Consider the following 144,179-nt stretch of genomic DNA (forward strand, 5'->3'; position numbering starts at 1 on the left):
TTTTTTCTCATTGTATTAAGGATATATTCTATTTTAGAGTTCAGTAATTCAATGCTATTTTTTAAAAATATACACTGTTGCCTGATTCCAGTTTATTTCTTGATACTACTATTCTAATTAATCTATCAGGCATTCTTCTAATTGTAAAACTTCTAGCTCCAATTTCAGATTCCTTTAATTTTCTTTACCTTTATCACAACCCAAATTTCCCCAGCCTTCATCTGCTGATGAGTACAATCACAGCTGAGTTAGAACACATTAGCCTTATTACTTGCTTTAATTAGTGTAAGGTATCAGAATATGGCATCCCAAAATATGCCACTTTGGCATAAAAATTATTTTGAGTTGGAGGCATATGAGAATCAACAGATGTAGAAAGAAGTCATCCTGGAGCTTTCCACATCCAACTAAAAGCAGACAATTCTCAGAAGCGAGAACTGCCATGAATGTCCTCTCCTTGATGGCCAAGGAGATGGAAAGTCTGCACCAAGGGGGACCTGAACAAACAAACCTTACTCCATTTGTTTCTCCCACATATTCATCCTCCATTTGCCACTTGTCTTAGTCCATTTCGTGCTGCTATAACAGAATACCTGAGGGTAGGCAATTTATAATGAACAGAGATCTGTTTCTTATGGTTCTAGAGGCTAGAAAGTCCAAGATTGAAGGACTGACATCTGAAGAGGGTCTTCTTGTGGCATTATCCCATCACAGAAGGTAGAAACACAAGCAGGCACTTTCGTGAGAAAGAGAAGGGGGCTGAACTCAATCTTTTATCAGGTACCTACTTTCAAGATAACACACTCCTGCATGCAGCAGCATTAATCCATGTCTGAGAGCAGAGCCCTCATGTCCTAATCACCTAGTAGGATGCTACCCCTAAACACTGTTGCCTTGGAGATTAAGTTTCCAACACATGAACTTTGGGAGGCAAATTCAAACCACAGCACCACCTTTGAAAGCCTGAAACCGTTTTTCTTTGTTTTGTTTCTTTACCAATTTTTGTTTTGTTTTGTTTTGTATTTTTTTTGTTTTTTTCATTAAAATGTTATTGGCTGGGCACAGTGTCTCACATCTGTAATCCCAGCACTTTGGGAGTCTGAGATGGATGGATCACCTGAGGTCAGGAGTTTGAGACCAGCCTGGCCAACATAGTGAAACTCAGTCTCTACTGAAAATAAAAAAATTTATCTGGGTGGCATGCACCTGTAGTCCCAGCTACTGGGGAGGCTGAGGCAGGAAAACCGCTTGAACCTGGGAGGTTGAAGTTACAATGAGCTGAGATCGGCCCCATCTCAAAAATAAATAAATACAAATAAAACAAAAGATGCTACTTAAACCAAATTCTAGCCTTTCTTTCATTTCAACTACTCTTCAAGAGGTTTCTGCCTTGCTGTGCACTGCATCCATTAATAAACTGGTTTTCTCTTGTTAACCTTTTTTTAGTCTAATTTATAGGGCCCTTGCCAGAGAACATGAGTAGATGGAGCATATTTTTTGTCCCCTACAAAAGCTATTGCCGTATAACAAAGCAACCCAAAACTCAGTGTCTTAAGGCAACTATGTAGTATCTTTTCGTGAGTCGTTGGGTCAGATGGTTTAAGTCTCTCCTCACTTTTTCATCATAACGTTCTCAGCAGTTCTTGGTATTTATTATTCCAAATGAACTAATAAAATAATATCCTCTAATTTCCAAAATAAATCATGGAGATTTTAATTGCAATTTCCCCATTTCTTTATTTTAGAAAGATTGACGTTTTTATGATATGTTTTTTTCACCTAAAACCATGATATACCCTTCCATTTTTTCAGACCTTGTTTTCTGTCTTTTCCTAAAATTTTCCAGTTGTATTCAAACAGGCCCTGGTTTTTTTTCTTAATTTTGCTCATAAGCATTTTACAAGTTGCATGGCTATCATTGGGGCATTTTCATTTGTAGTCAATTATTGTTAATACAGAGAATTTTGATTTTTATACATTTATCTTATGCCGACCCTCTTTACTAAAGTCAAATTTGTTTTAAATTTCCCTTTCTACAAAATTATATTGTACTTTTCATTTTTCTTTCAATTCTCGATTTAGAACTCTTGTTTCTTCTTACTCCTTTCTTACTATTCCTTACTATGTGCCCAGTGTTGTTACAAGCATTAAATAAAATAGCATATGCAAAGCACTTTGCACAATGGCTGGTGAAAAGAGCAGTAAGCACTCAGTAAATGTTAGCCATTATTAAGAATTTGCTGTTTATTCAAGATGAATTTAAACCTTATGCTATACTTTGGTCATCATCCTAGTCATAGTCATGAGATCTTTTGACTACATGAAGTGGGAAAAAAATATATGTGTGGAAAACTCTGGGAAACAGTATACAATTCTATTTCATATTCCCATATTCCTAATACCTGTTAATATCCAGACTATATAAATAATGAGCTAACACATGAAATACCATTTTAGTTAATTCAGTTCTAAAGATTAAATGTAAGATTTTATGCTTTAATGAGAAGTATCAAATTGAATTTTTATATGAAAATTATAATGCTTATGAAATGCAGCTTTAATATAACCAATGAACACAATTAAAGCAGACCTTCCTAATTAAATATAATGTTGAGAATAATCTATGTTTCTAATTCTGATATTCCACTACCTATATTGAAAGACACTTGATTCTGCTTTCCCAAAGTGCTATTTTTTAAATTTTTTTCTACTACATTTGAATTTATCTATGCTTGCTTTAGACAAATGTTTCCACTTTTCTGCTTTTTCCCCTTGTAAAAATACACTTTTTAAAAAAAATCTAAGAAACACAAGAGAAGTTGGACACAAGGAAAAAGAAGTGCGGCTGAACCAAGAATACTGTGTTTTGACTGCCTTTGGATTTGTATCTACCATGTATCACTACAGTCATGTGCACCATAAGGATGTTTCAGTAAACAACAGACTACATTCCTAGACCGACTACATACCTACAGAGGGTAGTCCCATAAGATCATAATGCTGTATTTTTACTGTACCATTTCTATGTTTACATATACAAATATTTACCATTGTACTACAACTGCCTATAGTATTCAGCACAGTAACATGCTGTTCAGGTTTGTAGCCTAGGAGCAACAGACTATACCATATAGCCTAGGTGTGTAGCAGGCTGTATCATCTAGGATTAAGTCAACTTTATGATGTTTGCACAATGACAAAATCACCTAAGGGCACATTTCTCAGAATGTATCCCTGACATTATATTTAGTCACTTGGCTCAGTGGGCTATGTACCACTTGGCTGAGTGGTACTACGAAGCAAAGATTCCAAGGTCTAGTCTTGTCAATTTTGGTATCACTGTATTTCTTGGCCAAAAGACTGTATTTTAAAAGTAAATAAATATTAATAAAAGCAACAGTTTTTGAATGCAGTATTTCATTTAATTCCTGACTATAACTTTTGCTTCACAAACAAGGAAACTGAGGCCCAATAAAGCTGAAAGTCAAAAGCCAAGGAGGAATTAGTGGTTTGACTTCAGAATCTGAATTCTTAATCACAAAACTATACTCTCTTAAACTTTTGTCTTCTGTTTTGCCAAAACATTTTCTCCTAAGTAACTAAACTTTTAACCGATTTCTTACTCAAAATTCTTTATTGCTACGATGCAGTAGAAAAGAAAAGCGCATTTTTTTGAGGACAAAGCTTGCACTGTGCACCTGGAAAAGCCACAGAGATGATTTAGGGTATCTGAAGGGAGAAATTTCTAAGCAGCAAAGCATTCAAGAGGTGACTTGGGTGCTGTTAAGAGCATTCCATTTTAAAATGCAAAATTCTTTTGCATTTTTCATCAATTCTGTAAAATACCTAGTAGCCTTCCCATGATTTCTCTTGCTGCCTAAATTATCTGGAGTAAGTTTCTATCATTTGCTACCAAGAACCCTGATCATAACAGGTGGCACGTGGAAAAAAAAAAAAAAAGTGTACTTTTCATAAAATTCTTGATACTGCTATCAAGTGGGTGTTGCTGAAAAGATATCCAAAAATGTGGATGCGACTTTGGAACTGGGTAACAGGCAGAGGTTGGAACGGTTTGGATGGCTTAGAAGAAGACACCAAAATGTGGGAAAGTTTAGAATCTCTTACAAGATTGTTGAATGGCTTTGACAAAAATGCTGATACTGATAAGGTCCAGGCTGAGGTGGTCTCAGATGGAGATGAGGAACTTGTTGGGAACTGGAGCAAAGGTGACTCTTGTTATGTTTTAGCAAAGAGAATGGTGGCATTTTGCCCCTACCCTAAGAGATTTGTGGAACTTTGGACTTGAGAGAGATGATTTAGGGTGAGAGAGATGATTTAGGGTGAGAGAGATGATTTAGGGTATCCGGAGGGAGAAATTTCTAAGCAGCAAAGCATTCAAGAGGTGACGTGGGTGCTGTTAAGAGCATTCCATTTTCAAAGGAAAACAGAGCATAAAAGTTCGGAAAAATTGCAGCCTGACGATGCAGTAGAAAAGAAAAGCGCATTTTTTGAGGACAAAGCTTGCACTGTGCACCTGGAAAAGCCACAGACGGTCTTAAAGCCAGTCAGTTAAAGAAGCCAGGTGGTGGCTATACCCCACAAAGTCACAGGGGCAGATCTGCCCAAGACTCTGGGAAACTACTTCTTGCATCAGCATGACCTGGAGTCAAAGAAGATCATTTTGGAGCTTTAAAATTGACTGCCCCGCTGGATTTCGGACTTACATGGGCCCTGTAACCCCTTTGTTTTGGCCAATTTCTCCCATTTGGGATGGCTGTATTTACCCAATACCTGTACCCCCATTGTATCTAGGAATAACTAGGTTGCTTTTGATTTTACAGGCTCACAGGTGTAAGGAACTTGCCTTGTCTCAGATGAGACTTTGGACTGTGGACTTTTGGATTAATGCTGCAATGAGTAAAGACTTGGGGGACTGTTGAGAAGGCATGATTGGTTTTGAAATGTGAGGACATGAGATTTGGAGGGGCCAGGGGCAGAGTGATATGGTTTGGCTCTGTGTCCCCACCCAAATCTCATCTTGAATTGTACTCCCATAATTCCCACGTGTTGTGGGAGGGACCTGGTGGGAGATAATTTAAATCATGGGGGCAGTTTCCCCCATACTGTTCTCATGGTAGTGAATAAGTCTCACGAGATCTGATGGTTTTATCAGGGGTTTCCACTTTTGCGTCTTCCCCATTTTCTCTTGCTGCCAACCATGTAAGAAGTGCCTTTCACCTCCCACCATGATTCTGAGGCTTCCCCAGTCATCTGGAACTGTAAGCCCAATCACACCTTTTTTCCTTCCCAGTCTCAGGTATGTCTTTAATCAGCAGCGTGAAAACGGACTAATACAAGAAACGTATCCCTACTCCCCAATTCCAAATATAGAGAACAGAATGGCAACTTTGGTACTTACTCACAACTCATGGTCACCAATATTCCCAGTCTACTTGTCTTCCTATACCCACAGAAGTCTGCATTTCCTAACCCTCCTTACACGTGAGTGGGGCCGTGTGAACTGTTTTGCCCGATGAACTAGCAGGTGATGTGTGTCACTTCTGATTCAAAACACTGAAGAGTTGGTGTGTAATTTTTATGCTCTTTCCCTCTAAAACCTCCCTTTGACATAGGAACATAAGGTGGAAGAATTTCACCCTGAATGACTAAGGTGAACAGAATGTCAACCTGTATGATCAAATGGCACAAATTTAGAGATGTGTTTCTACAGCATAGTTTTTCCTAACTAAAGCAGTATGTACCCATCTATGTTCCAAATCCTTGGAAACTGTTATACAGGTGTTTTAAGAATATTAGAGAAATATTCAAAGAAACTTTTTTCTGGATGGACTAAGACTGCCTCATTATTTTCCCACTTAAATAATGGAACATAAGCTCCTGCTGTCAAAAATTTCACCATAATACAATATTCGAAACTAAGTATTGGATTCCAGTAATAAAAGATGCCTGCATTTTCCCTCTTCCATCAGAAACTTTTTCACAAGGTGGAAAGGGTATGTGGAAACAAAGCAATATAAAATGTATCACATAAGTAAGAAGCCAAAAAGTTAATTTTATTGAGTAAAGTTCATTCAGAGCTTACACAGATCATAAGAATACTTTAGATTGTAACAGCTGAAAAGATCAATAGCTGACTGGAAAGAAGAAAGGAGGCAGTTTCTACTTTCAATGTAGAAAAAAAAAATCTAATTGCTACAGATGTCTTGTAAAATCCTCAAAAACAAGGTCTAGCCAAGTTTATTGTTTGGTAATTTTTTTTTTTCAAGGGGAAAAAAGCAAGATTCAATGTGTGTACTACTGGTTACAACTAATACAACAGCTTGAAAAAATCATGAGACAAAAGCATAAATATAATATAAAACGACAAAATTTTAAAATTGTATTGTAGGAATATAACTATAATAAGTGGAAAAGATACATTAAAACCATCAGTGTGTTACACTTGTTCAAAACAGAACTCACAAGGCAGACGAAAACTGATGCAAGTTAAGGAAAATGGTCTGTTTTTAGGAAGCATGTCCAGACAGACACCACAAAGAAATGCCAACAGAGACTGTGGTCCCCTCTTGTTACTAGTAACGTGTGAAAGGTGGAGTGACTGGGTTAACAGCCTAAGCTTTCTCCAAGGATTTGTAGTATTCCATCAGCACAGTCCAAGCCTTGGGAGCCATGAAACCTTCAGGTGGTTTCTGGCCTTCTCGAGCAAGTTTGCGCATTCGTGTTCCTGAAATAAATTCAAAGTCTTCATGGCTAAAGGAGAGGAAAAAAAGAAAATTATTTCATAATTTTAGAAACTTACATTTTTAAAAAGCATTTGTTCCTTCTGTTCATATTAGATAAGCTTAATGAAAAAAATACTGAATATAGTACTTGTGAATATAAATCTGATTTCAAATTTGTCAGAACCAGAAAAAAAAAACAGTATGGAAATTTTTATTAAGACCATTGTAGAGTCACACGAAATTTTAATAAATAATATAGCCAGTCACCATTGTACCCTTCATCCAGTTTCCTCCCAAAGGTAACATCTTGCAAAATTACAGCATATCACAGCCAGGGTATCAGTGTGGAAACAATCTACCAATCTTACTCAGACTTTCCTAATTTTACTTGTACTCATTTTTCTTATACACTTAATACTATACTTTATCACATGTGTAGGTTCATGTAGCCACCACAGTGAAGTTACAGAACACTTCCAAAACCACGCCCATCCCACGGGTTGCCCTTTTATAGTCATACCTGCCTCGCCCCTCTGCCCTCTCCTCCCCAGCTCCTGGCAGTCACTAATCTAGAATTAGATTTCTGTTTTTTTTTTTCAAGAAAACACTAAATCTAATTTAGCTAGCACAAATTGAAAACTTTTAAGGAAGTTACAACCTGAAAGGCTAAATTAATGCTGAAATATTAAAATTGAATTTTTTTTTTTCTGGAACAGCAAGTAAATAGCAATAATCAATACTATTTAATTGACAAGACACAACAGAGGTAGCGTTGATAGTTTTTCTCATCTTCACACATACAAAAACACACAAAAGCCCTCAAATCACTAAGCACAGAGCACATATAGGTATGGCATATATTGCTTACCTTAAATTCATCCTCTTCTTTCAAACATGGGAATCAACCTAGATGGCCAACTATGACTCAGCAAGCATTCAGAATTGCTCAGGTCACCAGATCATGAGCCTGTTTACTTCTAGTTGGTAGTTCTATGTTCCTTCCTCTCTTCATTATTTATAGACTTAACCTGAGAACCCAGTGCCATCATAAACTACCAAGTGGCCCTGGCTTCTGGAGGTATGCCAAGTATGTTTTAACTAATAATCACACTTCTACAAACCTAAAAGGAAATAATTAGAGGCAGACAAATATTATGCCTAAGACAGCTATGTGAAAGTCATTTTACAATAGCAAAATACTATAAATAACCTAAAGGCCAAAAGATCCTAAATAAGTTACAGTACAGTCCTAAGTAGAATATTACATAGTCATTAAAGTAAGGATGGGATAAGATGCTCATGATGTGATTAATGATAAATAAAATAACCAGGACACAAAACTATATACAAACATTGCTATGAACTCATAGGTGGAACCTTAGGGAAGTAATTAGAATTAAATGAGGCCAAAAGGGTAGGCCCCCCAAGATGGGATTAATCCCCTTATAAGAAAAGAAAGAGACAGGAGATTCTTGCTGTTTCCTCTACGTGAGGACACAGCAAGAAGGCAGCCATCCACAACCAGGAAAAAGGGTCCTCACCAGACACTGCATCTGCTGGCACCTTGATCTTGGACTTCCCAACCTCTAGAACTGTGAGAAATAAATGTTTATCATCTAAGCCTTCCAGGTTATGGTATTTTTTTATAGCAGCCTGAACTCAGACAAATATCACTGCTATTTTGAGAAAATACAGAGAGAGAGAGGAGAGAGAGAATGAATGAGCACATAAAGAAATATACCCTATGTACTCATTGTGGGGGTTTAAAAAAAAGAAGAAATAGGCCCAAATGTTAACAGTGTTTATCTCTGGGAAGTGGTCTTACAAGTGCTTTTTATTTTGTTCATGTTTTCTGCAGTTTTCTACAATGATCATTTTATCAATTATTAATATTATCAAAATCAAACAAAATATCAATTATTATCAATAATCTTATACTGAGTAAAAACTTATTTTAAAAATCTCTATCCAAAGTGATCATTCTGGCCCCACAACAATTATAATGGCTATTAACACACCTGTAAATGACAGACATTAGCAGTAAAAAAATATCTGAATGGTGCTAAGGACATCAAATATATTCATATTCAATAAGTATTAACTAACCAGTGATAAGGTGGTTTATTATCTAAGTAGGAGCTCAGTAAATATTTGGTGAAATATGAAGGGATAAATAGGTACATGTATAGGAAAATGTATTGGTTCAATATAGCACCATTCATAGCCCTCAGTGACTAATCTTTATACTGTGGCAAAAAGAGGAATTTAGCTTTACTGAATACTGTGGTCAATTTGTGCCACTCCTTTGTTTTTTGAAAGACATTAATGTTTTATTCAAATGTAACAAATTAAGAACGGGTCCTAGAAGTGGGTGGCAGAGGGTCTTAAGACAAAAAACTAACATGCATTAAGATGGGATAGGAGTGCTGATATAAATAAGTGAACACATAAATACATAATATAAGAAATGTCAGTTACTGAAGTTTGGGCTACTTCTTCATTCCCTTTTATCTAAATCTGGACTATTCATATTAGAAGTTTCAGCACGCCCTTCATAATGATCTCATCAATAATCCTCTTCAGATCTGTCTTCTCTCTGACCTCACTTACCTCCACACTAGTCAGCTTTCCACCATCTTCCTTATCACAGTTCACTGAATCTAGCTATAAGCTTGTGGGCTATCCACTCACTAAGGTGGGCTCTAGAACAAGAAAGAAGTATTATTATTTCCTTAGTGATCTAGGTGGTATATCAAGCTTCTGGTTTCTTCTGTTTGATGTTTGTTATCTGTGTGCTCAATGACTCAACCGCTCATAGGGTTTATATGAGTCTTGGGCTTGTTTTTTTTTTTTTTTTTTTAACACCAGTCTCCAAGCATCTCCTGTACCTGACCTACCCCTCTGTCTGACCACTGCTGTCAGTTCGTACAATCAACTTGACACTTGGTTCCTGGTCTAGTTCTACCTCTTAGCTTCACTACTGGCTCCAATTCTGGCCTTTCCAACTTGCCAGTGAGGAACCAGGATTTTAACAAATGCTCCATTCCCCTTTGAAACATGTCTAAGAGTTTTATTCTGGAATGCTATACATATATAATATGAATATAAACTAGTGTGACTCATTTAATCAGTCACAAGAAAAATCAGTGTCAGTGTTTTATAATCTCCTTCCTATTAAGCAGAAAGGTACTACTACTTTAATTCAGATATGTGACATCCTCCCCTAGTCATCCTGTCTATTCTCCCTATTCTCTGCATTACCAGGAAGTAGACATAACAAGAAGTAGACATTCAACTCAGTATTTCAACTCTCATCTTCTTAGGTAAAACACATTTTACATGTCTACACCAAATTATTAAAGATGATGGATAAACATTAACAGATGAAAGATTAACAGATACTGCTTCAAAACAAGATGGTTTGATTCAGAGAGTTTGTAAACGTAGGGAGTATCTCCCACCTCTATCATATTCAATGTGCAAGAAATGTCAAGTGGACCATGATATACGGGCCCATGCAGATGGGCTAGTTACTATAGTTCAAAATAAAGTAAACTATCATCTTTATATTACATAAAGGACTATGACTTAAGGGGAGAAAAACAAAGTTACTGCATGTGAAATGAGCCTAGGAAAATAAGCAAGGCTATGAGAGAAGAGATTTCAAAAACAATCAGGAGAGCTGGAGTTAGAAACAATTTGTAAGTGTATCAAAACTAAAATAAAAACTGAGTTTGAGAAAATGGGGAAGCTCTCCAAAGAAAGAAAACTCACCAAAAGGCAAAGCATTTGTCTAAAAGGTAGAAAGAGAACCAAGATGATTATATGTAGTCATAGAAGAAGGGAAACTTAAAAATGGTAAGGTCACAGAGGGCTTAGGAAGATGACCACAGTAGGGAACAAAATACTGAATTTACAAATCAGAATTTAAATCTTCCTTAATAGAGGAGTTTTAATAGATGATGAAAGAAAGAGATGGAGCGGTGAAATGGCAGAGATACACAATGGAGTTAAAATGTGATTTTTTTTTTTAAGGAAACCAGAGAAGGCTTAACAAGTTATATAGGCAGGAGAAAATAAGTGGCAAGAATGAGAAAGGGGAGGAGGATGAGCGCCAGGAAAAGAAACAAGAGAAACATAGGTTGGAGAAGGAAGGCCAGGATGAAGACACAGGGAGAGGGGCTTTGACAAGGAGGAGGGTCAGGAGTGATGAAAAGAGGAAAGAGAAGGTGGGGGCAGGGTGGAGAGAGAGAGAGAGAAATGATTTGGTGCTAGAAAAAGATGTGGTGGTTAATGCAAGATGGTCTTAATTTTCTCAATAAAGATGTCAGGTTGCCTTCTGAGGGTGTGGAGAATCTGCGTGCGAATGAATATATAAAATAATCCATCAATGCAGTTAGTTGACTTTATCTCCAGGCCAGAGAGGTTACATCTCAGGACAAGACTTAGTGAGCAGAGCCTAGACAGGAAGTTAAGGGAGTTGAGTAGCTATGGAGGGGGTCCAGATAGCTTTTCAACTATATCCAAAAATGCTTGCTCTAGCCAGATGTAAAATTAAAAACTGGTTTGGTCAAGAATAATTTAACAAAATACTGACTGAATGTGCTTCAGTTCCATAGGAGGTTCACTTATCGGCTCCCTAAATAAACTTCATTTTGAAAAATTATGATGCTAGAGCTTTCCGGTCATGTACATTTTAAACTCTGGTTTCAAAAAAGAAAAACTTATCACTTGCATAAAGTGCTTGTTCTTGAAGGCAAAGAAAAAGAAGACAGCAGCTTGCTGGATGGCTCTGCCTAACTGTTTGGAAAAAAACCAGACAAATTAAAGTCCTTTCTTTCCCCAGAATGCCAAACTGTCTGAAATCCAGAAGTCTGCTTGCATTCCTTCTGAAATTGCAATTTGAAAGCAAGGTCCCTGGGTACCTCTTGTCCTGAAGCTATTTCACACTCCATCTGCCCTGCATGCCACAAGCATTTGTTCATCACACGAAATGGGAGTTTCCGCTTCCACATGGTGATGGTTCCACTCCACCCTGGCTACGGAAAACACATTTTCCTCTGCCTCATACTTACATTTCTATCTCTGGCACATAAGGATTTTAACTTTTTATCAGAATGTAGGTTCAAGGAGTTGACTCAAGAGTCACCATAATCAAATCATACTTTTCACAAGTACATCTTCATTCAAATGGACACTATTTTACAGAAATAACTAAATTAAAAAAAAAAACTGAAGAATTTCTGGAATGGGCTAAAATTATCTCTGAACTTCACCTGTGAGTAATCAGGAATCTGCCAGTAGCAGGAAAGGCTACTAAATATGGGACCTTAGGTTTTCACTACAAATAAATTCTAATTTGGGCCATTTCATTATACTAGTTAACCAATCTTCTATGGCACCTGGAAAAAGGAATACAAGTATGTTTGCTTTTTTCCTTCTCAAAACCACTTGGTTACAGATTCTTATAATCTACAGCAGACAGAATGCTAGCTCTTAAAAGAGAAGAGGTTAGAACAGCAAGGAGGGGGAAAAAAACCCAAATGAGCAGAATATGTGAAACCCTTCATAGCATACTAACCACATGTGGCCAGCATCTTGACTAACTCCAAAGTGGAAATGACTCTCGGCCACTTGTTGAAGATTTTAAATCTTTACAACCATCTGCTGTTTCTTACTCCACATACATGGCCATCACAGCCACCATTACAAGTTGCTCACATGGACAAGAGCTAGGGTCAGCAGATGGCCCTTCATGCGTATCTTTTCAAGGTTCATATTCAATTAGATCAGCTTTTAAAAAGTGCTAACTAGGCAACAAGCAATTCAGAGAAGCAAAAGGGAATTTCTTCTTTGATAGGATGAAAAATAATAGTGGTAACTTATAAGTGAATCTATTTTGAGTCTAATTAACTTTTTAATCTAACTTGAAAGTGGGTTACATCAAACACAGTATACATCAAAACACTAAGCATTTTTAAGACTGGGGTTAAAAATTCTCTTCAAAATCAGATAAACATTTACAGCTTTCTTTTTAGGGACTAAAAAGCACTGTTTGATATCATACATGACAAATTTAACAATTTTCATTTTCAAACCAAAGACCAACTGAAAGACATGAAAAATTGAATTATCTAAAATCTAATTAATAAAAGCCACTCATTTGTCATGTTTTCCTCCCCACACTCCAGTCTTCTACATAAAGGCCAGAGTGCAGCACCTATTAAATATTCAGCCAAATGGACTTCCAGGGCTGTCCTAAAGTGTACTGCAAAATCAACTCAATTTCTCAACAAAGATGATTTTTGCCATCCTCTTCCCCTTCCCCAGGGCAAACATCCCACAATGCATAGGACAGCCTCTCCAGAACAAAGCATTATCTGGCCCAAAAGGCCAATACTCCTGAGATTGAGAAACCCTGCTAATGGGTATAATAAGAAAGCAAGCTTGGGTTGATAGTTTTATAAAATATAAATTACACCCTCGCCCTAAAGGGGCAGAAAAGAAAAATGAAATCTCAAAGTCACAGGAAAAAAGAAAAGCAGGTAACAGAACAAAACATCACTATCTAAGACATAGAGCTTTATAGTTATTTCCTCCTAGACCTCTTTACGGTAAGAAAGAAGGTCAATGACTGAACACAGCTCAGGTCTACAGCCTAAGGCAACATCATGTCCGGATCTCAGTGGCATCTGATGGTACAGACACAGAAAAACTATACTCTGTGTTTTTAAGAGGAGTGGGAAGAAATGGGACAAGGAGATGGATGCTACCTGCCCACAGTGATACCTAAGGACATGAGTGTGAGGAAGCCTTTTCCAGAGTAGGGGGGAGCCTTCATAAACTTCTTTATTCAACTACAACCAGTGAGACTTATGGCATAGTATGGTACCAGATACTGACAAAGAGCCATTAAAATGATTACAAAGAACTTCTAGTAGCATGGAACAATGCTCATGAAAAGTAAATTTAAAAGCAGGACACAAAACTCTATTATATTATAAACTCAACTATGCACAACTGTGTTAGATGAATGTATAAAGAGAATAAAAGCAAACCACACAAAAAGTATTGGTGACAAAGGTGTGATTTTTCTCTTTTTAAATGCTCTCATAATTTTTCTCAAACATATTTTCAACTGGTTGACCTCTTAGGGAGCACTTATTCCATTTACCGCTTATTCACCCAAGAATGCACTGAAATCAGGGCACCCCACTTAGCCACAAAGAAGAAACTTTCTAGGAAGAGAGGTTTTTCAGAGTGAGCACAAATGACTGGGACCTATTTTCCTTCCACTGGAGGACAAGGGTACCTGTATGGGGAGACCTGGACTGCTCTACATAAGCACTAGGGAAAATACTCTTTCGGGAACTGTCTCATTTGCTCTTTTTACTTTTCTTTGGTACTGATACTTTACAAGAGTGGTCAAACCTGCTCAGGGCTTTAGAGAGAGAGAAAATGACCTTTGTCCTGCTTTGGGTTCAAAGCTACTTTGGCTTCCTGGCATTTAAAAAAATGTCTTCAACGTAGTCGATTCCAGCTCATTAGAATTCTACACTGGGGGCAAAGCCCAAGAGTACTGCTCTGTTTCAATTGCTGTTTACTGCTCCATGCATATCTCCCCTTCTCCCTCCCTTCTTTCTCCCAGATACTATGGTTGATTAAAAGCAGCATATGGGTATTGCTGGGTTTTATACCAAAAATATCATAATAACATCTCTTTAATGGTGTCATCTGTCATTCCTAGTATTAACCACTAAGGGAAAAAAAATCACTTCTATTTTGTTTCCAGAAAATGTAAGCTTCTCACCTCTCTAGAATGGTTTCAAGAGAGGGGCTATTGAAAGGATAAAACAAATAATGCATATTTCCATGTCATCTGTTTCATTACTGATTAAAGAAAGTTTGCCATCTTCTATTGTTAGATAAAATATTCTAAAGAGAGCAAAATACAAAAAATCTTTTATTAACTGCTTTACGAAATGTAGAAGCAGACTCTTGCCATCCGAACACGTTTGGAATCAAAAGATTTGCTGTACAGAAAACTTAAAATTGTACACAATAACAATGGTGTGTGAAACACGAACTCTTCACTAATTCCATCACACTTTCATACCTACAGTTCTTTCTGTTAAAACTCTGCCCATTACCTGTGGAATTACAAAGGAGGACACTGAATTAAATTGCTTGTCTGTTTTGAAAGGGGGGAGGTGAGTAGATTTATGTATTTGATAAGAAAAAACAAAACAGCCTTCATTTAATATAACAGTTACACTACAAGTCCTACTGACTGTGCCTCCTGAAGATGCTTCGAAGTCAAGCCACTTCCTTCAATTTGCCCACTGCAACCCACCCATATGATACTGATACATGCCTACACACTCACCTCCCTGTCTTTCTTTCTCTTTTCTAAACTCCTAGGTCATAACTTTTATGTTCCATGTGGATACTTTCACACTTGTCCTTGGTTTTACAAACACTACAAGTATGGTGATTTTATAACCTATATCTGGTAATTCTAACGTGAAGTCTCTGCAGGTCTGCTTCTGCTGACTATAGTTTCCATTTTTTTCTTGCTTATGGCACTTTGTTTCCTTGAATCCTTTGTCATTTTTGACTAAAACTGTTCATTAAGTATATATAAACATTAATAGGAGGAAGTCGAGACCTAGGACGCTGATGTGCTGCTCTAAGAAGAGTTTATGTTTGCTTCTGCTGAATGCTTACAGGCCTGCCTAGTCAAGAACCACAAAAAACTAACTTCATGACTTGAGGGTTTTTTGTTTGTTTTAATATCACCCAGGTAATGTAAGTTTGGCCCATATGAGGAGAGATTCCAGCTTTCGAGCTTAAAGTAGAATGTCCTGCTCACAGTCTCCTAGAACAGGGGAAGGAATCGGGTTCACTTCAGGTTCTCCCTTACACTTAATTAAGGTAGGAGGGAGTCTCAACTGAATGGGAGTGTCTCCTGTTGGGCTCTCCACCTTGATCATGACCAGAGTTGTATTTTCTGTCCCCATCCATACTACGAGGCATTGAAAATCAATACTCTCAAGTTTGCTAGGTTTAACAGGGCAAAAGCAGCTTCAGCACTCAGCTTATCTGACTTTTCAGCATTCACTTACTGGTTTTGGCCTCACAGTTCTTATCATCATCTTGTCAGATCCACAATACTTTTATGAAAATGTTTTATTTAATTCAGCATTTTTAATTTCTTCAGAAAGGCAATCTGTAAATCTAACCTACCTCTTTACCAGAAACCTGAATTTTTAATAACCAATCCACAGTCACACCACAGCCAACAGACACATGAAAAAATGCTCATCATCACTGGCCATCAGAGAAATGCAAATCAAAACCACAATGAGATACCATCTCACACCAGTTAGAATGGCAATCATTAAAAAGTCAGGAAACAACAGGTGCTGGAGACGATGTGGAGAAATAGGAACACTTTTACACTGTTGGTGGGATTGTAAACTAGTTCAACCATTATGGAAAACAGTATGGCGATTCCTCAAGGATCTAGAACTAGATGTACCATATGACCCAGCCATCCCATTACTGGGTATATACCCAAAGGATTATAAATCATGCTGCTATAAAGACACATGCACACGTATGTTTATTGCGGCACTATTCACAATAGCAAAGACTTGGAATCAACCCAAACGTCCATCAGTGACAGACTGGATTAAGAAAATGTGGCACATATACACCATGGAATACTATGCAGCCATAAAAAAGGATGAGTTTGTGTCCTTTGTAGGGACATGGATGCAGCTGGAAACCATCATTCTTAGCAAACTATCACAAGAACAGAAAACCAAACACCGCATGTTCTCACTCAGAGGTGGGAACTGCACAATGAGATCACTTGGACTCGGGAAGGGGAACATCACACACCGGGGCCTATCATGGGGAGGGGGGAGCGGGGAGGGATTGCATTGGGAGTTATACCTGATGTAAATGACGAGTTGATGGGTGCTGACGAGTTGATGGGTGCAGCACAGCAACATGGCACAAGTATACATATGTAACAAACCTGCACGTTATGCACATGTACCCTAGAACTTAAAGTATAATAATAAAAAATAATTAAAAAAAAAAATTCTTATCAACTCCAGCTCCTACCTTTCAAGAACTGCCTTATCTGGGCCCCGAATATCTCATCATCCTCCTTTGACTCTGTTCTACCTCACTCAGTTCAACCCTCTATGATCCTTCTCACCCAGACCTTGACATGCACAGATCCTTTTGTCCAGAATACTATTATTCCCTTCTTCATCAAAGGAGTGCCGACTCATCTTCTGGAGCTCAGCACAAACATCACTTACTCCAGGAACCTATCCCCGGTACCTCAGACTTACTCAAACAAGTGCTGAGTTTTCCAAAGTCCTCTGCCAAGTACTTACCATCCTTAACTGTGTGGTCAGTGGTTTACTATCTGTCTTCTTTCCTAGAATTTAAGTTCCATAAGGGCGATGACAATATCTGCCTGTTTCCAACTATAGTGCCTACAACCTAGCAATGGCTTGCAAATAGTAAAGGCTCCAGAAGAAGTTAATAAATGAATAATGCAAAGTGAAGTCAAAGTTTTTACTAATTTCAATAGAATATATTGACCTCAATACAAGATCTAGTATATGTAAAATATATAATTTGCTTTTCAAAAATATACATAGTTATACTATACCTAATTATAATTCAAATGCATACTAGAAGACAACATGATAGAGTTTAAATTAGGTCTTATCTATTAATGATCATGAAGCAACTCCCTACAATAAAGTATGTGCAAAATTGACAAATACAGGATGAGACTCATTGGTAAATTCATGCAGTTATAGTCGGACTCTACATGTATTCAGAAGAAACGTCAAAATTAATAAAAACAAAGCATTTTATGATCGTTTCCCAATACTCTAACAGAAATACTTGTGTATTGCAAAGACTGTGGCAAGAAAGGGAAAGGAAAGCATTCACACAAGAAATATTTCAGTGGTCAACCTGATAAGACTTGGCTATGAAGAGTGAGGGAAAAGGATAAAGGACTTGAAGGTTCTATATAGTGCGAATAAGAAGTAACTAAAGAAATGTAGGATTTGGGGATATTATGAGGGTAAAGGTAAAGCTGGTTTTGGTCATTTTAAGGAATGGCCAAAGAAGAAATAAATTTATAAAGAAATCAAAGAAGCAAGAAATTTAAGTAGAAATGTTCACTAGTGTGGCAGGCAGAATTCTAACATGGCCCCAATGACCTTTGCCCCCAGTGTTATTACCATCCTATGTTATCGCATGGCAAAAGAGATTTTGCATATACAATTAAAGTTACTCATCAGTTGACCTTAAGATAGCAAAATTATCTGGGTGGCCCTAAGCTAATCACTCAAATTTTCCTGTCTTGTAGCAGAAGGGAAGTCAGAGAGACATGAGGCATGACAGGGATGCAACATGAGGGAGGATCTACTGCTGAGAGGGAGGGGTCCACAAAAAAAGACCAAAAGTAGCCTCTAGGAGCAGACAGCAATCCTCAGCCAATAGCCAGTAAGAAGATAAGGACTTCAGTTCTGTAACTAGAAGGAACTGAACTCTGCTAATATCAAGGTTCAACTTGACAGTGGATTCTTTTCAGAGCCTTCAGATAAGAACCCAAGCTGGTCAGAGAACCCTGTCAAGCACACCCAGTCTTCTGCCCTAAAGAACCATGCATGAGGTAATAAATGGGTGTTATTTTCAGTGGTGCTTTGTTATACAACAAAAAACTAGTATGACTGGGAAACACTGATGTACAGGTTTAAAAATCACCCCCACAGAAACCACAGGAACAGATGAGCTCTCCCATGGAAAGTATATCTGAAAAAGCCTCGAAGGATGCCTACAGTCAGTGTTTTTTAAAAATGACACTAATAGTACATGATTTAAAGTATACTCTGGCATCAAACACGAAAGAAATACTGTATTGAAAATGTGGAAATAACCAGACAACAGGCATTTATGTCCACCTACCCAGTCATTTACAAATTTCCACAAGGCACTCTCACTTGTGTGTACTCTGCTTTTTGAGTTTACTATTTCACTAATCTGAATAATTCTGTATCTATCTACCCTAATACAAAGACTTACTTTATAATAGAGGAAAAAAATATAAATAATTGAATTACCTCTAAAAGTTTATTTGCAATATCTGAAAGATTGGACTTTAATCTTGTAGTCCTAAAACTAAATTTCCTTTAGTCCCTATTACAACTAATTTGAACCTCCTTAACTTTCTAAATATAAACAGATGATTTTTGTCATAATTCCTATCAACAATGTTTTGCCTGAAATCTTCATGAAGTTTGTTTCTTTTCTCCTAAGACTTGTCTTACATTGGTATTGAATCAAATAAAAAACAAAACAAATTCATTAATTACATAAAAGCTGGCGCTAAGTAACATCCATTAATCAAACAAAAGACAACCTCATCTGTGCATAATTAATAACTCTTTTCTCACTACATCAAAGGCTATCGCCTTTCCACAAAATTTTAATCACTTTCCAACGTATTACCATCAACTTAATTACTTTTGAACACAAACACAAAAAGTTAGAAAACTAAGGCAGTTTTAAAGCTTCCCCAGTTATTACCTATTAAGATTTGGTAACTCCCCAAAAATTCCAAGAAAATGAGCCACTCATGCAACTAATATAGAATTCATCTTTGGAAAATCTTATGAGACTGATGTAATTATTTAGCTTCTGAATGATTAAAAGAGAAACTTAAAGCAATACTACACAGTTATTTAACCAAATATCAAAGTTATCAAAGGCTTACCAGCACATCAGTCAACTACATACAGATGGGGTTTAGGGTCCTGCGTATGATTAAACCAACTGAGCATGCAGAGACCACAGTAATGAAACATTTCGGCACAAGTAAGTGTAAAAAAAAGCTCTACTCTTTTTAGTTTGGTTTTGTTTTCATAACTCATCAAAATGGATATTCATCTAAGTTTTAAGCATTTAGCCACTAGCAGAATAATTTTATTTCTCTCTCCTTTCTCTCCCTTGCCACTATATTAGCAACTTAAGGAAGTTAATCCTAACTCTCAGAAAAGATTGTGTTCATAATCCCTTATACAAAAACTAAATAAATTTTATGCTAGGTGAGAAGCAAAAGGTTTCTGGGCCCAGCATTTCACCTGACATTGTATGTTTTATAGATCTGTAGGAAGGCACTTCTACCCTTTTTTAGTGGTTTTAGGGTAGGGAGCTTTTAAAAGAACTACAAATTATAAGGCCTCTCCCCAGACTAAGTAAATCAGCACTTTTGACAATGGCCTACTATAAAAGGGCAGAACTGTACCCAAAATTTTTTTACTTCCCTTAATAATCAATTTATATTTTAAAGTTTTAATCCCTTTTGTGGTAAAACAGTTCAAAGTTTATTATAATTTATTTTTATTCTTTTTTTTTTTTCTTAAAAAAATTTTAAGGCATCCTTTGGTAGAAAAGGCCCATTGGTAGAAAAAATCCTTTTACAACTCTCAGCACACCACTTTTACAGTTGCACTTTTTAGACAGTGAAATCATACTAGGTGTACATATATAGTATATATGCCATACATATACATATTTCTTTTAAAGGCAAAAAAACTCCACATGATTTAGAACTATTTCTAAATGTTTACAAACCTAATTTTGTACAAGGGTAAAAATGTTCTAGTTTGTTGCAAATTTTTCTCTTGGTGTGGTTCAGAAGTATACTAGAATCTGGGCCACATTTCAGATCTTCAGAAAATATAAACTAGAATATCTCCTGTCTTGAATTATATAGGGAACAGTCAGGAGTCCTTTTACATTTGCCTGCCCCAGTTATGAAAGCCTTTTCTGTTCATTCACTCTCATAAGACTTTCCTGTATTTTAGCTACAGTTCACCTCTCAGAAAAGTCTGCTATTATCTAAAAGTATGCAGAATTATTTCTGTCATTAATGAGAAACCTAACATTCCCCAATTTCCACTGGTAATAATAGTACTTCTTTCTCCAGACAACTTATCATTTATTTCAAATAAATCAAATGACAACAAACTTTACATCCATTTTAGAAACAAGAGAATGTTGTTTTAATTTTTTAAAGGTTTCTTTTTCTCTTCTGTCTCCACTATTACAAAATGAGACACACAAATGAGGGCACAGGGTCTGGGCTGCATTATTCCTAAACGGGGAACCAACTATGAAGTATCACGGCAAAGGATGGCAGCTTTCAGATTAATGGTTACTAGGCCATAGTCAATTTCCAATTAGTTCATATCAGTAGAGCTGACACTGATAAAAATGTAAATTAAAAAAATTACCTGTTTTGCTTGCTGAATTATCTGTTTGCTTGCTGAATGTGGATTGTGATTTGTACTAAAAGAGCAGGTATACTAAATAAAGGTCAAGCACTAAACAATTCACATGTACAAGTACCTACTAAGGTATAAAAATGACTAGGTGCTCTAGATAATGCAAAGAGCTATACCTTTTGGGCTAAGAGTGAATCACCCTGTCCACTGCCTTTATTCCAGAGACATGGAAACAGGGCAGAGAAGACAGGACTCTCAAGTCACATAGCAAGGACAGAGCTACCTACCTGTCACACTACCACTTTAAACTTACAGAGTGTACTACCTATAGATGAAAGTTAATACAATTCTGTCAAAGAGAGACAGATACAACGGGTCTCCAAAAGGTTCATGGAAAATGTTCATTATGAGAAAAAGCTATGCATGGATTTCAATTTTTCACCAAAATAAACTCACACTAACTGATTATAACATGTCTGAACGGGATCCAGTTTGAGGCACTAGGAAGGATAAGACATCAGTTTGAAAAGAGCCCCTATCAGGGCAATATGAATTCTGCTAAAACTGAAGCAAGAACAAACATCAACTTTATGGTGAAGCTTGGGTAAAAGAATGGTGAAATCATGCTTCAGGAAAAGTTTATGGGGATAATGTCCCAAAGAAATCAGCAGTTTACATTTAAGAAGAGACAAAATGATGTTGGAGATGATGCCCATAGTGGCAGACCACATAAATTTTCCAGGAAGAAGTTAATCTTGTCCATACGCAAGACCAACAATTAACAGTAGAAACAAAAGCCAACACCATAGACATCTCGATTGGTGTGGCTTACACGACTCTGACTGTAAAATTAAAGTTAAATTAAAGTTAAAGTTAAAATTAAAATTAAAGTTAAGCAAACTTTCCACTTGACTGGTGCCAAACCCAGATCAGCTGCAGACAAGAGCAAAGCTGTCAATGGACATTTTAAACAAGTGGGATCAAGATCCTGGTAAGAATTGAGGGAGGAGACCAAACGTGGCTTTACGAGTACAATCCTGAAAATAAAGCACAACCAAGCAATGACTACCAAGAGGCAGAAGTGGTCCAGTCGAAGCAGAAGTGGTCCAGTCGTAGCAAAAGTGAACCAGTCAAGAGCACAGGTCGTGGAAACAGTTTTTTGGGATGCTCAAGGCATTTTGCTTGTTGACTTTCTGGAGGGCCAAAGAACAATAACATCTACTTATTATGAGAATGTTTTGAGAAAGTTAGCCAAAGCTTTAGCGGAAAAATGCCCAGGAAAGCTTCACCAGAGAGTCCTTCTCCACCATGGCAATGCTCCTGCTCATTCCTCTCATCAAACAAGGGCAATTTTACAGGAATTTCAACGGGACACTATTAGGCATCCATCTCTAAGGTCCTAATTTGGCTCTTTCTGGCTTCATTTCCTAATCTTAAAAAATCTTTAAGGGGCATCCATTTTTCTTCAGTCAAAAAAGACTACATTGACATGGTTAAATTCCCAGGACGCTTGGTTCTTTTTTATCCCTAGTCTCCAGATCTCCAGATACCCTCCTCCTTCAGGAATGGATGAAATGACTGGTATCATCACTCACAAAAGTGTCCTGATCTTGATGGAGCTTATGTTGAGAAATAAGGTTTACATTTTTTAGTTGTATGTTTTAATTTCATTTTCCATAAACTTTTTGAAGTCCCCTCACGTATGTTTGATATAGTTTGGCTCTGTGTCCCCAACCAAATTCCATCTTGAATTGTAATCCCCACGTCAGGGGAGGAACCTGGTGGAAGGTGATTAGATTATGGGGGCAGTTTCCCCCATGCTGTTCTCATGATAGTGAGTTCTCATGGATCTGATGGTTTAGAAGTGTGGCGCTTCCCCGCTTTGTTCTCTTTCCTGGGGCCATGTAAATTGTGCTTTGCTTCCCCTTTACCTCCCCAGCCGTGCAGAACTGTGACTCAATTAAACCTCTTTTCTTTATAAATTATCCAGTCTCATGTAGTTTTTTATAATACTGTGAAAATGGACAAATACAATGTTCAATACTACCAATAATTTGTACTAAAAGCTTGGGGTTTTTTGCTCTTCCTAAGATCTTTGAAGACAGAAGTTGTGCTGTTAATGATTAAGAGCACAGACTCTACAACCAGACTGCCTGGCTTCATATGCTGAGCTACCATTTACTAGTCCTGTGACCTTATACAAGCTATTTGGCCTTTGTATGCCTCAGGATACTCACCTATAAAATGGAGGTAACAGCACCTACTTTAGAGATTGTTACAGAAAATACAAGTTGAGCACTCCAATCTACAATCCAAAATACTCCAAAATCTGAAAATTTATGAGCACCAACAGGACAAAAGTGGAAAATTCCATCTCTGACACCTTTGCTTTCTGATGGCTCAATGTACACAAATTGTTTCACACACAAAATTATGTAAAATACTGTATAAAATTACCTCCAGGCTATACATATAAGGGTATATTTGAAACATAAATGAATTTCATGTTTAGAATTGAGTCCCATCCCCAAGGTACCTCATTCAAATATTCAAATATTTCAAAATCTGAAGGAATCCAAAATCAAAACCACTTCTGGCCCCAAGCATTTCATACAAGAGATACACAACTTGTAAACAATTTAACACTCGTAAATAATTAGGACATTGCCTGTCACATAGTGATTGCACAAATATTAGCTAAACTCTCTCTCTATACATAGATTCCCTGGGCTTACCAGAGTAATCATCACTAAGTCCTCAAACTACTTATGCTCAGTAAGCTACAGCAGACACAGTAGGCAGAGAAATAACAATACTGTCCTTACAGACTTCAAAACAAAATTCCTGAAACCATGAAACTAGATTCAAGTTTTATTTCTACTTCTAATTTCCAGAATATTGGGAAATTAGTTTTCTGGGTTTACCTTTCTCTGACATGGGTACAACAAAGCCTGTCATCAGTACAGTTGTAAAGATTAGACAACAAGCTAAATCCCTGGGTGCAGCTAGACCACAAAGTACTTCAAAGATTTGTATAAAGAATGTAAGACTTACTGTTCAGAGTCATAGTAGTCCATACGCTTCTTTTTCTTGTTGTAAGCCGCCACTCGAAAGGGAACTATTTCCAAAGTGATTAAACCAGGGGCCATCGTCAGCACTTTGGCACCATGACTTGGCTCATAAAGATCTTTCCCTGTTTCTGGATGAGGCATGCCAGCAGGGTCTCGTCCAACAATGTAAAAGTTGGCTCCTGCAACCATCCGTGCTCTGCAATGCCACTGGACCTAGAATAAAAGTTTCATTTTGGATAACTTTGCTTTTATGACTATGTACTTAGAAGTAGTAAGTGGATAATAAATGCATATGCTTTTTACATAATCATTATCAGTAGGAAATCTCAACAAATTTAGATGTATCATCATGGGAAGCCAGAAACAAAACTAACAAAAAACAACAACAAATCTCCCCCAAACCAAAAGATTAAAAGCATAAATATTTATGGATATATATGTATATATATTTATGTATTACTTATATGTAAATGTACATGTGTCTAGATGTTTGATTTTACACAACTACCAGATGCCATTTACACAGCTCAAAATCTAATCTCTGAGGTTAGAAGTCAGGATAATGGCTGATCCCTGGAGGGAGGCAACTGCAAGGAGCTTCTGGAATCATGGTAATGCTCTGTTTCTTAATCCAGTATCTAGGTTCTGGTAATTAGGGTGTGCTCACTGTAAAAGTTCATTGAGATATATACACATTTATAATTTATGAACTTTTCTGTATATTATACTTTAACAGGTTAAGAAAAAAAACCCTGTTGGATAAAAAAAGACATGTAAGTACTTACAAAAACTCGTACTGAGAAAATCATATAATATATAACTAATCTTGTAACATATGCCCAATACTAGCTAAAAAAAAAAAAAAAAAAAAAAAAAAAAAGATTGGTTGTGAGTAAACGGCCATGCTTGCATTCAAAACTAGCCTTGACGCCTCTAGTTTCAGACCTAGTAAGATCTATTATTAAAAAACCAAAATTAGTCTAACACCTGGAATAATGAAACCTTAGAACTTAAAGTGACAGTAAAAGATCATCTCTAGTTCAACAGTCTCCTTAAGATTTGAAGAAAGTGAAGGTTATGTGACTGATCAATAAAGTTTAGGATAAACTCAGGCCTAGAAATTTGGTCTTAGCTCCCTTTCAGTGTAAGGCTCTATTATTTAGTAATTTATAAAACCATCACTGTTCCATATTAAAATAAGGTATAAATGATGACCACTACACATAAATAACCAAATCATCTTTTATGGTTTTGTTTTCATTTTATGTCTCCCGATAATTTCCTGCATACCAGGTACTTACCTATTTACCAACATAGTTTAGAAAGTGCAACAGTAAGAGGGCAATTCCATACTTCACACCTGAATTGTTCACCCTGAGTGGTTTTAACTTTTTCAGTTGTTTCTACTGATGTTTGCCTGCATGTTTTCAAACAGCATGCTTACACTTTGTTTTGACTGTTTAATTTTACATAATATATAACATAGACCTTATTTCCACCTCACTTAGATTTTCTACCACATTTGAGTATTTAATGAGGTTCTTATTCTCCAACGGGTACAGTGATATCAATATTTTTGGTGAAATCAATATTCATTTGTAAAGTGAGGATTATAATAGTATTTATCTCATAGAAGTTTTAAGAAAATTAATAAATGAAACATGTGAGGGCTTAGAATAACACCTGGCACACAGTAAGCATACAATAAATGTTCGCCACTATTATCTCTATTTTAATCCCCTTTTTGTACAACTGTTTTTCCTAGAGTTAAAGATTGCCTTGATTTTTTTCCACTTGCATAGTTTTCCCAGGTTTCTGTGTACCTTGCTCTAACCTTCTTCATGAGCACACAGTTTAACATAATTCCCATGTTCCTTGCAGTGTGGCCATATGACTGAGTACTGACCAAAGGAATGACTGCCAAAGTGATATGCAGTTCTTCCAATTGTGGCCCATTAAAAAGCCCCCTGGCACTTTCCTAGTTCCTAGAACTAGGAAGGAACTATCATAGTTCTGAATGAACAATACAGCAAAGTATGATGCTGACAGATGTTTGTTCCATATATATATATATATATATATATATATATGCTACTACTTCTTCCACCCACCCTCAGATTCAGCTCTTCACAACAATTCTGATCATTCCCCTCAGTCCCTACACAGTAGATAGACATACGACCTCTCAGTTCAGACTCCTGTAATCAAGGGATCAATCAGAATTTTATCTTCAATTAATTGCTCTGCAACTCCACTTAAATGGAAAATCTTTTCTGCCTCATGCAAATTAGAAGCTACTTATATGGAGTGAAATTAAAAGGGCAGTTTAAGTTCTCTGAACTTCAGTAAACCTAATTTGCCTATTAAATATCTATGTCTATCACATTCAAGTACCCAAAGGTCAATAATCTGGAAATGTTTGACTTAGTTTTAATATGTAAGGAAGCTCAGATAATTTAACCCAATTCCTTTTGTCCTTTTAAAATCAGAGAGGAAACTGAAGCTCAGAAAAATTAAGCACCTTACCAGGGGGTAGAGCATTATTGGTGGCAGTGGCCAGTTCTAATTTCTAGTCTTGTACAATTACTAGAAAATTTAATTGCTTCTTTGATTTCCTCTAGAGGTTATATGAGTAAATTAAAACCATGAGTCAACATTCTCTTGCAGGTGACTTGAATGATTTTCATTTACATTTTACTGAATGGTTCTCCAATGAGAATACTTCTAAATTTTGAATAAACATGAATAAACAGAACACATGAAGCTCTTCCAAGAATACCTGTTGTGAGTCAACTTATAACCTACTTTAAAGTTATTATACTTTGTAGTCAAGAGAATGTAAGTCAGCCTTCATCAATGGTATATCTGGTTAAGAATACAGACCTTAAGAGTCAGGCTATCCTAGATTTGAGTCCTAGCTTTGCCCCTTACTGACTGAGTGTCCTTAAGTAAGTTCCTTACATAAATGCAGTCTTTTAATTTATAAAAATGAGAATAATGCTTAACACCAAAGGTTAATAGAAGATTTGAAAGCACTCAAGATAGCACCTGGCCCTCAAGAAATATAGCCACACACACTGATGCTGTTACTATTACTCAGTGAAACATTTCCTGCGAAACTCAGCTGAATGAATTGCTTCCTAACCAGAGTTTCTAAAGAAAATTCACCCTCTGAAAAAGATGACATGCTGCCTATAAAATGGGCACTGAGAACCAGTGAGAGTTTCCTGCTTATCTCCCTGACAGACTTAGGTCAAGATGTATTATTTCCTGGGGTTTTTTGTTGTTGTTGTTATTGTTGTTGTTAAACAGTTTTCATTCTTCTGAGATTCCCCATCCATAGGACTATGTATTTTTTTTAAAGGCATTAATGCTCTTATTCCAACAGCATCATCTCAGGTATGTCTTTAGTAACAGTTTTTACTCTAGATTATAAATCACATTTTGCTGCTGCTTCTAGTAATTTGCTATTGTATGCTTCCAGTAATTTGTTATTGTATGCTGGACTTGTGGACGATTTAAGGAGTCTGCATTGTATTGTTTTCCTTCAGAGTGTGAAGACTTGATTTTAGCAGGCAGGTTATTTACAGGCACTTCTTCTGTTTTTGAGGCTTGGCATTAGACCCTGTGGGGCAGGTCTAGTCTAGCCTTCTGTGTTAGTCATCAATCTTTTGCCTCTCAATTCCAAATCCACCCTCAGTACCTATTCTGCGATAATGGATTAAACTCCTTTAAGCATTTTCCCTTTACAGTGAGCATAGCATTAAGTTCTATCAGTTCAGGACTTTAGAAGGACACTGTAGAAGAAAGAGGGTTCTCTTCCTGGTCCTGATAAGCTACATTTTGCTTTCTTGTTCCTGCTGTATAATCTGTCAGTGGCGACTGTGTATGGGAATACCTGGCGGCACTCTGTTCCAGCAGCAAGCACAATGCACACAGTTCTTCACCCATCTCAAAGCCATGGTCTGAGCCCAGTGACCACTTCACTGTGGCCCTCCTAATGCAGACACTAGTGCACTCCTGTTGCCCCTCCACTCCTGTAAACACTCAGCATGTCTGCTTCAGCAGCTCCAAAATCTCTGCTTCCTTAGCTTAACAGGACCACTGTCCTCTACTTGGGTTCCAACTGCACATGCTGAGCTCTGGAAATTGTCTCCAGGCAGAGAACCAGGGTAAAGATGGGGTCTATTTTGTGTGTTTTCCATCTCTCAGGGATCATTTTCCTGCACTGCCTATTTTCCAATTCTTTTAAACAGGCGTTTTACATACTTAATTTTATTACTATTTTCAGCAAGAAGGCAAGTCCAACGTATGAGGGCAAAGCCAAGTATCAGTTACTCCATCACAACCATGGCAGAATTCAAATATATTTTGAAAGAGGCGGCAGCAGCATTTTTGTAGATAGATCAGGCATGGAGTATAACAGAAAGACAGGAGTCAATCATGATTCCAAGATTTTTCAGTGACGATTCCAAGATTTTTCAAAGTACAGTAATCAATTTAGATGGGGAGGGGCTATAGATAAACCAGATATGAAAGGGGTAAAATGAGGCAGTTAACATTTTAAATAAGTTTGAACTATTTGATAATTCAAGTCTCAGGTGGCTGGATCTATGGGTTTGAAGTTTAGAAAAGAGATGTGAATTACAGATAGATACTTAAGCAAAATAAGCAATAGAGAAAGTATTTAAAGCCAGGAGATGAGACAAGATCATCACAAGGGTAGTATACAGAGAACAGAATCATCATACTGAGATGTAGGACATGAAGAGATCTGATTATTTCCTTAAGAAAAAGGATAGCCAAAAACCATTCAATTTTAACACTTTAGCTACACATTATCAAATCACCTCCCCCAAAAGGTGATAACTGTCAAATAACTTGCAGATCATTTCAGTTTTATCACTCAGAGTGTGAGAGTGTAAACTGATACAATCTTTTTTAAAAATAATTTTGTTACCATTTCAAGTTGGATATTTGCATTTCACAGGATCCAGAAATTCCATTCCTAGAAGAAACTTTGCTCACATGCACAAAAACAATATAAAACAAAAATAGAACACACCCAATAAAAAAGGAAATAACATAAATACTTAACAATGGGAAACAGATAAATTGTGGCATATTTTCAGAATGAAATACTATGTCACATATATGACATATATGTCATACATAAGCACATGAATCTTAGTAACATAAATGTTCCCATAAGTGCCATAAGCAATGAAAGCAAGTCCCAAAACACAAAGTTGGAAGCAAGTAAAATGAAACAATATATCATTTAAGCATATGTACATGAAATAAAACTGTGTGTGTAAATGTGTAAAGATAAGGGAAAAAATACAAAATTCAGGACAGAGATTATCTGGGCGGTGGGGGGGCAGTGGATGATGGGAATGGCAGTGTGAGAAGGGGATTGGTAGGAATACCTGTTAGACATAAGTCATATTTATCAGGTTAGCAGCAATTCTATGTTGTTCATTATATAGTCTGTTTATTGGTTTTGAGACAGGGTCTCACTCTGTCACCTAGGCTGGAGTGCAGTGGTACAAAAATGGTATATTGCAGGTTCAGTCTCCCAGGCTCAGCAATCCTCCCATCTCAGCCTCCCAAGTAGCTAGGACCACAGGGATGAGCCACCATGCCCGGCTATTTTTTTATTTTTTGTAGAGACAAGGTCTTGCCATGTTCTCCAGGCTAGTCTCGAACTCCTGTGCTGAAATGACCCTCCCACCTCAGCCTCCCAAAGTGCTGGGATTACAGGTGTGAGCCACCATGCCTGGCCATTAAACAGTTTTTAAAAATAACAAATACATACATCATCAAAATTAAAAAGAGTAATTAATTCAGAGGCTAATGACAAGGCATCACGTACCACAGATTACGATTAATCCAATTCTGTGCATTTGCGGTCCATTCAAGATATTTTTAGGAAGTAATATTAATTTACATTCCTACCATGTTTTACTTTTTCCAAGTAAATGGGGGAACATTTTATTAAGCTTCAAATTTACCGACATAATTAACAAGATATGTTATCTACACATCATTTAAAATAAACGCAAACAAAGAAATACATTTCTTAAAACGTAGTTCATATTTTACCTAATTTGGTGCATAGGGTTCCTAACTCACACTGCTTAAATGTATTGCAAAGTATATGAACCATAAGATTTTGTATACATTACACAAGTTGGAAAAAAAATTAAAAGATGGCTAAATTTAAGAAAAATATTCACAAGATCCAAAATTTCTACACTATTTTAGACATATGTATATATTTGAGACGGGGTCTCGCTCTGTCACCCAGGCTGGAGTGCAGTGATATAATCTCGGTTCACTGCAAGCTCCGCCTCCCGGGTTCACACCATTCTCCTGCCTCAGCCTCCAGAGTAGCTGGAACTAAGGAACCCGCCACCACGCCCAGCTAATTTCTTTGTATTTTTAGTAGAGATGGGGTTTCACCGTGTCAGCCAGGATGGTCTCGATCTCCTGACCTCGTGATTCACCCGCCTCGGCCTCCCAAAGTGCTGGGATTACAGACGTGAGCCACTGCGCCCAGCCTATTCTAGACGTATTTTTAAAGTTTTTCTAAAATGTTTTATTTTTCCTTCTTTTTTATATTCTATTGGCGTTGACTAAAACATGAATACACTTCCTTAGATAGACTTCATCAATTTCCAGTTCCTTGACCAGAGAAACCTACTGTCTGAAAAAGACATGTTCCCTAAAGATGACTGCTAAAAACAAAAAGTGAGAGAAAAAATTTGAGGGAAAAAAAAATCTAATCTTTCATACCGTATTTTATTCCCAAGCATTAATATGGTATACACTTGCTGATGTTTTTTCACTAGGGTACAGTTTAAAATAAACATAAGAATTAAAGAGAAAAGTATCTCCACAAATATGATTCTTTTTGTTATCAACAAAGCCAAGAAGATGCTCATCCAACACGTCAATTCAATGACCTCTGCATTTAAAAGCAGGCCAATAATTAAAGGAAACAGGTGGAGCAAATAAGGACTGTTTTCCTCTACATACTTCCAATCTCCTACAAACGGTTTTTTATGATAAAGTGAGGCAATTATAGGAAACAAAAAGGAGAAACAATAGGAGGTGACCAGTGAGTTAACATTTTAAAAATAAAACCACTAACATAAATTTATATGCTGGTAATAACCCTACAGAAAGAATAATCTACATGCTGGGACCATGAAACTAAAAAATTACATAATAAACATTACTTTATAAAGACTTTAAAATATTCTTATCGCCCAAAATAGCACAACAGTTGCATTTTCTGGAAGCTGTGGTATTTCACGGACTTGGTGACATAGGTACACAGAGACCCCGGCTTAGTAAGTGTGCTTCTCTGTTTATCTTCTCAGTCACAAACTTTCAAGCTTCCAGCATTTCAAAGTCAGTGACAAAGCATGTGTGTGAGTGCACAGTGACTACCTTTTTAAACAGTATTATACTACTTTGCTCTGCTTATGTGAAAGAAAACTGGGTATAAGACATCTGAAAGGCAAGATTTTGATAATATGTCAAAAACCCCAAGCAATTTCAATTCCAGAAATATTGTGAGGCAAATATGCAAAAAGGTTCACTTTAGGATTCATTACAGGTTGTCAAAAGACAGAAACTAATCCAAAGATCCTTCAATTGGGTGTTGTTATTGAATTAAATTCCTAAACAGCAGGGAACTGTGCCATCATTTCAAAAAAGATCAATATCTAAATTAACATAAGAAAATATTTATAATATAGGAAGTTTAAGAAGCAGTTTTACAATACAAAATACATAATAGAAACATTGTGGAGAAATGAAACAAACATTCTAGGCCTTGATCTCTATCACAATCATCATGCCCTAGAGAATCTGATTTTGGAAAATCACTCGCTGAATTCGCTTACTAGTAAAACGACAGCAGAAGCGTGCAACTCAAGCAAAAGAAGGAATGAGAGTGATGAGAAGTATGAATTCGAAGAGACCAAATGGGTAACACTCTGGAGTGTAAGGCAGGGCTTACACTCTGGAAACAGAATAATGACATCCCCAGTGTGGACCTGATTCACGATGTGGTACAAAATTTCCACACTGCCTTATTCAAGAAAATGAAAAAGCAGGGGAGGCCAGGAGGACCAAATTCAAGTAAATAATACTTAGGTTCAACAATTATCTCATTTCACCTTTAGATAGGGTTTGAGAATTGTCTTATCAAAATGGAAGGCAGAATATGGGTTACTAAAAATAAATAACTATAATTAAAATAAACAGATATTTGTTTCAAAATTTCCTTCCCAAGGACATTTGTGGAGCTAAGGTTTACTCAAATTTTTACTTAATTTCCATACTGTGAGTCATACCAGTAAGAATTAGTTAAGTTTACTATCCAATAGTGAGAACAGGAAAGTAGTTTCTGATCCAAATTATAGTCAATGCTTTAAAAAATTTATCTATGAAAATTTTAATTCTATAATGGCTTCTCCTTGCCATCCATCATAGGTTAAGATACCACATGACTAATAAGTCAATGATTGCTGATAGATAGGAACCTCAGTTACGTATCTCCACACACAACATTTATAATATAAAATCCTTCAGAGTTAGAATAGTTCTAGATTCATCCCAATATGGCACGTTATTGAGAAGAGTTTCTTAACCTTTTAATTCATGCCCCTTTTTATAAACCTGATGTTTATATACATTCCAAATCCATTTGAAAATAGTGTCTATCACTTATCTCCCCACTTCCAAACCTGGCAAAGACTTTGGTAAATTTTATTTTCAGTAGTTTCTAAAACAAAAACAAATTAAAAACATACTTTTCAAATTTAAAGCTACATTATAAAATTATAAAATGGACTATACCGCTTACATATAATACCACTACCACTAAACCATTCTCTCCCCACACCTAACGGTTGAGAAATTTCACTGTTCCAGAAATCTGGCAGATTAGATATATGACATTTTCAATTTTTCTGAATTAAAAATACTGAGAATAATGAATTGAACAATTAAATTTTAAGTCCCACTTAAGTAGTTTATTTCTTTGTATCTTCACACCAAAATCTGCATTTAAGTGTAATAAATTTTATTAAAGTCAACATTCTCTAAGGCCAACTTTATATATTCAAAGGGTTTATAAAAGAACACCAGGCACAGAAACTTTTTTTTAGTAAATGTTTGAATATTATTTTCTAGACTGTCAAAAATGTATAAAAATTCCTTAGGAAGTCAAATGCATTACCTAATTTTGCTGTGTAAAAAATCTATACCTTAATTAATCTGATGAGTTTGATATTAAAATATCCCTAATCTTGGTTGTACATTATCTAGCATTAATACATTTTCTTGAAATTCCCGAATCATAGTGGCCTGCCTCTTGATTTTCCAGAGATTGGAATTATTTTAAACTCTTCAAGCTGACTGGGAGAATCTAGACAGGCAAGTGAAAGGCAACGCTCATCCTCCCAGCATACAGATTCCTGATACTGTGGCTTTTGATCTTCTTTGTATTAATACAACTGATATTCTAAGTGCCTCTATTAAGTTCTATTACTCTGTACTGATACTGAACAGTTGCCTCATGAGAGTCACATTTCTAGTTTGCAATGCAAAAATTATGAAAGTTACTTAGACGTTTCATTCTTCATCTTGTAGGAGAGAATTAAACATACCTTACAAAAACTCTCAAACAATTTTAAGGGCTGAAAGGGAGTCTAGATTATGGAGTCTGAATTATTTATTTCATATATGAGGTCCAATACAACATATACAGAATTTCCCCCAAATTTCCTTTATCTTTAAGAATAATGTCTCAATCTCCAAAAAGATATACCTCAAATGTAAGAGCTGCATTTTTTTCAGAACAATCAGCAACCAAACTACTTTTATTCTTGGAAGTGACCTTGCCCTGGCTGAGCCCAGACCCCCAGTCAGGTGAGGACAGCATCAGCCCTCCCAGAGTGGGGGCTCAGAGTAGAGACAGCAAGCCCGGAAACGCTCAGCCTCCACCTCTTCTTCCTGCCCCTCAAACCCAGGGGCCCTCAAGAGGCTCTCTGCCCTCCCACTGATTATTATTCTAAGAAAATAGAGGAAGGCAACCATGGTGATAAGGCACTGGAAAATATTTCATGAGGTCCTTCATTAGGGTGAGAAGAGGAAATTAAACTAGGTAACAATTAACAAGCTCTTCCTAATATGCCAGTCACTGTACAAAATGTTTTATAAATATTATTTAACGTTTAAAGCAAATCAATAAGGTAGTTATTATTCCTGTTTTACAAATAAGAAAACAGGGACTTGGAGAATTCAAATAACATATCCTAGCTGCAAAATGAACTAGTGAAGGATCAAGTCTTTGGACCTGGGTCTGTGAGATCCCAAAACCCACACATTCATATTCATACTGAGCTACTGACACTGTGTCAAGGACACTTAGGGAGGAAGCTGTATAAATTACCTACCTGGGAAATCAGAAAACCTGAAAAATCAGACTAACAGACAAATCTGAATTTGATACTGCTTTAGTAAGAAACAAGCAAGAACAAATTCTGAACTGAAACTCTATTAAGAGAAAAAAAAAATGACATTTTTCCCCTATGAAAAGCAACCTATAACACCTGCAAAATCTGATGTTTCCTAATGAAATAAGTTCAGTTCTCAAGACATAGATAAGCCAAAAGTATATAAAAAAAAACTACAGGGGCCGGGCGCGGTGGCTCAAGCCTGTAATCCCAGCACTTTGGGAGGCCGAGACGGGCGGATCACGAGTTCGGGAGATCGAGACCATCCTGGCTAACATGGTGAAACCCCGTCTCTACTAAAAAATACAAAAAACTAGCCGGGCGAGGTGGCGGGCGCCTGTAGTCCCAGCTACTCGGGAGGCTGAGGCAGGAGAATGGCGTAAACCCGGGAGGCGGAGCTTGCAGTGAGCTGAGATCCGGCCACTGCACTCCAGCCTGGGCGGCAGAGCGAGACTCCGTCTCAAAAAAAAAAAAAAAAAAAAAAAAAGACTACAGGGATCCCCAAAATTACTTTCAAAGTAAATCAACACACTCTAAATGTATTTGTGGTACAGGCCCACAATTGCTTATCGAAACTTCTGAAATCTAAAAACCTAGTTTTGTAACTCACTTGGTAGCAAAACCTGATCAAAACTGAGGAAGTTTCAATCAGCCTTTTTGCCGACCCTATTTGTGAGAAAAATCATTCACTTTGCTACAGGAATATTAATGTGCTTTAACATGGGGGTACCATCCCAGACCCATCAGGAGAAATAAGTAATACATAATCCTAAAGATTTTGGAAAAGAGATTGTGAACAGTATCATACTACTCAAGAAACTTTGGAACAAGATAAATGAGAAGACAAAATTAACAAAGACCCCCAAAGAGAGTCAAAGGTACAAGTAAAACTTAGGTGTCTATGGCTTATATAATTAGACTCAGATCTCAAGAAGTAACATCAGTTGCTAGAGCTCTTGGAAGTGTGTAGAGGGAAGAACAAGTTTATATCCTAACAGACACCCTACTCATTGCTCCAAATACTGTTGTAAAGCATGGACTAATTAAACAAGCACACTGGCATCCATGTCATAGTATGTTCTACTGTCCCTGGTAAAGGGTATCCACTCGCTTACACAGAATCAGTTTCTTTTAAAGAGTTATTTAACAGTGCATGGGTAATTTTCACCGCAAAGGATAATCTCTACCTCCAACTGCATTTTCCCCCAAATTCAACTGGTAATCCTCATTAAAACTTCATAAACCAAGGGTATATCTGTTAGTAACATATATCCACATTCTCAAAAACATCTTACTTTTGACACTTTCATGTCACAGGTCTTAGAAAGTATTATTTATCCTTCACAAAAATGTACTTAGTATTTAGTGAGATGAGACAAACAGAATTTCCTACATAGTCAATTAATACCTCAGAAAGACAAAATGTGTATCTATAACACCATTTTAGCATTAGAAGGTTAACACTCCCTCCACATCCTCGCCTCCTCCATTCCTGAAATGGAATTTAGGATTCAAGCCATAAAATCTTTACAGACTGGAAAATCAGGAACATCCTGTTGATAACCAAATAGGCTTAACAGCTGCTCATGGTTCTGAAAAGCATTTGTGCTAAGGAAACAAATCTGGTACCAATGCCTTCTAAATGACCTACAGAAAACGATTAAAGGAAGAGTCATTGTTTTTATTTTATTATTATTAGCTGGCAAATAAGCATTACTGACAGACTTTTTCCTGATGTCACTGGAAAAGCTACAAAAATGAGGGTGTTTTTTTTATTACAAAAAAATTCTTCACTTATGGCTGCAAATAAGGCAAATAAGCCAAATAAATCAAACACACAAGTTAGGTCCTTGAGAAAAAGAGATACTTTTCCTAAGCAGCGCAATCCAACAGCCTAAATACTGCCAGTCCAAAAACATTAAAACACTTCATGGTCTGAAATATTAAGATGTTTACTAGAATTTCTAAAGCTTATTCTTCACAAACTCAGAAGTTAAAAAACCACCTTTTGCTCAGGCATCAGAGCTGGGCCTTCCTGAAAAGAACCACATCTCTTACGCTCACAATTCACACTCCAGACAGAGATGTAGAGGCAGACACAGCTTTAACGTGCCTCTTAGTCTCCCTAGAAAACCTGGGAGCTCTGTAGGTACCCAGAACAACTAACTTCTTGGCCTTCCCTCCAAATGCCAAAGCCCAAAGTTACTTTGAGGCTTCCTGGCAGCAAGGAGCCCTAGAAGAAAAAAAAATAGGCCCAAGTTTCAGTTCCAGTTCTGCGTCTCTCCTAGACAGACACTAACTAGTCAGGCTCCTCTGAGCCCTCTAAGCCTTGACCTTTGGTGTCCATCCTTATCAGGCCTGCATTGCCCAACTGTAGCAAAAATCTTGCCAAGTTTGTTTATTGAGAATCCTCTATTCTCAGTATCTGCTCACCCTCATTATCTGATCAAATTCCTTATCTTCCACCCACTTCCCAGGTACCTGATGATCCTGGCCTGCCTTCAGCAAAAATCCCACTTATCCCAGAATCCCCTGCTTCCAATGTTTCCTCTCAGTAGTTTTCCATCCACTTACCTCCACCCTGTCCTTGGCTATCAATCCCCACCTGTCTATGCTGTATTCAGAGTTGAGCCCAGTTCTACACTGAGGTCTTTATTCTCCTGTTGCAATACTTCCTGAATAAAGTTCTGTTTTTATTACTTTAATCACTGTACAGCTCTGGTCTTCTTTGACAGACTACAGTTAAGTCACTTAGCCTCTCTGTGCTTCAGTAATCTCACTGGTAAAACAAGAATAAAACCTTCCTCACCAAGTTGTGGGGTAACCTAATGCATGCAAAGCAGCTATTCAGTGAGTGACACATGCATAGGCACTCATAAAATGGGTATTTTCAATTTCTTTATATTAGCTTTATACATTATTAAACACCAAAGGATATCCCAAATCAGGGCTAAGACACACGCTCTGACATGAAGCCTGTTAGGCAGTAGGTCATCCCAGGCTCCCTGTCATAATCAAACTCTAGGACTTCATAGACTTATGAAGCAGCCTAGAGATATAGACAGTTCCTTGGATGTGGGGCCAGAATCCTAGAAATGCTGAGAATTTGCAGCAAAGCAGTTTTTTAAAGGAAGCCCAATTGCCACATATTGTCATGAGCCAGGCAATGTGTTACATGATTTACATTGATCCTATTTGCTCCTCTCAACAACAGAAATATAGGCAGATAATACCAATATCACGAGTCAGGTATTGTAAGAATACAAAGATTAAGAATACATATTATACAAAGAATATCACAACCCACAACTCTAGGCTCTGAAAAAAAAATAAGTTTGTTTGGAGATTCCACCTCTAACGAATGTTGCTAGGGCCATCCTAACTCACTATTTTGGAACTCTTATAGGATATTATAAGAATTTATTTCTAGTCTTTTCAAAAAAGATGTGGCTACACATTTTTAAAAATATCTTAATGTTATATAATAATATTAAAAATTATGTGAAATTATAGTACATAGCTCTGGAGCCAGATTACTTAGGTTTAGATTTTATCTCTACCATTTACTACTACTATGTGATCTCGAACATAGTTTAACCTCCCTACTTGAGGTTCCTCAGCTGTGAATTGTGAATAACAATAGTACCTACCCTCTTATAAGGATTAATCCTTATAACATAAGTTATAAAACCTAACATAAAACTTAAAACAAATAACTTATAAGTTATACATTAACTAGCAATCCTTATAAGGATTTAGTTAACATATGTAAAGCATTCAGAATATTGTCTGAAAAATATAGTAAGAAATCAATAAAATATGGACTATCATTATATTCTATTTCTCAATCCTTTATAACTACAACGCATTTACTAAGACTCCATTTCAGTGAAACTGGTTCAATGAAGAGATTTTTTGAGGCTGGTTAAGAAGTAGGAAAAGTATTACAGAGTGCTTGGCTAAGTAATCAGGACTAAAGGACCAAAATGGCTAAAATGAGAAGGATACTCAAGTACTGATGAGGCAATACACTGCTGATGGGAGTGTAAACTGGTACAACCACATCAAAAAACTGACTGGCAGAATCTACTAACACTGAACAAATCCATATCCCAGGACCTAGCAATTCTCCTCCCTGGTATAACTAACAGAAATGTCCACAAAAACACATGCACTTAACTCTTCACGCCAGCACTATTCTTAAGAGCAAAAATCTGTAAAGTGCCCAAATGCCCATCAACAATATTGGGTATAATCACACAACGAAACACCACACAGCCCCAAGAATGAACAATCTGCCACTAATTACATAACAATAGAGGTGAGTTTCACAAGCACAATGTAAAGTGAAAGAAGCCAGACACAAAAGAGCATATGTGGTATGATTTGAATTACAGAAATATTAAAAACCAGCTGGACTTAACGCTGTGATGCAATACTCAGGCCTTCTGCAGGAAGGGAGCGGGCTCTCCAGGTTCTCGGCTGCCAGCAGACACCCAGCAGCTGTCACCCCGCTCAGAAATTGCTTCTATTGAAAGGAGAAGCAGCACCCAAAGGAAAGCCCCCTCCCATGGGCAGCCAACCCCTGGAAACACTGAGGTATAATGCCTATTTCCCATGCAACTTTGGACATCTCTGAAGGGCCTTTCCAGAGCTCCCCATGGACTCAACTAAAGCCTCCACTGAGACTGACTTGTAGCTCGACCTCCCCCTCTACAGAATCCTGCTCCCTTCCTTTCTCTTCCCTTCCAGAGGTGTTGATCCCAAGAGTTCTCCCTAAGAGACTTCCTGAACTCTCACCTCACTCTCAGATTCTGCTCCCAGGGTATCCAATCTTAAAGACAAGCTAATTGGGCCTATGATGTTAATGTGAGGGTACTGATGACTCCTATGGGGAGGACAAGTAGTGAACAGAAAGGGGCAAGAAGAAAAACTTCTGGGCGCTGATAAAATTTTTTTTTAATCTGGAAGCTGATTGTATGCCGCTGTTCCAATGGGAAAAATTCATTTACTTGCATCTATGAAAGATGTGCTTTTTCTTTTAATACGTCTGCAACTCAAATCATATATACTTTTTCATGTATACTTTCTCGTGTGTGTGTGTGTGTGTGTGTGTGTGTGTGTGTATACGTCAATGTGAAGTTAAAAGAAAATAAGACAAATTAGGAACTGATCAGAATGGGACAGAATCTTAAAGAACCCTTAGTCCTACCTATTCCACTTACTGTGCACTTAAACATAGTCTAGAGAGGTCTCAAGAAGTCTAATGTGAGATTACAAACCAGCTGGTGGCAACCCAGGCCCAGAACTGTGCCTGGACTGCTCGGCAACAGTCTTGTATTATTTCCACTAGACCATGCTCTTGCAGGTAGTGAGCAGAGTTGAATCTGAGGCCAGGGAAGGAGTTGCTGCAGCTAGCATACTGATACGGTTCAGGACACACTACTCCAAAATATGGCACCTTGGCATTTGAGAAAACAGCAGAAAAAACCAAGCCACTCTCACCTTCCCCTAAGGCAGTCATAAAAATGTAGCAGATCTTCCCCTGAAGTAGGTCAAAAGACCCTCATTCCAGAGGTGCCCATCCTATACCTAGAGGAAAGGAATGTGCCTATCTCTGAAAACACAAGGACACAGAGAAGAATATAAACAAAAAGGCTTTGCCCAGCTCCCCTCTTTAACAAAGACCTAGAACTTTGGTAACGGGACAAGATCAGTGTTGTTGTTGTGTCTGCAATGTGGCCAGCAATTACAAGAGGAGCTTGTGGCATAACTTCCCAAACACACCCAGCCCTGTTTGCAGGGAACATCCCCTCCTTCACAACTGGCACTAAGACCCACAAGAGCAAGTGAAACCTCTCCCCACCTTTCCTTTCTCAAGGCTGTCCCTAACATCCAGGGAACATCCCTAATGAGCAGGAGAGGATGTCATGTATGCTAAATGTTTGGAACAGGCCTACACAGCAGAGAAAGAGCAACTGGATGGTGACACTAGCTGTGTTGGTAAGAGTGGCTTTAACACTGCTGCAGTGAAAATCTTACAAGCAGTCTACCTCTGTTGGTCCGGCATACATCATGGGAGATGGGAAGATGGCCACCACTGTCGTCTCAGGATTCAGAACTCCTTCTTCCAACACTGCAGCATGCTGCTTCATACGCCACATCAAAGGAACGTCATCATCCTTTGTCCAGCCACCCAGAGGGTGGAGGAGGAGGACGGGGCGCCGGTAGCCCCTCTCTAGAAGTTGCTTATGGGTATCCTGCATTAACAGGGCATGTCCATTGTGCACTGGGTTGCGTAATTGAAATGCAAAGACAGCATCTGAAAAGAGAATTTCCAGAGTTAAGAATAGCATGCTTCTAACAGATTACCTTCCAAAGGATACGCAATTTTTCTTAAAACTTGATACTCAGGATTAAGCAAACATATGCAAACTCAGAAATCAGAAAACTGGTAAAAAAAAAAAAAATGTACTGCTCTGACCATTTACTCTAGGATAACATGACCTATACTTCTACTATACAATATTAAGTAAATCATACTTATCTGAGGATATGTAATATAGCAATCATGGATTTATAAGAATTACTTTCTTGCATTCATGGGAAATGAGAGCAATCATCAGACTTTCTGATTCTAACATCGTGGATCCACTGCTTACCACAGATATAAATTTTTGGTCTGTGCCTCAGTTACCCATCAGATCAATCCCTCCAAAGGACCTAAGATAATGCTTTACTAAGGGAGACAGAAAGGTAGAGACATATATTTGTAGTTTCAAAAATTTACTTACTGTCCAATCATGCTCACTTACGATTACTCTGCTCGACTAGAACCATATTTTGTTTTATGATCGAAGGTCTGAATTCTAGATTATAGTTTAGCAACAACAATATCCCGTAAAACAATGAAAACTACTAGACAGATGAAACTGGTTAACTCCTTATCTCCTGCTTACAACCCTGGCTTCATTCCTACCTGGTGCTTGCTAGCAGGAGACCTTTCTAATCCGGTTAGAGGAGCTCTGTATTTCGCCGCCCTCACAATACCTGACAAAGCATCATGCCATGCTGATCCAAGGTCGACTCAGAGAGAGGAACAGCCTCTCTCCTCTAACAATCTGTAAGCCAAATAGTACATTTTCTCCAATTTACTCTCAATTCTGACCCTCTTCTATCACCATAACAAAAAGGTATCACAGGAAGACTGTGGCATCCTACTTAACTGGAATTTTTTGTTTTTGTTTTGCCACATCATGTAAAATCCAAGATTTACAGCATGATCACTACTCTTGGAAGTTCCTCACGTTACCTTTATACATGAACAGAACAGGGCTGGTTTTCACAAAGGAAACAGCTGATACGACATTAGGTACAAAAGACAGAAAAGTCTTGATATACAAGCATTTAAAATTATTTTGCTTTGGGATGGGAGGAGGGAAATAGACCTCACATTTTTCTATCCTTCTCAATGTACTTCAAATTTTGTTTTACATATGGACCTAACATTTTTCTATCCTTCTCAATGGATATAGACCTAACATTTTTCTATCCTTTTCAATGTACTTCAAATTTTGTTATACATATGGACATAAAAGATCCCAAAATATCTCTTTTGACCACTAGAACTACAGATATACACACACACACACCTCTTCATTTTATCCTTTTTTTTCTTTTTTTTTGTAGGACCATCGTTTGGTCCCACAAACAGTGACTACCCAGTGGCAAGAAGCAAAACAAAAGCCCAAATTTTACGTTCTAAATACCATTCCCCACTTAAATAAACAAGAGCTCCTTGGCAAATGGCAGCTTTTAGCTGGGGCAAGGAAAGTACAACATGAGCTGGAACACCTTTTTGTACCACTAAGAAGGGAAGTGCTCAAAGAATAACGGGGACATCTCATGAAGGCTCATCTGACAGACCACAGTCTACACACTAGTGAATAAAGCCACACTATGACAACAGCAAGGACAGGCGCCGCCCTCCCCGTCAAGCCCCTCCCAACTCTGCTCTCAGGTGCCTGAGGTCACTGAGCAGAGCCCTAGGTACTAGTGATTTACAAACTGTGTCTTCTGACCAGAACTCTACCCAAACTCAGACTACTGTCTCCTCAACCGCCTCTTAGTGCTCCACAGGCACCTCACCAGCAATTCACCATTACCCACCTTAGAGGCTCAGCTTCCTTTCTTGCCCTGTCCTCCACATGTAATGAGTCCCTTCTGTTCCCTACATCTCATTTGCAGCACACTAATTACCAGCACACTCAGCCTTCCTCATCTCTTCACAAGATCTATCTTCAAACAGGTCTTCTTCCCCTATCCAACTTTACACAACAGCCAGTGACAGGGAAGAAATCCACCAGGGACAGGATGCAAATGCAGTTGGAGACATGCTGAGCCTGAGGAAGTAGTGAAATTGGCCTGCCCTCCAGGGGCTTGCAGTCTAGTCAGAGCAGGGGAGCACAGACGTTACCTAAAAGAGTAAATACACATTAAAAGGAATATAGTTCCCTCAACTCCAGTAGGACATGACAAGATTCCTTCACTTACTCCTCCACACTATTACCACAAGACTGGTGACGGCACTACCACAGTGTGGAGGAGAGAGTGAGGGAAGGAAAGAATGGGTGTCTTCACCTATACATGAGACTGCTGGACTGGATTCATTGATTCAACCAATTCCTTGCTGTTCCATCAACAGTGAGGATGAAACGTGAGCCAAATTCAAACGGCACTTTCCTGATTTAAGTGGTCCTTACCTCTCTACTGACTGACATAAAAATCTACACCACTTAAGGCCTTCTAACTGTGGCACCAACCTCACCAACCTTTTATATCTCATCTGCCTCTCTATGCTTTTTTTAAAGTAAAAACCATGAAACCCAATAAAATTTGATGAGAAAATCATCCATAAACACACTGTCCTGAAAGCATGGTCTTTTGTTTTGTGCAATCTTCTAGTTTTTCTCTTTGTTGCACACATTTTTACACAGCTATAATCAAACATATGACACGTCTATTCCGCTTGGCTATTCTGGTCTAACCACCTGTTTCTGACATCTTGTGGTTCTCTTGGAGCCACAAGGCTTACTGCTGGGCCCTATGAAATTCCTTCTTGACAGACTCATTCAGGAAGCTTACCCCCACACCTGGGTTCAATTACTGCACACATACAGATGGCTTCTCTTAGCCACATCTCTAAGTCCTTCCTTCCGGTTCACCGGACAGACGCATTACAAAAACTATTTCAATATACATTGCTCATTACCTACCCCTTTCCCTCAATTCTTCTACCTTTCCTATTACTGTCACATCTCAAGCCAAATTTGGGTCTGGTCCCCAAAGCCTATTCCTTCTCCTGTACTGCATGTCTACGTGAAGGAACTTGCCAGTAGAGCAAGTTCTCTCCCTTTCCTCTGGATTTCCTATCATCTAGTCCAGGAGCCAACACACTAAGGAAACAAGTGAAGTCTGATCCCTTTCCTTCCAGCAGGTAGAAGAGGAAGAAGAAAGTGAAGAAGGTTTTCCTGAGCACATATGTGTGACAAGGAAGGAAATGAAGATATCAGCATTCCCTGAAAACATGTAGGACAAGCCACAGACTGCTTCACCTAGAGGCATTGCCAGCAAGGACTGTTTTGGCACGGTGCAGAGCAACCCAGACTCTACTCTTTCCAAGCTGAGTATCCAAAGACATCTGAAGCTCAGCAAATAAATGAATGAGATGATGAGCAAGACAGTGCTCCTAAATCCTAGTCACCCTTCCTCAGACTTTCCAGAACTATGCTTCACATCCCAGCCCACAGCCAGAGCCCCAGTATCCACCCCAACCACTGAACACAGAATTACAAATCTTCTCGCTTCTTTCCTCTTAACTTCACTGTAAGATCTTAACTTCACTGTAAGACTGCACTGCATAGAGCAGTAATTAATAATTCCTTTCTTCCCTCCCACCCAAGGTTTCTATCTGCCTCTCTACCCCAAAGCTCCAAGAACAGACATTTCTGTTTTTCCCTAAATCAATACAGTAGCTAAACAAGACAATGGAATGGGTTGCCAGAGTTGTGTGTGTGTTTAATGTTTGTTTTTGTGGGAGTTTTTGTGAAGGGACCTGGAAGAACAAAGCAATCTGATCTCTCCTCCTTCCTTGGGATTATCATAAACTCACAGTCTTTCTTTTACTCAAACTGCTTGAGAGAGGGGGGAGAAATAAAGGAATGAGAGATGGACCCCTTGAACAAATATAAAGATATTAGAATTTTTCACAAACTGGTAACTTCATACTCTAAAGCATGGCAGCAATGAACTATTTTCTATTCTCATGACTAAAAATGCTTCCAAATTAAAGTAAGATGTTGACTATAAAGCTTTGTGCCAGTATATAAAGTTCTGTGCTGCTTATTTGCCATTCCCCTCCCCATCTATTCTCTGGTGTCCTGGGGCAGGGAGTGCAGGGGTCCCTCAGGGCTTCTCCTAGACGGGGCTGTTGTCCTCCTGCCTCGAGGGTGGAGGCATTAGCAGGCAACCAGAGGATGGACGGAGAAAAGTTTTGGGGGAGCTCTTCTCCCCACTATCAACTGCCTCAGCACTGTGATTCTGGCTGTGCCGGTGACCCTTCAAACAGCTTCTGCCCAGCGGCCCTCCCACAGCTACAGCTCCCACCTGGCTTCAGAAACACAGATTCCTGCTCTCACCCCTTTGGGACTGGCTAACGCTGCTTAATGCCACTAGTCCCTGGACATCTCAGCAACTCCTTGTAGGTTCCCTTAACTCTGACCATCCTTCTTTAAATACTCGCTTCATTGAATTATGCTCAAAGCCTCATCTGAGTGTGCCTTCTGCTTCCTGCTGGGAGCTGACTGACACAGGTTCCCCTCACCCAATCTCAGCTCTCTGGCTTGCTGCCACTTATCACTGAGATCCACTATCCACTTCAGAGCCAAACACAGATCTGCTTCTGACTCAGCTTTCTCATGTACCATCCCTAACTTTACTTAAAACATCCTTCTGATGTCTCCATTTACTCACTTAAAATGTAGTTTGTAATTCAGCAACTCTATAAAGCTTTCTCAGATTTATTCAACACTGTACTACCACACACTAGTCTGAAAGAAATTATGTCAACTCTTCCCTTTGCAATCAGCAAGACACCAATATTCTATGTTTAATAAACACTAACAGGCTCTGACTTGGCATAAGTGAAACGCATTCTTCCCCTCCAGGACATTGGTCAATCATCGGTAATTCAAAGAACTTGCCATCTGGAAATATATCACCTTGCAATCACCGATGTGGGTATTAAAGACTTCTCAATCCTTCCCAGCTACAGAGTGGTCTAAGAACAGTCACACTGATAGTGCTGTGCACAGGACAGTAGCCCAGATGTGGTAATCAAAGTACTTCTAAGATGAGGGGAGGAGGAGGAGGAAGAGGTAAGAAAAGAAATCCTAGATTAAGAAAATAAATAAATAAATTCCCTGCTTTCTCTCCCCTGAACACATCAGAACTGACTTGTTATTGGCTTCCTAAAAGAGTGAACAAGAACTACAAAGTAAACTCCTTGGTCTGTTGCTTATTTGCCTCAGTATAAAAATGGAAAAATAAAATAACACTCCAATTTGTGTTGTTTGATGTATGGCTAATAACTGGCTCTCAGCTACTTTAAACAAAGTTGCAATCATTCATTATGCAACACATTCTCTAAATGACTTAAAATGGTTGGCTCACAAAGAAGAGTGCGAAACAGATGTAATATGAAAGTCCCTAATTATGAACAATTCCTTGATAAGACCCTTTCAACAATGCCAACAACTAATTTACTAACATCAGTTCCAGATATGAATTCAATTTTTGGCAAAAATTTAAATAACATGGTCACAGCAAGTCCTCCATTAAACATGTTTCTGTTCACCAGCAGAAAACAGAAGAGTACAGATAATAAACTACCAGATGCTTCTGGTTGCAAATCACAGAAAACCCAACTAGAAGTATCTTAAATAATTTGAATATATGCTATCTCTTTGAATAAGAAATCTGGAGATAAATGATTCCCTGGTTGGATGAGAAACTCACAGTATAAGGACAAAAGTTAGCATATTTGGAATTTTCATGAATATAAAATGGTTGCAGGAACTCCAAACATCCAAAACAGGAAGAAAGAGAAGGGTGAAAAAAACAGAATTTGTTTGGCATAAGCCAAACTGTCGGAAAGAGAATCTTTCCTGAAAACCCTCTTCCTTAGAGCTCAATGGCCAGAAATGACTTAATGCACTGACCCTTAAATCACACACTGACAAAAAAGAGTGGGACATCATTATTAACTTATATCAGTCATTATTCATTCCTGTATATTGGGCCTAAAACATGTTAGCCAAAAAGAAGAGAAATGAGCTGTTATACAGGCAGCACTAAGTACAGCACTCAAAGAAGTTTCTGTATGAGTAATTTAAGCCAAATATTTGCTTCAAATTCAGGAGTAAAGCATAAAAGGGTAAAAAGGGATCCCACACTCAAAAACCCTAAAGGAGCCAAGAAAGAAATGTGAATGAGTTAAGCAGACTAGGTAGGAACTACGGAGCACTGAAGAGTGGGTGGCCCATCTGAAGCCTCCAGTTCTTAACCCATTTTATTAAATTCATAACACTTCAAATTTCAGCAGTCTACAGCAGAGCTTAGGTATAAACAGATATTCTTGCTCTAACCTTCACATGAATAATGTCTAGCTTCAGTTCACACAACAAAAATTAAGGCACCTGTATTACCATGCTGCTCTGAAGAAATGCCCAAGACCGGGTAACTTATAAAGAAAAGAGGTTTAATTGACTCACAGTTCCACACAGCTGGGGAGGCCTCAGGAAACTTACAATCATGGTGGAAGGGGAAGCAAACACATCCTTCTTCACATGGTGGCAGGAGAGAGAATGAGAACCAAGCAAAAGGGGAAGCCCCTTATAAAACCATCAGACCTTTTGAGAACTTACTGTCATGGAGGAAACAACCCCTATGATTCAACTACCTCCCACTGGGTCCCTCCCATGACAGATGCGGATTATGGGAACTACAATTCAAGATGAGATTTGGGAGGACAGCCAAACCATATCAACAACTTAATCTCTTACTACATAACAGTACAGTTTAAAGTCCCTTACACATCTTATCTCATTTCACTTTTTAAAGTAAAATGTTATGCTTTAGGTACCATCAATATCCTCATCAATTGTCCATGAGCCTTAGAGAGAAAAGTAATTTCCCCACAAACACATAACTGCTAGGTGGTGAAGCAGAGTCTGAACACAGAACTCTGAATGCCTACCAGGAGCATTCTGGAGTTCACTGACACTAACACAAACACAAATGAAATGCCTGCTCTTTCCCAGTTGTTCTGCAGTTGCTTGGAATGAGGGTTTCTGGTTCACAAACACGGCTTGGTGGCCAGCTATATACCCCAAAAAGGCAAACACATTCACCTGCCCTTTCTCAGCCACATCCATCTGATTTCTACACAGAAAATATGAAAGAGAGCAGCACCAGTGCTTAGGGCCAAACCATCTCTGCAGTGGGTGGGAATTAATTAGGAGCACAACTGCAGGATGCTTCAAATTTTAAGGCTTAAAAAAGCCTCCCCAAATCTACAGTGAATGCTGTTCCCTGATACAGAATCTTCAATTTGCAGGTATAGAAAGAGTATGGGTGCATCAAGGTAAGCACATCATTTACCCACCTCTGTGTCAAAGACCTAATAGCAGGAAGTTTGATATAAAAATCCTGTCCTGGAGTGCTTTATAATATAGAAAGCAGTATTATAAAGAACAGCATCTGCAGCTTCTCTATTCTCCTCTTAAACAACTTTTTCTGTTATTGTTTAATGTCTCTCTCTTCTATACCATAAGCTCCTAGAGTACTTATTTATGGATCCTCAGCACATGGCATACTGGCATATAAAGATCCACAAACATTTTTTAAATGAAGTGAACATGGTAAAAGTTCCATTGTTCTATTATTTGCTGCGATACATGACATTCATATATTGGAAGTACACAGTGTATATCTGGTGATGTTAGGCTTAACCAGCTGATTCTTCCTTGTTAAGTTTCTTTTACTTCTGTAATTCTATACCAAAAATTTGTACCCAAAGACAGTTTGATGAATTGTTTTGAGAACAATTTCTACACACAGTGTTGTTTCTTTTAATTTTTGCTTTAAACAACTTTCTCTATTGTTTAAATCGTGGTCATGTTTCATTGGTACAATGGTATGATACAATGCTCATATATCATCATTTGCTGTGATACATCACCATATATACACTGTGCACTTCCAATATATGAATGTCACGTAAAACATTGAGATACATGACATTCATATATATATATGTGTGTGTGTATATATATATGTCACGTAAAACATTCTGACATAAAAAGCATATTTATATGAGTGAATTATTCAAATAATATTCTATAGTTCCATTCAGTTTTAACATGTGAGTTTTATAATAAACGAAAGGTAAATTCTATATTAGCATCTAGCTTCCAGGGTATTCAAAATGTCAAATCAAGTTATACCACTATAATGAAACTACACAGGTTTTGATTGACTACCTTTCTTTACATATTCCACTGCTATATTTACCTGTACTCATCATTGTTTTACATTTTAGTAAGCACTAGAAAAAATCTTCTAGAACTTTCTCTCCAAGCCGACCCCTATTAGGTAATTAAATCCATGTCTTACCAGCATTCATATCTTTAAATTTCTGCTTTAGCTCAGTAGGAGTAAGACGATACTGATCAAGACCATCATTCCAATAAACTCGATCCAAGACTTGAAGATCTCCTCCAATCAGCCAATCTCCTTGTTCCATAACCATCTAATAGGAAGGAAAAAAAATTTAATGGAAACGGAGATCAAAATAAGTAAAAACATTTCTCTCATATAAGCTAAACACAGTCATTGTAAGCTACTCTCATCTTAAATGAGGTAAATCTGACTTATCAACTAAATTGGCATTAGAAATGCTATAAAATTATAATCGATTTTGTGATTTCCCAAAAAACTTGTGAAATAACTATCTTTACATATGAAAGGCAAACAAAAGCAATGTAAATAATTATACCTTTTCAAGTAACAAAAACATTCTTTTCATTATTATTGTACATTGATTAACAGAACAATTTGTAGCCCTCAGTCATCCCACACTCTGTGTTCTCCAATCCTAACCTTTTGAAGAATTAATGATCATTGAGTTAGATAAAAATTCATGCCTTCCAGTCTCCACACCACCTCAAATTTCTTACAATTTTACTACTTTCTTTCCCTGCATCTGAAAGGAGGAGCTATTACCCTCCAGGACCTGTTCATTTTTGCAAGGCAGCTCCAGCCCTCCTTTTCCCCATGAGGCTTTGGCTTATGTGCCAACAACGTGCCCAGCTTCTTTCTCAGTCCACCTTAACACACCTAACAACTGACAGAAATTTGACTTCAATAACATTCCACATACAACATACACATATAATAAATGAGGTACTTTGATGAGAAATTATATTTCACTGCTTTCACAAACCACCCTGGTGAGGGCTCCCTTAGCCTCTACCTCACATGCTCATTATAAGTACACGCCTAAGCATACGACAAGACTGTATACTCCAAGAGCTGAAACACTGTGCCGGTGGTGTCCCTGGCCCTGCATTCCCAGCATCAGCACCTAGCTCAGTGCCATGTATATAATAGAGATTTAAAATATGTTTGCTGAATAAATATTTATCTGGACCAAAATGACAAGAGCATAAACACTCATCACACTAATCTAAGGTCCACTCTCTATTCTGCAAAATATTAACAATTCCAATGAAAAGTCAATACACAGAAAATGCCCACATTTCAGCACAAACGTCACTGGCAAAACAGGATAAAATGCGCGAGGTTTTTTCAGCACCTTAATGTAGGGGTGGTTCCTGCATGTTGTTCCCCACTGTCTGGCACAGCGCTCCTCTTTCCTGTGCTCAAAAAACTCTGGATTGCGAAGAATGGCCACACGGCGGCCCTCATACATCAGAGCAAATGCTGTAGAGCCATCCAGCCTCTCTTTATCTTCATGAGTAGCAGTCAGAACTATAGGTACTGACAAGTTAATGACACCTCCTGCAGAGCACAAAAGAACATGAAGCACACAGCTTGGATTACTCAACAGGCTTTACTTATATCCACCTTTCACTTCAGGGGACACTTTTCAAATAATAAAAGGTTGTGGGTCCAGTGACAGTATTCAACTGGTACCTGGCACAGAAAAACGAAAGACAGAACAAGCTATAAAGAACAGGGAGAATAAGCAATGAGCTCAGAAGTTTAAAAAAAAAAAAAAAAAGCAAAAATTAAAAGAATCAAATTGTCTTTGGGTACATTTTGGCATAGAATTACATAAGTAAAACAAACTGTTTAACAAGAAAGAATCAGCTGGTTAAGCCTAAAATCACTAAATATATATTGTGCACTTCCAATTTTCCAATATATGAAACAGACAAAGAACTACGATTCTGGGCCTTTTCAGGAAAAATTTACATCCTTGTTGATAACAGGATGACATAATAACTATAATTTATGTGACAAGCTGATTAAGTATACTTGAGTATCCTTGAGATAGGAAGACAGAACTATCCAAAAAGTCTTTTTTTAATACAGTCAAATTCAAACTGATATCAGCTATCACTAACCAAGAAATAAAGACAGTAATGGTTGCATTTAAACCAAAATGTGTTGTCAGTGATACTAAAGGCACGGTCTCAGCATGCAACCTTGCAAGCTGTAAAAATCTTTTTTCTACTCATCATCTATAGGTTAGAAAAATAAAAAAATGTGCTCTCATATTCACATCTGGACTATTTATATACTAAAGAAATCATATTTTTGGACATTCTTTGAACAAAGTATGTCAACCAGAGTAATGAAAACTGCTTGGCTGCTTTTTAAATTACTACCACTAGGTAAAGTGTAACATGGAAAATGAATAGGTAGATTTGCACCAAGTCCAAGACTAAATCATTATAAAGGAGGTAGTCCACAAGACTTTGCAATTAGTTCCAAGGAAGAAAATCAAAATGTATTATTTAATCTTTATGTTCTTGTGATAAAGTTTCTTGAGAAGAATGATTAGGAATTATGTTTTCTAATATCTATTTCACCACCCAGTTAAAAGAAGTCACAAAACAAAAAAACTTGGTAGCAATTATAGTAGGGTTCTGTGACATTTAAAAATATTTTCATAAGGTAGTAAATTAATCTTACCAACAGTATACAACACAAAATTAAAGGCTGCTGGATTATAATGTATAATACGTTGGACATCTTTTTTTTTTTTTTTTTTTTTTGAGACAGAGTCTCGTCCTTTCGTCCAGGCTGGAATACAGTGGCACCATGATCTTGGCTCACCACACCCTCCACTTCCTAGATTCAAGTGATTCTCCTGCCTCAGCCTCCCAAGTAGCTGGGATTAGAGGCACAAACCACCACCTCAGGTGATCCACTCTTCTCCAGTGATCCACTCGCCTCAGCCTCTCAAAGTGCTGAGATTACAGGCGTGAGCCACCGTGCCTGGCCAACATCAACTTCTTTAACAATTTTTTGTTAATGTTTTAAAAGAATAGAAAGGACCACATTTTTAGCCACATATTTCAGAATTCCTTAACTAGGACTCCACAATTCCTCATTAGAAGGCTCAAGCATGAGCTTCAGTACCACAAAAAGCAGCACACACATGCCCTGGGTGGGAAGCAGCTTTCCACAGTGATCAGGCAAAAACAGCATAGAATAACTGTATGTGTTTTACAATCCATCCTCAGCCCTGATCCCTAGATTTCCCTCTCTCTCTAAAATAAGTAAGAGTCAGGAAAGGGAAAAACAAAAATGAGGTATCACGATTCACTTAAATAAAGTGTTCGGTACTGATATAACTTAGTCTTATAAAGCTACCTCTACTAAGATGTTTCCCTACTACTATTTGTAAACAGTGACAAATCTCTGCAACTACACAATTTCTCTGCCATATATAATATAATTTTGAATGTAAAATGTCTTACCATCCAGAAGACAATCAAAATGAAGGCACTGCAAGTACTCCCTCTCTCTCATAAAGCCATTCAATGGGGTTGCCCAACCTTCTGCCAAAACCTGCACCCACTGCATATCCACCTAGTAAATTTGAAAGTAAAGCAAAATTTTCTATTGCATGTATATATGAGCAAAAGCAGTGATGATCTTCAGGAATTTAATTTTGAAAGCAATGGAAACAGTGTAAGGATGAGTATAGATTATACCAAACTAACAAAGAATAAGGGCACTAGGAAAACATTTCCTTTTCCTATTAAATTTAAGTAACATTAGGCCTCCAAGTATTTCTAATAAGGACAGCCTCTCCTAAACTCGTGGTTCTCAACCTTTACCTCAAACCCCTGGAAAGCTTGCTAAAATGATGATTGCTTCACCTGCAGAGTTTGATTCAGTCAGCTTGCTGTGGAGACCAAGAATCTGTATTTCTAAAATGTTCCCAGAAAATGCTAACAGTGATGATCTAACACTTTGATAACCACTGTCCTTAACCAAGAGAAACTTTATGGCCAGATGAGGTGGCTCACGCCAGTAATTCCAGCACTTTGGAGGCCAAAGCAGGCAGATCACCTGACATCAGGAGCTCAAGACCAGCCTGGCCAACATGATGAAACCCAGTCTCTACTAAAAATACAAACAATTAGCCAGGTGTGGTGGTGCATGCCTGTAGTCCCAGCTACTTGGGAGGCTGAGGCATGAGAATCGCTTGAGCCAGGAATCGCTTGAGCCCAGTAGGTAGAGGTTGCAGTGAGCTGAGATCACACCACTGCACTTCAGCCTGGGCAGTAGACTGACACTATGTCTCAAAAAAAAAAAAAAAAGGCCTTAGGAGACAAGGAAACTCAAATGACCAATAAATGTATGCAAAAGATGGTTGTGCTCATAAATCATCAGGGAAATGTAAAATGATGGCATAATCATTTCACAGAGAAGACTTCGACTTTATCTATAAAGCTGCATTTTATTTGACAGTTTGGTACCTCTACAGTGCACCCAAGCACACGGCTTATGATCTCCAAAAGGAACTAGGGCTGGTTGGAGAAAAGGCTGAGTCCAATTATAGGACTAGAGGGTACAAAGTGAGCCTGGAACATCTTGCTGAGCCAGGAAGCAAGGAATCTTTCCAAGATTAACAAAATCTTGTTGGAAAGACACAGGCATCACCCCACTGGCCAGCTAAGACCATTTAAACTTCAAAGCGGAAATATTGGCTGAGGACACTTGACATACAATAAATAAGAAGAGCCTTGGTCCATCAAGTGACTCGCAAAAAAAGTGACCATAAAGTACTGTATTCTCTGTATTCTAAAAAAAGGTGTATAGAATTAAGTACCTTCTGTTCTGTGGTCTTGTTAGAAAAAAAAAAAAAAAAAAGGGAAGCCACTGTACTCCAGTCTGGGCAACACACGAGACTCTGTCTCCAAAAAAAAAAAAAAGGAGAAAATTTAAATAAAATATTTTCCAAGAAAAGTCTCTTTTACCCATGACAGAGTACTCTTCATTTTGCAAGACTATTATTTCTTGAACTTTGAGATTTTTAGCATATCCCATCAGAAAATTAAAGGACCAATGAACAATGTACTTATCGTTAATGTAAGCTGGATATGCTCATTTTTTAACTGGGCATACAGCAGTGGCTCTCCATTGAGAAAGATAAAGCACCTGGCCGAGTGGTGTGCAGTAAAATGCAGCCTACTTTTTACTCCCGGAGTATGTTTGCCAATGTGTTCCACTGCAAAATCAAATACTGGCAAAGTACTCTCCTGCTTCAATTCACAGGAAAAAAATTGTATTCATGGAGAAATTTTTTTTTCCAAAACCTTTGATGGTGGCTACTACTTGTTTCTACTGGAATTCAATTCTAGATGGTATCTGTTAGGGGTTGAACGTCTGTGTCCTCTCAAAATTCCTATATTGAAGCCCTAACTCCAATGCTACCATACTTAGAAACAGGGCTTGTGAGGAGGTACAAAGAATGGCAGTGTGCCTTCCAGATGCTCTGCCAACTGAAGAAATTTGAGAACCAATGAATTGAAAAAAACATTCCATTTAGAAAAATCTACTGTCTTTCTGGATTCTAGAATCTGACATGTAAATTTATAGTCATTCATTCTCCTTCTCTCTGCCTTTGTCTGTGTGTATTCACTCCATGCAGTCTGTAAACAATAAATTCTGTTGTTCTTTTGTAACAGTTCACTTCCTGAGCTGCTCTGCTCTGTGGTTCTCCCTTCTTGTCATTCCCTGGGATGTCCTGGTTTCTGGTCAGAAACCCAATCACACACACAAAGTGCACCAATATAATTTACTCCCATCAGGGATTTCGGTAACAACTTAAAGAGTCTTTCTTCAAGCCTAGAAGTTTTGTTTTGTTTTCCTTTCTCCTTACTTTCAGATGTGGCACTTCCCTGGGTATTTTGGGTTTTTACTATATTAAAAGAAAGGATGGGGAATCCAGCTTCTAGTCCAAATACTTTTAATCTCCCTTTTTTTAAAGTATACATAAATTATAAAACTTAAAATTCTCTAAGATTTGAAAATGATAAATTATAGTTTCCATTCTCATCATGCTTAACTAAGCAGTTGTTTTGGGAAAGACAGCTAATGATATCATCAGAGCTAAGATACACAATAAAATTATTCTTAACAATATAAGATGGAGAGAGTCAAGTTTTGGCAAGGGATTAGAAAATATGTCTGAAGGGGAGAATGTTTACTTAGTAACTATGGATTAGTATTTCTTGACCTTTTAGGACACATTATTTCTGATATGCCTAAAGATCTCATATAATATTTGTTCTTTGAAAGTTCAAAATAAATAAATATTATTACTCAAAGCAAATCAAAATCACGGTAATTTGGGAACGTGGTTGCACAAATTAAACACATTCCCCATCCTTAGAAATTGTGATATATACCACAACATCTTTGCCCCCCAGCTAATACCACCCCAGGCCTCAAATACTGCTGTAAGTCACAAATTTAACAAACTACTGTACATAAGGCTGTATCACTTGGTGTGAAAAGCAACAAAGAACTTACTTTGTTAATTTTCAGTGCTGGTAATGTTTCCGCATCTGTTTTTGCCAAATGAAGTTTATTTTCTGGCACATATAGTTCTTTTACTTCATAAGATGCATCCACAGGTACAATATCCTACATAACAACAGGAGTACAATTTAAATGTTTGGTTCAAGAATTTAGAGTTCACCAAAGGTATCTTAATGAAGAAAATCTCTCAAAATGAAACCAAAAAGTAGTATAAAAGAAGGCTGTGAGTGCTATGTTCCCCTCAATCAATACTCTCAAGCAGATAGTATCCCACATACAAGAAGTAATTAAGCACAATGTCCCATTAACTACTGGGAAATAATAAATTCCTAAAATATACTACATATGTCAAAATCAGGCAACTACAAATGAGAGTGGTCTCAAGTAAGAGGTAACAACAAAAAGAATTTGGAAACAAGCAAACAAAAACCACCTGAACCATCACACTTATTATCTTTACCATATCATGAAACCATTTTATTCCAGCTTTTATATATACCTTTATCACCACTGTCAGGAAAGCCACCTTTTACCCACACAACATAGTATTCTAGAATGTCAGCTTTACTTCCACCACTGTGGTTTGAAAATCAGAACTTTTTGATCCCACATGAAATGCAGCCTGGAATTTTTATCCAAGCTCCATGTACTCATTTATAAAACACTGGGATGGTGTTTTTCCCCATTTATACTACAAGTACATATTTGTGAAAACAACATAACCATTTACATACTGCTCATTAGGAGCTCTTTACAAGGTTTGTTCACAACACTTGACATATCCCTAAGCATAATTACTAAATGTGTCTAATCACTTTAAACACATCTGTCAGGTAACCTCTACAACCATGAAAAACTGGCACTGATGGAGGGCTTTTCATAGATGTGTCCAACACTTTGTTATTCAAAATAAAGTAATTCTCAGAAGAATGAGAAGATAAGCCAAAGACTGGGAGAAAAATATGCTCAAAAGGCATATCTTTAGATAAAGGATTGTTATCCAAAAATATACAAAATAAACAATTAAAACTCACCAATAAGAAAATGAACAACCGAAATTTAAAACTGGGCAAAAGACCTGAATAGACATCTCACCAAAGAAGATACAGATTATAAATAAGCATATGAAAAGATGTTCAACATCATTAGGAAATTGCAAATCAAAACAAGACAGCACAATACACCTATCAGAATAGCTAAAATCCAAAACACTGACAACATCTAATGTTGCCAAGGATATGGAGCAATAGGAACCCTCGTTCATAGCTGGTGGGGATGCAAAATGGTACAGCCACTTTGGAAAACATTTTGCCAGTTTGTTACAAAACTAAATATACTCTTACCAGCAATTTCACTCCTTGAAATTCACCCAAATGAGATGAAATCGTACCTCCACTCAAAAATCTGCACAGGGTGTTTAAAGCAGCTCTGTTCAGAATTGCCAAAAGTTGACAGCAACAATGTGTCTTTAGTAGGTGAATAAGCAAACTGTAGAACATCTAGACAATGCAATATTAGTCAACACTAAGAAGAAATGAGCTCCATGAAAACATGGAAGAACCTTAAGTGAGAACTGCTAAGTGAAAGCAGCCAATCTGAAAAGGGTACGGACTATATGATTCCAACTACATGACATCAATTTTGCTGTGAACCTGAAACTTCTCTTTAAAAAAGTCTGCTTTTTTAAAAAACAATACAAAACAACAAAAAATTAATTCAAGATGAAAGAACTGGATTTTTAAGGATACTCTCCACTATTTTTCCTGAGGAATAGATGTTCTTTAGAAAGAAACTTCAATTTATATTTGGTCTTACATGATATGTTCAGTAGGGAAAAAAAGGCAGATATGTCGATCAAAGCCACATGACTTCATGAAAGACCTAGGTGCTACCACTCAACCAATCAACAACTATGGGTTCTGAAAACCTAAAAAGAACTATTCTCTTACATTTCTCCTAGTTTCTCACACATCCTGTTTCCTCAAAGACAGAACAAGAGACAGTTCAGCAGTGGCTAAATATGTGCCAAAATCAGGCTCCTCCTACTGGTAAATTCAAAGTCTCTGTCCTGTCTAATAATTAAAAAATAAATAAATAAAAGAAGAACAAACATCAAGGAAAAGAAAAAGAAATGTTAAAATCAAAAGACAGACAAGAAATAAACACTGTATACACAATAGCAAATTCAGCCAGCTGCGCTGCTCCTCGGGTGCAGACATGAACGGCATTTTCTGGAGGCCCCTTGTCCCTCCAGGGTCTCACTGTTCACAGGAGGAAAGCAGAAAAGTGTGTGAGGCACAAACCCAGCACAGCATTAGACACTTCATATACCTGCCAAATCTTCTGCAATTAAGCTTCCAGCAGGCACCCATAGCCGAAAGCTAACTATTGTGTTTACTGAGGGTAAATAACACATGAGGGCATTAAAAAATAATGGTGAAAGAAGAATGCTCCACCAGCTGCTTCTGTGTGCTCTTTGTAGATACAAATATGAATGATACAACCAGGTACTAATGGGGCAGATTATTTCTAATGAACCCACACTATAGAGGGCATGTCTTAAATTTTGCCAAGGAGTTCAAAGCAGTGACAAGTAAATATACATAGTTTATACATAATACCAGGAGGAGAAATCACATATAGAAGAAAAAAAGGACTCTTCCTTAAATCCAGCATGAGATACAGCTTATCTTCCAACTCCAGAATTATTTTAATACATTTATTTTAAATTATAAAATAGCAGCAAAGAGAACTTGGGAATGAGAAAAACAAATCACCCTGTATCCCAGATATGGTTATCATTGCCATTTTTCTATCTTCCCTTTGATCTGGTCTCCATCCATAGGCACATCACAGGACAAATGGTAGTTTAGCAGTCTGTACAAAGCCTATTATTTCAAGTAGAAAATAATAATTTAGAGTCAATCTTTCCTGGAATGACAATATGATGCGCATTAAGTGAACTACACATACATTCTGTATGTTCAATTAGCTTCTTGGATATGTAAAGCCTCCAAAGATGCCTTGAGGCATACAGATTCCCTGCAGCTACAAAGTAAAGAATTGAAATCCTCTATACTAGGGGGAGAAAACACTAAACATAACAAGTTACACAAAAAGTCAGGCACTCATTAGGACTTTTGTGAGGAAGAGTATGATACGGTTTCACTCGACATTTACATATTTACATAATCACAAAGCTTCAGGGGCATAACATCTTCAAAACCAACAAGATACAAAAAGCAACAGGGGTCTATAGGTCAGTTATTTCCAATATTCTTATCACTAAGAATATGAAGTAAAAAAAGAGGGCAGAGGCTGTTTATATTTAAGATCTGAGTTCCAATTCTAAGAGTGCAATCTTAAGCATCTTACAACGTGTCTCCCCAGTTGTTTAAAAAAAAAAAAATACAGAAAGATACACACATACATGTTACAGGGCTGTTGTGACAATCTAGTGACTCAAAGTACCTGAACAGTGGAGGATAACATTAGTGAGAACTGACTACACCACCAGACATTGTTCTAAGGGCTTCATGTGAATTTTAATCCATTAATCTTCACACAGTCCTACTTATGAAGGCAGAAGAAACTACTGCTATCCCCTCTTTACAGAGGAAATCGAGGCCCAAGAGAGGTCAACGACTTGACCCAAATCCCTGCAATACTGTCTTTCAATGGACTTAACACAAAAAGAATACTCAATAATTAGACTACATTTGCTACATGCCAGGAACTTTAAGCACTCGGCATATATCAACTCATAGAATCCTCTGCACAATCCTGAGACAGGCACTTTAATTATTTCCCATTTCACAGATGAGTGAATTGAAGCCCAAGAAACTAGACTATATCTTCCAAGGTCATATAGTTGAGAAATACTGAAAACTAAGGTATTAAGTATTTTGTCACACAAATTTTTCTTATTTTCATGATTTTATTAAACATAATTCCCAAGTTTTTAATCAGCACGTGATCTTTCAATGCGTTGCCAAGGTTCTAGAGAAAAATAAAAGATATTCAATATTCCAGTTAGGCCTAAACAGTTCTACTAAAGACAAGTAAGCAATTTGCAACCGACTGTTCCAAACCCTGCCACTGTGAATAATCAAGAACCTCCATTTCCACTACTGAGTATCCCTTAGCAGGACACGCAGCCTGGGAACAAATGACAAAGGACTCTAGAGAAGAGAAGAATCTCATTCTCAACTTCAATGATAAGAAAAACTCTATATAAAACTTTCTTTGCCATCTCTGAAATGTATATTATTGTAAGGATGCGATATCTTTTTGTACGCTGACTATGGGGCTTGACTAGTCTTCCCTAGGTTTACTGCTGAAAATTGTCACAATTCTAGAGAAGCAGAGGAAAGCATGCAGCAGACACATCTTCTGATTTTTACTGGCTACAACAAGGCATGTTTAGCTGGTTTCCTAAACCAGCATCCCTAGTTCAGCTCACAAAGACTGAAGACCAGCAGCAGTGTGCATGGCCCAACGCAATGCTCCAGGCACAGGGCTGGGGCTATTCTCTTCCCTCCACCCCGAAGCCCCCACAACACCTAGAGCACACTCAGGTGCGTCTCTGCTTCCTCTGAAGAGATGTCCCAAATAAGAACTCTGCACTAACGAATATTTCCATAGATGATGTCTAGATGTCTATCATTACCTTCCAACTACATCCCCAAGTTAAAAAAAAAAAAAATGTACAAATAATTTGCGATCAAATCTGTCTCCAAGGTAACTATTTTGAACACGAAAAGGACAATATCTATACTGTAAGCCCAATCAAATTACTGAAATGTTTTGTGCACTAATAAAGTTATTCATAATTGAGCATAAATTTTTTATTAATGTGCTACTTTACATGTATTAACAAAGGTTATAACCACTTTCTTTTCAAGAAAGGAAATTTTTTCATTATTTTGTTTTTGAGTCAAAATAACGTTTTCATTAGAAGCATTTCATGAAACTCTTCCCTTTTCAAAATTCACACCAACAATATTTTTAAATGGATTTTAGCCTCACAACTTCAATACAAAATTCTTCTCATACCTAACCAATGCCAAAATAAGCATTCAAAAGGTTGCTACTGTTTTTCTCTTCTAAAAAAGATACATAGAGTGAATGTTTTGGGAATTAATGCAAAAATAGCATGAATCAAGAGGAACTGGGAGCATCTGCTCAGTCTGTGGAAATGTGTTATACACAGATTCTATGTGTAAAGACAAAAGGACTCAGTCTCTAACAGGAATATAAAAAGAATCTTAAACATGCAGATGCTGCCAGCTTCTAGCACATTCCAGTGACAAATCTCAGTTTCCAAAACCACTACTAAACATCTGAAAGGACCAAAACCACCTCAAAGTGAGACAAGATATCTGGACAACAGAAAGTTGAACTCCCTGCCACATGAGCTATCCACTTTATTTGGGATTCATTAGGATTTCCACAGACAGAGCTATTAGAAACAACGTGCTCTTCTTCAATTTGTACATATAAAACCCTTTGTTTCATGAAATGTCCTTTAAAACACAAATAGATCCCAAGCCAGGCCAGGAAAAAGTCTGCACATACCTGGACACCTCACCTCCAATCTGAAAGCTCCAGTCACCCAGCACTGAAGGGGGCTCAGGGAGGTCCTAGGAGTCCTCCTGAGCAGGGGATCAGTAAACGACCTACACTCTACTATTAATGAGAGGTGAATTCTGTAACCTGTAAGTCTAGAGATATTATAAATTTATAAGTATTAATTTAATTTTAAAATGTAACACAGGGTACCCAGAACGTTTTTTGTTTGACTTTGACAGTCTAAGATCTAACATATGTTGTATCTAGAAACAGACAACTGTTTTTGTTTTCACCTGGAAACTGGCAGGCAGGGCAAACAACCCGCACTACATGAAAGTGGTAGCTCTCGCCTCTCATTTTAATCTTCCTAAAGAACTCTGAACATGTTAATACAATGATTCCACATTTTAAGTTTTCCTTTAAATACTTTCTGTACTTTTTTCTTGAGCCAAATCTGCCCAACAGATTTGAACACAAGGGCACATTCATATTTTTATGTAACTATTAAATTTCTATTATCTAAACTACATGCATCCAAAGCATGAACACCAAACGACATTCTGGCAACACTTTAAAACTAAGCTGCAAAGTCTGGCTTTTATGTGCAGCATAAAACCCACTTAGAGCACTAAACCACCATTTCTTAAAAAGACAAACCTTTAAATAATTTATAGCACTAGTAAATCTAAAGTTCCTAGTAGATTTTAAAACAGTATTTAAAATATCACTTTAGATTAAAACCAGCAGCAAGAAGTCTACTTCCTTATGTCATAACAAGCCAAGTTAAAATGCAATACTAGCAGGCCATCTAGTGACCAATTTAGGGTCTAGGAAAATAAAAAATCCTGATTTGTTAGTGTCTTCTATTTTCTTAAATAAATACATACCAAACAAAGAAAATGAAGATGCTGTGAGAAAACGCTGAGAAATGCAGTCTTTATATGAATGACCACTTTATCTATCCCGATTATATTACATAGTCACAGTGAAAGAGAAGGCAACCCAGAAAATGACAGAGAATTCTTAACTTTATGTAAAGTACCCATGGTAACCAAAGGACCCATCATCCCATATTATCCATTGTACAGCATACTAAAAGCATTTTTCTTGGACAATGAAATAAATACTGTATCTTACTGAAGACCATTAAACTCTTCCAGTTACAATTCACTTCCGAAGAGTCTCTCCAAAGGAATACAGAGCAACAGATAAAAGCAAACTCTACCTACCACTATTATTTCCATGAAGACAGTGCTTTTCAAACACTTTCATTCTCTGGGAAGTCCCAGACTATAGTACTTTCTTCTCTCTAATAAAAAGTGGTATACAATGGGAAATATATACAGTGTTTGGTCTTTGTCCTCAGTTCTTGGCACAGAGCTCCTAAAGCCCTTGAAATCCCCTAAGTGATCAATGTGTCTCTGGAGTGCTGAGGAGAGGACTCTTGGCTGAAGACAGCTTCATGATGGCGGCTGGGACCAGAAAGTCCAAGTCACCATCACAGGGTTGAAACTTTCAGCCTCACTCTTCTCCCCTGACCTCTGGGGAGCAGAAAGGCATTAGAGAGATTGAGTTCAATCACCAATGGCCTATGATTTAATCAAACATGCAACTTAAAGCCTACATAAAAACCTCTAAATGATGGGGTTCAGAGAGCTTCCCGGTTGGTGAGCACACGGAGGTACTGGGTGGGGGGTGGGGTTGAAGATCATGGAGAAAGCATTGAAGCTCTGCCACCCCTTCCCTGCACATCTCTTCCATCTGGCTGTTACTGAGTCTATAAGAAACTGGGAGTAGCAAATAAAGCATTTTACTGAGTTCTGTGAGTTGTCCTAGCCAATGATCAAACCTGGTGTGGGGACAAGGTAGGGAGGTAGGAAACCTTGGATTCATAATCAGCCAGGCAAGAAAGTGGGTAGCCTGGGCACCCCATTTGGGCTGGGATCTAAAACAGGGCAGTGTATAGGAGTGAGCCCTTAACCTGTGAGGGCTGAGCTAACTCCAGATAGCTAGAGTCAAAATTAAATTGAATCACTGGATACCAGATGATATCAGAGATTAAACAAACTGGTTATTGTGAGGAAAAAAGTCTTCAAAAGTCTTACAAAACTAAGCTTGAAAAGGGGATAAAATGTACTTAGCTTATTTTAGAAATAAAGTTGTCATTATATATAGTATAACCCTTTACCACTTAGATTTACGTTTTAGGACTTACATAAATCATAATTCACTAGGCAAAATGTGCCTCTTTCCAAGGAAAATTAGATAACCCACAAACACCTTTCTTATTGCACTTACACAGAACAAGCATTTCACACTAGCTGGGCACAGGTATGAGCAGTTTATTTCTTTAATGAACATTCTTTCCAACCCAGATAGTGTTGTCTTTGATCTGTCCAAGTACTTTAAAAGTACTCAAGAAATAATCTTTCTAAGGTCAACAAAATGCCCATGCCGCTTCCATTTCTTAATCCCAACTACAGTTAGGGAACAACTGATCAAGGAATGTGAAAGAGAGTCAGAGAAAAGATTCTATTTCAGAAATAAACTAGAAATGGAAAGAATCTGGATACTAGTAAGGGCAGTGTAGTAGAAACATGAGTGTGTAGGCTGCAGAATCAATCAGAACTGTGTGCAAACCTCACTCTCTCTAATTGAACTATCTGGGAGAAATAACTTCACCTCTGGAATCTGTTTCCTCAGCAGCAAAATGAAGATAATTATAAATACTTATCAGTTTCAATGTAAATTGGATGCAACAATGCCACTGCAGTACCTAACACAGGGCCTAACACATAGTAAGAGTTCAACTGATAAGTTACTGTTGATGGTCTCCATCTCTGCCTGTGACGGTTAATACCGTGTGTCAACTTGATTGGATGGAAAGGATACAAACTACTGATCCTGGGTGCGTCTGTGAGGGCATTGCCAAAGGAGATTAACATTTGAGTCAGTGGGCTAGGAAACGCAGATCCATTCTTATCTGAGTGGGCACCATCTAATCAGCTACAAGCATGACTAGAATATAAACAGGCAGGAAAATGTGAAAAAAGAGACTGGCCTAGCCTCCCAGCCTACACCTTTCTCCCATGCTGGATGCTTCCTGCCCTCAAACATCAGACTCCAAGTTCTTCGGTTTTGGAACTCAGACTGGCTCTCCTTGCTCCTCAGCCTGCAGAAGGCCTACTGTGGGACCTTGTGATCATGCAAATTAATACTTACTAATATTAATTTATAACTCATATATATATATGTGTGTGTATATATATGTGTGTATATATATGTGTGTGTGTATATATGTATATATATGTGTGTGTATATATATTCCATTAGTTCTGTCCCTCTAGAGAACCCTAATATACTGCCCATGGCATTCTCTTTCAGCACACACGTTTATATATTCTTTTACATAATGCTGGTTAATCTAGGACCCCTAACCTTCACCTCCCTACTCCAAACACATACTCTAAAGCTGCATAGATTTAGTTATTATTCCTTGCTTTAAAGCAACATGGTATGTGATATATTCACCCCCTTCACCTCCCCATCTATATTTAGATTGTACTATGTGTCCTCCCATAGCCCACCTTTGGAAAACCTAGCAAATGTCTTTGTGATAACAATGAAGTTGAATGAACTGAATTTGCTACCCCTGGATAGAGGGAGTTCGATATGAAAAGTACACATTATAGCAAGTCACTTTGCAATGAAGTACAGTGGGCAAATGCACAACTGGCATCTCTAAGGATAAACTTTGAGCTGAATGTCAGGTATTCACTGGTTTCTCCATGTGCCCTAATGCCCACTGGGATTCAACTTAGTGAGAAAAACAACCAAAAGAAAATAAATGCCAGATATAGTTGTGTGTATATGTGTATTTCTTCCTTCAATTGCATTTTAAAATTCTACATCATGGTATAACAGAAGAGAAATAAATGAATCTATATATGGTCATTCTAGTCTATACACTATAAACAAAATAACAGTGGTGAAGACCAAACATTAAGGTCCATGAGGCCGGAATGTTTATTGCTTAATTCACTGCCACATCTCCAGCGTTCACAAAAGTGCCTACCACATATAGCGCCATCGATTAAATTAACTAAAAAAATCAACTAAGTACAACAGAGAAATACGCATGCTTTCATTGGGAAGTGAAGTCATTTATTCAGAAAACCATGTAACAAATATTGAAAAGGAGGGTGACACCAAAAGAAAGCTATCAAATTAAGTAGGCATTTGCATTTCTTCTTTTGTCACCACCCACCTTTAAGATAAAAATTAACAGTTTTTCAAAAGAAAATTTCTCTCTCCTAAATGAACACAATCAGAATCCCTTACTGGATGTAGATTTAATTACATCTCACTTAAGTGTAAGGAGAACACTCCTGAAAGTAAAAGCCAGAGGTGAAAGAAAATGACTGAAATTCTAGATGCAGAATCCAACATGTCCATGAACAAGTTTCTTCATTTCTCTGAACCACTTCAAATGTTTACTGTATGAATAAAATTAAACAACATATGAAAAGAGCTTAACACAAAGACCATTTGGAAAACTACCACAGTAATTCAGGTGAGAGATAGTTGGAAGCTAAATTAGGAAAAAAGGCCATTTCTCCAACTGAAATAAACAGAACAAGTTATTTTAAAAGACAACATACTACATATATATGTCCCTTATAATAAGGACTCAGCAAATGTTAATTTCTTATCTATCCTTCTTTTTCAATGAAACTGTCCAATCATCAGATTGTCTAGCAGGCATAATATAGATTAGTATCCATATGAAAGGAAGAACAATTAGCATAATCATTAATTAGGTACAAATAAATTAGGAGAAAGGCATTAACTAAGACCACAGAGATAAGACAAGCAATAGCACCAAACTATGAAGAATTGTGAACACAAATCATCTCTCCTCTTTATTTTATCTTATTTTCAGTGATGTATTTTATTTTATTTCATTTTTTTATTTCATACAGGGTCTCACTCTGTCATACAGGGTCTCACTCTGTCATCCAGGCTGGAGGGCAGTGGCACAATCATAGCTCTCTGCAGCCTCAAACTCCTGGGCTCAAGAGATCCTCCAGCCTCAGCCTCCTGAGTGGCTGGGACATGCCACCACACCTGACTACTTTTTAAAAAAATTTTTCGGAGACAGAGACAGGATCTCACTATGTTGCCCAGGCTGGTCTGGAACTCCTGGCCTCAAGCAATCTTCCTGCTTCAGTTTCCCAAAGTGCTGGGATTACAAGTGTGAACCACCACACCTGGCATACAAATTGTCTCAATTCCATAAACAATGGGAAAATCAGTAAGTGTTTTAGAGCAAAAAAGGGAAATGCTTCGACTACACATTAGAAAGATGATTTTGTGAATATCATAGGATGGACAAAAGGGCACACAGAACTGGAGGTGTGGTAACCAGTTAGCGGAATATGGGCTAGTATGATCCTAAAATCACAGTGTCAATTTACCTTCAGTTTTTAAACCATCAGAGAAAAAAAACAAGATGCAAAGTCCTGTGCATCACAAATACCACAGGAATCTGTATTTTCATTATACAGAATTATAGTTAAAAACCAACTGAACCCTGAACACAATGTGGAATCCTGGATTGAATCCTGGAACAGGAAGAACGTTAGTGAAAAAATAAGTGAAGAGCTGCAAAATTTTCTCAAAACCAAGTTTTGTTTTGTTTTGTTTCAAGAAAAACTTAAAATTATCCTCCACCCTGAAGAAAAAAAAAGAGCTTATACATAGGGAAAGTGTCAAACCCAAAGGATACTACTCTAAATAGGGCCCCAAAGAAGTGATTACGAATTTAAAGTGAGAAAGATGGGAAGAAGGTGGGAGAAACCTGTGGCATCCAACACAAATCAAGTTTAATAATCCCATAAACATGTCTGAACTATCTGGAATTTATAGTCAACGATTAATAAGCCCCATAAAATTATATAAAATGGTATCTATTAAATATGTACATTTTTCTGAGATTTTATAAAACACTTACGAATCACTAGATATTTTAAAAATCAAAACAAATAATAAAACTGTATAGCCATCCCTCAGTATCTGAGGGGAATTGGTTCCAGGACCCCTTGAGGACACCAAAATCCACAGATGCTCAAGCGATATAAAATGGCACAACATTCACGTACAATCTACACACATCTTCCCATATACTTTACATCATCTCTGCATTACTTATAATATCTAATACAATGTAAACATTATATAAGTAGTTGTTACATTGTATTCTTTTTAAAATTTGTATTCTTTTTCATTGTTGTATTAATTTTCCTGAATATTCTCAATCCATGGTTGTTTGAATCCACAAATGTGGAACCCACAGATATAGAACCCCAGATACAGAGAGTCAACTTTGTAACACTGATATGGCAAATTTCAAATTAAAAAAAGATAGGCTCAGTATACAAAAAAACTCAAACAAAACTACAATCAAAATGAAAAGGAAAAATACTAGAACTATAGTTTCAATAAAAATGAAATGGATTTAATATCTATGTCTAGAAATAGAATTTTATACAAATTTCTAAGAAAACAGCAACGGAGTAAAACTGAAGAGAAAGGATAAACAATGCATTGAAAACAAAACAGATTTCAAAAGAGAGCATCACCTAACAAATGAAAAGGCCAGCCAATCTACAATCATAAACTTTCTTGAGCCCATTGCAGAACTGAGGTGAAAAAAAGCAGTGAGATGAACTGCTTCCAAGTGACAAGTCCCACCAAGAAAAGACCAGGCACATGAACTGCTTACCTTTAGCAGAACATGGGAGGAAGAGGTGGCTACAATAAAGGCAGGTAAGAGGAAAAGAGCTAAAATGTCTTTAAAACTTTTAAAGGCTGAGTGTGAACTAGTGTGACAGGCTTAGTACAATTGAGGACCGGGGGTACCAGACACAAGGGGTCCTGAACTCACTCACAAGCACGCCTATGGCAGGTGCTCAGAACATAAATCAGGAGGAGGTCTAGAGACTAAAAAGAGTCTTCCTCAGTGGGGCACAGGCAAAAACCTATGCTCACTCACCAGACCCTTCTTTCATAACCACAAAAGCCTTAAGCTAATGAAAAAGGAAAGGAAACCCTCAAACCTTCCCAGGGTCTTCTGTTTCTGGGGGAGGGGTGGAAGCAAATATGGTCTGCCAAAAAGAAGGAGATGAAGGAAATCCTTTTGGGCCCAAGATCCGGCATTCATACAAACCAGGTAGCCAGTACAAAACAGATACAAAACATGCTAATGCATGTGAGGAAAAGAAAACTCCCTTCCAAGCCTCCCAGGGTGAAAGCAGAGATTAGCTGTTACGCAGGGAGAGGAAGAAGCACTGAGGAAAAACCCACCTCAAGACTCAGGAGCACACAGGTCGCGCCTTAGACTGAAGTTGGGCCAGGAAACTGAGAATCATCACCACTTCCCAGTCATGAGCCTACCACCAAGTGATAAGCCACAGCAGTATGCTGCTGAGAGACGAACAGGAAGAAGACTCCTTCTGTGGTACAGGTATACAGGGAACACTGAGGATGAAGGAGGAACACTAAGAAAAACCCAAGAGCAGGCCAGGCCCCACGCTAAGTACAAGGTAGAAGAGCCCACCACTGCAGAAATTTGAAGCCTGTGATGCAGTAAGAACAACTTCATAAGGAATAAGGACTGCCAAATCCAGCTGAGGGCTAAATCAACCTACTACAATAACAGTATGACAGAAAATGAAACATGCCCATGACATAAACACTACCTCAATCTCTACTGTACATCTAGACACAATGTGCATTCACAAAACATTACAAGATACACCAAAAAGCAAGAAAAACTACCCACTGTCGAGAGATATGACAAAGAAATCTCAACAAAATGAGATTCAGAAATAACACACATGTTCAAACCATAAGGCAGGATTTTTTTTTTTTCTTTGAGGCAGAGTCTCACTCTGTCACCCAGGCTGGACTGCAGTGGTATAATCTCAGCTCACTGCAACCTCCACCTCCCAGGTTCAAGCAATCCTCAATCTAGTACTTTTTAACTGGGATTAAGTTAAAGGATCTAATGAAAAAGTGGACAGCATGCATGGAGAGATGGAGAATTTCAACAGAAAAATGAATACTGTCAAAAAAAAAAAAAGTCAAATAATGAGAATTGTTTTTTAATGACTATCAGAATTTAAAAATTCCTTCTATGAGCATATGAATAGATTGGATACAGTTAAGGAATCAGCAAACTTAAAAATCAGTTATTAGAAATTATCAAAGCTAAAATGTTAACAGAAAAGGGATGAAAGAAACACAGCATCTAAAAACTGTGGGACAATATATTATTTAACATATGGGTAACTAGAGTACCAGAAGAAGAGTGAAAAAGGCAAAGGAAATACTTAACATGATAATGGCCAAGAGTTTCCAAAAACTAATGAAAAAAATATGTATCTACCCAAGCAGGTTGGGGAATTCTAAACAGGAAGAAAAAAGACTTAATTAAATACAAGACCTAGACACATGATATTAAACTCACTAAAATCCAAGGAGTAACAGAAAATCTTAAATTCAAACACGCAAAAAAAATCACACAGAGGAACAAAGAAAAGAATTACATTATACTTCTCATCAGAAATGAAGCAAACAAAAAAAAAGGAACATCTTTAAAGCACTAAAAGAAAAAAAAAATCTGTCAATGCAGAATTCTATGCCCAGTAAAAGTATTTTCTAAAAATGAACAAACAGATGAGAAAGACTGATAAAAAGCCTTTCCAAATTCATTCCCCTGTGCCTCCCAGTATGCCATGGACATAACTGAAATCATGATTTCTAACACACTTCCGAGGAGTTAAACACTCTTATGTCTGTTTCTATCACTTATAATGTAAATTCCTCAAGGATGGAGACACTGCTGATAAATCTTTGCATTACTAGCGCCTAGGACTGTAAAATCTACAGTGGTGGGCTTTTAATTAGTGTGTGGTTGATGATGGATGATGAAAGAATGGACGCTGGGACAGCTTTGGAGAGATGAGAAGGAAGCTAAAAGTAGAACAATAGGATTAGAACAAGAGTGCAGAAGTCATTTAAAAAGAAACCTAGAAGGCAGAGATGACGAAGCATAAAACCTCCTGGGATGTCTCAGTGACCTGCAAATAATGATATCTGAACAGTAAATACAGAGAAAAACATCAGAATATATCGATTTACATTATTTATATTTATTCAGCTACAATGTTTGGATAAAATAAAATAGGAAGCAAAGTCCCACATTATCTACCTGGTAGATATAATGTGGAAAAAATCAAAGGCTAAATGTTTATAATATATTCAGACAAAGAAATTTCTTTAAAGTTGTATGTCGAATATATCCAGTAAGACAGACTAGATGAAAGAGGTTTATAAGATACACTAGATGAAAGAGGTTTATTACAGGATTTTGTAGACTAAGAGGAGGTTCAAACTCCAAAACCCAGTTAGGACAGAATGAGGAAAGATGGTACCTCATTTTCTGTGTACCCCTAGGTCAGGACTGAACAGCAAAGGGTGGATGCATGACAAGGTGACAGGGTAATCAGTGACCCAAGACCTCTACCCACACAGAGGCCAGATCCTCTCCAACTACAGTGAACTATGTGACCCTCTAACGAAAAGGGGAAAGGGGACTGAAGGTAGTATGGACAAAGCACAAGGGAAAGAAAACTTCTAAAAACCCAGACTAAAGTCTGAAGGAACCCTGCACTTGTTAGTGGGCCTGAGTACCCTGGAGAACATCAAGCCTCTTCATGCCTCCATATGTCCAGGCACCCAAAGGTCCTTATGTCCTAGAAACTTACATCCTCCACAGGTCCCTCTCTAGAATCCACCCATAAGGAGATCAGCATGTTATCACAAGGAAAATGTGGGCGCTCTAAATGTCTAAGAAAACTTAACTACTTTGTATACCTCAAATTGAAAAATATAACACTATCAAGTTACAGGACTGAATAATCATGGCTGGATTTTCTGTTAGGTATTTTTCTGTGGTAAAATTACTGGTAAAGTACAAGACTGTTTGACTCCTAAGCCTCCTGAGGTTTATACTGATGGGGATATTTCATATACCGCACATTCACGGTGTTCCCCACAACACCTCACACTGACATACAGACACAGAACACCGCTGGCATTTCAAAGCATTTAAAATATAAACGTTACTCAACATTAACACCACCATTTTTTTTTTGGAGGGGGAAGATTATGAGAGAGATGTAATTTTTCTCTGATGATTCCTTCTTTCGTCTTCTCTTACCCGTTCCTGTAGAAGTTCCACAACTTGCTGGACACAGTCATTTACATCACAGGAGTCTGTTTTCAGCACCAACTCAGGGGCTTCTGGCTTTTCATATTCAGAATCGATCCCAGTGAAACCTGTGAAAGGTACCAGATAACAGAGTAGGGTGGAAAATAAAATTAAAATTGCTTTGTTTTCTCAGCGCAGACCTCTGCTACACTGAAGTTAGTATCTGCGCTGTCCTCCAAGTCACAGGATTGTAGTAATGAAGTGTCTTTCTTGGGAGATTTCTAATTAAACTTTTTTTTTTTCCTATACTGGGGGCCATTTTAAACTGCAAAACTACCCAAAATAGCATAAAAATGTAAAAAATCTGGCACCAAATAGGCTGCACAAAGAAAAACTGCTTATGGTTTGAGAACTAAACCCAGAAGGTAAAGTGCTGCCTCGTCGATTTTCGCTGGGAACTGTGTCAGGTGTGTCGGACGTGCTGCACTGACCGTGAAAGTGCCAGGAGTATTGATGTGGAGATTACAAATAAATTTTGTCAAGTAGGCAAATTCATAAATATCAAATCCACAAATAGTAAGAATCAATTCTACTACTTTTGTCACCTTTTTTCTTTCTTTTTTGTCTTAAAAAAATGCCCAAGTTGCCTGTGAAGATATACGGAATTAATACCAGGTGATTCAAAGCATCTCAATTTCTCTACAGGACATGGACATAAAACCAAACGTGACAAGATTATTTTCTTCTCAGTGCAAAAACAAACACTAAGTCAATCTGTCCAGTATATTCATAAGAATTATCCATGGACAAATTGAAGCTCTGCAGGCTTCTTTTGCCATCAGATAACAAGTGTTAAGTCAAATCAACTACTATCTGCTTAAACTAGACATAAATAAGGATAGTAAATAGATCACAAAATAAATTACACAATCAAATATAATTTTAGTAATAACCACTATTTAGATTTTTCCTATGGTATATGTGTTACCATATAACTGCTAAGAAAAGAGCAAATAGATGACAATTTCCCAGAGAGGGTTAGCCGAGTTAAAGATAGGCTATTCCTATCTTATACCCCTGACCTTACCTCACACGTAAGTCATTCAAGGCTTGTCTATCTTGGAAAGCCTAGGTCACTCTTAGGTTAGAATGGTATGCATGAATTTAAAATCATTACCATTAATATTAAGAAATGCAGCTAGCAAAAGAGTTCAATAATATATACTACAAACCTACAGCGCACTTATTTCATTTTTTTCTATTTCCTATTTCTAAGCATCCCCTGCAGTCCTGAACTCAAGAAAAAATTTCTGCATTACCAGTATTCCCATTTAGCAGTGGGTCACAAGAAAACGGCTGGGGAAAAAAAAAAAAAATCCGGTTAAGAACACTAATTGTTAAGCTCTGATTCTTAAATGCGACGATATACTGGAATTACCGGGTCCCACCCCATGAGATTCTTATTTCACTGGTCTGGAGTACAGCCTTGGCACTGGATTTTTAAAAGTTCCCAAGGAAATGCTTACATGCAGCAAAGCTTGACAAGCACTGGGTTAGAAGAGGTGGCTTAACATTTTAGAAGCCCTGGAGTTCTCCTACTAGATAATTTATCCATAAGTGATTACAATGATAAATGTAAATTCTGAGGAAAAACATTTAAGTAGGTAATAAAAACTATCTTAAGTAGTCATCATGAAAATAATTGAGATAACATAATGAATGACACAAGGATATACTGACTGTCCAATAAATGTCATGTAAAGGTCTGTAACAGCCTGAGGCCCTGTGAATATACACAATCTTGTCTGTCCTGGAATGTTTACCATTACAGCTTTGAAACAGAGTTGATAGGGAACTTGTTAAGCACCATTTACAAGTAAAAGCTTTTTAAAAAAATAAGTGACTCTACAATCAGGAACTCCAGCACCATGGGAAACCTAAATATCAGTGTATGCATACAGACACACACACACACATTAACCTAAGGAACATTTTATCAACCTCTACTCAGGGGAATACAGTCAATAACTGAGAAAGTAAACAAGAAACTGGACTAATACAAACACACTCCCAGTTATACAGTACAAACTGTAAGAGACTCAAGAGCATTGTGGACAAGGTCTTATTCATCTTTGAATACCTGGCACCAAATATATACCTTGCAAATAGAAAGCTGAGGACTAAACTCTCATTTTTTATCTTGCCCAATTCCTATCTAAGGGGCCTGGGAAGTCATGCCCTACAAACCATAAATTTTCATCAGATAGGTTTTATTTAACCCTATATATCATGACTTCTTTTCCAACCTGACTCTGGCATAACATTGCAAGACAAGAAGAAAATCAAAACATTTTCCCCAAAACATGTTTCTTTGTCATATTTTGAAATGGCCCTGCAAAGCTGTTTTTTGTGAGGGGAAATTTGTATCTTTAAAGATCGTTATTAACAAAACCGTTTTTTTTCTTCCAGACCCTCCCAAGAGAGATTAAGATCTGAACAGGAAACATCTGTCATCTGTTGGCTCTAAGGGTAGCCACTGTAAGACTTCAAAAGAACTTTGGTCTCCACAATCTTTATCTTAACCTGAACATTCTCTTTCTATCAATCCCAGGTCTTTAGACAAACCCAATCAATTGTCAACCAGAAAACATTTAAATTCACCTATATCCTAGAAGCCCCCCGACAACCTGGCTTTGAGTTGTCCCACCTTTCTGGACCAAACAAGTGTATTTCTTTTATGTATTTGATTGATGTCTCATGCCTCTCTAAAATGTATAAAACCAAGCTATGCCCTGACCACCTTGGGCACATGTTCTCAGGACCTCCTGAGGGCTGTGTCATGGGCCACAGTCAATCGTATTTGGTTCAGAATAAATCTCTTCAAATATTTTACAAGAATTCAACTCTTTTCGTCACCAAAGCATTGGCAAATGTGTATTGAATATTCCACTCCCACTCCACCTTCTTATCCATCCAACAAGCATTAACTGTGTGTGTCACAGGTATATGCTTTGGGTGATGTACTGTGCTAAATTCTAAACACACAAAAATGTTCACTATGATCTCCCTGCTCACAAGCAGCTTACTCCAGCCAGGATGACAAACCTTCCCTCACCAATCCATTCGTGCAAAAACAACAAAACCAACTACAATTAAAATAAGTAAAAAGTTTAGACTTTATTTAGGATCCACCATTTTGCTTTTCTGTGCCAAATTTCTACACAAAGACTGATCTGAAAACTGGCCACTGAGAGAGTAATATGGGAGTTGAAGGGTTAAACAGGTTTTCCTCCAATTGTCCTAAATTATTCTGGTCAAGCAGCCTGCTCTTTCTGGGTCAAGAAAGTAACAGCTTAATGGGGTAGAGGGTTGACAGGCAGGAGTCCCCATCAAGGAACTGATTCTCCATAGTCACATTACCGGAGGTCAGCCTTGCCCATGGAACTAATGTTACCACAGCAGATGGAACTTGACCCAACTGCCAAAGCATTCCCAGGTCCAAATACAGAAGAACCCAGAATAACTACCATTTTCCTTCCCACTCTATCTTATTCTTTTCAGGGCCAAAAACTGAATGCCAAAATCTATCATCAAGAGAGTTCCTGGGAGTTCCTGTGACAGTCTCAGGCTATCACATTCCCTGCTGGGAAGGCAAACTTAAAAGTTACCTGCAGGACTCACTGATTCCTAAACAATGCTATCTTTAGTTGTTTGTTGTTGTTTTTTTTTTTAATCCAGCAAGTCCTTTGTTTCTGTTAACAATAATAGAACAGAACAAGTCAAGGAATGTCTACGAGATAAATACTATGATTGATATCAAAGGCCAGAGCAGAGCTGGGTTCTAAATTTCTCCCTCAATGTCTAAATGTCCACCACAGTTGAAACTCTGGGAAGCGGACCATAAAACCTAAAAAGCGAGGTGTAGAGCTGTCCCTTGGTAATCATGTGGATTTGTTCCAGGACTTCCTGTGAATACCAAAATGTGAGGATGTGCAAGTCCCTTACATAAAATGGTGTACTATTTGCATATAACCTATGTTCATTCTCTTATATACTTTAAATCATCTCTAGATTACTCATACCTAGTACAATGTAAATGTTATATAAATAGATGTTATACTATATTTGTTATTTATACTATTTTTTAATTGCTGTATTATTTTATATTATTTCTTCTGGAATATTTGCAATTCATGCTTGGTTGAAACTACACACGTGGAACCCACAGATGTGCAGGGTCAGCCGTATATATTTTAATAGAATCAGTGATACATTAATTCAATCTAATTCAACAATGGTACATGAAATGAATAAGGGACCATTCCAAGTATTGTAATAAAGTACAAGGCATTATCCTCGTCATTAAGACGTTTATCATTCAGGCATTTTTTCCAATAGCTATGGGATTTCCTCCATTTTCCCTGGAACAAAGAAAGTAGAATTGGTGGCAGCAGGCAACTGACGTTCAACTTAATATTAAGCACCTAATTTTCTCAAGTAGGTTTTCACCAACTCCCGAGCCCCAACTCTGGCTACTGAACAGGATTCCAAAAGGATCAACAAGACTCATTTAGCCCAGCACCAGGCACTGCTGCTATGCCTGAGAGATGGAATAGTGTAATAAGACTACATTCTCTCCTCAAGAAGCTCCAAGTTACTCGAACACTTCCAATCTCTTAGAAAATATCCTAAGCAAAGTGAAACTGGGAAGAAAGTATTACTGACCTTTAATTTCTCCTGCCCGGGCTTTTTTGTAGAGTCCTTTGACATCCCTCTGTTCACAAACATGCAGAGGAGCATCAACAAATACTTCAAAAAACGGTAAACTTGCACCCTCATGAATCTGCCTTGCATTGTTGCGATCCTTAAAAAAATAAAAAATAAAAATAAATTAAAAATGATCACACAAATCAAAAAGGTACTATGTTAATACTACAAATGAGTAAAAAGTGCTTCTCATCTAATTTAGTGGGAAATAGACAAAATTTATGTTTTTAAATATAAACTGAAAAAAACTCCAAGAAATTATTAGGTTAATTCCTATTACTCGTGACAATTTTAAAAGGCATACTGTTCTACTAACCCAGAATACTGGGGAGCTACAGAAGGAAAACAATGAATGCACCACAAACTCTTTCACCCAAATTCTATATGGATCCTGAGCCAAAGCCCAGCTTGAATGCAGGTGTCATCAGGCTTCTCTCTAATGTCACATTCAAACCCAGCCTAAGCTGGCATGAAAACAACTGCACAAGAAAGATTCATTCAGAATCCTGAGGCTAGTTTCTTTGCCAATAGAAGCCCCCTGCAGCCACTTCTCCTCTCTAACACTCCTAAAACTTAACTTTTCTGCTCCTAACTCCCAAATCTCTAGTAACCACACTTGTAGTTCCCTCTAAACCCTCCCCACTCTGTCCTTTGGAACAATGTTTCCTTCCTAAGTCAATCTTTTCTTCTTTCTGGTCTTCAAAACCTAATTCTCCCTTTGTTCCACATTTATACTCCATTAACCAAAGAGTAGTTGCCAATATTTTCAAAGTTGGTGCCTGCAATTTCTACCATCCTTTTTCCACACAGCTCATTTTAGCATTTGCCACCTTCCTTGGTCCCTCTGACAATCCTTACCTACTTCCACTCTGACCAGATGGCCATACTTCATGGTTCAAAAAAAATAAATAAATAAATCCCCAAGCATAAGTTCTCAATCTCTTCTCTTTCAAGCAAAATCTCGTCTCTGCCATACAAAATCTCTTCTCTGTCATACAAATTTATCTACATACTAATGATCCTTTTCTCCCTGCCACTTCTACCTTCACATATTGGGAATTCCCTTCCCTTTCATGGCCTCCTACAGGACCTCGTTCAACCCAATCTCTCTACTCCACTTGAAATCTTCAGCATTCCCCCTTTGCTGGGTTCCCTGCTCCCCAGTAACAAACAAGTACAAGTACCTTCATCCATTTAAAACAAATGAATGACTAAGGGAAGTGGTGCAGCATGCTTATAGTCCCAGCCACTTGGGGAGGCTGAGGCAGGAGGATCACTCGAGCCCAGGGGTTCCAGGCTGTAACACACTACGACTGTACCTGTGAATAGTCACTACACTCCAGTCTCAGTGACAGAGTGAGATCTTGTCTCCAAAAAAATTTTTTAGCATAACGAACTAACAAATCATATAAAAACTTTTCCTTAACAACAGGTACTTTTCAGTATTTAAAATACCAGGCCTCTTTGCTGCTTTCCCACTGTTATGCCTATGGATGCCTATAATGTTATTCCCTGATCTTTCCCAGGCAGACTCCACCTGGGCTCCTCCTACTTCACCCATCCCTTAACACTGGAGTTGCCCACACTCCCGCCACAGCCCACTGCTCACCTTACATAGTTCTTGCGCATTTCTCTCAAGTGCCTTCACAGTATAAACTACAACACATATATCAACACTGAAGCTTGAACCCTGAACTCTGTCCTGAAATTAAACACACATGTCCAATTCTTCCTATGTCCACCTGCATATACCACAGGTGCCAAAAACTAAGCATGTCCAAAACTAAATCCAGTCCCTTTTCTCTCAAGTTTGCATTCTCTCGTATACTTCCCAAATCAAGGAAGACCACACTCCACACCCACAATACTATACTGGTTCCTTCCCTTTCCCATACATTAATTCAGTCACAAAGTCCTACAGATGTTACTTCTAAATATTACACCAATCCAGTTTGCAATCTTTCCCTATTCCCTAGTTCAACCTCAAATCTCTTGTCTGAACAACCTCAACGTATTACTGGTCTTCTGGCTTCTAACTTGGATATGCTCAAAGCCACAGTCTACACTGTGGCAAAGGATGCAAATTTGACCATCTTACTCAACTCTTCAGAGACTCCCTGCCACCACTGGGGTAAAATCCAAGTTTCTTAAAGTGAGGCATCAGCCCTATACCTGGCACCACCATTCTCAGTCTTGCACTTGATGCTCTATTAATAATACTTGCTTGGTCAGGCTGTTTCTACCTTAGGCCTCCCCACGCCACAATCCCACCCCTACCAGCAAATACTCAGCCCCTCTCTTCTGGATAAACCAATGTGCTTCCTCACAGCACATCTCCATGGTGACCTCCTCCAGGAAGCCTTCCCTGCCTGCTCAGGCTGATGAGGCCCCTTGCTTTCTCGGGGTTCTCAGAATACTCACTATATATGATCATAGATCTTATTCCAGTATATTAAAATCATCTCATTAGCTTTACAATGTCAGTGTCTGGAACAGCAATTAAGCTATGATCTTACTATTCTAACTATTCTTTTAAAGGAAAGTGTCACCGAGTTTCTATCCATGGCTCTCATCTTATTATATACTCTTCTGTATCTAATCATCCTCATCTAGGTTTCAACTAATAAAGTTAATGATTCCTAAATCTAGATCTCAATCCTACACAACTTTCCTAAACTCTAAAACCAATTTCCTAGATGGCCCAGTGGTAATCTCCACTTAGACACTCCACTAGCACTTCAAACATAATCCACCAAAAATGAAATACGCATGTCCTCCCCTCCTATCCTGTACTTCATAACTCAATCATACCAGAAAGCACCATACTTCATTCTGCGTCTCCCCCCACCAACCCCGCACCCACAATCAGCAATCAAGCAGGAACCAGGTTTTGCTGATGCTACTTAAGCCTCAAGAGCCCTTAAATATGCTCCCATAGTTACCAGTCCCATTGCTGCTGCTCGAGTTCACACCCTCTTCCCTGAAGGAGCTGGTGCTACCATAAGCCTCCTGGTTAGTCTCTTACCTCCAGACCATTCTCATTCCAGGCTTCAAGGATGACCTCACTCAAATGCAAACCCAGTGACACCAACCTCTGTTATAATCTCAAACTATTAACTCCTTTTGGGGCAAAATTCTTTCTGAACAGTCCAGAAGTCACCACCTAGCCTCTGCAAATCGATCAGCTCCATCTCCCCTCACAATCATCTTTCATAGCAGTCACAGCAACTTACCTACAGTTTCCCAAAAAAACAAACTGTTCACATTCCATTGAGCATACTGTACTGTCTCCTCTGAAATAGTTTTCTCCCTCTGGTCTAACTAGTATACTCTGATTCATCCTTCATGACTCATTTCTAGCAGCAGCTCCTCTGTGAATCTTCCATAACACCTTTTATATATATCTACTTCATCACTTGCCTCAAGATACTGTAACTCTTCACATCTCTGCATTCCCACCAGACTACCAACTCCTTAAGAATAGGAACTATCAGGTTTATTTTTAGAACCAATATGCCCAGTTCAGTGGTTGACGTGGAAATACCCAATAAACATCTCTTGAATGAACAAATATAATCGTGACTGTACAGAAAAATACACATGTCCTATATATTACATGTTTCAATCCAAATATTTTCATGGATTTTCAGATGCCCTAAACATAGTCCAAACCTCATTATTAGTGCCTTTACAGATGAGGTCAACAAAGATTTTGCTCCATACTATGCAATCAAGGAGGCCACAAAGCAGATCAGCACACACTCTTAGAGACCCAGGTGTCTGCTGACAGCTCTCCACAACGGGTATTATAGACCTCCCCCTTTCCGAGAGCTGCAAGATTCCCACCAGAAGGTATAAGAATGCCAATATCATATTTTTATGAAAACTGTGTATATCCAAGGATTCAGGAACTCTAAATAACTCTTACTATGCTTCTATTAATTAAACACTTTAAACTGACATATTGGCAATGATCCAAGCGTTTCAAGAAATGGTTTTTACAGAATGTTTTAGGACCCCTGCCATGGTTCAATTAAGTGAACCTGCGTAAATAATACTCAATCTAACACTTATCCATAATTCTTACAGGTCAAATCTTGTTTTTTTTTAAAAAAAGTCCAAGTAACCATCAAAATGTATGATACAGTACTAGAATTGTGCTAATATAATTTATTACATTTATTGAATAGTTATTACATGCCAGGCACTGTGCTAAGGCTTTAAATACATGACTTACCTAATCTTCAGAGCAACCCTATGTTGCAGGCATTACTTGAACTGAGGGAGGTTAAGCGTGCTGGCCAAGGCCACAGCAGCAATAACTGGCAGAGCTGAGATTTCAGCCCCTTTGTTTCTTTGGAGTTTCAACTCCAAAGACCCTGCCTCTCACCTCTATACTAACTCACTTATTCACTGATATCAGGGCTTCCCAAGGGAGTATGCTATTGTCCAACAAACGCTAATCATATAGTATGGTCCAAGAGCCAGGCTTGGCATCAAGATTACAAAGCAAGTAAGACGTGGTCCCAGCTGTCAAGGAGACAGTGGAGTTTTGAGGCAGCATAGCATCTAAGCTCAGGAGATGCACTATCTGGGTGCAAACCCTTGCTCTTCTACAAGTATAGTGTGTGATCTTGGGCAATGCACACCTTGTTTCCTTGTCTCCCCACTAGGAGACAAGAATTACTTTAGTTAATTCACAGAAAAGCACTCTAGCAATTACCAGAACACAGTAAAGTGTTCAATAAATGTTAATATTATTATCACTACAGCTACTATCAGTATCACCAGTGAACTGAGTTTTTAAAAATAACATATGCATACCTACAACCATCTGATCTTTGACAAACCTGACAAAAACAAGTAGTGGGAAAGGATTCCCTATTTAATAAATGGTGCTAGGAGAACTGGCTTGCCATACGCAGAATATTGAAACTGGACCCTTTCCTTACACCATATGCAAAAATTAACTCAAGATGGATTAAAGGCTTAAATATGAAACCCAAAACTATAAAAACCCTAGACGAAAATCTAGGCAATACTACTCAGGACACAGGCGCAGGCAAAATATTTCATGACAAAAACATAAAAAGTAATTGCAATAAAAGCAAAATTTGACAAATGGGATCTAATTAAACTAAAGAGCTTCTGCACAGAAAGAGAAACTATCATCACAGTGAACAGACAACCTACAGAATGGGATCAACAAGGAACTTAAGCAAATTTACAAGGAAAAAAAAAACATTAAAAAGTGGGCAAAGGATATATGAACAGACACTTCTCTTAAGAAGACATACATGCAGCCAACCAATATGAAAAAAAGCTCAACATCACTGATCATTAGACAAATGCAAATCAAAACCACAATGAGATACCATCTCACACTAGTTGGAATGGCTGTTATTAGAAAGTCAAGAAACAACAGATCTTGGTGAGCTAGTGGAGAAAAAGGAATGCTTTTACATTGTAGATGGGAGTGTAAACTAGTTCAACCATTGTGGAAGACAGTGTGGTGAATCCTCAAAGACCTAGAGGCAGAAATACCATTTGACCCAGCAATCCCATTACTGGGTATATACCCAAGGGAATATAAATCACTCTATTGCAAAGATACATGCATGAGTATGTTCACTGCAGCACTATTCACAATAGCAAAGACATGGAATCAACCTAAATGCCCATCAATGATAGACTGGATAAAGAAAATGTGGTACATATACATCATGGAATACTATGTAGCTAAAAAAGGAATGATATCATGTCCTTTCCAGGGACTTGGTGGAGGTGGAAGCCATTATCCTCAGCAAACTAACACAGAAACAGAAAATCAAACACTATATGTTCTCACTAATAAGTGGGAGCTGAATAATGAGAACACATGGACACATCGGGGGAACAACACACACTGGTGACTATTGTGGGTAGGGATGGAGAACATCAGGAAGAATAGCTAATGGATGCTGGGCTTAATACTTAGGTGACGGGATGATCTGCGTAGCAAACCACCATAGCACACGTTTACTGATTTAACAAACCTGCACATATAGTCCTGAACTCAAAATAAAAGTTGAAGAAAATAAAATAAAGTGTTAAGGTACCTAACCTAAGTCTCAATGTATGGCTAGAAGTCAGCTGACAATGTGAGGGAGAAGAGTGCTTTCCAGGCAGGGAGGAAACAAAAATCCTGATATAAGAAATGACATAATTTTTTCAGAGAAATACACAAACATGGTTTGTAGTTGCTGCAATCTCTAAAATAAGAGGAACTATGATGCAAGCTAAGAACAACGAATTCTGAGCAAAGAAGCCATGGTAGGGCACATGTTAAGAAACTTAGATTTTCTTCGGAGTATGACATCTGTGAAGCATTCACTATAGGTTTATTAAGTCGAAAAGTCGAGCTTGAAATAATTTGGTCATTGGCTTGAATTCAACCACTGTGTCAGGGCTTTTTTAAAAGCAGGTTTTATCAAAACCGGATTTACTTAGAATGTCACAGCATAGAAATGTTTTAGGTTATTTTAATCCTATGTTTGAGGAACAAAGAGATGGTAGCTGGGGAGAAGCAGTTAGCCTCAAAGCACACACCAATGTTTAAAGTATGTGCTTTGCCTGATATCATATTTTTAGTAAATGTAATCAGAAAGGCAATGGCACAAAAACCACATACCTGAGTATAAGGTGATATGAAACTTGTGATGCACACTAAGCCAGCATCTGCAAACAGTTTAGCAACTTCTGCAATGCGTCGAACATTCTCTTCTCTGTCTTCAGGACTAAAGCCAAGATTTTTATTGAGACCTTGACGAATATTGTCACCATCCAGAGTGTAGCATGGAATACCATGGCAAACCAGGTACTCCTCCAAAGCCATGCTCACAGTAGTCTTTCCTGCTCCAGACAAGCCTAAAATTAAACAGTCCAAACAGATTCCATGTGTAAAGTTAGAAGTGTAACTATGTAGTAAAACTTTTTTTTTTTTCCAGAAACAGGGTCTCGCTCTGCCACCCAGGCTGGAGTGCAGAGGCTGCATAGCTCACTGCCGCCTCAAACTCCTGCACTCAAGAGATCATGCCTCAGCCTTCTGAATAGCTGGGACAACAGGCACATGCCACCACATCCAACTTATTTTATTATTCGTAGAGACAGAATTCTCAATATGTTGCTCCAGCTGGTCTCAAACTCCTGGTCTCAAGAGATATAAAAAATTTTAATCACAGGACTAAATACATTCATTATGCACAGCAATCTCTCAGTAATGTTCTTATCTAATATTTCTATTTAAGATTTACCTCTTACCTAGGAAAACACCTACAGTTTAAACATAATAAGAGTTTGTTTTAATGAAATATCTATGAGCAAAGGTATCAGAAATCACTGATAAACTTCAGAAAGGCTTAACTAACTTTATTAGCAGACATGGTTGGGAATTCACTTTGTCCTCTCGTTACCACTTTTCTAAAGCAGCATGCCAAATTTTAAAACAAAGTCATATGCCCAAATTATTTCTGGTGAGGGAAGAAAAAGAAAGGACAAAAGTAAGAAATGTTACAAAGGTACCTCCATTTTCCTAGATCATCAGCACTCACAAACCACCTTGATACAACTATCTGAGAGTCCAATTTATAATATAATTAATCTTAATAGAACACCCTCATTTCAACTCACCTTCCTATACTAACAGTGTTTACTCAGTAAACAAGGGGGAGAAGGAAAGAGTACATTTATGCACAATTATTTGCCAACTTGGCGAGTGTTGTAACCAAGATACTTCTAAAGCAAGATATAAAATACTGAAGTCTAATGTACCAATGCTCTTGAAAGAATTCATGGTAGTACAGAAGGCTAACTGGAATAAAAAAAAATAGAGGGCTCTTTTTTGGTTCCATATGAAATTTAAAGTACTTTATTTCTAATTCTGTAAGAATATCAAATGATAGTCTGATGGGAATAGCATTGAGTCCATAGATTACTTTGGGCAGTATGGCCATTTTCACGATACTGATTCTTCCTATCCATGAGGTTGGAATGTTTTTCCATTTGTTTGTGTCCTCTATTATTTCCCTCAGCAGTGGTCTGTAGTTCTCCTTGTCCTTCACATCCCTTGCAAGTTGTATTCGTAGGTATTTTATTCTCTTTGTAGCAATTGTGAATGGGAGTTTATTCATGATTTGGCTCTCTGCTTATCTATTGTTGGTGTATAAGAATGCTTGTGATTTTTGCACATTGATTTTGTATCCTGAGACTTCACTGAAATTATTTATCAGCTTAAGGAGTTTTGGGACTGAGACTATGGGGCTTTCTAAATATAGAATCATGTCATCTGCAAACGGAGACAATTTGACTTCCTCTCTTCCTATCTGAATACACTTTATTCATTTTTCTTGCCTGATTGCCCCGGCCAGAAATTCCAATACTATGTTGACTAGAAGTGATGAGAAAGGGCATCTTTGTCTTTTGCTGGTTTTCAAAGGGAATGCTTCTGGCTTTTGTCCATTCAGTAAGATATTGGCTATACGTTTGTCAAAAATAGCTCTTTTCATTTTGAGATATGTTCCATCAATACCTAGTTTATTGAGAGTTTTTAACATAGATGTTGAATTTTATCAAAGGCCCTTCCTGTGTCTATTGAGATATTCATGTGGTTTCTGTCATTGGTTCTGTTTATGTGATGGAATAACATTTACTGATTTGCGTATGTGGAGAAAATTTTTGCAATCTACCATCTGACAAAGGTCTAACATCCAGAATCTATAAGGAACTTAATACACAAGAAACAACTCCATCAAAAAGTGGGCAAAGGATATGAACAGACACTTCTCAAAAGAAGACATTTATGTGGCCAACAAACATATGAAAAAAAGCTCAGCATCACTGATCAATAGAGAAATGCAAATCAAAGCCACAATGAGATATCATCTCATGCCAGTCAGAATGGCTATTACTAAAATGTCAAGAAACAACAGATGCTGGAGAGGCTGTGGAGAAACAGGAACGCTTTTACACTGTTGGTAGGAAATGTAAATTAGTTCCACCATTGTGGAAGACAGTGTGATGATTCCTCAAGGACCTAGTACCAGAAATACCATTTGACCCAGGAATCCCATCACTGGGTATATACCCAAAGGAATATAAATCATTCTACTATAAAGACACATGCACATGTATGTTTATTGCAGCACTATTTACAACAGCAAAAACATGGAACCAACCCAAATGCCCATCAATGATAGACTGGATAAAGAAAATGTCGTACATATACACCATGGAATACTATGCCAGCCATAAAAAGGAATGAGATCATGTCCTTTGCAGGGACACGGATGGAGCTGGAAGCCATCATCCTCAGCAAACTAGCACAGGAACAGAAAACCAAACATCGCATGTTCTCCCTCATAAGCGGGAGCTGAACATATGGACACAGGGAGGGGAACAACATACACTGGGGCTTGTCATCGGGAGGGCGGGGGGGTGGGAAGGGGAGGGGAGGGAAAGCATCAGGATACATAGCTATGCACGTGGGGCTTAAAACCCAGATGACAGGTTAAAAACTGCAGCGAACCACCATGCCAATGCATGTAACAAACCTGCACGTTCTACACATGCATCCCAGACCTTAAAGTAAAATTTAAAAAAAAAAAAGAAGAGGAGGATATTTTGAGAGCATCAATATAGTGTCAGTTGCTTTATACATTAAAAACCGATATTAATGACTGTAGCCAGCTGCATTTTCCAAAGATGGCTGCAACTGAATATCCCATCCTACAAGTGTCTACAATGTGACTTTACTACTGTCACATCAAGAGGTACTAATTCCCTGCCCTGAAATGTGGGCTGGCTTTAGGGCTTACCTGTAGCCAAAAGAATGTAGTGAAATAGTGACACGATGTGTGACTACTAAGGCTAGGTCAGAAAATGCTATGCAGTTTTTCTTTGGTCACTTAATTTGGGAGATGCCAGTGACTCAATCCCTCGAGACCACTATGCTAACGTGATCCCAAGCAGGTATACCAGCCAGTCTCAGCCCACTAACCTCCCAGCTGACAACCAGCAGCATCTGAGTAAGTCATCTTGGATATCCAGCCCAGCTGAAACTTCAGATGGCTGTGGCCCAGGCCAGCATGACAACAACCAAGCAAGACCTAAGCAAAGCTGCCTATCTGAGCCCTCTTACATCCCTTACCTTCAAAATGGTAAGCAAAGTTAAATGCCGATTGTTTTACAACACTAGGTTTTAGGCAAATTGTTACACAGTAACAGTAAGTGGAACAAAAGGACGGTGGCTGGGTGAAAGAGGCTGTTCTAGATTTCTTCTGAATTGTTTTTAACCACCAATTGAGCACCAAGTATCAGGGAAAAAAAATCTGAAACTCTAAACTTTTATACAACAAAAACAACCTAAATTATAATAAACGTGTCTGTTCATACATACATGTTTATTTATATGTTTTAAGTGCATATTTAATTTGAAACAAAGAATAAGCACTGTTGAAATTGAATTACTGACATAAACAGTTTCAGTTAATAATTACAGTCAACAGAGCAGTCAGAGGAAATTGGTAATACAAATAAGCAATCCAAATCTAAGATACGGATAACTGGTATACCTGAAGAATAGAAACCAGTTCTACTGGGTTGAATAGTGTTCCCCAAATATCCATGTCCACCCAGAACCTCAGAAGGTGACCTTATCTGAAAATAGAGTCTTTACAAACACAATCAAAGTTAAATTAAGAGAAGGTCATACTGGATTAGGGTGGACCCTAAATCCAACAGCTGGTGTTATTACAAGGCTATAAGACAAAAGTAGAGATTGGAGTGATCCGTCCACACACCAAGGACTGCCAGCCACCAGCAGAAGCTAAGAGGGGAACAGAACAGATTCTCCCTTAGCACTTACCAAAGGAATCAACCTCACCACAAACTTAATTTCAAACTTCTAGCCTCTAGAACTGTGGGAGAATAAATTTCTCCCTCCCATTTTGTGGTTAATTTGTTATGAGAGCCCTGGGAAGTTAACATACCAACCAATGTAGAAACACAAAACAACAAAATTTCCCTAAAATAAAATCTGATAAAAAGTGAACCATGTCTAGCAAAACAGTATACAAAAATCACTCAATACCTTGGGCAGATCCAGGTTAAGCACCTGAATTGCAAGAAAAAAACAAATCTTGACTTCCATGTCCAACATCATTATCAAAAAACATATACATATGAAGGCTACAGATGATTTGACACCACAACTGACAAGTTTAATCTATTATACAGAATACTGCATACAACAGGGGAATACATATTCTTTTCAAATACACGTTTATGAAAACTACAAGTTTTCCAGGTCCACATGGAAGGAGCTTGAAAGTCACCATTACATCCGAACAAGTAAAAACCTGAACAGAAAAACTCTTCTTGGATCCGTCAATGAGGGTAGGACAAGGGGCAAACCACTGCCCCCATGAATGGGGAGACAGGCAAATGCAGGGAGTGACGATTGACTGGAGGAGAAACTCACTGTGGGGAAAAGTGCTGTGGGAACCAGGGTCACACAGAAAAACCTAAACTATAATTGATGAATGAATTAAGGCTCAGTGTGGACAAGTCTGAGAGTTAAAAATTTCAAAGGAACCTAGTTACAGGGAGGTCCCCACAACACTGAGAGTTTCACCTCCAGGAGCTCAATCAGGTTCTCACAGTAAGTACTGAAGAAAAATCCCCAAGTGTGTCCATTCTGAAATATACCAGAGCACCAGATTTTTTTTAACAAGGACTGAACTCAGGAGAAACTATTTAACCAAAGCCTAAACTGCTGAGGTTTTATTGGAACCTAACTGACCTGGGGGAAGGGAAATACCAACTCCAGCCAACTGTAGCCATCCTGTCCCAATTGAGGAAGGCATAGGGTCAGGGCAAGGTGATGACTGAAAACTTATTACATAGTAGACCATAGAGTAAGTACCAAAAAATCAGATAAGCTTTATTTATAAGTATCATTAGTGATGAAATAAATGGAAAATACTATGTTTAAGAAAAAGAGTACCCAATATTCTAAAGATCAATTTTCCCCAAAAATTTACCTTAGATACAATGCAATCCCAAACTAAATAACAACAGAGTTCTGGGGAATTGGTTAAATCTATTACAAGATTCACACAACACTAAGAGCCAGAAAAAAAAAAAAAAAAAAGGAAGTCACAATGGAAAAAAAAAGGCAACACTGCTGATGAAGAACAAGGTAAGAGGACTTACTCCACTGTATTTCAAGACTTATAAAAATATAGTAACTAAGAAATGTGGCATTAACAGAGGAACAGACAAATATATCAGTGGGACAGAGCAGAGGGCCCACATGTAAGTGGAGACCTGATAACAGAGCAGACACTGCAGATCAGATAAAAAAGATACCCTCATCAATCTATGTTCTTGGGACAAGTGATCAGTCACATGGAAAAAAATGAAAATGAATCTGTACCTCACACTATACACAAAAATCAACTGCAGATAAGGACCTAATTGAGAAAGACAAAAGCCTCTATTTCCCTGTATTTTTACAGGGAAATAAATAATTCCTTAATCATCCAGATGAAAAAAGGAAAGCTCCTAAAAAGAAAAAGCTTATTAGACTCACACTTCTTCAAAAACATTTAATGCCAGAAGACAACAGAGTACTGTTTTTAAAATTCCAAGACCAAGAAAGTATGAACCAAATATATATTTTACCCAGCCAAGTTGGCATAAAAGATAGTCAGACTTTCTCAAACATAAAACCTCCAGGAGTTCAGAACCTAATGGAAGGCCACCTTGCAAAAATTATTTAACAAGGAAATACAGACAATTAAGACCATTCAAATAAAGAGCTTGTGAGTGAACATGTCATAGTAAAAGAACCGATGGTGAGCTACCAACTACTGACCCATTAAGTACTATAAACCTTGGCAATAAAAATGTAACAATTTAACAACTGTCTGGAATGAAGAATGAAGAAATGGGAAGAATGTGAGAGTGTATCTGCTTTCATACAAAAACAAACAGACCTGTCTAAAAATGAAACATGATTTAAAAAACAGTAACTTTTTTGCCAATCAGCACAAATTTTTAAGAACTGGTAACAACCACTGTTGACAAAGACACTGGGAAATAAACACCCTCCCATACTGCTGGTAGGAGAGTAAATTGGGATAAAATTTTAGTGGGCAATGTGGCAAAATGTATCAAAATTTTAAATATAATTCATAGAAGTGAAAGCATCCATCATTTTTAAAGCTACTTCAAAATCTGTATCAATTCAGTCACTCACCAGCCTGCTATGACTAGACCAAAGGACAGACTCTATGGAAACCAACACAATAGAAACAATCAAAGGCCAAACAAAAGCTGAATAATAGAAATTCACTTTGTGAAAATTCTTACCACTCATTTTTTCTGGTTATACCATGCTATGGTTTGAATGTGTCTCTCAGAGTTCACATGTTGGAAACTTAATCCTCAATGCAACAGTGTTGAATGATGCGGTCTAATGGAGGTGTTTAAGTCATGAGGGCTCCACCCTCATTAATGGAATAATCCATCTATAAAAGGGATTGAGGCTGTGAATTCAATCTTTTGCTCTTTCTCACCATGTGACTCCTTCTGCCATATTACAGACATAGCAAGAAGGCCCTCGCCAGATGCTAGTCCCTCAATCTTGGACTTCTCAGCCTCCAGAACTATCAGAAATAAATTTCTATTCATATAAATTACCCAGTCTCTGGTATTCTGTTATAACAGCATAAAATAAACTAAGACGTATACGGTTTTCACTGTTAGCTTCTTAGAGCAGAATCTGGATCTTATTTGCACTCAGAAGTGTGTAGAATGTAATGTAGTATCTATGAAAAAGTAGTTTTAAGGTGCATTGTGGTTTTTACCTTTATTTAACAGCAATCCTATAAAAGAACAAAAAAAATTACAAGAAATGTTATTAAGCAACTATGTCAGTTATACGTCATGATGCTCCAAATACAAGAACAGAGCTCGAAATTTAAATATGCCTATGCCTAGTCCAAGGTTACCTATACGCACTATTTTTAATATAAATTGCTTTATCTCTCTTGACCATACCTGTTAGCCAAACTGTGCAACCACGAAAGCCACCTCTGGTCCCCACCACCTGACCTCTCTTGTTCCTGCTGACATGATGGGCTTGGTAGGTGACGTTGGTTGCTCTCTGCATTCCCTAGAAAAAAAAGAAAAAAAAAATTCTAGTTTACATGAGTCCTTTAAAAGGCAAACACATATTCCTTGCAAACACACAAAACTCCATGCAACATGCCAAAAGCAAAGAAAAATATAAAACAGTTTTTTTTTCCTTAGAGTACTGGCATGGTGTTTACTGCTTTACACATGCCAACTGATTTAATCCTCACAGCAACCCAATGACATAAGTACTCTTCCTACTAAGGTTTCACAGATGAAGATTTTAAATCCGAGAAACAGTAAATAACTTGCTGGAGATTCCAAAACTAGTGAGTGGCAGACTCCAGAGCCTAGTCTTTTCACACATTCATTTATTCATTCATCCATTCAGACAGTATCTACTGAGGCCCTACTAGTATGCCAAGTGAGCAAAACAAGACCACTATCCTCAATTAGCCTACATCCCACTGGGGAACAACGTAAACCAATAAAACTTAATTACAACATCAGAGAGTGGTAAGTGCACTGCAGAAAAATAAAATAGGGTAAAAAAGCAAACAGAGATGGGGAAAGAGTGCCTCTTTAGAGAGGACGATCAAGAAATGCTAAGAAGGTGATATTTGAGTAGACTCCCAAAGAAAGTGTGAAAGAGATGCCTATGGGTATCATGAGATAGCTACTTTTGACATGAATAAAGTAGAATGCACTGGTTGTAACTTCATGTTCTCCCAAAGCTGCTTAAAAAAAAAAAAAAAAAGCATAAAATTACATAGGCCTCAAAGTATCTGAACAGGCTTTCCTCCAAAGAAGATATACAAATGGTCAATAAGCCACATTATTTAAATAATATTCAACATCATTAGCCACCAGGGAAATGCAAACCAAAACCACAATAAGATACCACTTCACACCCACTAGGATAACTGTAATAAAGACAGATAATAACAAGTACTGGTGAGGATATGGAAATATTGTAATCCTCATACATTGGTTGTTGGGAATATAAAACAGTACAGTCATTTTAGAAAATGACAGCCCCTCAAAATGCTCAATATAGAGTTATCATATGACCAAACAATCCCACGCCTACATTATACTCATAAGAAATGAAAACATATGACCACATAAAACTTGTATATACATGTCCATAGCAGCATTTTCAGAAATACATTGTTATTATCATTACCATGTTATACAATAGATCTTTCAAATTTATTCCTTGTATCTAAATAAAATTTTGTACCCTCTAATCAACATCTCCTCCAACCATCCTCCTCGACCCCCACTCCACCCCAAACCTCACAGTCCCTGATAAACACCATTCACTCTCTACTTCTACAGGTTCAACTTTTTCAGATTCCACATGTAAGTGAGATCATATGGTATTTCTCTTTCTGTGCCTGGCTTATTTCACTTAATATTTTGTCATCCATGTGGTGATAAACAAAAGGATTTTTATCAAGACTGAATAGTATCCCACTGTGTAAATATACCACTTTTTTTATCCATTTACCAACTGATGAGCACTTAGGCTGATTTCATATCTTGACTATGGCAAATAGTGCTGCAATTTGCAATTAACATGAGAATGCAAGTATCTACTCCACATACTGATTTCACATCCTTTCATTATATACCTAGTACTGGGATTGCTGGATCATATGGTAGTTCTACTTCTAATTTTTTTAGGAACCTCCATATTGATTTCCATAATGGCTATACTAATATTCCTGCAACAGCATACTAGGATTTTCTTTTCTCACATCCTCACCAACACTTTTGTCTTTTTTATAATAGCCATTCTAATAGGTGTGAGGTGGTAGTTCATTGTGGTTTTAATTGCACTTCCCTGATGATTAGAGAAGTTGAGCCGATGATTAGAGAAGGTGAGCCTTTTTTCATATACATGTTGGCTATTTGTCTATCTTCTTTTTAGGAATGTCTATTCAGATCCTTTGCCCATTTTTTAATTGCATTGTTTTCTTGCCATTGAGTTGTTTGGCTTCCTATTCTGGATATTAACCCCTCATCAGATGTATGGTTTGGAAATATATTCTCCCATTCTGTAGGTTGTCTCTTCACTCTGTTGATTGCTTCCTTTGCTGTACAGCTGATTTTTAGTTTGATGTACTCCCATCTGTCTATTTTCATGTTTGTTGCCTGTACTTTTGGAGTCATATCCAAAAAAAAAAAAAAATCACTGCCTAAATTAGTGTCATAAAACTTTTTCCCTACTTTTCGCTAGCAATTTCAGAGTTTCTGGTCTTACATGTAAATCTTTAATTCACTTTGAGTTTTTTTTTTTTAAATATGAGGTGAGATAAGGGTCTAACTTCATTCTTCTTCATGCAGATATCCAGTTTTCCCAACACCATTTATTGGAGACTGTCCTCTCCCCATCATGTATCCTTGGCACCTTTGCCAAAAATCAATTAAATATAAATCCATATATTTGTATCTGGGCTTTCTGCTCTGTTCTATGGTTTATATGTCTGTTTTTATGACTGTATCATGCTGTTTTGATTACTACCGCTTCAGAGTATGTTTTAAAGTCAAGTAATGTAATAATGCCTCCCACTTTGTTATGTTTGCTCAATTGCTTTGGTTATCTGGGATCTTTTGTTCCATACAGATTTTTACAATTGCTTTCCATATAAATTTTCGAATTGCTTTTTCTATTTCTGTGAAGAATCCTTGGACTTTTTATGGGGATTGCATTGAATCTGTAGATCCCTTTAAGTAGTATGGACATTTTAACAATATTAATTCTTTCAATCCATGAACACATATAATGTTTCCATTTATTTCTGTCTTCAATTTTTTTCATCAATGTTTTACAGTTTTCAATATACAGGTATCTTACTTCCTTGGTTAAATGTATTCCCAAGTATTTTATTTTTCTGGTAGCTACTATAAATGAGTTTGTTTTCTTTCTTTTATAGGTACTTCATTGTTAGTATATAAAAACATTACTGGTTTTCTAATGTTGACTTTGTATTCTGTGTCTTCACTGAATTTATTTATTCTAACAGTCTTTTGGTGAAATCTTTAGGGTTTTCCACATATTTAAAACCATGTCATTTGCAAACAGGAACAATTTAACTTCTACTTTTCCATTTGGATGCCTTTGATTTATTTCTCTTGTCTAAGTGCTCTGTCTAGGACCTCCAGTACTATGCTGAACAGAAGTGGTAAGAGTGGGCACCCTTGCTGTGTTCCTGATCTTAGAGGGAAAGCTTTCAACTTTTTCTGTTTTTCCATTGAGTATGATGTCAGTTGTGGGCTTGAAATATATAGTCCTTACTGCACTGAAGTACATTCCTTCTTTTCCTAATTTGTTGAGTTTTTATCATAAGAGGTTAATGAATTCTTTCAAATAATTTTTCTGCATCTATTGAGATGATCATAGGTTTGTCGCTCTACATTCTGTTAGTGTGGTGCATCACCTTTATTAATCTGCATATGTTAGCCAGGCATGGTGGCTCACACCACTAATCCCAGCACTTTGGAGGCTGAGGCAGGTGGATCATCTGAGGTCAGGAGTTTGAGACCAGCCAGGTCAATGTGGAGAAACCCCATCTCTACTAAAAATACAAAAATTAGCCAGGCATGGTTAGCGCATGGTGGCATGCACCTGTAGTCCCAGCTACTCAGAAGGCTGAGGCAGGAGAATTGCTTGAACCCAGGAGGTGGAGGTTGTAGCGAGCCAAGATCATGCCATTGCACTCCAGCCTGGGTGACAAAAGCAAAACTCCATCTCAAAAAAAAAAAAAAAAAAAATTGCCTATGTTGAACCATCCTTGCATCCCTGAAATAAATCCCACTTGGTAACAAGGAATGATCCTTTAATGTGCCATATAATTCAGTGTGCTACTATGTGTTCAGGATTTCTGCATCTATGTTCATCAGGGATGCTGGCCTGTGATTTTCTTTTCTTCTAGTGTCCTTTTGTGGCTTTGATATCAGGGTAATGTTGGCCTCATAAAATAAATTTGGAAGTATTTCCTCTTCAGTTTTTTGGAAGAGTTTAAGAAAAAATGGTGATATGGTTTGGCTATGTGTCCCCACACAAATCTCATCTCAAACTGTAATCTCCATGTGTGGAGGGAGCAACATTGTAGGTGGTGATTGGATCATGGGGGCGCTTCCTCCCATGCTGCTCTCATGATAGTGAGTTCTCACAAGATTTGATAGTTCAAAAGTGTGGCACTTCCGCCCTTGTTCTCTCTCTCCTGCCACCATGTAAGATGTGCCCTGCTTCCTCTTCACCTTCTGCCATGTTTGTAAGTTTCCTGGGGCCTCCCCAGCCATGCAGAACTGTGAGTCAATTAAACCTGTTTTCTTTATAATTTACCCAGTCTCAGGGAGTTCTTTATAGCAGTGTGAAAACAGACTAACACAGACTGGCATTAATCCTTCTTTAAACGTTTGATAGAACTCGACAGTGAAGACATCCCTTAACAAATTATTGTCACTATTGTTAATAGTCTTTTAATGTTCACACTAGAGAGATAAATTATTGACACGACAATTACAGTATTAATTCCGAACTTGACTGTGGATTTTCTTTTTAACAGTGAGTTTTATACTTTCTTGTTACTAATTAGCATCCTTTTATTTCAGCTTGGAGAACTCCCTTTAATGTTTCTTTTGAGACATGTCTGGTAGTGATGAACTCCCTTAGCGTTGTCTGGGCAAGTCTTTATGTTTCTCTTTGTGAATTACAGCATTGTTGAATACAGTATTCTTGGATGACCGGGTTTTTTTCCTTCAACACTTTGAACATGTCACCCCACTCTCTCCTGGACGATAAAGTTTCTGCTGAAAAGTCTGCTGCTAGCATTTTTGGAACTCCCTTATATGTGATTTGCTTCTTTTCTCTAGCTGCTTTCAGAATCCTCTTTTATTTTTGACAGTTTAACTATATGTCCTGATATAGTCTTGTTTGGATTGAATCTGATTAGAACTTTTGATCTTCCTGTACTTATTTATACCTTTCCCCAGATTTGGAAAGTTTTCTGTTGTTATTTATTTAAATAAGCTTTGTAACCCTTTGGTTTTCTCTTCTCCTTGAACTCCTATACCTCGACTTTTTGTACTTTTGATACTGTCCTATAAATCCTGTAAGCTTTCTCCATTACTTTTCATTCTTCTTTCTCCTCCTCTATGTAAGAAATCTGTCTTCAAGTACAGATTACTTTGCTTGATCAGTTCTTCTATGGATGCTCTCTATTGTATTTTTCATTTTATTCATTACATTTTTCAGCTTTATAATTTTTTATTTTTTAAATAATTTCAATCTGTTAAATTTCTCATGTTGCTCATCTACTGTTTTCCAGAGTACATTGAATTATTTCTATTTTATTGAGGTTTGCTAGCTTCCTTAAACAATTATTTTTTAATTCTTTTTCAGGCAGTTCATGTATCTCCATTTCTTTTGAGTCAGCCACTGAAAGGTCAGTGATACTTTTGGTAGTATTAAGTCTCCTTGTTTTTTCACATTTCTTGTTGTCTTATACCAATATCTGTACAATGAAGAGATAGGAACTTATTCCAGTCTTTGTAGGCTGGCTTCATCTGGGAAGCACTTCACCAGTCAGCCTGTCCAGAGAATTTGGGGAGGCCATCTGGCATGGTGCACAAGCAGGCTTGCTGCTGGAGTCCTCTGGGAGGCTGGCCTGGTATCTGGGTCAGCAGGTAGGCAGAGCTCAGCTGGTGCTGGAGCAGATGTGGAGGCCTAGGTCTACAGGGGTTGGTCTGAAGCCTACCTAGAATCATAGGACCTGCTCTGAAGCCAAGGGCGCTGGCCTAGATGCTCGGCATGTGGGTGCTGGCCTGGAACCTGGGTCCACAGAAATGGTCCTACAGCCTGGGTCCATGGGGGCTGGTCCAGTGCTGAGATGTATTGGGATGGTACTGAAACCCTGGGTCTCTCAAGTATGGGGTTGCAGTAGCCGGCCTGGAGGGTGGGGCCACGGGGAATGGCCTTGTATTGGGGCAGACCTGACACCCAGGGCTGTGTGGGCCAACCTGGCTCTCAGCTGGTCTGAAACCTGGAGAAGGCCTGAAGCTGGGACAGCTTGGAGCCTGTATCCACAGGTGCCTACCTGCGGGAGCCAACCTGGTACTAAAGGGAGCTCTGAGCCCAGGGACACTGGGGCCAGCCTGGCCCTAAGACAAGTCTAAAACTTGAGTCCATTGGGTCTGGCCTGGTGGTGGGGGTCGGAGGAGCTGGAACCTGGGGCTGCAGAATCCTGCTTAGTACCAGCCTAGGCTTGGAGGCTCAATCCATGGGTAGATGCCTGGAGTCTGGGGTTGTGGGGACCTGCCTGGCACTGGGTTTCACTGGGGTGGGCCTGGTATTGGGTTCCGAGACAAAATCTTATGCTCACTGCCCTCTCCCTCCTCTAAGCAAAGGGTGTCTTTCTCCACATTGTGCTGCCTGACGTGGCAGGCTGGGGGCAGTGATATAGATCATGTAAAACTGTTCTTTCTACTCTCTTCGATGTGTTTTTTCTGATTTCTCTGCTACATGCAGGTGCTGTCATCTCTCACCTGGCTTCCTTAGCTCTTATTAAGGTATTTTTGTGCAAGAATAGTTGTTCAATTAATGTTTATTTGGGAATACAAGCACGGGGAAGTCCCATTCTATCATTTTGCTGACCTCCACCAAAACACAGATTTGAATTTTAAGGAATTAAATTTCTATCCAAATCTTCAACTTCCATGAGATTAAGGGTCTCTTTTCCTATCTTCCCCTTCACAATCCTGTACAGCAGGAATGCCATCTCCCACACATCTGAATCTTATTATCATTACCAGTGCCTAAAAAATCCTCTGGGACCAAAGGGATAATTTGACAATTCTTTCAATAGGTATGCCACAAAAGCTGCACCCCTTTCCATCTACTCATCTCATTAACAATAATTATTTATACAATTATTAATACTTTATTTCCAATAAAATACTTTACATATTTAATAATCGCTTACAAAAAACTGTAATATGAGTCTCTAGATTCATTTCTTTTCAATAAACTGATGAAGCAAATACAACTTACCAGTTCTACACTTCCAAGAACTTAAAAAAAAGGGCTTCAGAAGTAGACATTTGTGTATCTTGAGAAGCAGTGGCACCTCTTTAGTTTTAGCTCCCATCAATACTGGCTAAGGAGGAAAAGGGAGCTAAGGTCTCTGCTAAAAGGGAACTGAGGAAGGTGCTATACACATTTTGCTGCCTATACTGGTAGAACTTGTTTGGTTTGGTCGTTTTGTTTGAGGATTTTTCCAAGTTACTTTGCTCTTTAGACAAGAAGAAACATGTATCTAATGAATTTTAATTGATTTTGGTCCTGTAAAATATCTTCTGCTTTTCTTATCAAATCAAGCTAGAATGTATAAAAATTATCTGTCAAACTATAACTGCTGAGAATATGGTTGAGAAAAAATACAGACAGGATAAGTAGAGACCGTCTGTTTTAATCTCTAAAAAGAATGCTCCCTCAGTTTCTTGCCTCCTACATTTAAAAAGATTCTGGCAGCAAACGTAGTACTCTGGATATAAGGAGTTTTTTTGTTTATGTATGTTTGATATTGTTAAATCAAGTTAAAGCTAACGCTTCCTCTTTACATATTTTAAGTTCAGCCCAAAGGTTTCTCCATATGTAGTAAACTGTAACCTAGCTGGAGATAATAAACAGACTGTAGCCACACTTGCGCCAATCACTGAGTTTTGGCCAATCAAATGTGGCCAATTGTTCAAAGCATGTTCAAATAAGCCAAATGCTGAGCTATAACCAATCCAGTTGTTTCTGGACCTCACTTCCATTTTCTGTACACCACTTTCCTCCTTCTGTCCATAAATCTTCCACCATGCAGCCGCACCAACTCAGGAGGCTGCCTAATTCACAAATCATTCTTTGCTCAAACTCTTTTAAATTTAATTTGGCTAAAGTTTTTAACGGTATTTTTCATATTAAAAAATAAACTTTAAAAAATTGCCACATTGTCCTACCTTCCAGTTTTTCAGAGTAAATCAAACAGCACTTTTATAAAACTACCAGAATTGAAACAGCCTTTGAAAAATTGTGAGAAAATTGTAACAGTGAAAAAGACCTGATCTAACCAACCCCCATCTTGCCTTGAACCTCCAAACTGCCCTTAGGTATTGCTGGGTTTGGGCCAAGCTAACTTTGGGAGAAATTTAGTTTTTAGTTTAAATGATAATAGTACTTCCCCAAAAGTAAACCATCTTTTAAAGCTAATAAAAGACCACCAGGTTAGGAGATGAGAGGAGCCTGAATTCTCCTAACGTGTAAACATAAATGATTACCAGTCACTGTTTCAGAAGTCACAAGATTTTCAACTTCCCCAGTTACTCCTGCAGATAACATCACTACTGTAGAATCTAAGATTGGCCTTTTGAGATGTCTTTTCAGGTTTTTGCATTTCTGACTACCAATGGCTCCACCTGGACCTACCAACCACCTGTGTGCTCCCACCCAGAAGCGGACTTAACACAGTAGGACTATTTTCCACACCCCTATGATTACATCCCCAACGAATTAGCTGCACCCATTCCCTTGCCAGCCAAACTATCCTTAAAAAACCCTGGCCTCCAAATTTTGAGGGAGGCTGATTTGTTCAATAATAAAAGTCTTCTGTTCAGCTGGCTCTGCATGAATTAAACTCTTTCTCTACTGAAATTACCCTGTCTTGATAAATTTGCCTGTGGGCAGCAGGCAAAAGGAACACATTGGGTGGTTACAGAATTGCAAAGTGGTAGACTTATGACTGAATTTATAGACTCTGCATGGCACTTCTACTTCCCCTTTCCTTCCTTCTGCATCCACTTCAGCCAAATCCTTTCTATAATTCTGCTGAGGAAACATGACATTAATGACTCATTAAGGGTTGAGAGTGACTGAGTTCCCTTCACCTCTAAATTTCTATTCTTGGCTCTCTGGGTTGGAATTTTTTTTAAAAAGTATATTTCTATACTGAGTCTTCTGTGCCCTAGTTTCCACACACAGGAGAAACCAAGCTTACTGCTTAATAGTCTGGGTGCTTTGTAGAAATATATATACACACACACGTATATATACACACATATATACATATACATATACACACATAAATGTGTGTGTGTGTGTGTGTGTATATATATATATATATAAAATCTGGCTCGGTGTAAGTATGTGTACCTAGGAAGTCCCTGTAACATTTACTGCCCATATCATTCTTTTGTTATTTATGTACCATTAATACATTCAGGTATCTTCTTGTGCCTATATATTTTTACTTCCTCAGGAAAGTAGGTCAAGGACTATGAGTGTCCTGCTTGGGGTCAGGTTCCAGTTCATGCTGAGGTCCAAAGGGAGTAAGTGGATGAGCAGATAGCTGACAGAACACTCAGGGGCATAGGGAGGTGGAAGGTAGTTTTATTCAGCAGCTCTCTCATCAGCAGCCCACTCACATTAGCTCTCTCACACTGTTTGCCTTGTCTCGACTGCTTAGTCCAGCAGCTCCCACACACAGCTACGCGGCCAGCTCTCCCTTCAGGGTCAGCATCTTAAATCTCTCTCTCTCTCTGGGTGTGAGCGAGCCGAGCTGTGTCCTGGCTCACTCCTATCCATCTGCAAAGATGGACAGCTCCAGCTCTCTCCTTCTCTGGGGGCAAGTGCACCCATACAATGTCAGTAGGGCACTTATACCTTTTACAGACAATAGTGGCTTAGAGCCAAATGATGAGTCTTATTATGGCACGGCTACATGACTGTGATAACAAGTGGAGTTAAACACCTGCGCTGTAGACTCGCTGAGTCATTCTGGATGTTTACCTCGGCCTATCCTTGACCAAAGCACAGCCATGTTCTTTACATTGAGTTACAATTATCCATATTTTCCACAATGCCCAACCTCCTTTGTTTCTAGTTAGTACTCATAAATGTTAGATACAAGACATTTAAAGTATGGTTTGTTTTCTCTGTGTATCTTGCAAATGAAATGATGACTGATACTTGGAAACCTTAAATCTAGCAGAAATGGAACAATTCTTTCCAAGACCATTTAATACTTTCTACATTTAGAACTAAATGACTAACAGTCCTGTCACTAGGCTAACATTGCATGGCCTCTGATATTTGTAGTATGCATTTTCTGTACATACTACAAACTTCTGTCCTCGTCAACCACACAAGTGGCCCTTTTTGACACATCCTAATTTCCACATGGCCATTTTGTTATTTTATCCACTTGCCTATAAGGAAAATCAACTTCTCTGTGATGCTATTTAGAGAATTTCAGATTTTGTGAATTTTTCATGATTTTATAAAGAATTGTGCATTTTAAGTGAAATTTATAAAGACACAAATCATATACCAAATACTAAGCATAACTCTGGACTTCAACATCTTTCATCCATCCTACCACCCACCCTAAACTAACTGTTAAACAGTGTACTACTCCAATGAGAAATCCCTGAAATGGCAACAGGTACCTTTCTTTTATGTCCCAAGACACAATATGGATAAAACTGAAGAGATAGTAACAATATGGATAAGAGACTGTAGAATACAATGAAAAGAAATCTTTAGTTCACAGAGTTCTTGATAATTAAAACCTTTAGTTCACAGAATTAACTGATAACTGAAATTAATCTTGTAAATATTAATAAGTCAATGATAAAAAGCAAGTGAAGATCCTACAACCCTGGAGGATGTTGAGAAAACAACTTGAAAAGGCTACTCTTAAAACTTTGCTACTACAAAATATGTTGTGTGGCAACACTGGCATGGCCTGGCTGCTTGTTAGGAAGCAAATCTCAGGCCCTACTACAGACCTCCTGAATCAGGACTGAGTTACTAGCATGTTTATCTCATCACTACCATCTGTCATGCATACACTCTGCATACACATTACGGCTCTCCAACTATTCTGTTGAAGATTAAAGAACTTTTAAATATGTAATAGGTTTTTATATCCGTACCTTTAATGGAAAGGCCTTCCATTCCATTACCTTCAGCTGGGAATTTTGGCCTTAAGACACTCCTAGAAGTCAGAATGGGCCTGGGACTATCTGTTCATTCATTATTTGTTTTTTGATCCTTTCTAGACACTCAGGACACAACAAAAACAAAAACAAAAACATTTCGTAAAAGGAACTAGATACACATAGGTAAATAAAGAAATCACTAATCTGTAACAGACCGTGTCTCCTACCACAAACACAGTGAGGCATTCACCACACATACAAGGGAGGTTCAGAGACTGGGGAACCAAAATACACTAATGTCCACCTCAAAGGTTGAAATTAACTATTAAAACCACATAAAAGTATCCACAAAAACTTATACACAAATGTTCATAGCATTTATTCATGAAAGCCAAAAAGTAGGAACAACCTAAATGTCCACCAACTGATGAATAAAGAAGATGTGGCCGGGCATGGTGGCTCACGCCTGTAATCCCAGCACTTTGGGAGGTGGAAGCAGGTGGATCATGAGGTCAGGAGATGGAGACCATCCTGGCCAACATTGTGAAACCCTGTCTCTACTCAAAATGTAAAAATTAGCCGGGCATGATGGCACGTGCCTTTAATCCCAGCTACCCGGAAGGCTGAGGCAGGAGAAGAGCTTGAACCAGGGATGCGAAGGCTGCAGTGAGCCGAGATTGTGCCACTGCACTCCAGCCAGGCGACAGAGCGAGACTCCATCTCGGGACGGGGAAAAAAAAAAGATGTATTATTATCCATACAACGGGATTTTCTTCAACCATATATTGAATGAACTATTTAATAAAAAAAAATAGGAGTCTTGCTCTGTTGCCCAGGATGGAGTGCAGTGGCGTGATCTTAGCTCAGTCCAACCTTCGCCTCCTAGTTCAAGTGATTCTCCTGCCTCAGCCTCCCGAGTAGCTGGGATTACAGGTGCATGCTACCATGCATGGCTAATTTTTTTTGTATTTTTGGTAGAGACGAGGTTTCACCATCTTGGTAAGGCTAGTTGATACATGTTGTAACACGGATGAAGCTTGAAAACATTATCTGAGGTGACAAAAGCCAGATACAAAAGGCCATAGATTATATAATTTCATTTCTAGGAAAGCCCACAACAGTATAATCCATAGAGACAGAAAGTACATTATTGGTTGTCAGGGGCTAGGAGAAAATGTAGAGCCTGGGGAACGACTACTAATGGGTATAAGGTTTCTTTTTGGGGATATGTAAATATTCTAAAATTAGATTCTGGTGACGGCTGTACAACTCTGGCTATACTAAAAACCACTGAATTGTACACTTAAAAATATGAAAGACAGGTCGGGCACAGTGATAATCCCAGCACTTTCAGAGGCTGAGGCGGGCAGATCACGAGGTCAAGAGATCAAGACCATCCTGACCAACATGGTAAAATCTCGTCTCTACTAAAAATACAAAAACTAGTCTGGCATGGTGGTACACACCTGTAGTCCCAGCTACTCGGGAGGCTGAGGCAGGAGAATCACTTGAACCAGTGAGGTGGAGGTTACAGTGAGCCAAGGTCGCACCACCACACTCTAGTCTGGCAACAGAGCGAGACTGTCTCAAACAAAAAGAAAAAAAGAAAAAAAAATATGAAAGACAAAAGCAGAGGGAAGGTCTGCAAGCATCAACGTAACTAGAGAGAACAATAAGAGAAAACAGCCTGCGCAATGGCTGCATTCATCCAAAGACAGACACTGAATTTCTCTACACAATGTCTGGTATTTCTACCATCATTATTCAGTTAAAATTTAACTGTGTCTTTAGGAAAAGATATGTCACAGAAACGATTATCACTGGCAAGATTTCTCTCCTTGACCAAACTAGGCAGGCTCCTTCTGAACCCTTTTTCAACTGGGCCCCTATCCTTGGGCATGTCTTCAAGAGTCGAATTTTAGCAGAAATCCCCCATCCTTGATAGCTGACCGAACTCAAGCCGCACCATCCCCCAGATGATGCCTGATCACCTTGGCCTGCCTGCCTTCAGCAAGAACCCTGTTAAATCGTTTTACTCAGAATACTCCCTAATTCTTAATGTTTCCTCTCTTAGTAATTTTCCATCCACTGATCCCCATACCACTCCCTCACCATAAATTCCCACTTTTCCTCATTGTGTTTGGAACTGAGCCCAATCTTTCTCCCCTACAGCAAAACTCCATTGCAGATGTCTCTATAGCCACTGCAACAGTCTCCCTGAGAACATTCTGTTTACTATCACTTAAATGAATACCAAAAAGAAAAGTCATTCCCTTTATTTGAACTAATTACTTAATCTGATTTCAAAACAATTCATAAGAATTGGGGTTTTCCTGTCTTGTTATTGGTATGCTATGAGTAACCGATCCACCTCAGAGTAAGAAATGGCAACTTCCAGGCTGATGGGGGGAAAAAAGGCCACATCAATTGGATTTTTTAATTGGATTTTACATTTGCATTTCAGATTTAAGAATTTAGACATTTAGGTTTTTTAAGAAATCTTTTCCAATAGATGTTAGAAGAATTATCCCCCTCCATACACAAGTAGAATAACCAAAAATGTCTCCAGAACTGCCAAATGCCCCCTAGGGCTGGTAAAATCTCACATGATTGAGAACCACTAAAGTTCAATGTAACACACCCAGGCTGGGAAGTATATTGACATTTCAAATCTGAAGAAGCAACTACACTAAGGGGAGGCTAATACTGCTGGACACGTTACCAGAAGCCAAGGTGCAAAACCGCCCAAAACTAAAATTTCAAAGTAGCCACTGACTCTAGAAATTACCCGTTCTTGGGAACAGAGTAAAAATACCCTAATACATAAACACACAGATAAGTAGGAAAAAAAAAAACTGGCAGCCATCACAAAGCTTCATCTAGATCTGTACTGTCCAACAGAGCTTCCTGAGATGATGAAAATGTTCTATACTGCGCTGTCCAATTCCTGTGGCCACTAACCACATATGCAGCTCTTGAAATGTGGTTATTGCAACTAACAAACGGAATTTTTTACTTAATGTTCATTAAATTTCAATTGCCACAAGTGGATCATGAACTGGACAACACAGATCTAGACCTTACTATCATTTGTCTTGTTGCTGTTGTTGGTAGAAGTTTAAGTTTCCCTTTTCATCAGGCAATTTTTTAGTATCATCTTGCCAGGGTAGAGAGATAATTCTCTGTTAAACCTGGGGGTGGGGGAAATAAAAGACCAATGCCTGCCCCTGACCACACCCAGGCAAATCCTCTGAAGGACAAGTATATTGGCCTCTTGTTTGGCTGTGTGTTCCACTTCTGTGTCCTTATTTCATTTTTGTATCACCTGAGTGTTCAGCTAAATCCACAAGGGGCTGCTGGCCTTCTATGAAAAAGATCCACATATAAGGAGACAAGCAGTTTGGGAAAGATAGAATTGGTAAAAGGGGGAATTACTTCATTCACTTATTTGGTTTAATTAACTCTCTCTCAGGTAGAACGTAATATCCATAAAACAGGACCCTTCTCTGTCTTTTTACCACTGCATCCTCAGGACCTGGAACAAAGGCACAAAGTAAATGTTAAATATTTGATGAACTAATAAATAATAAGAACAAGAATAGTACTCATGTGCCAGGAACCATAGTTTTATAAATATATTAACTTCTTTAAACCTCACTATAATCCCATATGGTATGCACCATTAGCCTCACTGTGAGGTATGTTTTATTATCTCATTACAGACGAGGATATTGAGAGATGGAGGGGTTAAATAATGTTCCCAAGATCACCCAGATGGTAAGTGACAAAACTGTAATCTGAATCCTCCCACATACGGAGCTTATTCTCTTACTTAAGCTTTTTTAAGATACTAATGAATTATCTAAGGATTTCAATATCAGAGCTACCGAGCTACTTTGCATCCTGCCCTTATCCCCAATTCTGTTATATCAGGAAAAGTTTGGTATAGATACAAAACATCTATAATGAAATATGATTACAAGATACATATTAGCAGAGAGAACGCAACATAATGCAGAAGAGCACAAACAATTCAGCCCATGAGCAAGTGAATATATGTATCTATGAGGGCCACACATTTCACACAGTTAAGGTAAAATGGTCCAAGGCTCTGAACATTTCAGCCCCTGATAAAGGGTAACAGGCATCCCAGGGAGAAGGAAAGGCTTGTGTAAAACCATGAGGATGTATGATATGGATGGAAAGTTGGGCTGGAGCTATGGAAATTCAGGGAGTTGTAAGAGGGGAATGGAAAAGCAAACCAGAGACAGACTGTATATGCTTCTTAATGTCGTGCCCGGTTTCAAAAACCTCTCTTAGCACCCTACTCCACTGTAAGGCAGATCCAACAAGGGACTCAGCCCAATATGATTCTACAAAATGGGTAAATGACATCTGGGCCTGAACTGAGTGTCCCAAACTTCCCTCAGTCCAACTAACACATCCCCAAGGGCAGATGAAAACTGGTCCCACTGGAGAAAGATTCAATTGGATAGAAAATGATATTCATTATGTCTGATGCTTTATCAGACTGAAGTAAGAGGCAGCTCCAAGAGTAAGTCAATTTCTTAGTTTTTCTTCACTATTCCCACAGGTATATGGACAACTTTAACTTTCTATAATTCTAACCGTTTCCCAGAGCTGAAAGACTACATTTTCCCATCTCTTTGCCTATTGTCTCCCATGAGTACATTTCCTTTACCTAATCCTTAACAGGAGCTATTACTCAAAGCTTAATATTTGGTCTCACATTTATTTTCCTAATACTCTTTAACTCAAATTTAACCATGAAACGTTTACTTCCAACCTCAGCACAACTCAATTTCTGTAACTATGTTATCCACATGTCCCTACTATTTGAAATGTGGATAGTATGAAGTGAAATGTGTACTAACTGTAAAAAAAAAAGAAACTCCATACTTTTATAACTTTTTATTAATTATGATAGTGTTGAACTTACACTAACATTGAAAAGCATACTGAAATGATAGTATTTGGGATACAGTAGATTAAACATATTACTGAAATTTATTTCACCTGTTACTTTACACTTTTTAATGTGGTATCTAGTAAATGCTGAATTATACACATGGCTCATATTTCCTCTAAAACTATCTCTACTAAGGCTGTCCCTAAAATGCAACAGGTTTAAAATGGGTCCACCACTAACAAGCTCCATGACATCTCTGTGCCTCAGTTTTGTCATCTATAAAATGGAAATACTAATTGTAATAGAGGATGATAATAGTAAGAGCTAAGTCTAATTGTCACAGTATCTCTGTGAGGCTATCATTTTCATTTTATAGTTGAGCACACAGAGGCACAGAGAAATTAAGTGACCAGCCAAAAGTTACATAGTTAATAAATAGTGGAGTCCAGATGTCAGCCCAGGCAGTCAGCTCCACGGTCCAGCTTTTAATCACTGTCTCTCATGATATTCACCCTCAGAAATGTAACAAAAACTCAATGGGTTAATATAGGTAAAACATTTCAAACCGTTCCTGGCACACACTAAACTGTCCTTTGTGTTTAACTAGTATCACCCTTACCCCCATGCCCAACCTACTTCCCCATTTCCACACAGGTAACAACCTTTCTCCCCACTTCCCAGACCAAAACTTCAGGTTCATCTTTTAACATTTCTCCCTTTTTCATCTCCTATATCTAGTCGGTCCTCTCTACTCTTCCTTAAATGTTTTTAATGCAGCTACTCCTCTAGTTCCACTGCCACCTTACCCCAGCCCTTCAGCCCCTCACACTGGATGAATTAACAAGAACATAAATAGTGCTCATGTGCCAGGCAGGCTTCAAATCTATTAATTCATTTAAACCTTACTATAACCTTGTCTGGTCTCCAGGGCTTCCCCATCTGGGTCCTACCGGGTCTAGATTTCTTCAGCAGAACATTCTTCCTGGATTACCAATTTTATCCTGTGATAGGAATTTTAAAGGTGTATGGGTTCTTCACACTTGTGCCTATTAAGCTGATTTAAGTATGAGAGAGGGAGAGACGACGGGTGTTTCACGAGGGTGAGAAAAAATTTACAAGGATCAGAAAATTTAAAATTCTAGCCCCATCAAAAATCTCCCATGGAATTAAGTCTTCTCTGCAGCCAAACATAAGAGCATCACGTAGCCCCAGCCTCCCTATTCAACCTTACCTCTACTTCCCAACAAAAACTCTCCAGAGCAGTCAAACAAGTTTCGTCAATGTTCCTGGAGTAAAAAAATAGTAATTTTTATTCCCAACACTTCTCCACGAAGTTCCCCTCTGACTCAGAAATCTGAGCTCCTCCATAAACCCTCCCAAAACGCCCAGGCGAAACTAATCTCTCCTCTAAATTGCAATAAAACTTCTGTCTTACGCCACTCACTGTGGACCACAAAGACATATTCACCAGTTGGCAAATGTCACAACCCCAACACAGACCATGAACTACCAGAAGGCAAGCAGTTTAAGTCCCACATTTTTCACCACATGTCTAGCACAAGTCTCTACATAGAATACGCACCATGTGGCAAATGTTAATAAATAAATGAGTAAATAAATGGACAATGTAACAGAAATTATCTGTAAATACCCCAAGTTAGTCAACCTTATTTCCCTAACCATGAAATACCTTAAGGTAACAGAAGCGAAACTGAGTCTCAGTTTCAAGGCAGTGGTTTCACTGCACTTTCAAATTCATGATCTGTCTTCTTTGTTCATCAGAACAATCCCGTGAAGTACATACTATTATACCCTTAAGTCAACTGAGGTTCGAATAAGTAGTGACTTTCTTCAAGATCACACAGTCAGTAAATGGCAAAGCTGGGAAGAGAGACCAGGCCAGGAGTCCAGTGCTCTTTCCACGGTTCTAATTCATCTTTTAAATCTCCTTCCCCTCCTTACCATCTATAGAGTTAAATAAAAGGAGAGAGGAACCAGCAGACAATTCTTGATAACAATAACAACAGATGTGGTAAATTAATGTTCCAAAGAACATTTGCCTGAAATTGCTTTTTTTTTTTTTCTTTGATTCATCAAGGGCAAGTAACGTTTTGGGAGACATTGCATTTAAACCTCATTATTTCATTGGACTGTGAAATTACATTTCCATCTAAACCTAAAACCTTTCCAGACTCCAAAGATGGGTCCTCCCCTGCTCCACACTTACAAAGAAAGATAAGGCTGTTTCTCATCACAGAGAAATTAAGGAAGTAAGCAACGTTATGAGGACACAGCACTTTACAAAGTCACCTGGCAGTCGTTACTAAACGTTATAAAGGACTGGTCCCACACCTGACTGTCACCAGGAATGGAGTCTTTAAAACTCCTACTTGTTAAACATTCCGATTTAACACAGAGACACAAAGAACCTCAGTTCAGGGCAGTCTCAACCCATGAATGACCACATTGTTGGGTACTCTCCCTTCACACTGAAACTCAGAAATGGAAAGACATGGAGATGGACCCAAACCTGGGCCAACCGCACTGGCAAAGCCAAGAAAAACCAAGAACGCGTCGAAGGCGCCCGCCTCCGCCTCCTCTGCAGATCTTCAGGCCACTCCAAGGGATGCAGGAAGCTCCACTTTCTGCAGCCGCAGGTTCCAGCGCCCGGAGATTTCAGCAGCCGCCAGCTCACGTGTGAAGGATTTTCCTGGGGGTCTTACCTGAGTGCAGGCGCTGGGGAGGGGAGGCGTTCTTCCCAAGAACGGTGGCCCGAACAGCACGCTGCGCCAAGCCAGGGCGAGACCCCCACCCTGCGCCGGGCCCCTCTGCCTCACAACCACTCATGGGCCCAGTCCGGAGGCGCCGCGGTCCCGGCACCCACCTCCGCGCTCCTGGAAGGATGCGGAGGAGGCGAGAGAGAGGCGGCGGCTCCATAATGAGCTGCTCCCACAGCCTCTCCGCTCCTCGCCGTCTCGCCCTCCTCCCCCACTTACCCAGTTCTGCGCGTTATTGCTCAGCTTGACTTTCTTGCACAGGCTCCCAGGGATCTCCATGACCGCGGAGCGCGCTGGGCAGCCGGGTTTCTCTGTGCCGGGAGGGTAGCAGAAGGAGGCAGGCCAGCGAGTGGGGCGGGGCTGGAGGGCGGGGCCTCCTCGCGTCGGGGCGGGCGCGCGCTGACGTGCGCACGCGCCCGTGCTCGTGGCCTGGGTTGCGCGGCGCATGCGGCGCGCCTCGGAAATGGGTCCGGGGCAGAGGTCTGCGGGGAAGGGCGAAGCGCCGGGATAGAACCGGAGGTAGAAGCTGGGGGACGGAGCTTCAGCGCTCGCGCCCGCGCGAGCGCGCACGGCGCTCCTCCTTCCAGATCGCGATGAAAGGGCGGGGCCTGGGATGCAGTAGTGAAACTGCACGCACCTCTGCGGCTCCCAACCTATCTCTGAGCTATCGCAGATCTCTAAGAGCGAGTACCAGCAGCCAGGAGAGCGGCATGGGGAGTGCGCGGCTGGCCACGCGTGGCACTCACTCAGCAGAGGCTGGTTGGGAGGATGCTGACGCGGGCTCTTGCCCCTTTGGCTACCCCTCCACAGGCTGGCTGACGGCCTCCTGTCCGCCCGTTCTGTGCCCCTGTCACCCTGGCCAGATGTTTTAAATGTTTTACAGCTTTGCAAAGGGAAGAATTGATTTACTGAACAGCTCATTCTCCACATTTTAACGCTTCACTTTAAAATTATACTCAAGACACGTTTTTTGTTTGTTTGTTTGTTTGTTTGTTTGTTTGAAACGGAGTCTTGCACTGTCGCCCAGGCTGGAGGGCAGTGGTAGGATCTCGGCTCACTGCAACCTCTGCCTCCCAGATTCAAGCGATTCTCCTGCCTCAGCCTCCCGAGTGGCTGGGACTACAGGCGTGCGCCACCACGCCCGGCTAGTTTTTGTATTTTTAGTAGAGACGATGTTTCACCATGTTGGCCAGGCTGGTCTCGAATTCCTGACCTCGTGATCCGCCCGCCTCAGCTTCCCAAAGTGCTGGGATTACAGGCGTGAGTCACCGCGCCTGGCCTCAAGATACAGTTTTTAAAAAGATGTAAAAGCCCGATTTCTTGACATCAATAACTAATATCTCAACGGGATTAGTGATTATTTATAAGGTACCTCCCTCTCCACTTGGAGACCTCCCTTCGCATCAGATTTCTGTGCAGTGCTTCTTACCGACCTACGCCGGAAAGGGGATTCTGTATTATTAATAGCTACTCAGGAAATCCCTAGAGGGCTGAAATCCAGGACCGGGGAGGCCGCAGGTAACCCCGAATAGAACGCCCGCCTACGGAGGGCATTTTCAAATTTACCTAATTATTCCAGGGCTAGTTCGTAGGAGGATGAGCTGGGGGCATGAGAGAGTTTCCTCCAGGAGCTGTCTTCCCTCCACCCCCCATAACTCTGAGTTCTCTTTTCCGCAGCTTGCCCCTGGTACCAAGGGAGTTGCTTGCAGCTCTGCCCCTCTGTGACACAGCTGCCCTCCGCCCCCGCCCATCACCAAGATCTGAGGCTGCTGCTGCTGCCTGTTAGTGACTAGCAAATCAACCACCATCACCAAGACCCGAGGCTGCTGCCTGTTAGTGACTAGCAAATCAGCCCCCCATCTATTTACCCCACTGCTACTGTCTTAAATTAGCCCACCGCCGCATATCCAATCTGAATTATCACTAAGCCCGTTCACTGGACATCCTCCCACCTGTGCAGCTGCTCTCCACACCCCCGCCACACACCCCATTCTTGCGCCTGCTGTCAGAGTGGTATTTCTGAAACAGAAATCTGAGCTTGTTACTTGACTACTTGAAATGTGAATGGTTCCCTTCAGCTTTTTCTAGGGAATTTTTAATCTGGGGTTCATATATAGAACAGAATTTCAATATAATTCCAAATTCTACCAATAACAAGAATGAGCTTGGAAGATCTCAAGTTTCATATGAGAAAATAGGGCCACATCTGAAGTTAGCCATTTCTCTGAGTTCTGGTTCTTATTAGAGGGAAATGGTATTTAGTTATAACGATCTGGCCCTCGGAGTGATCACTGCTGTGAGTTTGACCTTATTTCTCCTAAGAGTTAAAAGACTATTTTTTAAGGTAAAATATATCATAAGTTTACATTGATACTGTCCATCCAAATTCGTGATTCCAGATATGGGTCATGCAAATGAACCAGAAACATCTTGTCAAACAGGAAACATAACAAAAGACTATCAAAAGCTACTTGGATTATGTCAAAAGGACTCAGAAACCAATTTAAAGAAATTTTTCCATGTCAAAGATGGGAGAATTAAAGCACTAAATGGACTAGAACTACAAAATATTAAAACATATCAAATATGTTTAAACCTAGGTGTTTGCAATGATGATGATTTTAAAAAATTTGTCACTCTTAGAGAATGCTAAGAAACCAACTCATTATTTTGAAAACTGGTAAATAAAGGGGATGAATTAAGCATTTAACTCTGCTTTCCCTGGACTGTCAGGGACCCAAAAAGTTGATAAGGAGATGTTTCTCTTTACAGAAGTACCACTAATAAATAATGAAGAAATGATATAATTTTAATAACAGCACTTTTCATCTTCTACTGAAGTAATGGATAAAGACAATGATCCTCTGTATTAGGGTTCTCTTAGAGGGACAGAACTAATAGGATACATACATGCGAATGGGAGTTTGGGAGTTTATTAAGTATTAACTTACACAATCACAAGGTCCTACAACAGGCTGTCTGCAAGCTGAGGAGCAAGGAGAGCCAGCCCGAGTCCCAAAACTGAAAAACCTGGAGTCCGATGTTCAAGGGCAGGAAGAATCCAGCACGAAAGAAAGATGCAGGCTGGGAGGCTAGGCCTATCTTGCCTCTTCACGTTTTTCTGCCTGCTTTATATTCACTGTTAGCTGATTAGATGGTGCCCACTAGATTAAGGGTGGATCTGCCTTCCCCAGCCCACTGACTCAAATGTTAATCTCCTTGGGCAACAACCTGACAGACACTGCCACGATCAATATTGCATCCTTCAATTCAATCAAGTTGACACTCAGTATTAACCATCACAAGTCCACCCCTTGACAACTTGAACCCATACACATCTCCTGAGATCATTCATAATCTTCAAATAAGACAATAATAAGGTCATAATTATGTCTAACATAACTGAACTATACTTTGTACAACTGGAAATGCAGTCCCCAACCCACATACTATTACATAAAGTTAGCAATACTTAAATGCTGATATGAAGTCAATAAACCTTATGTCACATGATAAAGGAAAAGGACATGCACAAACATGTTTTTAAAAAAAGAAGGAGGAAATACTCATAACAATTACAGTCCTCGTTCCTGTAGCTGGTCACGTGGTCATAGCTGATACTGATGACTACCTTTTTCTACTACCCATTCTGTATTCCCTTTGCCTTCAGCAAGCACCTGAACACAGGCACCTGAACAGGTTGTGGCTTTTTTTTTTTTTTTTTTTTCCTGGTGGAGTGACCCAAACCTTCATTCCTGAAGGGTCTGGCCCATTTGTAGTCCTGCCTTGATTGGGCTGTTGCAGTTTCCCATTGACCTTAATCACAGGGTAATACTAAGATTCACCCTAATTGATCTCCTGTGTTCCATGTGTACTCTTCCTTACCTCTGCTGTGGAATAGTAGACTGATTTCATATTGATAGTCTGGGTCAATCACCCAGCTAACATTCTAATTTCCTTCTTAGTCTGTTAACTTAAAGGTAGGAGGAGCCCAAAGTGTCCAGGTGGCCATCTTAACTTATAGTTTAATGGAATTGTTGTGTCTCCTGGTGGCAGCATTCCTCCCTCTGGAACTAAGACCTCTAGGCCAGCAGAATGTAATGCCATAGGAACAGGAAGCAAAAATATTACTAGTGGATCACTAGGGTGATGGTGAGTGGTGCCACTTCCACTTCCACCCCTTGATTCCTGGACCTGTGAATCCTGGCTATGGGAGAAACAGTACTATATACTGGATGCTGATTCAGAGCCTACATGGCCTTCTGGAGATCTTTACCCCAGCCCTGCAAACTATTGTCACCTAGTTGGTGTTGTAGTTGTAATTTCAAAAGGCCATTCCACCGTTCTGTCAACCCAGCTGCTTCAGGATGATAGGGAACATGGCAAGACCGGTGAATTCCATGAGCATGAACCCACTGCCACACTTCTTTAGTGGTAAAGTGAGTGCCTTGGTCAGAGGCAATGCTGTGTGGAATACCATGATGGTGGATAAGACATTCCGTGAGTCCACTGATGGTAGTCTTGGCAGAAGCATTACGTGCAGGATAGGCAAACCCATATCCAGAGGAAGTGTCTATTCCAGTGAGGACAAACCTCTGCCCTTTCCATGATGCAAGAGATCCAATGTAATCACCCTGCCACCAGGTAGCTGGCTGATCACCTGAGGAATGGTGCCATATCGCGGGCTCAGTGTTGGTCTCTGCTGCTGGCAAATTGGGCACTCAGTGGTGGCCGTAGCCAGATCAGCCTTCGTGAGTGGAAGTCCATGTTGCTGATCCCATGCATAACCTCCATCGCTGCCATGATAGCCACTTTGTTCTAGGGCTCATTGGGCAATGACAGGGGTGGCTGAAAAAAGAGGCTGAGTGGTGTCTACAGAATGGGTCATCCTATCCACTTGATTATTAAAATCCTCGTGCACTGAGGTCACCCACTGGTGAGCACTCACATGGGATACAAATATCTTCACAGTTTTTGACCACTCAGAGAGGTCCATCCACATACCTCTTCCCCAGATTTCTTTGTCACCAGGTTTCCAATTATGCTTCTTCCAAGTCCCTGACCATCCAGCCAAACCATTGGCTACAGCCCATGAATTAGTGTATAATCACGTATCTGGCCATTTTTCCTTCCATGCAAAGTGCACAGCCAGGTGCGCTGCTCGAAGTCCCGCCCACTGGGAGTATTTTCCTTCACCACTGTCCTTCAGCGATGTCCTAGAAAGGAGCTGTAGTGCTGCAGCTGTCCACTTTCAGGTGGTGCCTGCATATCGTGCAGAACCATCTATGAACCAGGCCCTGGTCTTCTCTTCCTCTATCAGCTGATCATAGGGAACGCCCCATGAGGCCACCAGTGCAGGCTGGGGGAGAGAAGGCAGGGTGGCAGGAGTGGGAACCATTGGCATTTGAGTCACTTCCTCATGTAATTTACTTGTGCCTTCGGGACCTGCTCAAGCCCGATCACAAATATACCACTTCCATTTAATGATGGAATGCTGCTGTGCGTGACCCACTTTATGGCTAGATGAGTCAGAAAGCACACAGTTCATGATAGGCAGTTCAGGTCACATGATGACTTGACCCATAGTCAAACACTCAGTTTCCACCAAAGCCCAGTAACAGGCCACGAACTGTCTCTCAAAAGGAGAGTAGTTATCTGGAGAAGATGTCAGGGCCTTGCTCCAAAATCCTAGAGGCCTCCACTGTGAGTCACCTGTGAGACCTGTCAACAGCTCCACTGCCACCTCAAGCACCAATGGACCTGCTGGGTCATATGGCCCAAATGGCAGAGCAGCTTGCACAACGGCCTGGACATATTGCAGAGCCTTCTCCTTTTCTGGATCCCACCGAAAACTGGCAACCTTTAGAGTCACTCGATAAATGGGACAGAGTAACACATCCAAATGAGGAATGTATTTCCTCTCACATCCAAATAGGCCCATTAGGTGTTGTGCCTCTTTCTTGGTAGTAGGAGGGGCCAAGTGAAGCAACTTATCCTTCACTTTAGAAGGAACACCTTAACAGTCCCCACACCCCTAGACCCCTAGAAATTTTACTGAGGTAGAAGATCCCTGAATTTTAGTTGGATTTATTTCCCACCCTCTGGCACACAAATGTCTCACCAATAAGTCTGGTGTGTTTGCTACTTCCTGCTCACTTGATCCATTCAGCATAATGTCATCAATGTAATGGACCAGTGTGATATCTTGCAGAATCGAAAAGCATTCAAGAGCTCTCCAAATAAAATTATGACACAAAGTCGGAGGGTTGATATACCACTGAGGTAGCAACAGTAATGGTGTATTGCAGGCCTTGCCAGCTGAAGGCAAGTTGCTTCTGGTGGGCCTTATGGACAGAAATGGAGAAAAAGGCATTTGCCAAGTCAATGACTGCATACCAGGTACCAGGAGATGTGTTAATTTGCCCAAGCAATGAAACCACATCTGGTACAGCAACTGCAATTGGAGTCACCACTTGGTAAAGCTTACGGTAATCCACTGTCATTCTCTAAGATCCATCTGTCTTCTGCACAGGCCAAATGGGAGAGTTAAATGGGGACGCCATAGGAATCATCACCCCTGTGTCTTTCAAGTCCTTGATGGTAGCACTAATCTCCGCAGTCCCTCTAGAGATACAATATTGTTTTTGATTTACTAGTTTTTAAATTTACTTTTTGGTTTGATTTACTATTTTTCTAGGTAGAGACAACTCAGATGGCTTCCATTTGGCCTTTCCTACCATAGTAGCCCTCACCCTTCCAATCAGGGAGCCAATGTGGGGGTTCTGCCAGCTACTGAGTATGTCTATGCCAATTATGCATTCTGGCTTGGGGAAATGACCACAGGATGAGTCCAGGGACCCACTGGACCCACTGCAAGTTGGACCTGAGCTAAAACTCCATTAATTACTAACCTCCTGCTCTTTACAGGAAATGCACGAGGGGAAAAGAAAACACACACACAATACTTCTAAGTGTAAACAGCCTTTTTTCCAAGTATATGGCAATACAGCTATAATAAATCACAGCAGGAAAGGGAGAGGGCATATATATATATGCATATATGTATCTATAACTGTGTGTGTATATATATATGTATGTATACACACACACACTCACCAGACTATGGAGAAATCATCACCAGACTGGGAAGCAACAGCCTAGGCTCCAGAGTTGGCCACCCATCTATGCACAGACAAGGAGGGGTCTTGTGGAGCTTCAGTGTGGTCTGGGACCCTAGCTCATTTGTAACGAGTTGTTTGGTATGAGGCCCAGTCACGAGGGCCCTTCATGCCTGGCTTCAAGAAACACAAAAAGGTCAACTTGTTTTTGTGATTGTCTTTTGTTTTTCAATAACTAACATACAGGAACAGATTTGTCTGAAACAATGCTAGATAAACCCCTCAAGAGGTTCATGCAATCTGTTCCGGGACTTGGTGACCATTGTTTCTGTCCATGTTCAATTGAGTTCAGATTAATATTTAACTTTTCCTCCACACGTCTGTAAGCCTCAACTTTAACTGGAGGACCACAATGATGCTTTGGGTCCCCTGGAATCAATGTCAGCTCAGAGCCAGTGTCCAGTAGTCCCCCAAATATCTCATCATTTCCCTTTCCCCAATGCACAATTACCCTGGTAAAAGGCCAGAAGTCTCCTTGGGGAAGGATGGGAGAAAGATTCACTGTATAATTTCTCAGTAATGTAGTGGGGTCCTTCCTTAAGGGACCCAGCCTCCCCTTCATTCAAGGGGTTCTGGATCTATAAACCGGCTCAATTCTGGAAATTGATTGAGGGGCATGATTCTCTATTTTTATAATTCAAATTAGTCTTTTGTCCATTCGACCTAGAAGTTTTCTGTTTGTATAATTTAAGTAGGAATGCAGTAGGCTTTCTATTGGTTTCACTTCTAGGAACACCGTGATTAACTAGCCAATGCCAGAGCTCTACACACGTCAGACCATTCTGCATTCTGATTACCACTTTGCCTCTGCTATCCATTATGTTAGCTATGCCCACCTTGCCTTTGACAGTTGAGTGCCACCACTTGGCCCCTACCACCTCAGTATCCAATTATTTCCATTGCATTTAAATTTTGTTATTGAGTGACTGCAGTTCCCACTGTTAGATCTGACATACAGAGAAGAGCAATTACAGGGCTCTTCAAAAATGCAGGCGCTGCCCTCACAAATCTATTTCACAAGGCATTGGTCAAGAATATATCTTCCGGATCCTTCCAACTGGAATGAGTAGTTCTAAAGTGACTAATCCACTCCACCATCCCAATCTCCCTAAATCTTTGGATCCTTCCTCTACATTAAACCAAGGGAGATCAGGCATTTCCAGCTCGCTGGCAGTGGGCCATCTTTTAATCCATATTTCAGCTAACCAAGCAAATAAACTATTAGAACTTTTTTAACTCCTTGAACTGCAACATTGAAGGCAGAATCTCTGCTTAGGCGGCCCAAATCAATACATTCAGGCTGATCCAACTCTATGTTCCTTCCACCATTATCCCACACCCTTAATAGCCATTCCCATGCTTGTTCTCCAGATTGCTGTTTATATAAATTAGAGAACTCAGGCCAGGTGTGGTGACTCATGCCTGTAATCCCAGCACTTTGGGAGGCTGAGGCGGTCTGATCATGAGGTCAGGAGATCGAGACCATCTGAAGGGGGCCTGCCCCTCCACACCTGTGGGTATTTCTCATCAGGTGGAGATGAGAGACTGAGAAAAGAAACAAGACACAGAGACAAACTATAGAGAAAGAACAGTAGGCCCAGGGGACCGGCACATTCAGCATGTGAGGACCTGCACCCGCATCAGTCTCCAAGTTTCCTCAGTATTTATTGATTACTATTTTCACTATCTCAGCAAGGGGAGTGTGGCAGAACAGGGTTAACAGGGTGATGTGTGAAGAAGGTCAGCAGGAAAACATGTGAGTAAAGGAATCTGCGTCATAAATAAGTTCAAGGGAAGGTACTGGGCCCGGATGTGCACTAGGCTAGATTTATGTTTCTCTTTACCCAAACATCTCAGTATGGCAAAGAGTGACAGAGCAGTATTGCTGCCAGCATATCTTGCCTCTAGCCACAGGGTGGCTTTGTCCTATCTCAGAATAGAACAAAGGGTCGGCTTTACACTGAGACATTCCATTCCCAGGACCTGCGGGAAACAGAGGCCTTCCTCTTATCTCAACCGCAAAGGGCCTTTCTCTTTTACTATTCCTCCTGAGCACAGACCCTTTACGGGTGTCGGGCTGGGGGACAGTAACGTCTTTCCCTTCCCACGAGGCCATATCTCAGGCTGTCTCAGTGGGGGGAACCTTGGACAATACCCAGGCTTTCTTGGGCAGAGGTCCCTGCGGCTTTCCTCAATGCATTGTGTCCCTGGTTAATAGAGATTGGAGAATGGCGATGACTTTTACTAAGCATACTGCCTGCAAACGTACTGTTAACAAGGCACATCCTGCACAGCCCTAAATCCCATAAAACTTTATTCAATACAGCACATATTTCTGTGAGCACAGGGTTGGGGCTAAAGTTACAGGTTAACATCATCTCAAAGCAGAACAATTTTTCTTTGTACAGATCAAAATGGAGTTTCTTATGTCTTCCTTTTTCTACACAGACACAGTAACAGTCTGATCTCTCTTTGTTTTCCCCACACTATCCTGGCTAACACGGTGAAACCCCATCTCTACTAAAAAATACAAAAAAATTAGCCAGGAGTGGTGGCAGGTGCCTGTAGTCCCAGCTACGTGGGGGGCTGAGGTAGGAGAATGGCGTGAACCTGGGAGGCAGAGCTTGCAGTGAGCCAAGATCATGCCACTGCACTCCAGCCGGGGCAACAGAGCCAGACTCCATCTCAAAATAAAAATAAATAAATAAATACATAAATAAATAAGAGAACTCAAACAGTTCTTTTCCAATGTAGCACACCTCCCCATGAGTCACACTCTCAACCTCACCTCTAGGGGGCCACTGGGACTTCAGTCTATTTACAGATCTAGAGGCAAACAGAGGTGCTGGGGGTGGCTTCTGAGGAAAACCAATATTATCTTGACTGGCAACTGCCTCAGGGGAGGCCATCACTGTTGCCTCAGGCAGCGCAGGATTTATCTCCTCAGTCAAAGGTGGAAAAGCTGATGGCAGCATAGGTCACGGAGGGAATGTTGCCACTACTGGAGATGGGGAAGCTGTTTCTTCTGGCAAAAAAGGTTCATCAGAGTTTACAAACTTAGTGTCCCCAGCTTCATCAGGGCCCCTCCAACACATCCCCATTCCAAGTTGCAGGGTCTCATTCTTTTCCAGTCAATGCCTTCACTTTAACAGTAGGCACCTGGCGAAGCTCTACATGCATCTTTCGTTGCAGGTCAGCCACTCGCATGATAAGAGTTTGTGTCTCTTTTTCCACAATTTCAGCTGTTTCTCTGTAGGAGATAAGAATCTCACTCAGGGCAATCTTAGCAGATCTGAGGCTCAGTATCTACTTTTGAAGCTGGGAGACAGAATCCCTGAGTTTATTATTTTCTTTTATCACTTTGTCCACTGAACTTAGGAGCAACCAGCCAGCTTCATTATGTTCCTTGGTGTTCCATATATGGTCATGGGTACTATGTATAGTCACTGAACTACTTGCCTCTCACAAGTGGTGAATCAGGAGTGTCAAATGCATTTATTTTGCATAACTCTCTAAACAGTTTCTGCCAAGGACTATTGGTGTTCTCCATACTATTAGAAATAGAGTCCTTAGCATTTTTGGGTCGAATCATATTAAGCAGCCAACTCCAGAAACCCCAAAACCAATGAAAGAACTCCATCCTTAATATTCTGTTCCTCTAGAACCACTCCTGGTACCAAAATCTGTATTAGTCAGGGTTCTCTTAGAGGGACAGAACTAATAGGATATATACATATATATACATATACATATTTGTACTTAATAAACTCATATATATATATGATCTTATTAAATATTAACTTACACAATCACAAGGTCCCACAGTAGGCTGTGTGCAAGCTGAGGAACAAGGAGAGCCAGTCCAAGTCCCAAAACTCCAACAACATTGGAGTCTGATGTTCAAGGGCAGGAAGCATCCAGCATGGGAGAAAGATGTAGGCTGGGAGGCTAGGCCCATCTTGCCTCTTCACGTTTTTCTGCCTGCTTTATATTCACTGGCAGCTAACTAGATGGTGCCCACTCAATTAAGGGTAGATCTGTCTTCCCCCCAGCCCACTGACTCAAATGTTAATCTCCTTGGGCAACAACCTGACAGACACTCCCATGATCAATATTGCATCCTTCCATCCAATCACACTGACACTCAGTATTAACCATCGCATCCTCAATGGCTGCAAATATCATGAAAATAAAGAACACTAACTTTTTGTCTCCTGATGAAAATCATGAAAAAGTCAAATCAAATCTGGTTCTAATCAAGTCTTCAGGACAATTTATAGGTTTACAGTTAATGCAGAGGAAAGAGGAAGAGGTGAAAACACTACAAATGCAATTAGTCAGACCCAAACTCTGAAAAACTACATCATTAATGACCTAAGTTTTCGATAATTCAAAGATAGGAAAAAATAAATGAGGAAAAACTAAAGAACAAAATAAGATTATAAAATAAAAATGGAGCAATTGAAACATTTGAAACATATTTGAACACTGATCCAAACAAAAAAACTTTTTAAAAAATTTATGAGACTGTATGGGAAATTTGAAGTTTCTGAACTCGATATAAAAGACTTACTTTTTTGGTGTGAGAAACAGCAGTGTTATTATATTTTTTAAATAAGTCATTTGAGAGTATATTAGTCCATTTTCCCACTGCTATAAAGAAATACCCAAGACTGGGTAATTTATAAAGGAAAGAGGTTTAATTGACTCATAGTTTCACGTGGCTGGGGAGGCCTCAGGAAAGTTACAATCATGATGGAAGGGGAAGCAAGCACGTCTTACATGGAGGTAGGAGAACAAACAGCAGGAAAAACCGCCACTTATAAAACCACCAAATCTTGTCAGAACTCTCTATCATGAGAACAGCATGGGGGAAACTACCACCATGATGCAATCACTTCCCTCCCTCCATGTCAGGATTACAATTGAAGATGAGATTTGGGTAGGGACACAGAGCCAAAACATATTAGTGAGATACATGCTGAAAGATTTATCAGTGAAATGGCAATGCCATAAATATTCAAGAAACAAAATTGGGTTCTCGAATATGATAGCAGGAATGGGGAGAAATTGTTGATATGTCTTTCAGAATGCAGAGCAAAAATCCCAAGAGATGGGAAATACAGTATAATTTTTTAGAAAAGAAAGAAAAGAACAGTCCAAGAAATCTAACATCCAAGTATTAGAAGTGCTAGGAAGAAAAAAAAAAAGAGAGAAAACTCACAGAAGGCAATCACCATGGCAATTATTTAATGAAATTTCCTAGAACTGATATGCTTCCCTGAATGCCTAACTCAGCAGATAAAATCAAGCATGGAAAAATCATAGCACCATGAAGTTTCAGAATACTGTTATACAATAGTTCGAAATTGTTTGGAAACTCTACAAGGCTCCAAAGAGAGGAAGAGTGCACGAACAAAGAGTCAGGAATAAAAATGACTTAGAAGTTGTCAAGAAAAATACTGCAAGTTAGAAGACAAATGGACCAATACCTTCAGAGCTCTGAAAGTATTTTCAGTTAGAATTTGGAATTGCTATTTATGCTTTCTCAAGGAAATACTGGAGGATATGTTCTGTGGCAGGCCAATTCTCCCTGACAATCACACAGACAGGCCTGCATAGCACTTCAGTCACACAGACAAATTTCAATAGAGCTGCCTTAACACTGAGCAAACAGTTAAGCCTAGGGAAATCAGTGCCCAGACATCAAAGCTAGAAATGAAACATATGGTCAGTAGGAGGCTTGCATGGGCTTCTCCCTAATCTGGAGCAAACCAAAATAATAGAGACAGCCTTACATTCCTAGTGCCAGGACCCATATCTCAGACAAGTCAAGGTAACAGAGGCAGCTGTTTGAATAGATTCATTGGAGAGTCTAAGGCAGCTCTCCAGAATAAGCTGTAAAAAAGATAAGATAGAAATAATCACTCTGGTACCACAGTAAACAGGCCTTGAAGGTACTAGGGCCCTTTTAATCAGACTTAGCAAGCATTTTTGCCTCTGACCTTCTAGTGAAAACAAAATAAGTTGCCAATAGGCTTAGGCAAATGCTATACTGCATGTAGGCACATAACCCCAACCTATATAAGCACTAAGAAAGTTGTAACACTTTGAATTGGTCTGGTGGAATTATCTCCGGCCTTCTCCCTGTATCCAGTTACAGCAATAAATTCCCTTCCTCCTTAGTTTGTCTGCTTCTCATTATTGGGCCTCGAGAAAACACAGCCAGATCCAGCTTGGTTCCAGGAACAAAAATTTTGGCAAGCCAGCCAGGAGGCCGCCAGGATGGTGCTGCCTTTGGTGACTGGCAGTTTGCGAGGAGACAGTCATGAGGAAACTCCCAGCAGTTACTGGGTAAGATTGTCCTGGGGACTCTACTGAGGGCTGTCCCGTGGACAAAACCGCATATCCTTTTCATCACTGGGATAGAACGGAAGTTTGGCAGGCGCAGACATGCTCAAAGGGTCAGTGAAAACCGGACCATTTATTATTTCCTTATCTGGGCTATTAAGCCTTTCGTTCAGTACCATTAGGAAGATAATAGGTCTTTTTTGTACACGCGTTTGCTACTTGGTTTGCAGGCCTTTTTCACCTAGGCGCACTTCCTTCTGTGTCTATCTGACACTATCTCTGTGTCCGTGTCTATCTGAAACTATCTCTGTGTCTGTACCCATAGCCTTGTTGAATCTAAGATGGGGAATGCAGCTCCCTTCCCCCAGGGAGCCCTCTGGGAAAGATCCTGTCGGATTGGAAACAGTATGGGTACTCTCCCATTACTAAAAATAAAATGATTTACTGTTGTAATATGGCTTAGCCAACATATGTTTTGGGATCTGGGGAATGGTGGCCAATTTTTGGATCTTTAAGCTACTTTACTATCTATCAGAACAGTTTTGTCAGTGTCAGGGGAGACAGGCAGAGGAGCCTTATACACAAGCGTTTATGTTACCGCAAAATCAAGAAGTCAAAGGAAATAAGCTAATGGTGCAGCGCTTAGACAAGGTTTGTCTCAAGTCCCAGGGAGAGGGAGAAAAGGAATTAGAGACTCAACAAGTATTAAATGTGCTTAACCCAGTAAGTGACGACCCAGAGGGAGTCAATGCCCCGCCACTCACTCAAAAGGGGGAAGGACCTTCACCCCTGGAATAGGAGGAGGCTGCAAAAATAGTCTCTTCCTCCCAAACTAGACAAGGCACTAAATTTGACCAGGGAGATACTGAGCCAGGAGTAGGGCAATTTTCCCTCCAACAATATCCTGTGGGAGTTCATAAGCAAGGAGCCGGCAGGATATTATTTGGCATATAGTCCTTTCCCATGTCTGATTTACTGAATTGGAAAAATTCCAATTCTCCTGCAGGGCGGATCCCCAGAAGATGACCGAATTGTGTACTGCTATCTTTGCCACCCATCGCCTTACATGGGCTGATGTGCAAGCCCTCCTAAACATCACGCTCATAGCAGATGAGAGAAGGCTAGTGTTAGACAGGCAAAGGAGGAGGCACCGTGCCTTCATGATGAAAGCCCCAATGATAGCCCGGACCCTAAAGAGGCAACTCCCCCAACTGACCCAAATTGGGATCCTAATGAGGCAGGTGGAGCTAGGATGAATCATCTGGAACACTATAGAAAGTGCATCCTAAAGGGCATTGGATCAAGGGTGCCAAGACCTGAAAGTCTGAACAAAGTACAGGCACTTTAGCAGACACCTATTGAGGACCCCTCAGAATTTACGGAACAGATCTCTCAGACATATAGAAAGTATACAGAGTTAGACCCGCAGGACCCTGAATTAGAATGGTGGATATGACCTTTATAGGGCAAAGTGCCCCAGACATTAGGAAGAAACTACAAAAAGTGGAGGGGGCTATTGGAATGAAGCGTCCCAATTAATCAACATTGCATTCAAGGTACATAATAGCAGGGAGGCCGAGGAAACCAAGGCACTTCAGCAGGCAGCTGTACTCCTGGCAGCTGCAGGAGGAAACCCAAAGTAAAAAGGACCCCCAAGGCAGAAAGGGAAAGTAGAAAAGGACCAGTATCCTTGCTGTCAGGAAATAGGACACTGGAAGACAGACTGCCCCAAGTTAACTCAGAAGGAACCCAGGTCACTTATGGCTGTCAAACCCAAAAATGAATCCGAGGAAGATTGAGGGTGCCCAAGACTCCCAGCAGCTCCAACTCTAACTGACACCAAAATTTCCCCAAAGGAGCCTCGGGTAAAGTTGATACTGGTGCTCGTTATTCAGTAGTTAATACACCAATCACTAAGCTTTCTGATACTTTCTGTCAATATAGTCAGGGTAAGTGGGCAATTGAAATCAGAACAGTTCCTGCACCCCCTTTCATGTAAAGTGGGCAACAATTTGATAACTCACCAATTCACTTATGTGCCAGACTGCCTGATACCTTTACTTAGCAGAGATTTACTACACAAGTTAGAGACTCAGATCATCTTCCACTCAGAGAAACGTCAGCTGTGCCTTCAAATGCCTCCAGAGCATGGACTGCGGCTGCAAGCACTGCTGGCGAGCACTGAGGCCCCACACCCTGAGGCAGAGGCAATTCCTCAAGAAGTCCTCGACAAGGTGAAGCCAGAGGTCTGGGTATCAGATCAACCTGGGAGGGAAATTAATGTGAGTCCAATAAAAAACAAACTGAAGGAAGGGGCCCCAGCCTGTCCAGAAAAAAGCAATACCCCTTAAAGAAGGAAGTCTTGGAAGTTATCCAGCCGTTATTAATCTGGTTTTGGCAATATGGCAATATGGCAATATGGCTTAATAAAGCCTTGTCAGTCCTCATACAATACTCCTTTCCTGCCATTAAAGAATCCTCATTCCCATAAGTATAGGTTTGTGCAAGATATCAGAGCAATTAATGATATTGTGGAAGGCATTCACCCCACTGTGGCTAACCCATATGCTATGTTTGCTTTACTACCTAAGTATAACGAACGGTTTACAGTGTTAGACTTAAAGGATGCCTTCTTTTGCATACCAGTGGAAATAAAAAGCCAACTATTGTTTGCTTTCGAGTGGACAGACCCTGAGACAGCTGCACAGTTTCAATATTGCTGGACTGTATTTTAAACTCAAGGGTTTAAAAATTCCCCAACTGTATTTGGAGAGACTTTGATTCAAGCCTTGAGAGGCTTGCAATTAGAAAATGGGGTGTACTTCAATATATGGATGAGTTATTAATTTCTAGCACCTCAAAACAAGAATGTCAAGAAAACACTGTAAAGGCCCTAAACCACTTGGCAGCTTGTGAGTATAAAGTTTCAAGTAAGAAGGCCTAAATATGTAAGCGAACTGTAGAATACTTAGGGTTTCTGTCACAAGATCAACTAAAGCTCTGACGGTGGAAAGGCGAGTGCAATTGCCTCCATCACAACGCTCACAACCAGGAAGCAACTAAAGGGCTTCCTAGGAATGGCAGGATTTTGTAAAATCTGGAGTCCCAATTATGGGTTAATAGTAAAGCAGCTGTATCTAAAAGGAGCAGACCATGGGAAATCAAACACTAAATCACATTTGAACAACTAAGCATAAATTAATATCTGCTCTGGCTCCGGGACTGCCAAACCCACACAAACTTTTCCAACTTTATGTGCATGAAAGACTAGGTCTAGCACTCTGGGTCTTAACACAAAACCTGGGAGAAATACTACAACCAGTGGCCTATTTTTCAAAGCAGCTCCATACCGTGGCTAGGGGCTGGCCCCCTTGTTTTAGGGCAGTAGCCACCACCTGCCTGTTGCTCAAGGAAGCTGAGAAGCTGATCTAGGTCAGCCCACCACGATTTCTGTGCCACACTAAGTCTTGGCGTTGTTAGAACAAAAGGTGGTTATTGGTTAACGGCAGGCAGATTAGGCCAATATCAGGCTATCCTGCTTGATGACCCTGCAGTGAGACTGCAGACCCCTGGAACCTGAAACCCCACCACTTTGCTGCCACCTACTGGGGAATCAAAGGAACTAATACATGACTGCCTAGAAGCTACTGATCAAGAGTTTTCTAGCCCCCAAGATTTGAAGGACGCAGCCCTCTCATGTGCAAACCGGACATTGTTCAGGAACAGGAACAGTTTAGCCATTAATGGAAGGAGGAACACTGCCTATTTTGTAGTGAGTCTCAGAGGGAATAGAGGCAATAAATCTCCCAACGGGGACTTCTGCACAGAAAGCTCAGTTAATCGCCCTTACTAGAGCCTTGCAACTGTCCCAAAGTAAGAGTGCCAACATGTACACTGATTCCAAAAACGCCTTCATAATAGTCCATGCACAGGGTACTATCTGGAAAGAAAGGGGCCTACTGAAGGCTGACAATACTGAAATCAAATACACAAGGCAAGTGTTAGAGCTACCAGAGGCAATAAAGGCCCCAAGAGAAATAGCTGTTATGCATTGCCCAGGCCATCAGCGCAACAATTCTGAAGTAGCTAGGGGAAATGCTTTCTTAGATTACACAGCCAGGCACATGGCCAGCTCCAATGTTGAACTCCGGGCTCCTTTAATTCCCCAAATAGATTTGGCAGCCTTCAGACCCAGGTACAGTCTTGAGGATGAAAAGACTACCAAAGACAAAGGGTTTATTCAGGATGAAAAATGGCTGGAAATTGAATGGCAAAGGCCTAGTTTGGGTGTCAGAGATAAAATTTCTTTTATCCTATTCTTTCTCTTTACACCTAGAATTGTTTCTGCACACACTGCTAACCTCTTTCCACAATGGGCACAGGACTATGCAGACAGCCTCCAGCAGGATCCCTGTTGGGCCTATGGCCTGTTACCCCTTTCTAGCACCACAGGTTTACCATGGTGGGTCTCACCTAAGCAAGGGAAAGATTGGAGACATATACAAGGCTTCCTGGATTTAAAACACTGGGCCAGGTCACAAATGATGGGAATGACTAGGGCAAATATATCAGAATGGCTGCACAACTTTAAATGACCTAGGACATGGGTCTTTCCTTCACCCGATACTAAAATATATTCATGATGGCACACCTTTTGGGCAAGATGTCTCGTTAACTTTTGTATAGAAGTATATGAAAAGAAAAGGAATGAGGGCCCATTTAGAAAGTATAATCCTATGATGCCACTTTTGTGTTAAAAATGAGCCCAACGACCATAATACAGGACAGCCTGGACAGCAAGGGAGAGAGAAACAACCCCTAGAGAATTGGCAAATTGACTTTACTCAAATGCTACCTGCCCCAGGAGGGTACAAATATCTCCTAGTTCTGGTGGACGCCTTCTCAGGCTGGGTAGAGGCATGCCCATCCTGCTTTGAGTGGGCAACGGAGGTAGTGAAGGTACTGCTAAAGGAAATCATTCCTCGATATGGGTTTCCTGACATTATCCAGAGTGATAATGGACCTTCATTCACATAGGAAATAGCCCAACAAGTAAGTAAAGTACTAGGGGAAAAATGGGAGCTACACACAGCCTGGAGGCCTCAATCCTCCAGACAAACTGAAATAATAAATCATACCTTAAAAACAACCCTCGCCAAGCTATGTCAGGAAACACAGCCAAAGTGGCTTCAGTTGCTTGGGATTGCTCTGCTCCAGGTAAGAATAGCTCCCAGAAGTGGGATCAAAATAAGTCCCTATGAAATCTTTTCCAGGAGGCCTTTTGCAGCCAACTTGTCCCGGGTGGCTAGAATGTCTCCAGACAAGGAACTAACTGTTAAAACTTATGCCACTCACTTGGAACAAACTCTTAACCCTTTGCATAACTTTGCTTCTAACAGAAACGTCATAGACTTTGCGGAAGCCCACCACCCGCTCCAGTCTGGTGATCACGTGCTGCGGAAGAAATGGAAGGAAGCTGGTCCTGCCCAACAACTACAAGAGAAAGGGAAAGAGCCCTATGACGGGCTGTCCACCACTGACTCGGCACTGACACTAGCAGGCATCCAGCCTTGGGTTCATCATGTGTGGGTGAAGAAATTCCAGTCACCCGAGAACTCCACCATGGGAATACCTGCAACCACTCAATGGGAGGCAGAGCCCCTAGAGGGCCTGAAGTTTCTATTCAGAAAATGATAAGAATTTCTTTTATCCTATTCTTTCTCTTTATACCTAGTATTGTTTCTGCACACACTGCTAACCTCTTTCCACAATGGGCACAGGACTATGCAGACAGCCTCCAGCAGGATTCCTATTGGGTCTGTGGCCTGTTACCCCTTTCTAGCACCACAGGTTTACTGTGGTGGGTCTCACCTACGCGAGGGAAAGATTAGAGACATTTACAAGTCTTCCTGGATTTAAAACACTGGCCTGGGTCACAAATGATAGGAGTGACTAGGGCAAACATGTCAGAATGGCCCATAAACATAACTTTAAATGACCCAGGACATGAAAAGTCATTCTTGATTAACAAAACAATAGACAAAGTTATAGCATTAGCTTGTTAGAACCAAAAGTGCCCATGCAAACTTTTAAACCCCAAAATGTTTGATACCAGAGTGGCTTTCTCCAAATTTGGGATGGGCTCATACGGTTAACCACCTCTACTGGGCACTCGAGTCAACTAGCCCCCTTGTGTTGGGAACAATGAAACCACTCCCTTGACCACTGGCCCAATGCCACATGGGTTATGGGATGGATTCTCCCAGATTGGTGCCAACATATTATAGCACTCCAGCAAAGGGATGTATTTGCCACAGACTGGTCTCAACTGCCCAGCCTAAATATTGGGAGCAACAGCCCAGTATGCTCCCAACAGGACTCAGTGGCTTTGTGGCACCAATTTGTGGCCATGGCTCCCTGTAGGCTGGCTAGGATGCTGCACTATAGGCCTCCCATGAGCACAAGGCTGGTGGGTACAAAAAAAATTAAAAAAAATCCAGCCTGTCTTCCACATATGATTAATAGGTGGACTAAGTCAGTCTTTCATTAGTACGATCATCTAGCTGCAATATTCAAGTCCTCAGGAGGGCTAGGAACTGTTATATGGCATATAGAAGCCCCAGCTAACTTTACCAAAAGGACTCTGAATGACAGCCTCCAGAGCATCTCTCTAATAAATACTGAAATGTGTCACATGCAGAAGGCTATTCTACAAAACCGAATGGCCTTGGACATCCTTACTGTAGCTCAAGGGGAAACTTGTGCCCTCATCAAAACTGAATGCTGTGTATATATTCCAGATAACTCTGGGAACATCTCCCTGGCATTAAAAGATATGCACCAGCAAATTCAGGTCATCTCCAGCCCAGAGTTGTCACTAAGTGATTTCTTGCATCATGGTTTGGTGGAAGGCCCTCTTGGTGGCAGAAAATTCTGACGTTCTTAGCCATTATCCTAGACATAGGTGTCACTTTATGCTGTGGAATGTATTGCTACTGTGTGCTGTTTCAGAACATTCCTTGGACTCATGCAGTTATGTTCCAACAGGCACTGCCCCTAAGACCCCGAAATGAACAGAGGACAGGTGGACCTCTTCCACTCCAACCCCAGTTCAAGCACCCCTGATGACGACCCCTCTCAGCAGGAAAGAGCCAGAATGATCACAACGTCCAGCACTCCAGCAGCTCCTCTGCCACAAGCATGACAAAAATCATGCACAAATTGACAGTGGGGATTGCGGCAGGTCAATTCTCCCTGATAATCCCACAGAAAAGTCTCTATGACAATCACACAGACAGGCCTGCACAGCACTTCAGTTACACAGACTAATTTCCACAGAGCTGCCTTAACACTGAGTAAATAGTTAAGCCTAGGGAAATCAGTGCCCAGACATCAAAGCTAGAAATGAAACATGCGGTCAAGACTTCTCCCTAACCTAGAGCAAACCAAAATAAAGAGACAGTCTTGCATTCCTAGTGCCAGGACCCATCTCAGGTCGATGAAATCTGAGACGAGTCAAAGCAAGAGAGGCAGCTGTTTGAATAAATTCGCTGGAGAGCCTAAGGCAGATCTCCAAACTAAGCTGTAAAAAAGATAAGATAGAAGTCATCACTGTCGTACCACAGTAGACAGGCCTTGAAGGTACTGGGGCCCTTTTAATCAGACTTAGCAAGCATTTTTGCCTCTGATCTTCTAGTCAAAACAAAATTAGTTACTAGTAGACTTAGGCAAATGCTATACTGCATGTAGGCACATAACCCCAACCTATATAAGCACGAAGAAAATTGTAACACTTTGAGTTGGTCTGGTGGAATTATCTCTGGCCTTCTCCCTGTATCTGGTTGCAACAATAAATTCCCTTCTTTCCTAGTTTGTCTGCTTCTCGTTATTGGGCCGCGAGAAAACACAGCCTGGCCCGGCTTGGTTCCAGGAACATGTTCCACAGAAAATGAAAGCAAGGCATTCAGAAAACAAGAATTTTTACACTGGAGACAGCTGAAGGGAATCCACAGACTGGTGGAAGGGAATCCCAGGATGACTCTGTGTCCCAGTTCTAGAGGGTGATCAGTGAGATGGCTCTCGGAGAGGTCAGAAGCCCTCAGAAACCTCGTTTGAAAAAAAATGAAATTGATAGAGTATTCACTAGGAATAACCATATTAAAAATGATTCAGACAACAGGCAATAGTTCAGGGTTAAATTCATGGTAACTACTTAAAGTCATCAAAAAGGACACATTTATCCTACCCTCTCTGTACAAACTATATTTCAGGGGAATCAAATAGTTGATAAAGGAAAAGTTTGTGCTGACAGAAGAATTTTAGCTAATGCAGAAAAAAATACTGGATTTATTATTTTTATTTATTGGGTTTTTTAAATTTTTTTGAGACGGAGTCTCGCTCTGTCACCCAGGCTGGAGTGCAGTGGCGCAATCTCGGCTCACTGCAAGCTCCGCCTCCTGGGTTCACGCCTTTCTCCTGCCTCAGCCTCCCAAGTAGCTGGGACTACAAGCACCCACCACCACGTCCGGCTAATTTTTTGAAAAATACTGGATTTAAAAAACACCATTTAAAATACCTTATGAAGTAATATTAACAGATATAGGCAATGATCATCAGTGAGTGCTAAAAAGTATTAGGTGAAAGGTAGGAAAGAGAATTTTATAATGAGGGGATCAGGCTGATACTGCCTGCATCCACTGATCAATCTTAGCATCTCTAAAACTGAGATGCCAAATATCTTGTGCCTTATAATGTGAATAATTAGCTGTGCACAGCATTAATTGTCTTAGTTTGGATTGTTTAAGAAGCAGGCCTGGGGAGAAGAATTCTAGTACAATAATTTGTTTGGGAGGTGATCCTATAAGTTTCCACTATTGGAGTAGGAAAGTGATACAGGGACAGGAAGGAAACCAATAGCGTTTCATCAAAGAGGCATCCTAGGGCCAGGCGTTGTGACTTAGGCCTGTAATCCCAGCACTTTGGGAGGCAGATTGCTTGAGCCCAGAAGTTGGAGACCAACCTGGCCAACATGAAGAAACCCCCTCTCTACAAAATATGCAAAAATTAGCTGGGCATGGTGGTGCACACCTGTAGTCCCAGCTACTCGGGAGGCTGAGGCAGGAGAATTGCTTGAACCCAGGAGGCAGAGGTTGTAGTGAGCCAAGTTCACGCCACTGCAGTCCAGCCTGGGCCGAGCAAGACACTGACTCAAGAAAAAGACATCAAAGGAAACTGAAGCTTAATCCCACTAGGGAACACTAAGAAACAGCATTGAATATGTGCCTCAGATATATTACCTAAGAGGAGAGGGAGTTGGAGTATTTATGCAATGCTCTTCAGTTGTTAGTCAAGGACTACTCTCAGGGAATATTCATTCCCTGGTATTTTTGGATTGCATGCACATAGGTCAAGAAGACTCTGGACCCAAAGGAAACTCTCATGCAAAGAAATGGAACTACTCACAGGTGGAAGTCAGAATGATATTTGCCATGATAGTAGGAATTAAGGTGGTATAGGTGGGCACCAGCAGTGTTTCCTGTACCGCCCATGAAGTATTTGTTAAAAAAAAAAAAATAGCATGGGTATATTTCTGTAATGTTTCTCTTTGTTTACACAAGAAGTTACTACTTCTTAAGAATAGAAAAAACAACAAAGAATTCCGCAAGGAAAACTATAAATACGTACACACACGTGTATATGTACACACAAACATTCAGAGGAAAAATATTTTGCTAAAAGAAAGGTAATAATGGTTTTACTGCATAGCTCAGTTCTAAGTCATACATAGTCATGATAATGTAAACTATGAATATAAACCTTAACAAGATTGCAATATAACTAGATGGAAAAGTTGAAGGGATATGAGAATAAGTATGTGTGTGTGATGGTGCTGGTAGGAGAGGAGAAATAAATTTTCACTTTCTGTTGTGAGAAACCAATAACAAATGCTTCTAAGGTCTGAATGTTTGTGTCACCTTATGATTCATATCTTGAAATCCTACTCCATGCCCAAAGTGATGGAATAGGAGATGCGGCCTACCCATTCAAGTCTCTGGGACTTGCCAGAAGATTTCTAGGTCAATCTGTGAGAAAATTACCCCTCTAGTCAAGCAGTTTCATTTTACCAACGACTCCGCAAAACTGTGGAGGTACATCTTCTCCAACAAGGAAATTTACTTGAATAAAAGCAAGGTAAGAGGAATAGGGCTCAAGGAAACCTGAAATATCACTTATTAATTTCATCTGAAGTATTTCCTTATGGTTTACATAGTCACTTTTTTTTTCTTAGAAAAATTTCCCCAAATAATGAATTTTATAAGGCCAGGTTACTAAAAAATGTATTTTTAAATTATGTCTTGCCGTAATTTAAAGGAGATCTTCACTGTGAGTGGAAATAGCTTCCTAAAATTCTAGGTTTCTACCAATTATGTGGCATTGAGTAAACCATGTAACTTCCATGAACCTCAGCTTTCTAATCTGTAAGATCAAGGGGTGGAGGTGGATCAATTTATCTGGATATTCTTTCTGCTCTAAAATTATTCTAGGTTCTTAATTTAGGTGCCAGTAATATCTGAGAATAGTAATTTAATCAAAACCACAAATGGTCTTTGTACCCCTTACTCTATATAAAACATTGTCTTAATATTAATAATTTCTATATGTTAAAGTAACTGAGTAGTAAGTAATGAGATGCAGCATGTCTTCTTTTCCCTGGGTTCTTTTAGCATAATTATGAGATTCATCCAATATTTTTCATGTGTATCAGTAGTTCATTCCATTTTATTGCTGAATAGTATTTTTACAGATATACCATGATTTGATTAGTCTTTCATCTTTTGATGGACATTTGGGTCATTTCAGTTTGAGGCTATTGCAAATAGAGTTGCCATGAACATTCACATACAAACCTTTGTGTGGACATTGGCTTTCTTTTCCCTGGGTAAACCTAGGAGAGGAATCACTGGGCCATATGATAGGTGTATGTTTAATTTTTGTAGAAACTGCCAGAACTGCTTTCCAAAGTGGTTGTACAATTTAACATTCCTCACAGTGACATATAAGAGCTGTAGTTGCTCCAAGTCCTCACCAACACTTGATATGGTTGGTCTTTTTACGCACTGTAGTCATATGCAACAGTTTCTCACTATGGTTTTAATTTGCACTTCCCTAATAATTGATGATGTTGAACATCTTTTCATGTGCTTATTTCCTATCTATATATCTTCTTTGGTTAAGGGTCTGATTAAATATTTTGTCTATTTTTCACTGAGTTCATTCTCTTATTATTAGATTTTTTAAATTACACATCCCACCTCAGACATTTTATTTTTTATCTCTAGAAGTTCAACTTGGGTCTTTTAAAAAATATCTTTCATGCCTCTATTTAACATGAGCAATCTTTCCCCATCCTTTTGAATTTATGAAATATAACTGTGTTAATGTCATTATCTATTCATTATACGTGTTTACATCTTTTTGTATTGATTCATTTTTCTCATTAGAGTCATATCTTTCTCTTTTTCTTCTCTTCTTTCCTCCTCCTTATTAATCCCCTGATATTGTGAATTTTACCTTGTTGAACACTGCATATTTCTGTACTCTATTAAAAATATATTCTTGAGCTGTGTTCTGGGTCACAGTTAAGTTACTTGGAAATAGTTTGATCCATTCATATCTTGTTTGTAGCATCATTAGGTGGTACCAGAGCAGCTTTTTGTTTAGGTTAATTTTTCTCTATTACTCAGAACACCCTCTTGAGTACTTTGCCCAATGCCAAGGTTTTGCACTCTGGCTGGTGGGAACACAAACTCTTTCTGCTGGTTGTGAGCTCCAGACATTTTCCTTCTGCTCCTTCTAGGTGGTGTTTTCTCTGGCCTGCATTAGTTTTCTCACTTGTCTGTGTTCAGGTGGCCTTTCTGTAATCTCTGGAGCTCTCTCTGTGGTAGCTCCCTCTTCGCTGGTACTTTCTCCTATCTCTTGGACTCCCAGCTTCATATCCTTAACTCAGGGTAACTGCTGGTTTTTGTCTAGGCTCCTCCTCCCATAGCAATGGCCTGAAAACTCCCCGCATCTAGTAAGCTGGGGCAATTATAGGACTTACCTCATTTGTTTTCTCATCTCTCAAGGATCATTGTTCTTCATTGCCTGTTATTCAAAGTCTGAAAACCATCATTCCACATAGCATTTTTGTTGAGGTTATTTTAGTTGTTTCAGGTGGAAGAGTATGTCCCATCCCTGCTACTTTCTTTATCTGCCTAGAAATTGAAGTTGCCTTTTTAAATACTACTACTTTTTATAGTAATAATTTCCTTGCTTTATTTTTTAAGTTCCACCATTTAAATATATATCTTTAGACAATGTAATTTAGTCTTGGAAAAATTGGAAAAATTGGGTTTGGGGGTATGTATTAATTCCGTACTGTCTGCTTCATTTTTCTATAAATCTAAAATTGTCAAAAAAAAAGACTACTTTTTTTTAAAAAAATGAATCCTGGCAGCCCAATGCAAATACACTTCTCTCTTGTTAAATCCTCAAATGCTCAACATCCACTGAACCTTTTCAAACAACAACAGCTGGCAAATTCTGTTTACCTCTGGTATCTCAACTTCATTAATGCAGCCCTGCCAGTGATTGACATGGTGTTATATCAGTATTCTATTGCTTCTTCTCTCTTCTGTGGACTTAAAATGAATTATCTGGGTGATATTTCCTGCTCCCTTTTTCTAATAAATATCCTAGAGAGTGGTTGCTTTTTGACTTCACCATAGACTCAGACTAGGGAGCATGCCAGCAGAACCTATCTCCTGGTTTTCCATTGTTCCCTAGATAGCTCTTTTTTGGTAATTAGCTAACATTGGCACAACAGTTCCAGCTTCATGGGTGTCCATGTGCTCTCTCTTTCCACTCCTCACCTCCTTCTTCTAATTAAATAAATTAAATAATTACTTTTCTCATTATTTTCCGACAGTCATCTAGAGCAAGTAACATGCTCAAAAGTACAATTTTCAGCATATATTTCAGAGATCCTTTAAAGAAAAATTCTCACCTAGAGCAATTTTTTTTTTTTCTGCAGCTGTTGACAAAAGCATTTCTTCCAGCAGTTGAAAAAGCTGCCTAACCAGCTGGTTTACCAGCATGACTTGTAGTTGAGTTTCCCAGTAAAGTCCCCACTGGGCTTGCACATTGGTGAAGGGACATGTAATATTGGCACTTCTCCCCGAGCTAAACAACTGAAGGAATGTTTTCTGACTCTGAATAAGAGTGCATATACCTCTTTTCCTGACGTTACATACAGTTAGACTCTTTTCCATGATAAGAAATTGAGACAGGTTATGTTAGTTAATGGAGTTTTATTCTAAAGATGGGGGGAAGAAAAGGGGAAAGGAGGTGTTTTCAGCAGCCACACAACCAGAAAATAAGCAGAGCACCCTAGGACTGCATATAATGGAAACTCAGTTACTCTAAGCTTCTGCTTCTATTGGTCTTACCCCTACCAACTAATTGACTGATTTTCTCAAATTCATACTACTCAAAACAGAATATATAATTTGGTCTCCCTATCACATTCCAATTTAAGGTACTCATGTTTTCTCCTTCTCCTCCTCATCCTCTTTCTTTCTCCTTCCCTTTTGCTTAGCCTTCCTATAACCTCTAGTCCTTTTCTCCTTGGGGGGTCCAAAACACTGAGTAGGTCATAGTATCCTGAGTTTTTGTGATGTAGAGTCCTGAAAAATCCACACATTAATTTCAAGCAAGCCACTCAGAAACCCAGGTATTGCATTACTATTTTATAACGGTGAGAATCTTCCCCCTTTTAGAAAGATCTTGTGCTAGGCTTCCTTATCATTGCTGGCTGGGCTAAGGAGGGCTGCCTTTGGGTCAGGTGCTCAGTTGGGTCTTGTCACCTGGGACCAGGAGATGGGATCATGTCATTTAAAGTGCAACAACCAATTCACTAGGAAGCACCCAGGTAGAAGCCATGGGTCAGGAAGAAAACGTGTCACATACTACTCTCTTCCATAATAGACCAGTTTTCCCAAAGTTCCTTCAGTGGAAACACCACTTCATTGGGAATGCAGTGTGCATTTTGTGAAAAAGGATCTTGTTATAAATTTCATTCCACAAATATTTATGAACAATTACTAAGTGCCAGGCACAGTTCTATACTCTTAAATATTTGAGGAATGCTGTGTTATACAAATTAAACAGATTTTTATGCTGCAAAACTCTTACCACTTTTAGCATGCCAATGAGCCCAAGTGAAGGGCTATAGATTATACTATCTCTCAAATTTATAATACAAGTGCTCTTTTTCTGAAAAACATTTCTTAAGCCTCATATTAAATAAAACATACATATTGAGAAACACTTAAGTATACAGTTGAGGATCCAGGAAACCACACTGTCAAGGGATACCTGTATTGTAGCTAGTCTCCACAGCTACCCCCACCCCTGATGAGCCACACATCCTGGCATTCATACTCCTGTGTAGTCTTCACCTACTTTGAATCCAGGCTGACCTTGTGACGACTTACTTAGCCAAAAGAATGTGGCAGAAGTGACTGTATGTCAATTCCAGACTCAAGCTTCACAGCCTCTTAAGAAGTATGGCTACCTTGCTGGAAAAACTGCATGAAGAGGTCACATGGAGAAAAAGAGATTCTCAAACTATTTGGAAAAGACCACGGAACCCACCCTGCAGAAAGAATCAAAGTCCCAGATATATGACCCTGTTGAGCATTAGCCAGACGCCATCATTCATGCCATCCTAGCTGAAGTGACAGACATGGGAGTAAAGAAGCCTTCTTGGATGTTCCAGTCCCAGTAGCTATCAAGCAAATCCAAGATGAGCCCTCTCTGTATGTCCAAGCCAAATGCCCAATGCACAAAATTGTGTGAGATGAGAAAATGCTTGTTGTTTTAAGCCACTAAGTTTTGAAGTAGTTTATTAGGCAGCAATAGTTAAACAAAAAATATATTAACTATTCTGGAAAAATTACTACATAAACAATGTATTGCACCTAGATTACATTTATAAACACATATGTCTATTTCAGAAATTACCCATTTTAGAGGAAATACTTTAAATATCATTTTTTACAGAGACTTAAATAATTTCACCGTTTATTATAATAATTGTCCTTCATTTACTTTTGTACCTCTTTATCAGTAAAAATTAAAGATCAAATAAAGGAAGTTATAAAATATTTAATCACAGAGAAACCAATTTAATTGTACATATTTTTGCAGTAAACACATTAAAATGCTTGCATACGATAAGTAACTAAGAAAAAATTGGATTGAACTTGAGACATCCATTTGTTTGTAAGAGGCTAATCTAATTAAAAGCACATCTGTTTGTTTATGCTGCAACGAATCTCAATAGCAATTAGGAAATCATAAATTCCTAACATAAAAATGAGCCCAATTTTAGTCAGAGAACACCATCCTGTTATTTACAAGCTGGGGGGTACTAATTATTTACCCTGCAGAAGGTAAAATGCACTAGTGAATACAGTACTCCTTCTCCTCCTGCTCTTCCTCCTCTTCTCTTCTCCTTCTCCTCCTCATCCTCTTCCTTTCTGGTTCCCTTTTCTCAACCTTCCCATAACTTCTAGTCCTTTTTTCCTTGGATGTCCAAAATACTGAGTAGGTTATAATATCCTGCGTTTTTGTGATGCAGAGTCCTGAAAAACCCACACATTTATTTCAAGCAAGCCACTCGGAAGCCCAGATGTTGCAAGACTATGTTATAATGGTGAGAATCTTCCCCATTTTAGAAGTTGCCCTTTTCTAGGCTGAGCATCCTAGCAGCATAAGATGCACAGGATCCTAAATAACAGTTCTTCAGTCCTTACATTAAAGCTGCATTCTTCTTGGTTAACTTTACTGGGCATAACTTTCTGATATTCACACAAATTATTTCATATGGATGTTTTAGTATATACAAATGATTAAAGCAGAGTTGTTTAATAGGAATTTAAATATTTAAGCGTAAGTTTTCATTTTGGAATTACAGTAACATATTTCAAGAGAATACAAAAAGATGTACTAAATAACATTATGTCCAATAAAGCGCAAAGTTAATAATGTTGTTTAAGGAAAAACTGGAAGAAAGAGGGCATTTTTTTCCTATTTCTTGCATCTAAGTGTTTGGAGGCTATCATGAGGTTGCCTACTTTGTTTTGTGTTTCTTTTTACATGTTGGCTTCACTCTTTTCAGTTTTGACCTTTTGATCTCTCTTTCATCTGACAATTCCAGGACAAATGCTGGCATATAACACATATTTAATAGAAGTATTGTAATTCAGGCAGACTTGCATGTCTCTGGTTCCCATAAGAATTTATTTCTATCAAGGAACAGTAGTACTCTGTGTTATCTCATTGGTTAGCATACAGTGCCTAGTGTTAACTTTCCTTCACCTTCTAATCATAAATTAGATTCTACTATGCTAATCTTAAGAGAAACTGTTGTATTAAAGGAAACAGATCACTATAACTCAATCTAAATTTACTTAGAAGGAATTATTTCATTAAAGGTACTGCACCTGAATATATCAAGAAACTGCTCTCTACTTATGTTTCTGCATAAACAATGAACTGACCAAGACATGAAAGAGTACCCTGAAGAAACTATAGATATGAGTACTGTGACCCATTGGTTTGAAGAACAGAAAGTTTCTCTTTGATGCTCCACAATGTTTTCCTTTCTTCTAGTTTTTTTTTCTTTTTTTACATTAACTTTGTGATTTATTGTGTGTATGTATACAATCTGCCCTCTGCAAACTGGAGAATTACAAAAGTCTTTGGTGTAAGTATTTAGTCTTAATCCAAAGGCTTGCGAACTGGGAGAGCTGACAGTGAAACTCCCAATCAAGTTTGCAAGCCTGAAAACCAGGGTGGACCACTAGTGTAAGTACTGGAGTCTGGAGGCCCAATAACTGGAAGCTCTGATGTCCAAAGGCAGGATAAGATGACTCCACCAGCTCAAGAAGAGAGAGTGAGGACAGGCACAGTGGCTCACATCTGTAATTCCAGCACTTTGGGAGGCCAAGGCGGGAGGATTGCTTGAGGCCAGGAGTTCAAGACCAGCCTGGACAATATAGCAAGACCTTGATCTCTACAAAAAATAAAATTAGCTGGATGTGGTGGCATGTGCCTATGGTCCCAGCTACTCAGGAGGCTGAGGCAGGAAGATCACTACAGATTGAAGCTGTAGTGAGCCATGATCATGCCACTGCACTCCAACCTGAGTGAGAGAGGGAGACTTGAACTTGCCTGGGGGAAAAAAGAAGAAGAAGAAGTAGAAGAAGAAGAGAAAGAGGGAGTGAATTCACCCTTTCTCCACCTTTTTGTTTTACTGGACTCTGTAAGGATTAGACGATGCCCACCCACGTGGGTGAAGATGTGTCTTCTTTTTCCCAGTCCACCAATTCAAACGCTAATCTCTTCCAGAAACGTCCTCGCAGACAAACTCAGAAACAATGTCTTACCAGCTGTATGGGCATCTCTTAGCCTGGTCAAGTTGACACGTAAAATTAACCATGACAGGAGTAAACCTGGATAAAGCAAAAGCTACAGAAAAACATATGCAAATATGCTTTATCTCTCATCAGATCCTAAAAGATGTCATTTTATCTTTTATCCTAAAAGATGTCATTACATAGATGTAATACAAACTTCTAACACAGCTGGTTTGAATGCTCAAAATACATGAGGATTGTTTCTATGAATCCCTCAGCTCTCCGTCCCTCTGTGTCAGCTTTACTCTGGAAAAACTTTTTAATGAGGAGTATCAGTTTGGCCCGCAGCAGTTCCAGGCTGCCATCCTAGACTAAAAACTTCAGCAGAAAGACGGGAACCAGAAAGATGCAGGTCTGTCGTGCTAGGAGGTGTCCAGGGACTGCATCTTATCTGTCTGTCCTGGACAATAAACCCACCTATTCCAGAACTTATCACAGGGCTGGGGTGAGGGCAGTGTATGGAATGTTCTGACTGGCCAGACTAAGCCACAGGTCTTCTGGAACTTGGGGAGGGGCTGCACAGTAAGAGATGTTATTCCCACACAAATGATAGGAAAAGATGGAAGATGGAATAATTCACTAAGGAAAGTTGGAAGTTCTTCTACCAGTATTGGGAGGGATAAATACTTGACAAATAGCACCTTCATATTAACCTGCTTAATTTCTTTCTTAGAAAGGTATACAACAGGATGGGGTGTGAAGATTCAGTTATTTGTACTTGATAGTTATTTGAATTCTAGAGAAGGGAGAGTTGGTTGAATGAAAACAAAAGTAGATTCAAGAAAAGTTTAAGGACTGTGGAAAGAATAACTAGCTTTCAGGGATGGTACCAAAGAGCAACTGGCCAAAAAATCATACTACTGAAGTTTTACAGTTGATTCCCTTTGCCTTTTCTGACCTAGCATCACCTTTTGAGCATCCTTTTCACATGTAGGCAACTTTCTGCCTTTTAATCCACCTCCACATGGTAGAAGCCAGAAAGCTCACTTTCTCACACTCACTTGCGGGGAAGCTACAGGCGTATAACCTAGGCTACCCCAATCACACACACCCATGTGAGACATCATCCCAGAAATGAGCTACATGACAAGGCAAGAGCTGAAGGAAATCCACATTTTGGCATAGGTAGCAGCTGAGATGTCATCTCTTAGGGTCAGAATGATGGAATTCCTGATGTTTCATGTCCAGAGTGAGTGGTGTGTGCTTTAGTGTCTAGTTGCATCAGAGCCTTTACTGGCACAATTTCACAATGCGGTTAGAGCATTGTTTCTGACTGCATAGTCTCCAAACCCAACTCTTTAACCCTCCAAAGATTCTCCGGGCTACCTAATATTCCTTAAGAAATATCCTTTTTCTGCTTAAACCAGCAAGAATCTTAATTTGTAAACTAAGACCCTAATTGAAACAGTGACTGTATCAGATTTCTAGGGCTGTCATTACAAACTACCACAGAGTAAGTGGCTTAAAAAACAGAAATTTATTTTCTCATATTTATGGAGGTTAGAAGTTAGAGATCAAGGAGTCTTCAGGGTTGGTTTCTTCTGAGGCCCCTCTCCTTCTCCTGCAGGTGGCCATGTTCTCCCTGTGTCCTCACATGCTTTTCCCTCTGCAGCCATCTGTGTCCAAATTTCCACTTCTTATAGGGACGCTAGTTATATTGGATTAGGGCCCACCCTAATTACCTCTTTAAAAATGCTATCTCCAAATACAGTCACATTTTGAGGTACTGGAGGATTAAGACTTCAACATATAAATCTGGGAGAGACACAGATCAGCTTGTAACAGTGACCATAACTGTTCCAGAGATAACAAAGGGGACCAAGATTTGCAGAGAAGAAATTTACCATTGCTATCAAAGAAGTTAATGTACATACTCTACAAATGAAAGAGGAGTATTAAAATATTTATGTTGGAAAGACAAATTTATGTACTGAAGTTTACTACAGGTATAGCATGGTGTAAAAGAGAAAACTGAGCAATTGTTAGATGAGTTTACCAGTGCAGACACTAGATCCTAATAATAAAATTGGGTCAAAATTATTTGGATAGTTGACTAAGCTTTCTATTGAACGTTATACAGTGACCCCAACCTAAATTCTGTACTTACTGTAGGAATAAGTATAGCCCTCCTAGATTAAGAACATGGACATTGGAGCCAGTCTCTTGGTTTACATAAATCACAGTTTTGCCACTTACCAGCTTTGCAAGTTTTCAGTACCTCAATTTTCTCATTTGTAAAATGGGAGGAATTAACAGCATAATTTTAAAAGTCAAATAGGTATTATGTGCAAAACATTTATAATACCTGGCTGATATGGTTTGGATTTGTGTCCCCACCCAAATCTCATGTTGAATTGTAATCTCCAATGTTGAAAGAGAGTCCTGGTGGGAGGTGATTGGATCATAGGGGCAGATTTCCCCCTTGTTGTTCTTGTGATAGTGAGTGAGTTCTCACAAGATCTGGTTGTTTAAAGGTGTGTAGCACCTCCCCCTTCACTCTCTTCCTTCTACTCCAGCCATGTAAGATATGCCTCCTTCCTCATCACCTTCTGTCATGATTGTAACTTTCCTGAGGCCTCCCTAGCCATGCTCACTGTACAGCCTGTGAAACCATAAGCCAAATAAACCTCCTTTTTTTGTTTTTTAAATAAATTGCCCAGTCTTAGGTAGTTCTTTATAGCAATGAGAGAATGGACTAATACAGAAAATTGGTACTGGCAGTTGGGCATTGCTATAAAGATACCTCAAAATGTGGAAGTAGCTTTGGAACTCATTAATGGGCAGAGGTTGGAACAGTTTGGAGAGCTAAGAAGAAGACAGGAAGATGAGGGAAGGTTTGGAACTTCCTAGAGACTTGTTAAAAATGCTGATAGTGATATAAACAATGAAGTCCAGGCTGTGGTGGTCTCAGCTGGAAATGAAGAACTTATTGGGAACTGGAGCAAAGGCCACTCTTGCTGTGCTTTAGCAAGGAGACTGGTGGCATTGTGCCACTGCTCCAGCAATCTGTGGAACTTTGAACTTGAGAAAGATGATTTAGGGTTTCTGGCAGAAGAAATTTCTAATCAGCAAAGGATTTGAGATGTGGTTTGGCTGCTTCTAACAGAATGGGCTCATATGTGTGAAAAAAGAGATTATCTGAAATTGAAACTTGTATTTAAAAGGAAGAAGAGCATAAGAATCTGGAAAATTTGCAGCCTGACCACATGGTAGAAAAGAAAAAAAAACAAACTTTTTTTGCGGGGGTGGGGGGAGGAATTCAAGCCAGCTGCAGAAATTTGCATAAGTAAAGAGGAGCTGAATGTTAACAGTCAAGACAATGGGGAAAATGCCTCAAAGGCATTTCAAAGAACTTCGAGGCAGTCCCTACCAACACAAGTCCAGAGGCCTAGGAGGGAAGAGTGATTTTCTGGGCCAGGCCCAGGACTCCATTACTCTCTGCAACCTGAGGACACTGCTTCTTGTCTCCCCACTGCTTCAGCTCTAGCCATGGCTAAAAGGGCCCCAGATATGTCTCAGACTGCTGCTCCAGAGGGTGCAGGCCTTAAGCCTTGGTGGCTTCCACGTGGTATTAAGCCTGTGGTACACAAAGGGCAAGAGTTGAGCCTTAGATTTCAGAAGATGTATGGAAACACTGGATGTTCAAGCAGAAGTTCAGCTGCAAGGGCAGAGCCCTCATGGAGAACCTCTACTAGGGCAGTGCAGAGAGGAAATGTGGGCTTGGAGCCCTCACACAGAGTCCCCACTGGGCCACTCCCTAGTGGAGCTGTGAGAAGAGGGCCACTGTCCTTCAGACTCCAAAATGGTAGATCCA

General features: G+C 39.3%; 1 protein-coding gene across 6 annotated transcripts; it reads right to left on the minus strand.

Moving 5' to 3' along the window:
* Positions 1-6,053: 6,053 nt before the first annotated feature.
* On the minus strand, positions 6,054-109,651 carry PAPSS1 (3'-phosphoadenosine 5'-phosphosulfate synthase 1). 6 transcript variants are annotated; one of them, XM_078002074.1, is made up of 13 exons: positions 109,534-109,651; positions 107,769-107,823; positions 90,541-90,655; positions 83,111-83,346; positions 76,399-76,537; positions 71,683-71,801; positions 55,818-55,931; positions 52,751-52,862; positions 50,614-50,819; positions 49,413-49,548; positions 40,733-41,001; positions 24,128-24,357; positions 6,054-6,771 (listed from the first exon to the last, which is right to left on the minus strand). In XM_078002074.1, the coding sequence occupies exons 3-13, from the start codon at positions 90,650-90,652 to the stop codon at positions 6,633-6,635; spliced, it is 1,812 nt and encodes a 603-aa protein (XP_077858200.1). In that variant the 5' UTR covers positions 90,653-90,655; positions 107,769-107,823; positions 109,534-109,651; the 3' UTR covers positions 6,054-6,632. The 6 variants fall into 6 exon arrangements, with proteins under 6 accessions (XP_077858200.1, XP_001085840.5, XP_014994465.2 ...); XM_001085840.5 differs by lacking the exon at positions 107,769-107,823; XM_015138979.3 differs by lacking the exon at positions 107,769-107,823 and having other exon boundaries at positions 109,261-109,629.
* Between the last annotated feature and the right edge of the window lie 34,528 nt (positions 109,652-144,179).

Source organism: Macaca mulatta, chromosome 5, assembly GCF_049350105.2.
Source record: "Macaca mulatta isolate MMU2019108-1 chromosome 5, T2T-MMU8v2.0, whole genome shotgun sequence".
Classification (NCBI taxonomy): domain Eukaryota; kingdom Metazoa; phylum Chordata; class Mammalia; order Primates; family Cercopithecidae; genus Macaca; species Macaca mulatta.

Bases quoted from the DNA above. Each gene is read 5' to 3' on its own strand.
- PAPSS1 (XM_001085840.5), bottom strand. From the start codon at position 109,593: ATGGAGATCCCTGGGAGCCTGTGCAAGAAAGTCAAGCTGAGCAATAAC. The intron at 55,932-71,682 runs GTAAGAGAAGAC...GTTGTTATGTAG, and splicing joins TGGAACTTCTACAGGAACGG to GATATTGTACCTGTGGATGC. The intron at 50,820-52,750 runs GTAAGACATTTT...TGTGCTCTGCAG, and splicing joins TTTTGATTGTCTTCTGGATG to GAGGTGTCATTAACTTGTCA.